The sequence below is a fragment of the Camelus bactrianus genome, chromosome 5, assembly GCF_048773025.1.
Source record: "Camelus bactrianus isolate YW-2024 breed Bactrian camel chromosome 5, ASM4877302v1, whole genome shotgun sequence".
In the NCBI taxonomy this organism is placed as follows: Eukaryota; Metazoa; Chordata; class Mammalia; order Artiodactyla; family Camelidae; genus Camelus; species Camelus bactrianus.
In genome coordinates this window covers 67,612,602-67,756,780 of record NC_133543.1, presented here as the reverse complement: position 1 = coordinate 67,756,780, position 144,179 = coordinate 67,612,602, and the positions used below count along the sequence as shown (strand labels likewise).

At 38.8% G+C, this 144,179-nt stretch overlaps 2 protein-coding genes, 1 long non-coding RNA gene and 1 other non-coding gene across 18 annotated transcripts; 3 read left to right on the top strand and 1 right to left on the bottom strand.

Annotated features, from left to right (window-relative positions):
• Nucleotides 1-19,273: 19,273 nt before the first annotated feature.
• Nucleotides 19,274-42,686, top strand: ATIC (5-aminoimidazole-4-carboxamide ribonucleotide formyltransferase/IMP cyclohydrolase). The gene is made up of 16 exons (XM_074364047.1): nt 19,274-19,430; nt 19,717-19,843; nt 22,596-22,672; nt 23,444-23,510; nt 25,570-25,658; nt 25,958-26,109; nt 26,439-26,595; nt 28,431-28,556; nt 29,404-29,511; nt 30,324-30,409; nt 31,461-31,550; nt 33,899-34,027; nt 39,178-39,270; nt 40,478-40,660; nt 41,993-42,148; nt 42,456-42,686. The coding sequence occupies exons 1-16, from the start codon at nt 19,412-19,414 to the stop codon at nt 42,573-42,575; spliced, it is 1,779 nt and encodes a 592-aa protein (XP_074220148.1). The 5' UTR covers nt 19,274-19,411; the 3' UTR covers nt 42,576-42,686.
• A 5,742-nt stretch (nt 42,687-48,428) lies between these two features.
• FN1 (fibronectin 1) lies at nt 48,429-113,071 on the bottom strand. 13 transcript variants are annotated; one of them, XM_074364039.1, is made up of 46 exons: nt 112,702-113,071; nt 111,620-111,748; nt 110,529-110,666; nt 109,042-109,173; nt 107,962-108,099; nt 105,523-105,681; nt 102,943-103,134; nt 101,950-102,129; nt 101,167-101,343; nt 99,955-100,107; nt 98,551-98,679; nt 97,388-97,531; nt 92,764-92,885; nt 90,290-90,470; nt 89,918-90,094; nt 88,977-89,105; nt 88,785-88,874; nt 87,799-87,993; nt 86,624-86,896; nt 85,048-85,314; nt 81,289-81,383; nt 79,694-79,862; nt 79,163-79,249; nt 76,858-77,049; nt 75,332-75,604; nt 74,027-74,209; nt 71,771-71,860; nt 70,212-70,481; nt 69,388-69,504; nt 68,471-68,635; nt 67,776-67,931; nt 66,983-67,096; nt 65,911-66,180; nt 64,564-64,751; nt 63,603-63,690; nt 62,552-62,728; nt 61,527-61,616; nt 61,109-61,288; nt 59,810-59,899; nt 58,365-58,831; nt 57,203-57,341; nt 54,781-54,945; nt 52,783-52,908; nt 52,163-52,269; nt 49,526-49,636; nt 48,429-49,193 (listed from the first exon to the last, which is right to left on the bottom strand). In XM_074364039.1, the coding sequence occupies exons 1-46, from the start codon at nt 112,847-112,849 to the stop codon at nt 49,122-49,124; spliced, it is 7,434 nt and encodes a 2,477-aa protein (XP_074220140.1). In that variant the 5' UTR covers nt 112,850-113,071; the 3' UTR covers nt 48,429-49,121. The 13 variants fall into 13 exon arrangements, with proteins under 13 accessions (XP_074220140.1, XP_045376334.2, XP_074220139.1 ...); XM_045520378.2 differs by having other exon boundaries at nt 58,365-58,756; nt 112,702-112,996; XM_074364038.1 differs by having other exon boundaries at nt 58,365-58,471; nt 112,702-112,996.
• Nucleotides 69,019-69,095, top strand: TRNAN-AUU (transfer RNA asparagine (anticodon AUU)). The gene is given in 2 exon segments: nt 69,019-69,056; nt 69,060-69,095. It is a non-coding gene; the product is annotated as a tRNA-Asn (tRNA).
• Nucleotides 113,072-113,542: 471 nt separating the features above from the next.
• Nucleotides 113,543-123,641, top strand: LOC123618325 (uncharacterized). 3 transcript variants are annotated; one of them, XR_006726745.2, is made up of 4 exons: nt 113,543-117,188; nt 120,486-120,624; nt 120,996-121,144; nt 121,592-123,623. It is a non-coding gene; the product is annotated as an uncharacterized LOC123618325 (long non-coding RNA). The 3 variants fall into 3 exon arrangements; XR_012507092.1 differs by having other exon boundaries at nt 113,543-116,842; nt 117,064-120,624; nt 120,996-123,641; XR_012507091.1 differs by having other exon boundaries at nt 120,996-123,630.
• Nucleotides 123,642-144,179: the final 20,538 nt, after the last annotated feature.

Sequence of the window (144,179 nt, the reverse complement as noted above, 5' to 3'; positions counted from 1 at the left end):
AAGCACAGTGCCTGGCTTTTCTCAGTAAATGTTAATTGTTTTGATACTGTGACGAACATCTTAGATCATACAGCTTTGTTTTAGTTTTTTATTTAGTTTAGACATACACCAAGAAGACTAGAAATAGAAAAGTATATTTTAAAGAGTACATTTCAGCTTTGAGTACAACCAAAACTATCGGGCAGTGACTAGACTGTCATAATATGCTAGATCACTATAAGCAAACTAGTGAGACAACACAGAAAAATTAATGGATTTAAGTGCTGAAAGAACAAAAACATTTCGGGAATGCCTGCTTCACTTGGTTGGAATTATTCATTCATTCCTCAGATAAGTGTTAAAAATGGAAAGATAACTGACACACTCAGTAAAAGATGTTAAAAATAGATGGTAGGCAGAGAGATATATAGATAGATAAATAGGAGGCACACCACATTTTGCACTTACCTTCCAAGAAATAAAACCTTTAATGGGCAGTAACTCTGACCTGCCCAAGCTCACCATCTGTCTTAACCTTCTCTTTTTCCCTGTTCATCCCTTACCCCACAAGTAACTTAGAGAAGTAGCTACCGATTGCTGATCTTCTATACAGATGCTGACTTCAAAAATACTTTTATATACAGAAAGGCTATTGACTCCCTAAGTCATCAAATATGAGAAAGAGGAAAAGAAATGAGAGAAGTGGTAAAAGAAACTATCAAAAATATCCGAACCCATTTATTCCCACAAATCTCTGAAACACTTGTAAGAAACAGAAGTTAGTTAATCCAAAAATCAATTTATTATATTTGTCGTAAGAATAAGTATGTGTTAAGTAAGTAATCTTTTTCTCTACTTATGTTTTAAAAAGATCTTAGGCAATTAAGTTTATCAGAACAACTGTTGCAGCCAAGCTCAAAAATGGCCCTCATGCAGTCACATCGAATAAGGCTAAAATGGGTAGCCGATAGGATACTATGGAAATGACTGAGTGTGACTTCCGAGGCCAGGTCATCAAATACATTGCAGCTTCCACCTTGTTCTCTCTTGGATCACTCACTCTGGTGGAATCCAACCACAACCATTAACTGAGGTTGGTCCATGGAGAGGGCCTATGGAGAGGTCCGTATGGTGAGAGCTGAGGCCTCCTGCCACCAGCCAGTATCAGGTTACCAGCCTTATGAGTGAGACACTTTGAAGCAAGCCCTCCAGCCCCTGTCAAGTTGACCTGGCTGATACCCTGACTGTAATCTCATGAGAGACCCTGAGCCAAAACCACCTAACTGAATTTGAGTGATCTCATTAATTTCTTGACCTAAGGGAAATTTATGATGTAATAAATGTTTATTGTCCTTTTAAGGCACTAAGTTTTGGAGTAACTTGTTATGTGTGCAGTGATAAATAGATAATACAACTGAAGCTGGTGCACTTACAGCACTATTCTTACTAGAGTACTCAGTTCATATTGACCAATTAAAATTTTATATCATAATTTGTAAAAAAAAAAATTAGAATAACAACTTAAAAAAATCAACTCTGAGATCAGGTAGCAAAAATTAAAATCTAGCACCTCACAAACACATTCCAAAGAGGTTATTCAAGTGGTCTGCAAATACATGAAAAGGTCCTCAAACTCACTAGTCATCAGGGAAATTTAAATTAAAAACACAATGAGATATAACTGTACACCCACTAGAAGGGCTAGATTTAAAAATAATGATTAATACCAAGTGTTGGTAAGGACAGGAAGCAGCTGGAATGTTCATGCACTGCTGAAGAACATACAATCACTTTGGTAAACTATTTGACAGCACAGTATGGACTAAAACTGAACTTAAGCATGCCCTATGACCTGACTGTTACATGCTTAGTAATAGCCCAGTGTTTACTGAGTTATATACCCATATGTTTACTAAAAAATGTACACATATATGCACCAAAAACATGTACAAAAATGTCAATAGCCAAACACTACGAACAATTCACATGTCCAACAGTAGTAGAATGGATAAACGGGGATGTATTCATACAAACTAAATACTATGCAGCAATAAGAAATAAACAGATTACAGATATACCTAACAATAAGGTTCATATATATATGAACCTCACATATATAATATTGAGTGAAAAGAGCCAATCTTTTAAAGCAAAAAGAAAAAAGAAGAGGACAGCTACGTGATTCCACTTACATAAATTTCAAAAGCAGGCAAAACTGACCTATGGTGATAAAACAGGGATAATGGGGAGGAGGAGGTAGAGGAGATGAAGAAAGTAGTGACTGGGAAGGGACCCAGGGTGGGGAGTTTTTGGGTGCTAATAATTATCTATTTCCTGATCTGTCTGGTAGTTACATAGGTGGGTTCAGTTGGTAGAAATTAAGTTGTATGCTCTTATCTATGATTTGTGTACTTTTCTGTATGCATGTTATTCTTAGACAAAAAAAGTTCACTAAAAAAAAATCCAACATGGTAACATATCAACTTTAATTTCCTGATTTCCATGGTTGAACTTTTATTATATGGGAAAGTGCTCTTCTTGTTAGTAACTACATATTGAAGTATTAAGAGTTAATAGGGTACGTGTCTGCACTTCTCAAGTGGATTAGGGAATAAAATATAAAATACATAAATTATGTATATATAGAGAAAGCCAATGATGAGGCAAACGTGGTAAAAAGTTGACTGGGAGTCCAAGTGAAGGGTATGAGAGAGTTCTTTGTGTTATTCCTGTAATTTTTCTATGAATTTGAAATTATTTCATAATGAAAGTTAAAAACCATATTTAAAATATACCCAACAGTTCCAAATACTAATTGCATTTCCATGGGGAAATGATGAATTTCTCTATGCCTCAGAAGGCTCTACTGTTACATGGGGCTGTTAATATCCACCTTTCAAAGCTATTACAATTATTTGAGAAAACAATGTAAATAACAAGTAACAGTTATATAACTTGCCCTAGTTAGTGTGAATCAGAATTTGAACCCAGAGACTCTGACTCCAGAACCTATATTTCCATCTAGCACACAGATCTGTCAAGCAAATAACACACTGAATGTCACACAGCATGTGGCATTAACGATAACTATGACGACAATGATGCTTCTGTTAGTTTACCAGGGCTGCCACGCAAAGTAGCACAAACTGAGAGGCTTAAAGCAATAGGAATTTACTCCCCCACCTTTCTGGAGGCCAGAAATCCAAAATCAAGGTATCGGCAGGGCCATGATCCCCCGAAGCCTCCAGAGGAGGCTCCTTCCTTGCCTCTCCCACCATACGGCAGCCCTAGGCATTTCTTAGCTTGTGGCAGCATAACTCTATTCTCTGTCTCCATCTTCACCTGGCCATCTTCCCTCTGTGTAGGTATCTGTGTCTCTTCTCCTCTTCTTATTGTAAGGACATCAGTCATATTGGGAAAGGGTCCTACCTCATCTAAATTTGATTACATCTGCAAAGATCCTCTTTCCAAATAAGGTCATATTCATAGGTGAGTAACTCAGATACTCAAAATGTCATGCTATGGATTATTATGTCTAGAGGATGATCAGATACAGCCCTGTGAATAGGGAAGTGGGTTTCCCAAAAGGGAATCAGAGGTTCACACGGTGTAGATATGAGTAAGAGCACAATTGCCAAGAAATGAGGAATTGAGGGCAAGAGTTCAGGGAAAGAACCTGAGCAGTGTCCACAAACGTAATGCTTCACAAAGGTTTGAGCTTTGGGGAGCTTTTCCCTTGGGGAATGGGAATAATGACATGTAGCACACAGTTTAAAATTTTTTTCTATGTTGTAATTCTCTTTCCTCCCAACACAATAGATGAGTCAGACACACCTGTACAGCCTAGTGTGGCAAGGTCTGAAATTAAGGAATGGAGCAATAAAGGCAAACGCAGGCAGCTGCTCATCTATCCTTCTGCATCCAATCATGGGAGGCCTATTTTCCAGAATATGTAAGCATTGTTAGCATCAAAAAGAGTAGTGATCAGTCTCAAAGCAGGACATGAGATGGGAAGAACAGAAAGCCAAGAAAGACAACAGTCAAGAGGATTGCTCAGGAGTTGATGTAAGATGAACAAAATTTCCAAAATATTATAGGGGAAAGTGACCTTGGGAGAGTCATGTATAGGGAAAGGTAGTGTGGTATCAGAGTCATTATAAAAGCTTGCCCCCCAAACCCCACCACTTCATCATTTATTCTTTGTATCATATGCTTACATTTTTATCACTTGTACTTTAAAAAGTTACCAGAAACTTGGAGAAAAGATGATTCTGTTATCTTTTAATATCACTACTCATTAGGGTCTAAGGTCTATGAAGTCAGATGTTTAATAGAAACTGATGAACTGCAAATGACTTTTGTCCTGAAGAGAAGCTACTCTGAGGTTCTGGATTATTGCCATATAGGATATTAGCCAGATTCACATAAAATTTAGCAATCTAATTTCAAGACTCTTCTTTATTTACTTTTTACTTATTATACATTTCTATCTCGTATTTTTGTTTGCACTGCTTTTGTTAACCTACTAATAAAAATTTGATCCATGCTATCTGCTTATATACAAATTATATTTATATTTTTAAATTAAACATTAAATCTAAATACATTTGTAGAAAATCATATCAACGGACATATGCTTTCAATTTCGAGCCTGGTTGGTTAGAGAAAAAATGGGTAGAAGAGGATGAACAAGAAAGAACATATCAGACATTTCAGGAAGTACACTGTAGTTAGTAAAAGCAAACAATATTATATCTGACTACAGTAAATAAAGCTTCACAAATGTATTTTGGCTGGTGGGAATATGTAGACAATGCTGATGATTTGCAAATGAAGTATGACAATTTTATGTTCATTAAAAAGGGGATTGTAAAGTCAAAAGAAGTACAAAATACTCCTTGAAGAACCTGCTCACTACTGTAAACTTCATGTCTGGAAGTATGATATACTATTGTTTATTATTTTTAAATTTTATAAACGAACTAAAATGTTGTGTTTGACACAAATATACTTTAAGACTTTATCTTTGGCATGCCATAAATAATCATGTTGTAACTTACTGTGGTGTGTGACCAATTAGCTCAGCTTATTAGTTACTATGCTAATAAGGCCAAGGCCTCAGATATGATCCCCAGATGATCAAGCAAGGCTTGCAAACTCATGCTGTATTATTAGTCACAAGAGGGATCTAATGACTAGTTAAGAACCTTGATGAAGCAGTACAAATCCATCATCCCCAAATAACTCCAATCGTACACCCCAATTTCACAGGTTGACAGCATTCTTTATCGTGTTAGGAGCTTAGAAACACATCAAACTGAGAGCTGACTATTGCCAACAACTTTTTTTTTTAACTAATGAAAGATAACAAGATCATAAAATTTCACAGAATGTTTTTGTTTTAATAATCCATTCACCAAGATATTAATAGCTAGGGCTTCTCTTGTATAGAAAGTTGATTTTGCTCTAACAATCAATTGTCATTGTAGAGCTTCATCTGAGGTTAACCTATCCTCAGCTTATATTTAACTCACTCTGACTTACTTGGCTTATCCAGGGAATACAGATTCCCTTTCATCAAACCATTTCTAAAAGTGATTTAAAAAAAAAAAACCTACAGCCTTTCCTCCTTTGCCATAGGCTTTTGGTAGCTTTAAAAAAAATGTACTCTCCTTTCAGTATCTAAGGACTCAGTATTACTTGGTCTTTTACATAAAGAAGAAATTGGTTTTTCTATTCCATCTGACAAAACCCGAGAGAGACACAGAGAGAGACAGAGAATCCATGCTTGCATGTCGTGAAACATTCTTACATCCTATCAGGTGTTTTTATTGATTGATTTCTTACAGCAAGTCTAACAGAACTTCATATCAAAAGCAGCTTGTTCCCTAAAGTCTATTTGATACTTGGCTTTTGGCAAAGTCTGTTCTCTCTAAAAGATCTTATTTTTTCAAGCAACATTTTACACACATTCAAATAAGAAAGGCTTCTCTCAGAGGCCTCTCAGAAGCTAATTTTATTCCATTATTTCATTATGGAAGATATACTATGTTAAGAAAATCACTTTCTCATTTATCTTTAAATTTATAGTATATTAGATGGTGGTAAGACTATATATAGAGGAAATTAGAAGGGTGAGGAAGTATGGAAGGATGTGAAAGGGTTTTGCAAATACCTGAGTAGTTAACTCCCTCGTCTCCCTCAAGTCTTTCCTTAAATATCTTCTTAGTGAGGCCTGCCTTGATCCCTGAAATGTGTCACTTTAGATCATCTACAATGTATTCTTTTTCTTTTTTATCTGTAAGATTTAAGGCTGAATTTACGTCTTTATTATGTGCATTGCTTATTACCTGCAACTTCTTACTCCATGAGGGCAGGGATTTTTGCCTATTTTATTAATTATTGTATCCCAAGTTTCTAGAATATTGCATGACACAGAATAGGTGCTCAATAAATGTATATGGGATGAATGAAAAGTGTAGTTAGGGATGGCCTCGACTACACTTTTCAAAAGTGTACAATGAGGAAAGACATGAAGTTGGTGAGGGAGTGACCCTAAAATGCAGATGTGTGCCTAGTATGTTGAAGAAACAGCAGAGATTCCGCTGTGGTTGCAGTGGAACAGACAAGGAGAATAGTCGAAGAGGAAGGGAAGTAAGGGGCCAGACTGCATAGGGTCTGTGGCTCATTATAAATACTCTGGCTTTTACTCAGAGTGAGAGGGGAAGACACTGGAAGTGTTAGAGCTGAGCTGCATGATGATTGTATGTACTTTTCAAAGGATTTCTCTATCTGGCTACATTATTGAGAATTGACTGCAGGAGGGGGAAGGGTAGAAAATGGGAAAACCAGTTAGGAGAATACTACAATAATCCAGGAAGAAGATGACAATTACTTGGCCAGATTGGTGGCTGTAAAAAGTGGTTAGATTCTGTACACATTTGAAGATAGAGTTGATGTGATTTACTGACATAATGGACGTGGGGTAAGAGAGAAAGAAAGAAATTCAGGGTGACTTCAAGGTGTCTGACCTCAGCAAGTGGTTGGATATAGATGCCACTGATGAGATGTAAAAATTATGTGAGGCATTTTGGTGGGGGAGCATTCTTGATGGGGGGAGGGTGGAAAAAGGTGTTGGGAATCAATGATTTTCTGCTAAATTTTTATTTTGATGATCAAAATAGTTCAAATTTCTTGTCCTAATTTATTTTCTCAAGTCCCCCAACAGTTTATGCTGTGGACTTACCTTGAGGCTTTGTTGAGTCTCTTAATGGCTGCCACTTCGGGGGGGCTCCCAATATTACTACCCTGGAATCTTTCTAGGAGCCCAGAAAATTTTCTGAGGTATATCTATATCTATATATTTCTTTTCCTTTTTAAAAATAAAGTTCATGTTTTGTCCCTTCACTCAGGAGAGTAAAGATCAAATTTGAGAGTGACTTACTCACAGCCGTCCGGTAAGAATGAGTGGGATGGTGAACTCAAAGGGTACAGCAGGCGCCTCGCCTGTGTCTTGTTGTCCTGTAAGCTATTAGCTGATAGCTTCGGATCCCATTCCTCATTGCACAAAACTGTTAAAAAAAAATGAATAAAGAAGATAACAGATGTGATACAACCACCTATATTTAATTAACACTTCAGGACGCGGACAGTCTTCAGAGAATTGCAAAATGGGGTGGAAGGCAGGAAGCTTTTCTAGGACAAAGACTAAACAACAAGAAAGAGGGGAATAAAAAATAGGTAGCTGATTGCCTGGGGCCACAGAGCCCACGCGGTTTGGGGTGAGAGGGAGCAAGGACGTGAGGACAGAGCCCAGCGGCGACTCGGGTGTGGGGACTGGCTGGCTGTCTAGACCGCGTTTCCGTCAAGCCGGGCATTGACAGGTGCTGAAAGTGACCTCCGTTGCTCACGTGGCACCCAGGGAAAGAGCGGCTCCATCTGGGACCTGGAAAGTCATTTCCGCTCTGTTATTGGGTAACAAATTACTCCCAAATTTAGCAGCTTCAAACAACAGACATGTATTACCCTGTGGGGTGTGTGGGTCCCCATCCGGCCGTGGCTGCCCTGGGTTGTTCGGGGTCAGGGTCTGGCGGGAAGTTGTCGTCAAACGTCAGCGGAGGCCGCGGTCGTCAGAAGGCTTGGCTGCAGCCAAAGGAGAAGCCCCCACCTCAGGTCCTCCTCGGGCCTCTCCTCAGGGCCGCTCACGGCGCGGCGCTGGCCTCTCCCCGGCTCGCGGCCCAAGGGAGGAGCAGCCACAGTCCCAGATGGAAGCTGCCCCATCACTTCTGCCGTGGTCTCTGAAACCGGACCAACCCTGCTCCAGGGAGAGACGATAAGACCCCACAAAGGTGAGGAGACCAGAAGGTGGGCACTGTGGGGAATCTTTGGGAGGCTGACGACCGCAAACCCCGTTTTATCAGGTTCCATGGTCTTCTGCACAGTAACTTCTTGTGTATCACAAAGCCAATGGAGAACGCAATACTTGTTAAACAGACTTTTTGGTCCTCCAGTCATCCCTCAGGTGCCCGCGAGAGGACTGGTTCCAGGGAGCGCCGCGCGCCAAAATCCGCGCATGCTCAAGTCCCATAGTCCGTCCTCCCTGTACACGGGTTTCGCATCCGCGGATTCAACCGTGGGTGGACACTTCGAATCTGCCGATGCGGATGTGAAACCCAGGAAACGCAGGGGCCATCTGTATTTATTGAAGAAAATGCTTATATAAAAGGACCCGCGAAATTTAAGCACATGTTGCTCAAAAGTCAACTGTATTTCCTTACATAAGGAAGCCGGGAGAAAGGATTTTCTGCCGAGCTACTAACACCCGTTTTGCGCTTAGTGTTGGCACTGTCTTGATCTTACCGTATGTCACTGGAAAGGTTTTTTTTTTGTTTGTTTGTTTTTTGTCTGAAAATTATCTTTACCTTAATGTTCCCAATACTAGTCTAGTACAAGACGCATAGTAAGTATTCTATACATGTTTGTTGAATGAATAAACCTTTGGAATGATCTAAACCAATTGCTTCATTTCAATATTAGGCCATGGTTTCTCAGCCCTTCAAAAATCCTGGTGCCAAAGCAATCATATTTCCTGCATGCTGAAAATTGTCTGGTCAACACTGGCAGATGGAAATACATGTAAGGCAAAAAAGAGGTGGGCCTTCCTAAGGATGCAAAATAAACGTGGGGGATATATCCATTTCCATAGTGTTATTGAGAAGTGTTACAAAGTCCATCTGGAGTGAAATATCTTCTCTTTTGACACCAACCACCATTACCACTCAGCCTGAAATTGGCCACTGCTTTTTTTTAAAGGGATAAATGCTTTTGAGAAAGGAAGGAAAACTTAGAATCCTTCCCTAAATTTTCTAATGAATCAGGAATCACCTGCTACACTTTATTTTGAAATTTCAGGTGAGAACTAGCCCTACAGCAATGATATACAGGATAAACACACTTTAATATGAAACAAGATGAGGGAGAATTAGCAAGAGAAGACCAAGAGTAAGAAGAATACAGACTCATTATAGAACTTTCTTTAAAAGATTACCAACACACGAACACATAAATAAGAATACACACACATATATAAGCTTGAATTATTTATATATCCTACTTCCTTAAGCTTATGACACATTATCTTTTTTTATTTTTTCAATTTTCTGATATTGAAATGCAAGTTAAAATGAATGTGGTGTTATACCTCTCCTCCTACCTAACAGCAAAAACCTGATATAAAATCAATGGTACACCTTAGAATTGAAAAATTCAGCGGTTGCTCCTTTTAGGCTGTAATTTGTGCTCCCAGGAGGATGTCTGTCATCATTAACTATCTATACTATTAGCCTGAGCACAGACTTTAGAGTGGGAAAACAGTTTCAACTCTATCACTTTCTAACACTGTGACCTTGAGCTTCTACTGGCCTTCACGCCTCTGCATCTGAAAAATGGGGGTAAGAATAGAAAGCCCCTCATTGTGTTATAATGAAAATGAAGTATAAGAGCACTTTTTTTTAAGCGGGAAGCATTGTGCAAACGTAGTTGACTATCTTTGACTTTGAGATTGCAAGTTGATGTTGATGACCCAAGGAACAACCTTTGCTGCTCCCTAGTGGTGGCATGTTCTCCTGGGAGCACTGTTCTAGAATTGTCATCTTCCATTCCTCTTTGTGAGGCTTTTCTTTTGATATGCTTAACATTTTGCGTAGAACTGCATGAACTCATTGCATTAAAAAAAATGTACAAAATAATCTAAGCAGGAAATGATTTAATTCTTTTTCTGTGACTGCACTTTCTTGGACTTCTCCACTGCCCTTATTAAGCTTAAATGTCCCAAATGCCCTCCTATTATCCATTCCCATCTCCTTGCCCTTAACATACTAGCAAATGTGAATTTTTAATGGGGAGGAGCAAGGCTGTAAATGAATTTGGGCCATGAGTACTCTGTCCACTCACGTTTGTGTTCTGTTAACTGGAGGTCCTGTGGCCCCTTTCTGGTTTGCATTATCCTTAAAAATGAAAACTAATAATTTTATTTAATCATAGCTTTTTCTAGATTCCTTTCACTTTGGGCCAAAACAAGTTAAAACTTTTTCCTGAGAACAAAAATCATACTTATTCTTTACTATGTTACTTTAAGGACTTTGACCTGTACTCTTTGCTATTATATCCATATTGAATCAGTGATCCTTCCAAAAAACAAATGAAGGAGACACATTCTTAAATGCTTATTGAAGGCTCACCATCAAAGAGCCCAAATACATTATGTTTGGCATTTCACAAAGCTTAAACTTAAAAATTACATTAACTTACAGTTGATATCCCTTAATATTTAATGACCAAAAAAGGTGATAATACATTATATTGGTGTTATACTGAAGTAATTTTTCTGCTTGGAACTTCTTTTGACATTCAGGTACAATAATAAAGAGATGCGCTGTGGGGTCTCTTGGGTCTAATATTTAATCTTAATTGCAACCTAGATTCTTTGGGGGAAAAGGAGACACATGACAGATGACAATTGTGTTTCATCTTATAATTGAGCATATGGAATCTTTTTTCTACTCCTGAAGGGTCACACGCTTTTTGCTCCAAGAAAGACATCCAAGTATTTTATTATAATCTTATTGTTCCAAGTGATCCAAAGTATTTTTCTTTTGTTATTGATTTTTATATGGAACTTTTCCAGATGTTAGATTGAATATTTTATTTTAGCCTTGTAGACTGACCTTTTCTCTTCAAACACTTAGGATATTGGTTTCAAGTTCTGAAAAAGTGATATAACATTAAAGTTTGATTTTTATACATAAATTCTGAGAAAGTATTCCTGATCACATGGTAATACACATAAAGTGTAGAGAACAGTGTGCACCATGTAGTAAGTGATATATAATTATTAGCTACATATTTATAATGGACGTTGCTATAGCGATAACATTTGTAATGGGCATATGTACATAGGTAGAAGTCAGTATAACATTTTGTTGAAAGAAGTTGTATAAAATTAATACAAATCCATACAAATTCTTTTCTTTAAAAATTAATACAGGTGAGAGTTTTATGAAAACCCTAAAATTTGGAAATTTACTTTTCCAGGTATTCAGCCAGAATATACATTTTAAAATCTATATAAATGAAACCAAACAAGACCCTGTGGGACCCTCCCAGGTACAAAAGCCTTTCTGTGTCCCCCATTTCTTGTTTGTAGGAAATAGTCTTCATCTAGCCTCCTAAGACCTTCCCTGAGTTAAGAAGGGCAGACTCAAATGGTTGCTTATCAAGGAAGGGACAGAGTGCAGATATGAAGGAGGAGCAATCAAGAAACTGCAGTACAGGGTCCTGCCTCCTCCTAAAGGAATATACATAGCAATATCTTTTGAGTTCTTCTGCAGGAACTAAGGCCCCCACCCAAGTAGAGGATAGTAACTTCAGGCTGAGCAGGAGAAACCCACCTTGTTACCTCACCACCGACCAATTAAAAGAAAGTCACACACCCTGCAGCCCTCACCCCCAATCTTCCTTATAAAAAATTCTCCCCCCAAACCATCAGAAAGTTCAGGAATTTTGAGCAGGAGCCACCCATTCTCCTTGCTTGGCCCTGCAATAAACCTTTCTCTGCTCCAAACTCCGTTTTGATTTGTTTGGCCTCTCTGTGCATTGGGCATATGAACATGCATTCAGTAACATATATTCAACTATTTTATTTCCTAATTTAAAAATTGACATTTTGACAAACAATTGTGAAAGGAAACAATACTTTCACATGGTGACCATTCTTCAGCATGAGAAGAAAGGCACTTCCTTAGAGACCTGTTGTAGGAGGGTCTATGTGAGGCTGCGTTCTATTTCTGTTTTTTTCAAATGATTATTAGGTTTTTAAAATAGAGGTTTAATTTAGCTTTTTCTGTGGTTTGAAACATACTTTATCAGAGAACTCAGAATCTAGGATTTTAGAGTCAGAGGAACTTAACACTTCTGATCTAGAAAATTGATATAATACAACATACGTTTTCCCTGTGCGTTATTTAGTATCTCAAAGACAGGAGGAAGATATGAAGAATACATCTGTAAGATCTGGATATGAATACACATCCAAATCCTGAATGTATGTAAACTTTATTCTTTATAATCAATCCTAAGTCTCTGGAACTTCTAAGAATTCTGGCAAAGAGAAAAGTGTAGTTATCTAAATTCTTTCTTCTCTCATTTGCCACAGCCTATCATTCACTGATGCTGGTAATTCTGCCTCCTAAACATTACTTGAGTCTATTCACTTTTCTCCATCACTACTGTCACCATCCTAATCTAAACTACAATCAATTTCTCTTTCAGTCATCTTCTACATCCCCTCCAGTTTCCTTCCAAACTATTCTCCACACAGCAAACAGAAGACTTTTTTTCAAAATGTAAATCTGTTGGATTGCTCCCTTCTTAAAACTCTTCAGTTACCTACTTAAAAATCTTTCGTTACTTATCATCACCATTAGAAATAAGACTAAAATTCACAGGACCCTATTTGAATAGATCCATTCTAGTACCCTAGCTATACTTCTGGGGTATTGGATATGCAAAGCTTCTTCTAGTTCTTCCATAGACTGTAATCTTTCCTTCCTCTTGGCCTTTGCACATGCTGGTTTCTCTTCCTGAAACTTTCTCTCCCCTACCTTCCTCTAGTAAACACATAATAATTTGAAAGATATGAATTCAAAACTTATTTTTTCAAGAATCCTTCTCCCCCACTACCCACCTCCCCCAGGTAGATTCCTCTGTCATAAACATTTATGCTCTCCTTGCGTTGTCAGGTCCCCCCTCCCCTTCTACTGCATCAATCTCATCAACATACAAATATTGTTATTTCTCTAACCCAATTATAACAAACCAAAACATTAATAACGTCTCTGGACCCATTTTTACCACCTACTACCATACTGTTTATCTACTGTCTTTTTAGAGCAGTGGTTCTCAACTGTGGGTGAATGTTATCTCCTTACCCCTTCCCGGGGTGAAGAAGGATTAATAAAATGGCCACACTAGGGTAACAGATTGCTTATTTTTATGCTTGCTCTTAAAACAGTCAACTGACCTGACTGACCCGTTGCTACTCAGAGTTCCAGGCCCATTGTTAAAACTAAAGCTGTTGATCTTACTGTTTCTCCTTTATTCCGGTAATCAAAGGCTATAATCATGCTTGGTCTCTGAGTAGATCTCCAGGGAGAAGGTCACAGGACTTTAAACTTACAAAATAGCCTGAATTACCAAGAAGACCACACCTTGGGTGCTTATGAGATAAAGAGATCTAACCTCTAGCCTCTATAGAATTGGTCACCTGGAGGCATCATGATGCCATTCTGTCTTCTGATGAGAAAATAATTCTGTTGCTTGTTATCAATGCTGTATTGTTTGAGCTATGGCTAGATAACCACCCCACCCCATCCCCAAGGTGGGTTCACAGTTTTGAAGGCACTAGCCTGCTGTGAGTCCCCTTTGCGCGGCAAAGCAATACAATTGCCTATTTTCTTCTAAGCTCCAAGAACTTGTCTCTGGGTTATTTGGCTCGTCGGGGACAGGGGCTGATCTTTTGGCATTAGGGGCACAGTTGGCAATGTCTATAGACATTTCTGGTTGTCAGAACTGGGTGAGGGGGTGTGGAGGTGCTACTGGTGTCTGGTAGGTAGAAGCCAGGAATGCTGCTAAACATCCTCTAACACACATGACAACCCTCATAAAGAATTATAAAGTCCAAAATGGCAATACTGCTGAGATTGAGAAAACCTTTTCTAGAGCAAAATTCTTTAAAAGAGTTCTCCCTATTCCACATCTCCACTTCTTTCCCTCATTCTCTGGTAAACCCACTCCAACCAGACTTCTGCCTCCACCACGCCATCACCAAATCTGTCCTTGTAAGGATAACCCAAGAGCTAATGGTTAACTTTCAGTCCCCATCACACGTGACTTAGTAGTGGTATTCATCACACACCTGACCATTTCCTCCTCCTGAAATAACAGTCCATTTGCTTTGCTCCCAGGACACCCCAGTCTCCTCCATCACCCCATTTTCCTTCTAGATAACTGACTGTTCCTTTTCATCTCCTTGATGTCAATTGTAGAATGTCCTAGTGCTGGGTCCTTGGGACTTATTTTCTTCTCTAGTCCCTCTGCTTCCCTGCTGAGCTCTTCTAGCCTCATGCCTCAAAAATAAACTATGCATTAATAACTCCCAAATGTATTTCTCTACCCTGAAGCTCCCAGCTGGACTTCTCCAACTCCATTCAACTTGGATGTCTAATAGGCATCATGTGTCCTAAATTTAATGCCTGCTCTTCCTCCCAGCCCTACTCCCCTTGCAGCCCTCCCAGTGTTAGTTGATGTCAACTTCAGTTTTCCACTTGTACAGGCCAATAAATCTTGCTTGCTTTCTTCCTCTGACACTTCACATCCAATTTGTCAACACATCTTGTTGGCTCTTCTTTCAAAATACATCTGAAATTCGATTACTTCTCACACTCTCCAGTGATGCCACCCTGCATTGTGCCACCCTCATCTTTCACCCAGAATCTAGGTCCTAGGTTATTGCAACAGTCTCTTTAGAGACCTCCCTGCTTCTACCTTAGCTCTTGTACAACTAGAATAGTCACATTGAAACATAAGGCAGACATCACTCCTGCTCAAAAACTCTTCAGGGGTTTCCCTTCTCAGTGTAAAAATCAAAGCCTTTACAATTTGCCCAGGAAGCCCTGTACAACCTGACTCCTGACATTGCTCCCACCTTCTTAGTATTGCTCCCTCTCTTGCAGCCATACTGCCCTCCCTGCCATTCCTTAAACCTGCCAAGCAGAGCCTCTGCACTTGCTATTCTCTCTGCCTGGAATAGTCTCCTCCAAATACCTTGTGGCCTCCTAGCCCTTCCATCTTCAATTGTTTCTCACCGTGAAATTCTCTGACAAGCCTACTTAAAATCTCAACTTCCTTCTGTCCTGCCCTTATCCCTGCTTTATTCCCCCCCCCCCCCCCAGCAAGGATGAAGCGTCTCCTTATCTAGCACACTGTATACTTTTATGCATTTTGTTTGTTGTTTATTGACTGTCTCCTCCTCTGAGTACAAAAACTCTGTGATGGGATTTTTTTTTTTTTTTTTTTTTTGCCTGTGTGGTCGACTTTTGCATCCTTATTGCCCTCAGGCTTGGTGCCTAGTAAGCCCCCAGGAAATATTTTTTTGAATGAATTTGTGAGTGAGTGAATGAATATCATCCTCAATAAATATTCATCAGACGAACATTTGCCATAGTATCATTTTTTATTACTCTATCAGCCACTGTATTAATTATACGAAGGCTAAATGGTTACAGTCCACAAGCACTCTAGAGCATTAAATGTTTGCTCAAGCAAATTTCCTTTCTTTGGCCTTCTGACTTAAATTATTTGCTGCATCTAATTAAGCCAGTTTATCTTCTTTCAGACTTTAACTACTTCACTGTCATTAATCCAAGTTTATTTATAGCCTTACATCTATTCTTGATTTGCATTTGTATTCTCTAAAACTTACCAAATATTTTCATTTTGATGTAGGTCAATTATTTACACTTCAAAACCAACACTTAAAAATTGTTACCAAATTGGTCAACTGGACCCATGCTGAGGTCCTAGCCCAGGGGTTTTTTTTCTAGCAGCCAGTAATGAAACCAATGCTGAGACTGGAACAGCATAAACTTTATTCAATGGCCAAAGAATGGAGAAGCAGAAATCTTGTTCACAAGTCAATTTCTCATCCCAATTCGGTGGAGAGAGCTGAGATAAGAGGATATTGGAGAGAGTGGGAGGAATATTCATGAGTTATCTGATAATGGGGTGTGGTTTGGACCTAGGACCTATGCAACAGTACTCTTCAGTTCTTGTACAAGCTTTTCCAGTTGTTGTCATGGCAACTGTCAACTATCATCATGCTGGTGGGTGTGTCATTTAGCATGCTAACATATTACAATGAGCTTATAACAAGGTTCAAGATCAATTGGAAGTCAAATCTGCTGTAGTTGGTTCTAACTTTTTGTTTTTTTGTTTTTTTTTTTTCCTTTTTCCAGTTTCCTCCTGAAACTTAGATAAGAGTAATTGGTTTCCATTAGAGGGAGAGGCAGGGGTATAATTCTGGGACAGCAGCCTAGGTAACAGAAACTCAAATTTATTTGCCCAAACTCTCATGTTGACTCAAATAAAAATAAACACATGCCAAAACTGTTCTCTCTCTCTCTCTTTTATTTTTCCTGTTGATTATTTGCTTCACCAGCAACTTAGATGGTCAAGCTAGAAACAATGGAACTTCCCTTATTTCTTTCCAGTTCATGTTTCCCTTATGCAATTCATCTCCATATGCTGTTGGTTTTACCTCTGATTTTCTCTCACATATAATCTCTTCATTTCCATGCTTTCGGGTCATTGGTTAGGAGTTTGTGTGGCTTTTTGAGTGGTTTTCCAAAAGGCTACAAAACTTTTTAATGTGGTTATCCTGCTTTCAGCTCTTCTAATTCATTCTTTGTATTGTTGCCAACTTTACATGTCAGAACACCCCTATAACTTTCAAGGAAAATGTTCAAATTTATTAATATAAGATAGTTTAACATCTAGATTAGAGAGAGATTTTGCTGATAATACTTTATGTTTTAATCCAATTATCCAAGCTCCTGGGAATCAGTTCATATGGCAGACATATATATCCATGTAGAGCAATCTGGCCCAAAATGAGAGCCTTACTAATCCTTACAGTCTAGTAGAAGATCACAGATTTGGGTGGAATGGAGGCTTTTTGGCAGAAATGATTAAGTTTACACAAAGGACAAACAGCATAGAACAGAAACAGATAATAGCACACTTGAGAAATTAAAACAACTTACAAATATATGAAATGTTTTTGGTATATAAAGAAGGTTTCAGGTTCTTTAAGCTTCTTTTGGGAGGGGTGGGAAGTTGAAAGAGAGAAAATGAAAATATAATCATTATAGTGCCTGTGTGTTCTTTTCTGTTTGTCTGGAGCAGTAATGCTAGTTACAGACATTCGCAAGATGAGCCTGCATCTTTGTGAAAATGTCTCCTGTTTTGTTTCTAAAACACTAGCTTGCTTATGACTAGCATCTTTAAAGAGGACATACTATGAAGCCCAGTGAGATACACACTTAGTCAACTACATCCAGGGAATAAAAACAAGAAGAAACTGCACTTCTTTATTACCCTTATTGGTCACCACCTTACAGCTTGTACTTTCAATGGATTAATTTGCTTTTTACAACCTGAAGCCTAGAGAACAAATAATATACCCATATTACAGACAAGGGAACTAAGGTCTTCAAAGATGGAGTGATGTGGCCAGAATCACAAAGCTAGTAAAAAATTCATGTACTCTTCTTGTCATTAACATATGAGGAGTTATCAAGTCTGAAGTTTAAAACTATGGAGAGATTAGTCAGAACTAACTTAGTAAGCATCTTTAATTGAAGAGTTGTGTCTTGGTTTGGAACCCACAGTTCATTCTTTTTTAGCATATATGGCAACGTTCCAAAGGACTTCCACAAAAATCAGTTTAATCCCATGTTTTCTCTTTGTAGTAATATTTTCTAGTTGTACTATGTTTCTATACTTTCATTTCATCATGAGCTCCTTGAGAACAATGATTAGTTGATAGTCACCTTTGTCTTTCTGACACTATTTCTGCCATTCAGGCAGACAGGGCTCAATAAATATTTATTAAATTGAATATTTGAAATTCACATGCAGGAAAAATGCTGAGTGCCTAAGTACTGTTTATTTTCCTCTTATCGCTAAATCTCAGCATTATTTTCTACTCACTCTGCTTTCTATTTCCTATAAAGACCTAAAGGTGTCTGGTCAGGGAAATTTCCTTTATTACTATCTATGAACTTTTGTCTTTTTTTATTTAAAGTTGGCAAGCACATTCTGAAGACACTGTGATAAGCTTAATATATTTCTCTTACAAATGTGAGAAATATTCAGAGCAAAAAGTTCACAGATTCAAAGGTTATAAAATAGAGCCCTTGATTCTAACAGATAGGTATTCATTTTGGGGATTAGAGACCAGAAGAAAAACAGAAATAAATAACATGTGGTAAGAAAAGACTTCTTTCTGCACTTGTGAGCCCAAGACTAAGAACAAAAGATAGGCAGTGCTATTATAATTCTAATAAGGAACATTTTTGAAAGATTTCTGAAGACAGCAGCATGTATATATTTTGTGGCAAAGGTGTTATTTTCAAAAATTTCGAAATGAATGTGTTCAGTTTTGCTTTCCATGTTTTTTTAACGAATTGAGAAAGGTATTTCAGGCTATTTTATAAGGTGGAACCCAAAACTCAAATGAATGTCAATTTGACTTCGTTTTGCCTCTAATATGAGAACTGTGGAGTCAGTCACTTAATCTTTAGGACCTCCTTTAATTTTTAAAAAATATATTAAAACAGGAGGAAGTAAGGCAGCTGATTTCTACTTTTCTACCTTTGCCGCTCTACGAGCTTTTCCTTGTGTTTCTCAGTTTTCTCTGCCAGGGCTTTTAACACTTTAATGTGCGTTGCAGCCTCTGGGGACAGGCTGCCATGGGCAACTGGTATTTGATCCTGAGGCCTGGGGCGGCCACATTTTGAGGGCAGGGACAAATCGCTCCCGGAGTATGAGACTGGAGGCGGTGACCCTCCCCAGTTCCGGGTGTGAGAAGCCAGCTGCAGCCCCAGCCCGCTTTCCCTTACAGCTCTGAGGCTCCAATTTAGCGTCTGAAATTGAACAGGGGTGGGGCGGGGGCGGGGCGGATCATGTGACGACTCAGGTGACCTCGGGCCCGCCCCGCGTCCTCCTCGCGCGGATTTGGGCCCCGCCGCCTGTCTCTGCACGTGGCGCCGCGGCTTTCGTGCCCCCGCGTCCCCGCACCCCGCCGCCTGCAGCCATGGCGCCCGGCCAGCTCGGTGAGTGCCTCGGCACCCGGTCCCCGCGGCGCCCTCAGCCCGGCCATAGCGGCAGCCGGGCGGGAACTGCGGGCCCGGTCTGGGTGGGGGGCTGCGCGGCGGTCTGCGAGGCCCCGGCCGGCTGTAGGGCGGCCTGCTGGCGGCTGACCCCGCCCCGGGTCACAGTCTGGGTAGTCTGGGCCGTGAGATTAGTGACTGCTCTCCCCTAACTGCCCACCGCCCCGCCCCCCGGGCCCTGAAGAACATAATGTGTATTGAGAATGATGAAAAATGTCTTCTGTTTCAGCCTTGTTTAGTGTCTCTGACAAAACCGGCCTTGTGGAATTTGCCAGGAACTTAGCTTCTGTTGGTTTGAATCTGATCGCTTCTGGAGGGACTGCAAAAGCTCTCAGAGATGCTGGTCTGGCAGTCAGGTAAGGCACAACTTACTTTTTAAGTTAAATCCAGTCAGAACGTAGGATGAGGACATTAACCATAAAGTAATGTATTCCAGGCACGGAGTAAAATACGTTATTTACTCCTCCCAATAATGCTGTGAGGTTGGTACGCTACTTAACCCCTTCACAGAAGAGGAAAGTGAGGCTCGGAGAAATTTAATAACTTCTGTTCAAGTTTACAAAGTAAGAAGTAGGACTAGGGGCTGGGACCTCCGGAGTTCTCATTTCAGAGCTCCCGCCCTCTGCTCCTTAGCCCTGCCCATAACATTAATTTAGGTGGGCTATTTGTTGTGCAAGAGGGAAGTTATTTGCATGATGCATGTGATCTGTTTTGACTGGCTCTTTAGTTAAACTGTTGACATCATTAAAATTCAACTCTTAAGATTCAACCTCTCTTCCCTTAGCCTCTCTGGTAACTATTTGAATGCAGCAAATCTGCATTCCCTCATCCACAAACTGTTCCCTGGCTAAGTGATTGGAGGAAGAAATGTGCAATGGTGAATCAGGCTGCCAGTCCTGCCCCCATGGAGCTAGCAATCTGATGGGAGAGGGAGTAACTACTGAAAGAGACTTCATAGGACAGCTGTGAACTGCACTGAGAGTTCAGAGGGAGGACATACCCACCCCTGAAATATATTTTAGAAAAGGAGTGAAAAATCTGTCTGCTTTTTTGCCATGTGGACAATTTTGCTACTTGCCTTCTGGATCCATGTAGAGAGAGATTCTTACCTTTTTCCTTTAGTAATCCTGCCCTGTGTGGGTGGTATACAGCTTCCCTAAATTTGACAAGTTCATATGGCAAGAATGCTTTACTTTTATTTATTAAATAAGTGCTTTATATTTTCCAAAGTCTTGCATCTTTTCTCTGATGTGGTTCTCATAGGAACTCTGTAAGAATCTTGGAAGGACAGGGTGACTTTCTGAAAAGCAGTGAGGTGAGAATCCAATAATCCAGAATCTAGACTGCTTTTTCCATTGGACCATGATGAGTCCTATTGTCATTGGACCCTTCTAATTAAGCTAAGTCCTCTCCTGTAGCCTTCCTCTCTCTCCCCAACCAAACTTTGTATTATGAAAATATTTCAGATATAATCGAAAGTAGAAAAGTATGAGCCCTTATATTGCAAATCCGTCCCCCCTTTTAAATACTTTTCTATTCTTCAGTCTTGTTTGATCTGTGCCTCTACCCACTCCTCCCTCACCCCATTGTGGCTCTTTTCTTTTTTTAATTGGAAATGTAAATATGTTTCTTTCCTATTAAAGTGAGACTGTTTGCATTTATGTATGTATGTATGTATGTATGTATGTATGTATGTATGTATGTATGTATTAACTCATGTCATTCTTAGAATAAGTTTTTGGTGTTAGGTAGTATTATCCCTGTTTAATAAATAGGAAACTGAGGCACAAGGAAGTTAAGTAACTTGCTCATGATCACACTTCTTCCATAGCTGGTAAAAGGCAGAGCCAAGATTTTACTCCAGGAAGTTAACTTTGAAGTGTGAGGTCAACTGAGAGAATTTAATTGGTGGGCATTCAGAGAATTAAGCATTAAGGCAGAGGACATTCAGAGAATCATTCCAACTGCATGTTACATACAGATTCTTAAACATAAAGGAGTAGCTAGCATGCTTCTTAATTCCCCCCAAATGGTTGTTAATTCTAAGAGATCTACCTTCTCTGTTTTTAGTGATTGTTCTCAGTTGGAGAAACTGGGTTTTATTTCTTGAATTCCAGGAAAGGGAATTTTGAATTAGAACCATGCCACCTGTTTCTTACTTTACATTGGAACTATGTATGCCCTTAGTCAAACACCAGTCGTTTGCAAATGGCCCTCCCTAATAGGAGAATCTACTCAGAAAATTCTGTATCCTCTGGAATTTAATGCTTTAATTTAATTTTATTAATTTTTTTTACTATAAAGGCAATATATGTTGATTGTAGAAAATATAAAGAAGGTGGTAAAAATGGCTTACAGTTCTGTTCAACACGTTGATGTGTTTCCTTCCAGTGTTTTTATAAGTATATTCTTTATTTCATAGCTTATACTAAAGACAGATAGTTTCACTTCTTACTTTTTTTTTCATTTAACATAGTAATGCAGGTTTTTAAAAATTTGCTTGTAAAGTCTCTCAGAGAGAGGGTTCAGGTCAGTTTGGTGCTATGGATCAATATTTAAATGCTGTCTTATTTGACCTTTTGTCATTTTGCGATTATTTTTTCCAGCTTACTTTTTAGTGTGTGTAAAAAATCTTTAACATTTACACCGATCCATCAATTTTGTTTAATGCTTTGAAAGCACTCCTCATGTATTTAATTTTGGTATTACTATGATTTTCTTTTAAAGTATTCAAACTTTTGATTCATTGGGAATTTATTTTTGCATAGTGTTAACCAGTTATACCAATATCAGCACCACTTTAACAGTCTTGTATTGCCCACTCATTTGCTTTGCTGTCTTTGTTTAATCATAAAACTAAATTCTTGCTTTTACTTTAGTCTGGTTCTGAGATAAGAATATTTTTTATACTTCGTTGTATGTTGCCAGATTACTTCTCAGTTGAATTTATTCCTTAATAATATTTCATTAATGTGGCTTATGACTCATTTTCTGAATTCTGAAAATCCAGGCTCTTAAAAAAATGTTGGAAGATGCTTTGGAATAGTGTAAAATGTACTATGACAGTTCAGCAGAAGCAGTAGCAATATTCTGTTTATCTGTTTTCAGAGATGTCTCTGAGCTAACAGGATTTCCTGAAATGTTAGGGGGGCGTGTGAAGACCTTACATCCTGCAGTCCATGCTGGTAAGTGGTTGATACCTTCCATTTAAAACAATCTGGGGTTTTCAGTTACTTTCTGTAATAAATGAGGAAAAAGGCAGGTCATAAGCTCAAAAAAAATTCTCCGTGAGGTTATATTGGTTTTGTCAGATTTGCTGCTAAAGTTCATAACACATTAGAGCCTGTTTAAAATCTGGTTTGCCTTATTACTTGATGAATTCCTCTGTTTGTTGCTAGTCCTGACCGGATAACTAGTTTAGAGTATGACATTTCCTGTTGGAGTTGATGAAAATATTTAGATTTTAGAGTGAAAAATTTTTTATGATGATTCAAACTGAGAATAAAGCATCACAGTGTAACTGATTTTCAAAGAAATTCTTTCAAAATGCTTTACTTCTTTTCATTCATCTGAGACAATGACTCGCGTAACAACCAAAATGAAGAGGAACAGATTTATTGCTAACTTCCTGGTTATGGTAAAATTCAGCAGAATGAAAGGCTGCAAGGCTAAGAACCATCACACTAGCCATTTACTTATGGGGGTACATGGGGTGATGGAACTGGCAGCAGTTACGTGAAAATTCCTTTTATGTTTTGTTACTCAAGAAAAGCAGACCAGGAACTGATGCAAACAGTTTTTAAATATACCCACTAATCTTAATTTTGTACTGTGTGTTTGGTATTCTTAATCAGGCAGTGCCAGAGGCTTTAACTTGATTGATGGGACCACATTGGAAAGAAGTGCCTTATTCTTACTTGTTTTTGGAACCTAATACTTTAACTTTGTTAAATTAGGAATCTTGGCTCGTAGTATCCCAGAAGATAGTGCTGACATGGCCAGACTTGATTTCAATCTTATAAGGTAAAAATTTGAAGTTGAACTTTTAATACATTAAGGATCAAAGACAAAGAGACCAAACCTACTGTCCCTTCTTAAAGGTCAAGGTTAGCATTAGGTTTAGTTTCCTCATGACTCACCGTAAACGTTTATTGGGGACCTTCTGTGTGATGTGGTACATAGGTAAACATTTGGATTTTGCCAAATTTATATCACCAAGATACATAATTATGCTTAAAAAGCCTTTGTTTTTTTAGGAAGTTATGATCTAAATTGTAGTACACACAAGTAACTTAGTTATTTGCAAAAAGATACTCACTGTTTTTTTTTTAATATGTACATATAACAGCTTTATTTGGATATAATCCACATGCCATATAATTCCCCAGTTGAAAATAGATAATTCAGTAGTATTTAGTATGTTTAGAGTTGTGTAGTTATCAATCACCATAGTCAATATTCAGACATATTCATCATCCCACCCCCCACCCCAGTTGTACCCACTAACTTTCATTCTTCATTTCCCCCAGCACCTGAGACATCCACCACTTTATTGTCTGTCTCCATGGATTTATACTGAACATTGTATAACAGTGGGATTATAATATCTGGTCCCTTGTGATCAGCTTCTTAGCACATTTTCAGGGTTCATCCATATTATAGCATAGATTAGTGTTTTATTTTTTTATTACTGAAAAGTAACCTATTATATGGCTATACCCCTATTTACTTATTAGTTCATCAGTTGATGGATATTTGGATCGTTTCCACTTTGGTATGTTATGAATAATGCAGCAATGGGCACGCACGTACAAGTTTTGTGTGGACATACATTTTCACTTCTCTTGGGTATATACCTGGGAATGGCATTCCTTGGTCATCTGGTAACCATTTAACCTTTTGAGGAGCTGCCAGACTGTTTTCCACAGTGCTTCATCAGTTTACATTTCCCGCAGCAGTGTACAAAGGTTCTGACTTCTCTGACATTTGTTACTGATTTTTTTTTGATTCTAGCCATCCTGGTGGATGTGCTGTGGTATCTCACTGTGATTATGATTTGCATTTCCTAATGATGTTGAGCATCTTTTCATATGCTTATTGGTCATTTGTATACCTTTGGAGAAATGTCTTTTTACGTCTGCACGTTTCAATTGAGTTATTTATCTATTATTTTTGAGTTATAAGAATTCATTTTATCCCATTCTGTGGGTTGTTTGCTTTCTTCATAAAAGGATACTCCTTTGACTGTCATAAAAGTTTAGATTTTGGTGATCTCCAACTTAATCTGTTTTTTCTTTTGTTGCTTGTGTTTTTGGTCTTCTATCTAAGAAGCCATTGCAAAATCCAAGATAATGAAGATTTATGCCTGTGTTTTCTTATTTAAGAGTTTCTTAGTTTTAGCTCTTAATGCTTAGGTCTTTGATTCCTTTTAAGTTACTTTTTACGTATGGGTGTGAGTTGGGGGTCCAACTTTACTCTTTCATATGGGCTATCCAGTTGTCCCAGCACGATTTGTTGAAAAGGCCATTCTTTCCCCCAAAGTATTCGCTTGGCCTTCCTGCTACCATTATTGCACATGGCCTCTGTGAAGAGAAAACAAATATTTCACCCTAGGAATGACCGATCATTTTTCATTATTATACACAGTCGATTGGAAATAGAATATAAAATCCAGCATCCTAGATAATAGTGATCACATTCCAAAATGAGGATGTTATCTGTAGTCTTGTATTTTGTGTTTCTGTTTAATTTTTTAAAAACCTTTGATGACTTGATAGTATAATGAGTAGCTGAGATCACCCAAATAGCAACATTGCAGTCTGGTTTAGAGGGAATCATGTGTCTCATTTGCTGGCTGCAACCACTCCTGTTTACCTGTGCTCTTGGAACAGTAGGAGATCCTGACATTTTCAACATGACTTTTCAAATGTCAGGCTCACAGTTATGTTTGAGGTCTTTAGGGGTTTTGGTCTTGTTAATAGCTGCTGACGTATTTTGGTCATGTTAATAGCTACTGACTGACACATATAAACCACATACGTTTTTGAGTTTTTAGTGACAGCTAAATTCCTCTTTGTTTTAGAGTTGTCGTTTGTAATCTGTATCCCTTTGCGAAGACAGTGGCTTCTCCGGATGTAACTGTTGAAGAGGCTGTGGAGCAAATTGACATTGGTGAGTTAGAAAAGTGGCATTTGAAGACTGCCGAAGGAGAGGGCTGTTCACATTGTAAATGAGGTTACATTTTGATGTTCACTATCGAGGGAGCAGAATATAGTTACTGCTCCCAGACTATGTTCTGGGATGACTGTCATTCATTCATCTATACTTTCTAAGTTTTTTCTTTGTAGAGTCTCATCTGGGTGACTTTTATTTTTAAAGGCAAGAATTATAATGGAAGTATGTGTACAATGACTTTATTTGAAAGAGGTTAAACTGATACAAAAATACAAATCATCTTTTGTTATTCAAAGGTGGAGTAACCCTGCTGAGAGCGGCAGCCAAAAACCACGCTCGAGTGACAGTAGTGTGTGAACCGGAGGACTACGTGGCCGTGTCCACAGAGATGCAGGGCTCCGACAGCAAGGACACATCTTTGGAGACAAGACGCCAGTTAGCCTTAAAGGTGAGGATGGACTTTTATCCAGTGCAGTGTTTACAAAACCGAATGGTGCTCAGGTCTCACCATGTTACACCACCAAGGCTCTGCTTGGACCTGCTGTCCTTTTGTTATAAATACAGAAATCAAGTGTTAGAGAGGTATTCTTTCCAAAAGATTGGAAGAGAAATGCAAAGGGAATAATTCATCATGCTATTTAGTAGTATTTGGTGTCTTTCCTGCACAGGCATGTGTGCAGGGTGAAGGGTATAATTTAATATATACTACTTAGAACTATTTATACTTAATTTTGGAAAATACTGCAGATATTTAACCAAACTTAACTCTTTTTGTAGGCTTTCACTCATACGGCACAATATGATGAAGCAATTTCAGAGTACTTCAGGAAAGAGTATAGTAAAGGAATATCTCAGATGCCCTTGAGATATGGAATGAACCCTCATCAAACCCCTGCCCAGTTATACACGCTGAAGCCCAGGCTTCCCATCACAGGTAAAGGCCGAGTCTTCCACAGCACGGATTGCTGTGTCTGGGTGTGTGTGTCTTTCTGTTGTTACCAGAGGTGGTTCACATTTAGAAGATAAAATAAATTACATAGTACCTCTTAGAGTTGCCTGAAGTTTGAGATGCCAGTGGGACTTGTGGACAAAAAATAACCGAGATAATCTGGGGTTCTGGAGAGAGGTCAAGTTGGAGATACAGATTGGGATGTCTTTGGCTTGTAGGTGGTTTTGAAGATGTAGGGCTGGATGGGATGGTCTAGATTTTGTAGAAGATGGTCAGGACCAAGCCTTGAGATGGCCATCGAGGAACCATCAGAGGAAAACCAGATTGGAAAACCTGTAGAGTATCAGCCGGTTGGAATGCTGCTGAGAGCAGTGGCTGTTTGCTTTGGGAATGTTGCAAGACGCGGTTCGCTTGGAATGATGGACCTGGAAGCCCAGTTGAAATGGGCCAATGTGAGGTTAGGAAATTAGAATTATAAAGTTAATTTTTTGAGCAGAGACATTAATCAGGACTTAAGAGTTTGTAGAGTTAAGAAAGGGTTTTCCAGCTTTTTGTTCAGTTTTGTTGTTAAGATGGAGTATTAGCGTGCCTCCTGCTCCTTGTTGTGGGTGTGGAGGCCTTTGAGGGGGAGGTGTTGGCGGGGTGGCAAGCGCAGCACGCAGCCCAGTGCTCTTCGTAGCGGGAGGATGCGGGCTGGGTGCTCCCCTCTGCTCTTTCCTTCTGTCACCAGCCCAGGCTGAGGAGGACAGGGAGCAGTGCGAGTTTGAGAAGCACTTGAAATACTCTTTACTCCTCACATTCAGTGGTGCAGCGTATTTTATTACTAGTACTGTCGCCTCATGTATTTTGAATGTTTTCTAATACTACCCAGCCCTCACACTCAGCCTAGAGTGTGTGCATGTGAGTGTGAGTGATCTTAACGACTGGTTTTCTTATGATTGGAAACAAGAGAAGAGCCCTATTTGTTTCAGATATTTAATCACTGATAACATTCCAAGTACCTAGAACAGTGCCTAACATCATAGTAGGCACTCAGTGTTTGGCAATGTTTTGCTTTTAAAAGCGTCTGCTATCCAGGATAACACAAAAGAAATGAAATTATGGAGTTGTTTTTAGTTAGTGGCCCACTATTTTGTCTGTGTTGAACTTTTAAGTGTTTATTCAGAAAAGATTTTAGCTTCTAAAAAACCCATTGTTAAGAAAAGAGTGAAAGACTGAAGTTGTGGTCTCCATTTTAACTGTGTTTCAACCTTATGCTGAGCCTGCCGAGTCTGCTATAAAAGAATAAAAACGCTATACATATTTTTTCCCCTCCATCTCTCCCATCCACAGCTCTTGATTTAATTTGTAATATTATTTCTTAAAATGGCAAGATTTCAGCTTAAATTTTATACTGTAGTTGCCACGATTGTTTGATCTTAGTTCTGTACTGAAGTAGATCCCTGATGATCACTAGTCTCGTCATGCTTTGTCCTAATCCTGAATTCTTACTGGATTTGGTCCTCTAGTGGTGTGTGTGCACATGTGTGTGTTCCTGCATTTAGGTGGTGCGCGTGTGTGTTTTGGCAAGATGGGCTCAGGCTCGGGTACTTTATTCACTGGTCTCATCCAGTTCTTACATATTTGTGTAAATTTGTTTGCCTCTTTATTGTACTTTACTTAAAACATATTTGTGCAGTCTTGATAGATAGATAGATAGATAGATAGATAGATAGATAGATAGATAGATAGATAGATACTTGTTTATTTTCTAGGGAATGTACATATGTCTGATCTTACTGACTCTGCTTGTTAATGTGTGTGTATATTTTTGCATGTAGTTCTAAATGGAGCCCCTGGTTTTATAAACTTGTGTGATGCTTTGAATGCCTGGCAGCTGGTAAAGGAACTCAAAGAAGCTTTAGGCATTCCAGCTGCCGCCTCTTTCAAACACGTCAGCCCAGCAGGTAAAACATTGCACTCTGGGATTCTCTGAAACTGTTCACAATGCACTTTTTAAAGTTTTTGGAAATTTGGCAAGACTCAGTAGCAAATTTAGACATTCTATGAAGTCTGAAACCACTTTTGTTGGTAACAATATCAGTGTAGTAATATAATAAAATCTGATAACAATAACATATGCACATGTATTATTTGCACATATATAACGTGTAACAGTATGAAATACAAAGGCGAAGTGATAGTTTTTTGTGTGTGGTGGAAACATGTTGTAGAAAGTACAAGTGATACTGCTTAATGCAGTATGACTGAGGTAAATATTTGTCCCTATGGTTGAAATGTAACTGAGTAGACATAAAGAAGTTGTTCTTGTGACACTTTGTCTCTTTTTATGGCCCTTGTATGAGAGACCTTTTTGCTTCTATGTTTAAGTCATCTTTACAGCTTACTTATTTATATCACCTACTCGTTGTTCAACAATTAGATGCTTTTTGGATGTTAAAACAATGGGAGTGGCAGGGAAATGAATGGTGTGTGGTATCAAGCCAGACAGAGAGTAATGAAGTAAGGTAGCTTCATACCTGCGCCTGGTGCGGACAGAGGGGACTCTGTTCAGAAGCCAGAGAAGAGACTCCTCCCTCGTCACCCTCCCCTGTAAATATATTTTTGGCACTTACTTAGCTGGTGAAACGGCATTTTGTTTAACTTGGCACAGGCACTAGAAGTTATGATACATAGGCGGCACGGGCACTAGAAGTTATGATACATAGGCTAGATGACCAGAAAAATGTTGTCTTGATTTAGGAATTGACAATAACTTGAGAAATTTGGTTTGTTTATGGTTTTCCATACCAGGCGCTGCTGTTGGAATTCCACTCAGTGAAGATGAAGCCAGAGTCTGCATGGTCTATGATCTGTACAAAACCCTCACACCCATATCCACTGCATATGCAAGAGCAAGAGGTCAGAAGAATAATACTGTGGTTTTTTTTTTTTTAAATGAGAGAAAAGGCAGTATTTTATTTTAAAGTAGTGATATCTTTTGTTTTATTCTAAGATTTCAAATTATTTTGCTTTTTACTAGTACTTTAGAATGACTATGAGACTTCGGAATAAATTTGTTTATAAAAAGAATATTTTAATGTAATAAGAAGTACAATTGGCATTTGGTGCATGAAGTTGCAGATGGGGCTATTAAATGCATTTGTGTTGCTTACTTTATGACTAAACTTGTATATGGTTATTTAACTGCATTGAATTTGGTTAAAGTTATATTTTATGTAATTCAGAAATACCTAATTTATGAGTTTAACAACCTGTGAATATTATTGTAATGTTAAAGGGAGATTGAGAAACTTGTTTACCTGCTACAACAGGGGTTAGCAAACTGGCTCGTGGGCTAAGTCCAGCCCACCTCCTGTCTCTGTAAATACAGTGATTGGAATAGGGTCACATCCCTTTGTTGAGGTATTGTCGGTGGCTGATTTCTAACCACAACCTCAGAGTGGGAATAGGGGCCATGTGGCTGCAAGGCTTAGAAAATATTTACTGTGGATTCCTTTACAGAAAAAGCTTGCCGAATACTGCTTTAGAAGGTGAAATTAAAGAATATTTCTTGCTGATTATTTCAGTTAAACAGCCAACTAATTTGTTGTTTAAATCTTATGTAAGCGGTGAAGTTAGATCTTGTATGATCACACTGGAGTCTTTTAAACATCTTTTTCGTTTGTAAGGGTAACCTGTGATAAATAACACATTTTAATGTTTCTTTTCAGGGGCCGATAGGATGTCTTCTTTTGGTGACTTTGTTGCGTTATCTGATGTTTGTGATGTCCCTACTGCCAAAATTATCTCCCGGGAGGTTCGTGGACATTCTGTCTTGCTCTGCACATAACTGAGTAGAGCTTTATTTGTTGATCGTGTTCATTGAAACTATAACCTGTAATACTGGTATTTGGTTATTACGATAAAATTTGATATATTTATTAATTCTTTTGAATTTTCTATTGATTATTAGCTTTTTTCCCCTTGGTGTTAGCAATCATTATCTTAACGCCAAAGTTACCGTTTCTGAAGAGCAGAGATGTCATCTTGGATAGTGATGTAGTTCTGAACCTGACTGTAAACCTTATTAGATCTCTGATGAAAGGGACTAGGCGATGGGGGAAATGATAAGCTACTCTGAAAAACTAACCCCTATCAATTGGGTACCAAACAAGCATGCCAGAAAGATGGAGGTGGGGAGATAAAAAGAAAAAAAAAGGGATAGTATCTCAGATAGCTTCGAGAGAAACAAATAGCATTTAGGGGTAACAGGCCCTGTGGCTTCACAATATTTGGTTTCTTTAAGGACTCTTACCGCCACCCCATACCACCCCCAGCTCAGCGGCGCTGCTGTGCTGTGTTGTAGTTCCAGCACAAGGCTTTGGAGGATGAGCTGTGACTTTTGTACCTTTAGCTGTAATATGTTAAATCTCCCATTTTCTCTGACCAGTTCTCCTGCCGTTGAGGGACCTGCCTTGCCTCGGGTCATTTAGCCAGGTTCTGACAGAGCCAGGACTGGAACGCGCTCTTTCTAGTTCAGAACCACACTCTGTGGTCAGAATACTAAAAAAATCATTATTCTTTCTAGGGTATATGTATTGCAGTGAATCACTCATATATTCTTAGTTGAAATTGAAACAAATAAACAAAAGGACAGTCAGTGAGCTAAGACCAGCTGTAGAAAGCTGTATTCTAGCTTAGACTTCCCTTTTCCAAGTGCAGTGTTTGTTATCTCGTGGATGTATTATCTAGGAGAGGCAGAAACCAGAATGCTTCTACATTATTTATGACAGGTGATTGCCTCTTGATTGTTTAAGACGTGTTCTCCAATTTTTTAAACAGAAATTAATATTTGATACATAATATAGGTGTCTGATGGTATTGTTGCCCCGGGATATGAAGACGAAGCTTTGAAAATACTTTGTAAAAAGAAAAATGGGAACTACTGTGTTCTTCAGGTCAGTGCATTTCATGTTTGAAACAGTAACTTGCTCTCTTAGTTTGTCTCCTTTTTTCCCCATATTGAATCTTTCCTTTTTGCAGACACTCTTCTAATTTATCCTTCTTTACTACAGTTTCTTTATCCTTAATCCTGCAGGATTTTTTTTTTTTAATTTAATAAACTGTATTTTGGTCAGGGGAAGAGGGAGGAGAAAAAAGCCACTGACTCCACTCCTCTTAACAATCTTACCCTAATTTCAATTAAAAAAAATACATTTACATGGTTTCCTATTCAAAAAGTATTAAAGGTTATTTGATGAAAAAAAAATCTCTCCATCCTTTCCTTCGGCCACTCTGTTACCTTTCTAAAAAGTAACTAACTAACTAAGTAACTAACTAACTAACTAAGTAACTAAATAAATAAAGTAATAAAGTAACATTTTCTATTTCTTGCTCATCTTTCCTGAAATACATAGTCTGTACATACTTAGCAAATATTTGCATATGCATTTCTTCTTTTTTTCCCTCCCCACTGACACAAATGCACACTGCTTCACCATCGTGGAACTTGTCCCATGTCTGTGCTTCTTATCTAGCCGGTCACCAATCTTGACACACCTTGCAGGGGATCAGCTGGGGGAAAGTCCTGAGAGTGAAATGAGGACTGAGTCACAGGCTGTGCATATTGGTAATTTTGACTGATAGATGCTGCCTCCTGCTAAGCTTGTATGACCGATTTTATGTCTTGATGGGAATGTGTAAGGGTGCCTGTTTCCTAACACCCTGTAAGCATTGAGTTTTTTAAACTTTTTCATTTTAGCAGTAAGACGGATCAAAACGGCATCTTACTATAGTTTTAATTTCTCACTGTGTGTGGGGTGAATATCTTTTTCACATTTAAAAGCATTTTTACTCCCCTTTTATGAACTGTGCAGCCATATTCTTTCCCTGTTTTTCTAAATAGATTATTGAGTTCTTTCTTTAACTGATTTTTACCAGCTCTTATATGTTAGGGAAATTCGCCCATAGTCTAGGATCATACATGGATAAAGCAAACAGTTATTTGAATTGAAAATGAAAACTCGTAATACTGTCTTTCAGAAGATATTGGTGTAAAAGAAATCTGTGGAATCCAAACTCCGTATAATGGAAGTTCTCATACTTCATTTTTAGATACCAGTAATTGTATGGTTCATGGTAGAGTGCATGTCAGTTTTTCAAGGAAAGAAGAAAAAAAATACCACATTAAATATAATACTTTTTCTTAAAGGTACTTGACAGAAAGTTTCACCAGTTAGCTGCCACTGTATTCTTCACTCTTAATCAAGTGTTTAGAGTAGTACGTACTTCTGGCTATTAGCAGTTACTTGTAGCATCATGGAGAATGTTTTCCAAACCCTGAGCTCATGATCATGACCTCTGCAGCACCTGGCAGTATCTTGTTTGAGGGTGTCAGAAGAATACAGGGCTTCCTCAACATTTTAATTATTTGAGAGTTGGGCTGAGTTCAGCACATTGACACATAATTACAACTTATCCCTCTTCCTGGCTAGTGACAAGTTTCTTTTTGACATCAGTTAATAGGGCACATCTCAACTTAAGAAAATTTACAATACAAAGGGAAAAGGACCATCTTAGAATTTAGGAAAATGCAGATTAAGTGAAATTAGTATGAGTGCTTGCTTATAAATTACAGACATCAGTGCTTTCTAAGTCAAAGATCATCCAGAGGATAAATGAAGAAATACTGTCAAGTTTCAAAAGATACCTAGGGAGAGAGTGGTCTTATGCAGACTATTCCCATGTCTTAGTATCTTTTCAGATCAGAATCTGGGAGAGGAATAGAGCAAAGAATGACATATTCCCTTTAAAATAACAAAGACATAGATTACAAATCCTGTTTTCCCTTTTTTAACTTCTTAATCCAAGTCTTAGCTAAGTATTTGTAATAGATTTTTAGGAAGGAAAGAAAATTAGAATTTAATTTTAGTGCCACTGCCTGTTTTTTCTTTTTCTTTTTTTTTTTTTAGCATATCTGTTTTATCTGCTGTTATTTAAAAAGAACTGTGTAGGTAGTGCTTTCAATTACTGAAACCAGAAATGCTCTATTGGAATCATTGGTTTTAATATGTTTAAGTTACAAAACTCTGTTGAGCTATAAAACCTGTAAAAATTGTTTGGAGTAAAATATTGGTGCCTGGCCATTCTGTTACAGCCATACTGAAATGATCTTACACATGCTTAAGTTAGAAAACATGCGTATAGCCTTGCTTGTAATGAAATATCTTGTGCACAAATTAAGTGAAAAATGTTGAGAGATGTAGACATACTTCTTAACTCTTTTTTACTCTTGTAATTTATTTAGATGGACCAATCTTACAAACCGGATGAAAACGAAGTTCGAACTCTCTTTGGTCTTCGTTTAAGCCAGAAGAGAAATAATGGTGTCATCGACAGGTCATTATTTAGCAACGTTGTTACCAAGAATAAGGATGTAAGTTTGAAAATAGCTGAACTGAATACTAGTAATTAAGTAGATATGTTTTTAATATTTATAAGCTTATGCATTTATTAAGGCCCATATTTAAAAGTGGTTGATGTGCAAACAGCTTGCTTATCTTTGAGTTGTCAAGTAAATTTGAGAGCTTAAAAAAATGAATAAAAGACCATATTAGAAGCTTCTGTGCATATATAATTATGTAGAGTTATTTATCTTCAACACTATATAAATGGGATCATGTGTTTTATAATTCTGTTCTTTAGCTTACCTTTTTTCCATGCACTGAGCTACAAATGTGTTTCTGTATCCATGAATGTAGACCCACATCTTCATCTGAAAGGCCACATGGCAATCCATGTACTACGATGGATATTTAGATTGGTTTTCCATTTTCAATGCTATGATTTTCATGTAGTTATGATTTTGATCTTGTGCTACTTGTCATTTTTTAGGACATATTCCTAAGATAATAAAGGTGATTTTTTTTATATAAATCATATCATTTAATATACACAATATCCTCTGGGTGGAGCATGACTACTGTCATCTCTATAGTAAAAATCACAAAATTGTGACATAGAGGACAGTTAAGGAATTTGCCGAAGGTTACACAATAAAGAAATGGATGAGCTGGTACTTATTTTTCCCTTAATTGGGAACCCAGTTTAAAGGATATTTTTGCTGGATGTAATGTTAGCTATACTTTTTTTTTCAGTTCTTCAGCTGTGTAACTGACAACATTGTTTTCTGGTCTTACCTGCTGGTATGCCTGGTGATTTTGATCGAATGCTGGGCGTTGGATACTGATGAAATAAAAATTGATATTTTAAGGCAAGACAAGAAAAATTTAAACATAAAACTTACCTTCTGCCCTTTGGCCTTCACCTTCTCATGTAGTATACATTGTGTATCTGCATTTTGCATTAACCAGACCTGCCCAAGGGCAGAAATACCTGCTTAATCATAAAGATCAATTTTTCTTCTTCTGGTGCCAGCCATGCAGCTCCTTACATGACAACAGTCCTTTCTCAGTCCTGTGAGGGATCACGATGACCCACCACGTGCCTTGTACGTTCAGGCATCTTTGACAGACTTTATGTACAACACTGATATATTATTTCCCTTAAAGGTAGCAATTGGTACAGAGCAGACCAGTCAGACAACGTGGGGAGATTCTGAGCCACACTTAATGCAAGTTTTTAGCCTAAATAATTAACTATTACTAACTATATTACTTCTGTTCTTCTTGTTTTATGAGATTATTGTTTCTTGCATTACCAAATGTGCGATTGAGCATTCAGTAAAAATAATAAGCGATTGACCAAGTATATCATTCTATAAGATCAATGATTATAATAGTATAACTGTATGTACGAGAAGAAGCAATGGGAGGGAGACATTCCTTGGACCATGACAGACTAGTAGGATGGCTGTCCGGAGGTTTTTGGTTACTGATAACAGGGTGTAGTCCAATAATAGCAAATTGAATGGACTGTGAACGAAATCCTTGCCTGAACTGAATGAGTATTCCTAGCACCATGGGACAAATTAGTCATGAACTGCCTCCTAAGCTTGCTTGAAATTAAGACTGAAAGGGAGGAGATTATAAATAAAGAATGTCACCCACCAGCCAGTTCTACAAGAATCAGGTCTTTAGCCACTGCTGCCACTGGAAGGAATTCAGGGTGAAAGTCAGAACGAGATACTTTGCTCTGGGAAAATTGACAGAACTGGCCCTGAGCTAGTTAGATATTTTCAGGAGATTTTGTAAACCCAGTTTCTTGCATCTTCCCATACTTAGAAAAATCACTAAAACCATTAACTGAGATACCTGTTGCTCTTGAATAGCAGTAACCTTTTACCAAGATGCGTGCTGATTGCATGTACCCCTTCACCAAAACCAAGTAATATCGCCTCCCACCTTATGTGTTTGGAACAGTCCTCGGAGCTCTCTGAGAGACTGCCTCCTGGGTTATAATCCTCAGGTTGCCTCAAATAGAATTTCCATTTCTTCTGTAGGTTGACTATTGTCTGCAATATGAAAGAAAATTAGAGAGATCTTGAGGGTCCGGATGGTGTCTTTTTCCCTCCATAGAGTTGACTTGTACTTTGGGCAGGCAGGTGTCTTCATCCTGGCAGGAACTGAGCTGATTTGATTGGGCTTCGGTCTTTGGGAGGACTGGTCTGTTTGTGATTCACCCTGTTCTGCTGAGAGCATCGAGTGTCTGCTAGTGTCTCTTCCCTGGTGTGTTCCTTCGTCCTTCCTGCAGGACATGCCAGAGCCAGTCTCTGCTTGTTTACCTCTCAGTTACTGCCTTGCAACTTGGAAAATGCCTTGAGAGGAAAAGCATAGTCATACTCATTCTTCTGCTTCCCTTGTCTCTGTGGGTCTTCTCCCAGGGTGCTTGATATTTTAGTAGCTCTGTGTTCAGCTTTTCTTTTTGTTCCTAGAAAAGGATTAATCTCTTAACAAGTTATTTGTTGTAACAGAAGTGGAAAATGAGGAGTTGCTTTTGTCCCCAGGTCTCAGTCCTGAGGCTTTAAGTAGATTCGCTGAAAAGAAGCTTTGAAGTCTTTATCAGGATAGTTTTGTTAATAAACACATAGTGATTAAAACATGATCTTTGTTGATTTATTGGATATTCTTTCATTTTTATCTTTGAAACTTAATGTTACCCCCAAGTAAAGGAACAAGTAGGAATCATATGTAGAAATAACAGTCTTTTGGGGTCCATTCCTTTGGTCGAGGCCATGAGGTGCTAGGGTAGCAGTGTTACTTTAAGCAGCTCACTCACAGTAAACAAGGCTTTTTCTTTTTTTTATATTTTATTAACCTGGTTGGTTAATGTATCTTTAAAAATACTGTAAGGGTATTGACCTAGATTCCAGGATACCCAAGCTGACGACTGTGCCCACCTACTGAGACCCTTACTTTTTGTAAGTTATCCTTGTAGTTTTATAGCTATTGGACTAATTAATAATTCAGTAGAATTTGATAGGTTTTTTGCCTCTGGCTGTGCTAGCTTGGATTTTTTTTTTTTTTTACAAGGATAGATGTTGGGATTTTAATTTTTTACCTGAGTTCTCTACTTGTTCATATGTATTTTTAATAGAAATTTGGAAATCTAAGGATGAGAATGATGGTTTTTATCTTCCTTTATATTCTCTCCCCTCCCTTCTTTTAAAGCATATTTTTGTTAACATTCTGACCTCAAAAATAATCAGATTGTACTGTTAGATATAGAATAGTTTCAGTCCTGAGAAAGTGGGAGAAATGTGTATTAAATATTAATAAGCATACTTGAATTTTTTCCTTTTCCATTTTTCTTGAATAATGTTTCAGTTTGTTTTAATTATTTGTGCCATGTTTATAAAACTGGATTCCCTCACTCCCACCGCTTGACATGTCTCATATTCCTTGATCCTAACTCAGTATACCAGGGTTATATTTGAAGATAGATGTCTAGGAAGTCTAGCTTTTGTTATTAATCTTTTTTAGAACCCAAGGAATAAAATGCATAGTTGGTGACTCAAAAGGGCAGCTGTAGATAGGAAAGTGTATACTACATCAGTAGTACCTTAGAATAATAAATTCTTAAAACATTCTTACAGTAGTTTTTAATTAAGCTTTTAATTTTGAGTTAAAAAAATAAAAACTGTAGATACATGTGCAGTTTTGAGAGTTCTCACATACCCTTTACCCCACTTCCCCTAATGGCAATGTCTTGCAAAAACGACATATAGTATCAAAGCCTTGATATCAGCATTGATAAAGTCAAGACACAGAGTATTTCCATCACCACAAGGAGGCTCTGTTGCCTTTTATAGCCATACTCACTTCCTTCCTGTCTCCACCCCCTTGGTAACCTTGGGCAGCTACTAATCTGTTCCCCTTTCTGTAACTTTCATTTATTGTACATTCATGAACAGATCTTTCTGAGAACGTAAGTTTTCATTTCTCTGCTCTAGACTCCTAGTGTATTTGCTGGGTGTTAGGTGGTATCATAGTTGGGTATTTAGTTTTTTAACAAATTGCCAAACTGTTTTCCAAAAGAAGCTGTGCCATTTTATATTTTATGCCAGCAGTGTATAAGTGGTCCAGTTTCTCTGCATCCTTACCAGCTTTTGGTGTTGTCACTTTCTTTTTAGATATGCATGTAGCAGTATCTCATGGTTTTAATTTGCATTTCCTCATGCCTAGTGATGGATATTTTTTCATGTGTTTATTTGCCATCTGAATATCCTTTTTTTTCTGGAAATGTCTATTGCCCATTTTCTAATTAGATTTTTGTTGTCACTGAGTTTTGAGAGGTCTTTACATATGTTAGACACTAGTGCTTTGTTGGATTTGTGGTTTTGCAAATATTTTCTCCGAGTCTGTGGCTTGTCTTTTTATCCTCTTAATACAAGATGTTTCGAAGAGCAGAAGTTTTAATTTTGATGAAGTCTGATTTGTCAATTTTTTCAGTGAACTGATTTATCAGTTAGCTGCTGTTTACATCTTTTGTTCACATAGATCGTTATCCTTTTCAATTTGTATTTGCTCTTTATATTAAAAAATAGTGACATTTTTAGCTATAACAGTTGTTTCATTCCATTTGAACTGGTAGTTAATAATGCATTTTTGAATAGTTTCTACTTAGAATATTTTAGGCAAAGCAGAAAATGATCCTAATTTGATTTTCCCTGAACAGCTTTGGCTGTGTGTACATCACAGTTGTTTGTAATGTCTGTAAAAATTATTGTTTTTTTCTGAACATAAATTTTATCACATCTCCTGTTATTTGTTGGCATTATGGTAGTGAAAATACTGTTTGTCAGTTGTGAAGCGGTTAAGGTATTTCATATCTAGTGTGATATGTAAACAGGCTTAAGCTAAAGTTGCTGCAGAATGGTTTCTGTCTGAGTCTATGGCGTACTAAACATTATGCAGAGTTCTTTGACAAATATGTTAAATATTGATTCTTTCAGTAAAACATAATAGTGTCTCCTACAAACGGTTAACTTCACTCCATCATTTGAGAGATATAACTGTATTATAGGTCTATTACAATAAATGACATGAAAGATGCTTAAAGTTAAGTAAGTTAAGCCAAAAAAAAATAAAAGAACCCGATGTGATTTACCATTCTGTATTTTTTCAGTTGCCGGAATCTGCGCTCAGAGACCTCATTGTAGCCACCATTGCTGTCAAGTATACTCAGTCTAACTCTGTGTGCTTTGCCAAGAACGGGCAGGTAACCAAGCCATCACGTTCACCTTAGGGAGGGAACTGTTGTTTTACAAAATGATAAGCAAAAATCCATCTGCCACAGGTACTGGACTGCTTGAAATGGAAAATTTGCCAGGTTTTTCTCTTCTGGGTTTGTCAGTGTTTACTCAGTGATAAGTATCTTTGGAACCAAGTATTAAAACTGGTCATATTGCATCTTGCCTAGAATGAATTGACATGTTTCTGATTAGCAGGACTCTAATAGCTTCTGGGAAACTAGTTTATTCAGTGCCCCACTCCCCCAACACACACACACTCTCTCTCTCTCCCTCCCCCCCATCGGTAGTATTTCTGGTACAGAGGGAGTAGAAGGGTACTGCCACCCGCTAACCCATACTTTTGCAGTTTGTAGGGTATTTTTATATTTCTAATGTTATTTTACCAAGAATCCGTAGACTAGGAGCTAACATGGTCTTTTAAAATCAAGTTCACTGAGGCATAGTGTGTATACAGTAAAATTCACCCCTTTTAAGTGTAGAGTTTGTGCAGTTTTCACAGATGGTATAGTTGTTTGACCACTATCACAATCAAGATACTACATCTCTTGCTGTCTGATGTTAAGCTGGGTATTTAAGTTCTTTCCTAGTGCACGGAAAGGACTGAACCGCCCATCACTGGGCCTCTCCTAGCTCCAGGGTCAAGCTGGTTTTGCCATAGCTTCAGCACCACTGCAAAGCCCTTTCTCTTCATAGCGTCTTGAGCTTCTCTCTACTGTTAAATTATTTGGCCGATAAGTGGGAGGGGCCCTTCCGGTGGATGTTAATCAGCATGTCACCTGGAAGACCCTTCCAAATACAGTTTTAGTGATTGCCAACTTTCGAATGATTGCTAATCTGTAATAACGAAAACCTGGGAGATTGTGGCTGTTGATCTAATAAATTGTTCCAGTGAGACCATGCTTCACTACTGATGTCCAGAAGTTCTAGAAACTTCTAGGGTATTAATTAATAGCCATACTTCAGATGTCACTGAAGAGGTAAAACATAAACAGTAAAAACATGTTACCTTTACCTTTTTAATGACTTAAAAATTATTTTATTTCACTTATTTCGGCCTGATCCCTCCCCCCTCCCCCCACAAAATCGATAGATTTAGGGGAATACACACAGAAGATCCATTGAGAAAAATATGTTTTGGGGAGAGGAATTCCTTTTAATGTCCATGTTCTTCAGGTTATTGGCATCGGAGCAGGACAGCAGTCTCGGATACACTGCACCCGCCTTGCAGGGGATAAGGCAAACTATTGGTGGCTTAGGCATCACCCACAAGTGCTGTCAATGAAGTTTAAAACTGGAGTGAAGAGAGCAGAAATCTCCAATGCCATTGATCAATACGTAACTGGGACCATCGGCGAGGTAAAAGGGCTGGGTATGGGTGGAGTGTATTAGTATGTTCACCCTTTGGCTTCATCACTGCAAAGAGAAAAGCTGTTTTGCTTAACATTCTAGACTGTCTAAAATTACCAATCTAAACTTCCAACTCATTTACCTTTCTTTGTAATTCTTTATTCTTTTCTGACACCACAAACCATCTAAATTATAAACATTCGTTTAGTTTTGCATATTTGCTCCTCCCCTGTTGATTGTAAGCTTTGATGGCAGGGGCTGGTTTTCACCCATCCTGGGTGTCCGTCACAGTGCAAGGTGTGATGCTTGCTGTGTGATAGGCGTGTATTCAGCATTGCATACAGATACCTGATAGCAGGTAACCGGTGTCTTTCTTCTCCTCCCACATTTTCTGCAAGTTCCATTTATTAACAATTCAATTTATTTTTTGTTACATTTCATGTTCTTTAATGTCTTCTGCTCTGAAGAAAGTATGTGGGCTCATTAAAATTGCAGGTGTTAGATAGCCTGTCAAAAGAATTGGATTTACCCCAGTTTCTGGAAATAGAAATGCTTAACAGGTACTGGATGCAAAACAAAAAGAAGAAGCCTGATAATCAAAAGCTTGGTGGTCTTCTGAGGGGGAAGTCAACTATACAGGGCTGTCCATTCAGGGACAGGAATCTGGGACATAATCAGCAGGGGTCATTGGAGAGTGTGCCTTGTAACCAGGAAGTGCTTAAAATGGCTGTTGTTTTTTTTTTTAACTTTAATACTTGGTTTTTCTGCTTGATATTACACAGCAGATTCTGCCATAAGTCCTGGAAGAGGACTTGTATGTGTGAATAAGAATAAAAGTACATTCTTTTTTTTTTTTAAGTACATTCCATAAGCTAAAAAAAGATCACCCCAAATATTTGTACTTTTTAAAAATGGGAATGCTATGAATCATGTCTTGATTTGTCTATAAAACTGACTATACTTGAGACTAATTATTGTAGAAGTGTAGTTCTAGAACAACCATCATTTGTTTCCTTGCTTGCTTTGATAATGGGGAGTATAAAGCAGTAGATTTAACTAAGGCAGAGATTAAAGAACAAAATATATCTGGAATAAACTGACTTAGAAGTAAATGGTACAGTCTTTATTTGATATACTTTGAATGGATTTTCTTCCTTAATGAAATGTTAGAAAGCATCAAAAAACAGGTTCTAGAAATACGAACTTGAATGTAGATGAGTCATTATTTGTAATTAAGGCGTCCTAGGGAAAATGCCTAAGTGTCTTCTGGCATTCGGATTTGCATCAGGTAGTACTAAGGAAAGTGTCCAAACCTGTCTCTCCCTTCTGCCCTCCTCCCAGGATGAAGATTTGGTGAAGTGGAAGGCACTGTTTGAGGAGGTCCCTGAGTTATTAACTGAAGCAGAGAAGAAGGACTGGGTTGACAAACTTAATGAAGTTTCCATCAGCTCTGATGCTTTCTTTCCTTTCAGGGACAATGTAGACAGAGCCAAGAGGGTAAGTGTGTGGTTGGTGTGTGTCAGTGTAGATCTGGTCATTACTAGAAACTATTTCAGAAATCCTGCTTCTGATTCAGTTCTCTGAGTTACAGTACGTCTCCAGGCTGTGGTGATGTGCTAGTGATAGATCAGCAATTATTCTGACTTCTTCGTTTGATATATGGATAACCCAAACCCCATTATTCTGCTCTTTTGATTGAGTGAGTCAGTCTGCAGTGTGAATTATTTATGGGAGGTAGGGGGTTGATTCTGGCATGTTTGGGCCAGAAATGTGTTTGGAGAGTCTGTCTCTGTCTTGCCCTCAGAGTGGCGTGGCCTACATCGCTGCTCCGTCCGGTTCCGCCGCCGACAAGGTCGTGATCGAGGCTTGCGATGAGCTGGGAATAATCCTCGCTCACACGAACCTTCGGCTCTTCCATCACTGACTCCGTCACACATTATTTTATACCCTGCCTACGTGTAGGTGAAAAATCATGTACGGAATTTTGAAAATACCTCTTTAAAAGAATAAAGCATTAAATTTTAATAATCTTGGATCCATAGTGTCTGGTAGTTGTATTTACTTTGTCTCAGCTCTAGGCTCTTTAGTTTGACAAACCTTACACAGAATTATTTGTGTGTAAGAAATACAGGTGCATCCCTGCCTCCTGGAGCTCAGCTCATCCCCAAACATTACCTGTGTGAGCATCTAAAAATCATCAAGTAAACCAGAGACAGTGAGCAGCCCCCGCAGCAGGTGGTACAAGCCTCGTAAAGTCCCTCTAGTTTCCTCATAGGTGATTCTGCTCATGCAGAGTGTTTTCTAATCCCAGTTCTAAAAGACTTGGTTGATTACCTTCTAAACAACAGCAAATTATAACCAGTGGACTGGAACCTTCAGGGGAATTATATCCTCTGTTGACCTGATAAAAGGATGCTGCTGGTACTGACTTCTCCCTCTGTGTTAAGTCAGATGTTTCCCACAATTTCAGCAAGCCCTTCATGTCCCCTCTGGGGCTACATAAAAAAAAAATATTTAAAAGGTCTAAGTGTTTCATCTGTGAATTTTTGTCAGTTAATCTAAAAGTAACTAAAAAATGATTTTTAAAGGAATATTTTTACTCTTTAAAATATATGACCACATCTATCTGTTGAAGAGGGCCAAGAAGTATGACACCCCAGTAGCAATAAGCATACCTAATGCTAAGATCTTGGTTTCTAATACCATTCTCTAATAAAAGGGTCCAGGACTCCCTGGAATAGTAGCTTACTCTGGACTGGGGCAGGAAACAAAAGATAAACTGCCTGGAGCATCTTATAGTGCCAGAAAGTAAGGAAGCACTTATAAAACACCAAAAACAAGGAAGTATGTCAAAGACGTAGGGCAGGAGCCAACTGAAAGAGCCTCCAGTGGCCAAAGCTGGAACAGTTTAAGCACTACAAAATAATGTGGTGTTGGATTATAACCCAGAATATAAAATAACCGAGTTTTTCCTGGTGTAAATGATTGAGTAAATAAATGGAGAATAAATCTCCCATGCAGAAGAATTCTAAGTAATTTATACAGATACTCCACCTTCAAAGAGGTGAGCATAACTCCCCACCTCTTAGATGTGGGCTCTGAATGGTGACTTTCCTTGGCTATACATAAAATTCTGAGTTCTAAGTTCTTCAGTATTTTGAAAACCTACTCCATTGTTTGATTGCATCCATTATTGTATTTAAAATCTGAGGTGAATGTGGTTTTTGTTTCTTGACAGGATACTTGCTCTAATTCTCTTTGATGTTTTCAAACTTCTATAATGTGTCTGTGGGTTTCTCCTTATTTCTCCTTGTTGGCACTCTGTGGGCCCTTCCAATCGGAGGTTTTGGGTTTTTTTTTTTTTTTTTTTTTTTTTTTAAGTTCTGGGAAATCTTGTAATTTCTTCTTCTAGTATTTCCTCTGCTCCATTTTTTCTTTCTGAAGAATTTTTTTTCACCCAAATGTTAGCATTTCTAATACAATTTCTACATCTCTTAGTTTTTCTTTCTTTCTTTCTTTTTTTTTTTTTTGCAGAAGGGGTGGATAATTAGGTTTATGTATTTATTGACTTATTTATTTTGTAGATACTGGGGATTGAACCCAGGACCTTGTGCATGCTAAGCAGGCACTCTGCCCCTGAGCTATACCCTCCCCTCCCCAGCTTTTCTTTTATATTATATACTTCTTTTTCTTCCCTTTGTCACTTCAGGAGATTTCTTCAGTCTGCTTTTCAAATGTACCAATTAACCCCTACATTATATCCCTTCTGTTGGTCCTATCTGTTGAGCCCTTTATGTTGGCAGTTACATTATTTCACATCTAATATTTCTCTTCTTTTTCCTCCTTTGGTGGTATCTTCTTCCCAGATCTGCTTTACTATTTCTGCTTCTGTTGGAATCTCATCTAGTAATGAGCTCATTTTTCCCCCCACCAGTATTGGCCACTGCGGCAGACAGTGCTTGAGGCAGCCCAGCCAGGGGACTCCTTTTCAGCCCCAAGAAGTTCAGGAAGGGGAAGTTTGAATGAACCCTGGTGAGGAGCACCCTTAATAGCAAGAAGCTGTCAATCGTTCACTCCTCGAAACAACTTAGTTTAGGGCTTTCAACAGTTCCTCTGTCACTTTACCCTTCCACTGCCCTGCCAAGCAGTGTCCTGCTTTAGGCCAATGCCCCACCCCTTACACACCCTTTCAAAATAGCCACCAGCTCACCCTTGGGGTTCCCCTATGTCTGTTTCTCTTTATTTGATCTGGGGTTAACCTCGGCCAAGGGAGCCAGTAGCCAAAGGAGTTCAGCACTTTGGGAGGGTCTGGAACTGGAACCCCATGAAGTGAAACCATACATTTAGGACCACTTTCACTTAGTGTGTTTTCAAGGTTCATGGTTTATCATGTATGAACACTCCATTTAATGATCAAATAATATTCCACTGTGTGGATATACCACATTTTGTTTATTCATTCATCGACTGATGGACATTTGGGTTGTTCCCACTTTTTGCCTAGTATGAATAATGGCGCTATGAACATTTGTGTACAGGTTTTTACGTGAACATACGTTTTCAGTTCTCTTCGGTACATAACCTAGGAGTAGGATTGCCAGGTCATATGGTAACCTGATGGTTAACTTTTTGAGGAATCGTCAAACTCTTTTCCACACTAGCTGCACTATTTTACTTCTCCATCAGAAGTGTATGTAAGGGTTCCAGTTTCTCTACCAAAGCGGCTTGTTCAGCACTTGGCTCAGTATCTTAACGACTAATGCTGAATTATACAGATCAGTGGGTTTCCTTGTTAGGTCCTGTCTAGCAGTCTCCTGGCAGAGGCAATGTTTCCTCCTGGAATGCAGTGGCTGTTTCCAAAGTACCGTGATGCAAAGAGCTCACTAAGAAAATCCTCCGCTTTCGATGTATGTTTCCTAAAGGCTGTCCTGGGCAGCCTGCAGGACAGGCGATTCCAACCCTCGAAGCCGACAATCACCCCAGCCTGGCCACCTCCAAACAAAGCTAATTTCAAATCTTTGGAGGCTCCATACAAGAGCCATTTTAGGATAAATTTGGCTTCTAAGATTGTTAAAACTTTTATGTCTCTAAAGAGTAAGTAAACAAGAATTCAAGGAAATGTAAAACATGCTTTAATATCTCATATCTAACTCTACTGAGGAAAGTTAAAAGAGGAATTTCCCGTTTGGGGCTTCCAGCTGAAGCACTGTTTCTCTTACTCTTTTATTACTTACAGCATTTTCTTCTCTTCTTTGTAATTTATATAGATTTTTGTTTGCAATTCAAATCTAAGCTCTTTTATTTTAATGAGGATATGGAATGGGATGAAGTGGCGATGATAATAACTTGTATTTCAAATATGACTGCTGTATATACTCCTGAAAAATAACTTTCTTAGTCTGAACAATTCAGGGCAGGGCAAGGTCATCTTTTTGCTGCGTCTGTTTTATCAACCTTTGTAGTAATCTTTAAATGTTCCCAAACATGAGAAGTCCCAAGAGTGGTGGTTTTTTTTAATGGTTGAAATATATCTTCTGAAAATGGGATTTTTTAATTGGAGCCTGCCACTTTCCCTATTGCAGTAATGGGAATTTACTGAATGGGAAGCAATTTCAGCACTTAAATGTGCTGATGTGATGTTTCTTAATCACTTTAATGAGTTTCATACAACTGGAAATGGAATAGAATTTTCAATGGAAATATAATTAAATAGAAAAGTCATTTCCTATACTTGTAATTTCCACCTGATCATTTCTTTATTCACCTCCACAGAATGTGTGCCTTCTAGGCTTATGGTGATATTATCATACTGACTGACTTGCATAATTCACTTAGGTCATTAGGGCTGGAAACAATATAAACACACAAAACAAATTTTATTACAAATCAACTGCAGCAAGACAAGGTATAGTTTCAAAACTACAATTTTTCCTTTTAAGCATGAAATGTTTACTAGTTTTAACTGATTTTTCTTGAATTGACTATTTCTTGTCTAGATTCAGATTGGTCTTTTAATTGCCTTTTCAGTCTGGCCTACTTAAGGCAATTCTCAGGGGCACCAGTAACATGAGTCAGTAAAAACTGTAAACGATCCTTGGAAATACTTATGTTTGAGGTGTTTGAGTGATTTTGCTGAGAAATACTAAAAAATAAAGTTTTACCATTTTGCATTGTGATGCCAAAACATAAAAGGCCATTTGTTCAGATTATCTAAATGTAGTTACTGACTCACTATTGAAATAGTTTCGTTTGTAGGTTTAATATGTTGTTTTGGAGAATCTAGCAGACATCCTGGAAAAAGTGGTGCTTTTTTAATCTTAAATGTGGAATTTGCGTTCTTTTCCACCTCAGTGTGTAAGTGGTTGACGGGCTCGCTATCCCTTTAATCAATATAGTCCAACTGAATTTGCTTACACTTGCTTTGGGGAAAATAGTTTTAGATTTGTCATTTGATCTGTGGTTTGGAGCAAAGTCAGTCTCAACCCAAAGCTGTTCTTACGTTTTTAAATGTTAAGACCTTTCAACAAGGTGTTGCTGGGGTGCCGACTTTCACCAGCGTGGTGCCTGGGCCTCCTTTTCATGTTGATTATGGGGACACCGGCCGGCTTTCTCCCTGGTGCGTGCCCACAGTGGGACCTCTGCTTACACCACGTGTGGATTTCTGTTGGGTCACATTCTCTGTCTGTGAGCAATGATGACCCACATGTGTGGGACTGTCATTTAGTAGCACCATGATCTGTCCTTCGTGATTTTTCCTATTTTTCGCATGTACAGAGCAGCTGTTGTGGTGACTAATGGCTTAAAATTTGAGTGAGGTTAACGGAAGTCCATGGGTCTGTGCTCTGCTAAGGAAAACTCATCTGAGAGATAGTCCTGTAAAATTAGAATGTAAAACTTCTCCCTAATGAAATGCTAAATGTTCAAGGAATTTTAGAAACTGTAAATCAATTTCAACATTAGTTGTTTTTTTTAAACAAATGAACCCTGAGAAAATCTCTTTCTATATTTAGTCTTAATATTTATTGCCAGGTATATACTGAAAAATTTTGTTACATTGCACATGGTGGGTAAAAAAATGTTTTCCATATTTCATATATTATGAATTACTGCTCTTTTACTAATCAATAATGAACTATTTCCAGTGCCACTCTTCTGGATTCCAGATTTAGTCTCAAAGTTCTGTTGTTTCCCCAAAGTAAAACTCAAAGGAAATGGCGTTTGCACACCAGGACTATGCAAACTTTGTTCATCTGGGGCACTCTTAAGTGTCAGCTGGCAGGAATTAAGACAAGTTGGATTGAGTTTATCATACCACAGCGTTTCCCTAAGACAGAACTCTACGCCACATGATTTAAGTAGATTTAACACCTCAATCATCTTTTAATTTTCCTTGCAGGTAATCTCTTTGAATAGATGTTTATTTAATGAAGGAAGGGAGGAAAGGGTTGTAATGGTTAGAAAAGAACGACAAAAAGGTTGTTCTAATTATACTTCTGAAGAGCTAGCTAGCAAGTTAAATAAATATTTGAATCCACCTAAATCTGGTAAAGCAGGAGATAGAAAACTATCTCCATTACTGAAGAGATGAAATAACAAGACTGAATCTGGGTTTTTGGATGGACAGACTTAGAAAATCTTGTACTTAAATCACCAGAATTTCAAGAGCCGTGCACATCATGAGTTTTCAAATGTTTGCTGAATCACAAAGAAAAAGAACATTCCTGAGGATTCTTATTTCCCCCCAATTTCTTTATGTAAAAAAGCCACGACATTCAAGTTGTGGAATGTAAATCTTTTATTAAACAGTTGTCTTTCCACAGTAGTAAAGCTTTGGCACGTACAGTATAAAAAATAATCACCAACCATAATTATACCAAATTCCTCTTATCAACTGCATACTAAGTGTCTTCAATACAATTTTTTTTCCATATAAAAATACTGGGAAAAATTGATAAATAACAGGTAAGAGAAAAATATTTCTAGGCAGTTTCTAGAATCATTTGGAAAAAGTGAGTACTGTGGATATTTTAAATATCACAGCAACAAGGACATGCCTTTCCTACAATATTGTGGGCCAGAGAGTTAAGTAGAAGCAGAAGTGTTTGGGTAACTTTCCTACTTAAAATTTTGGTCATATCATTTCAGTACATTCTGCATCTTGGTTGGTGTATGTGCTTTTCCTATTGATCCTGATCCAAATCACAAGTTAGAATCATTTCATTTACAATACTGAGCGGTAGTGAACGCACACTTTGGAGAACAGGCCACGTACTGCCCCCATTTATGAGAAAAGTCTCAAAACACTCCCAGGGTGATGCTTGGAGAAGCTGTGAGTTGAGCTGAAGCTGGAAAAGTTACTCCCGAGCAAAGAGCTGAAGAAAGAAACAAACTAAGACGGGGTCTGCTAACATCACTCCAGTTTGGATGGACCTTGGCAGAGAGCCACGCTTGCTTCTCTGGGTTGGACCTACTACTCTCGGGAATCTTCTCTGTCAGCCTGGACATCTAAAGGCATGAAGCACTCAATCGGGCAGTTGACATTCTGTTAAAATAGAAGAAGAGAAATTAACAGCAAATAGTGTAAAATGTATGGAAAAAAGGGGGAGGGTGGCTTCCATGACATTTACTTCTGGATAGGAGAGTATATCCACCTTTGAGAACCTAGCAAGATACTGGGCAATAGGAGATGTTCAAGAGTTTAATATGTTAGAAGCTAGGTTATGTTACAGGGTAAACTGTTCTACTCTTACGTCATTTAAGAGTTTAAAAAAATGTGGTCCATTCAGAAGAAAGGTACCTACAGAAAAAGACTCCCTACTCCGTGCCTCATTGCGTTCGGTAGGGGGGAGACAGGCAGGGTGCAGGTGCACTTACAGTGTTAGTTCTCTGATGGTATCTCTGGGAATACTGGTTGTAGGAGTGGCCAGTGGAGCCTTCGTGACCAGGTTCAGCCCCTGGTCTGCGGCAGTTGTCACAGCGCCAGCCCTGGAGAGCAGAGGCATGAAGTGGGAGGGTTAATGGTAACACGAGAACATCACAATTTAGTGTTTGTGTCAAAGAAGAATTTCAGCTGCAGAATATGAGCTGTTAATCACAAAGGAAGCTTTGATGATGATCTCATGCATTTATAACTCATAGAATGTATTTTGGCTGATTACCCATATCTTAAAGCTGCCTCTGTCTATTTATGCTTTTCCTGTCTCCTGAAATGTCTTTGCTTTCTATTCACACTGCACCTGTCTGCCAGGCTCATCCTAGTCCCAGCTTCCTTGATCAGCTTTCCATGCTAGATGATGGAAGAGGTTTCTCTAGACTGCTAGTGCTTTTCAAAGGGACGTGAGATCACATGGACAAACACCCTCATTTTACAGGCAAGGAAAAGGAGACCCAGAGGAGTGACTGGCTCAAGGGAGCAAGAAGTCACACAGTGACCTGTGGGTAGTGCGGGGCTGCTACCCAGCTGGGCGACTCCTGGGCACGTTCTCTCTGCTGCACCACCTCTTCACCTCCTTCCTAAGTGTCTATAGCCAGTCACACGGTGGCCTGTCATCTGGCTAGAGAGGGGATGAGAGGGAATGGGACCGAGTTGGGCTGGTGGGCTGCTCCTCCCTGCGACTTTTGCTAGAAACATGAGGAAATGTGTCCTCTTTGCCCCTAAGCTGGTAGGAGGTAAACCTGGAGCTGATGGAGGTCACCCTTCTCACCATCGGCACCACCTTCTGAAGAATGAAGCCAATGCGAAGGGACGGGGCACAGAGACGATGAGAGGCTCTGGATGCCATTGCTGGAGCAGCTCTGGAGCTGGTGGGTCCTGGGACTGCCTTTTGCCAAAGTAAACCTGAGTTGGGCTTTTCTCTTAAAACCAAAAATCCCTAAATAATAACAATCACTTTCTTACACTGTCAGTTAAATACTTCAGATGTATTTCTCCATTTAAAAGCATGTTTCCCATAATGCCTAAGGCAATACAGGTAAATAGCTACTTACAGAATCAACGAATCTTGCTTTCATATAAAAACATAAGTTTTCACTCCTGTCTTAAGTGTTTATGTAGCCCTTTGCTTTAGAACAAAATAGGTGTCACATGTGAGACCTTTCACATGCGTAAATCATGAGGCGGAGAGGCTGAAGTGAGCCCAAAACCGACTACACAACAAATTCACTTTCCATCATGCATTTCTACACCAAGCACATGACCAGAGATGACTAAGTTCTATGATCACAGTCTTTATACGTGTTAATGAGAGAAAGGGACAGTCCACAGTTTGCGTGGGGAGTGCCTCCCTCCCCACCCGCCCATGAGTGGTGGAATGAGGTCAGAGCAGTTTCCAGCGGCTGCGCCGGGTCCTCAGGTGGCGGCAGAGCCAGACCCCTGAAGATTCTTCCCTGCTGCCAGTTTAATCTTCCTAAAAACTATTTCCCATCATGTTCCCTTTCTTCTTGGGCACCTGCAACTGGCTAATGCCAAAGGCATCAACCAGTGAGACTTACCCAGAAGTAGGGAGCACACTCTTCAGGGACCAGAATTTGAAAAGCTGTTAGGGAAGGTATGTTTTCATTGAAAACAAAAAATAGTATGTTCTGTTGCTTTTATTTGTTGTAAGTTGTTTCATTTCGAAATTTCAAATGTGAGAGGAAAGCACAGCATTGTTGTTATATTGAAGTAGGACATGGATTAGAAATGGTTGAGGAGTACTGGCTTAAATAATGGACTTCCAAGGCTCCCAGGAGCGCCCCCCTCTTCTTCCCATCTAACGTCTTTCCACTGGACAGCAGGTGGAGGGTTGTTTCACCAGAGCGCACACGTGCCAGCTCCTTCCCATCTCAGGGGGTGTGCTCCCTCTGGTCTCTCTGCTTCCCCCTCTCCCTTGACGAAATTTTAACCATCTGAAACCCGAGCCAAGTTATGCTTCTCTTTTTATGAGCCCTTTTTGCTGATAATCAGCCTACCTGGGTACTGTATTTATTGAACCCATTGAGAACCTTACTTAATTAGCTTGACTTTCAATGTATGCTAATTTAATGTCTCCAACTATATCATTAAGAGTAAGGACTATTTCTCATCCCTCTGTCCCATATTCCTGAGCACAGAGCTAGACTTATTGCAAAAACCTATTTTGAGATTGAGAGAGGGTACAAAGAAGTGGTATTTTACTTAGATCTAGGTATTCAGATTATTTAAAGACAGTGTCACAGGGCCACCTGTCCATCAGAACTGAGCAAGATGCCCAGTGCTACCCAGCATTTAACACTTTAGTTGCTGAAGAAGAGAGGCAGTCTGAGAACAGTAGGTGTGGGGGAGGGGGCTGAGGCTGCCGGGGATGGGGAGAACCGGGAAGGGGAGCCCTAAGCTGGCAGCGCTGGGCTATGGGAAATGAAGCACTTCAGCATTTCATAAGGGGTGCTCCCACACTGTATGTACAGCTCACACACAGGAAACTTAACCCTGATCATCCGTGCAGGAGCCTCCCCCTTATCTGATCTTGGGGAGCCTGGCACATCTGGTCTTACCCGCTGGCCTCCAAAGCACGTGCAGGAGCAAATGGCACCAAGGTATTCTTTCTGCCACTGTTCTCCCACGTGGTACGTCTTCCCATCATCGTAACACGTCGCCTCATCTACAGGGACACACAAGTCAGCAGACTTAGGTACAGTACAAACTTGACCCCTCAATGAAAGTGGGTTCTGTTTCTCCTAAAATTGTATCATCATAGCCCAAATCCCACATGTTAATGGGAATTAACCATAAGAGACGCACTGCTGACTAGATCTCAGGGCAGCGTTTCCAAAGATTAGATCACATAGATTGGAAGAGGTTTGATGCAAAGATAGAGATCATATTTTAAAAGTTTAATCTACAGGCTCCGTAAAGCTTTGTTGTGACATTTCACTGCAGATTATGGTCAAAATACTCAGGTCGGAAAAATGCTCAAGTGCCCTGTAATAACGTTAAATCATGGCTCATTTTTGAAGCTGGTCTCTGCTCTCCCAAATCAAAAGATGAACAAACCCACGGTTCACTCCTCAAGAAGACCTGATGCCTCTAATCACCGCTGGGAATGGGAGTTACCGCTCCGTCATGAAAGTGGGAGTGCTTAATGCGGCGCTGAAAATGATCGGGGGCAACGTACGCGGGTCACACTTGAATTCTCCTTTTCCATTCCCGAGGCACGTGCAGCTCATCATCTGGCCGTTCTCTCCCTGACGATCCCATTTCTCGCCAATCTTGTAGTTCACGCCATTGTCATGGCACCATTCTGTGGGGTGGCGAAAATCAGAGGCAAGGAGTTATTGGTGTGTTCTGACTCACAAGACAGTGAGCAGACTGGGACATGGCACAGGATTTCCAAAGGCAGGTATCTGGAAGGAGTGGCGAGGGAAGTTGAAGGTCATAATCCCTTAGACAAACCAATTTTTTGGTCAGATTTAAGAATACTGTCTTTACCACTTAACATTTTCCAGGATATTTTAAGATCCAGTTTATTCCATTATAATCACTTCACAAGAATAGACAATGACCTTCATTTGAATTCTCACTATGAAGGTTTAAAATTAGGGAAGCTAAAGGAGAATTTGAGCAGATTTTTAGGAATAGATCACAAGTGAAAAGTCACTTTTGGATTTGCACAGGTCCTGGATACAAAGTAGTTCAATTAACTGAAAAAACACAAAAGATAGGCTGGTTTCTACATGCTACAACCTGTCTCGTTTAAATGGGAAAAGTAAAAGCAGAAAGTTGTGTATCAAAACAAAACCAAAACAAACAAAATGATAAATGAGTGGTTATTGTCCCTACAAATAAGACCGGTTCTAAGGAATATCTAAAAGTCACAGTTATATGTCTTTACTATACACAAAAGATGACTTTTTAATCTTTATACTAAAACAAAAGAAACTGCAGAAGTTTGTGTAACATATGATTTCTTCCATTTTATCAAGTCAGCCATTCCTTAAACTTTAAAAAAGTTATTCAACAGTTATGACATCTAAGCAAAGAATATGTAAGTGGAGCCAAAGAATCACATAATCAACTTAGAGCTCTCCTCCCTCTGTAATGAATATACAGACTTAAAATGGTTCAGTTTTAGATATTAAAAACCAACTAACTGACCAAGTGTTAAAACTTTCAACTCCTAAACAGCATATGACACTTCTAATGCTGTCTTTCCATTTTCAGATGAAATATAAAAGCAAAAATTAGTTGTTTTTATATTTCAGTCTGAATTAAACCATTTCATGTATACAAGTTAAGTAAAAACACTTTGAAAATCTTTTTAAAAAATCTACAATGTCATTATTTCCCCAAATATAATTTATGGATATATCTGTAGGAGGCTTGTTATGGAGCATAGTTATATAAAATAAACATCTATAAAAATGAACCAATTTTCAATAATAATCACATCCCCTAAAAACAAAGCATAAGTGAAATATTTATAAGTTCTAATATTAAATCTCAAAGCATGTTAACTAATTCCTAGGATTATTTTAACTAAAAATAATTAAAAATATTAAAATCTCTTTATAACTTAAAAATCAAATATTTTTCAATTGTAGTTAATTCTTAATTATCTACAAGTGGGTTATCTGTACTCTCTCCATTACTTGGCAAGATTTAAATATATGTATGCATGTCTATGTAGGATATGAGTGTGTATGAGGGATTTGAGTGTGTGTGAGTGAATGTATATACTGTGATATGTCTTCATTTGGTTTGTATTGAAAGAAAGTGTTGTGAGTATAAATGTTCATCTCTGAGCTCATTCAACAATAAAGATTAAAAGAGCTTTGGGTTTCTTTGTGTCTCTGATACCTTTCATTAGACCTGTCTCCAAAGAGTATGACCTTACTAATTTGTTTTAACAGTTGAAAAAAAAAAACCACATTACCATCACAAATTGCTGTTTAATTCACAGTCACACTGAAATACAACCTTTGAGAGGAAGCAACGGTCAACAAGTAAAATTTCCCATCACTTTTTCTTTCATGATGCAAAATGTTACTTTGAGTCAAGCAGTCTCCTCTCGTCTGCTTCATGTTTGGAAGAGCCTGTGTCTGCCAAACATGCTTCCTTGGCACATTGTGCAAATGCATGGAAATGCAAGAGATGGACAAAGCAAGCTACTCACTAGATGAATCGCATCTGAAATGACCACTGCCAAAGCCTAAGCACTGGCATGAGAGTTTAAAGCCAGATTCAGACAATCGCTCCCACTCCTCTCCGATGGCATAATGGGAAACGGTGTAGGGGTCGAAACACGAGTCATCTGTAGGTTGGCTTAGGCCTTGGTCAACTACGTGGAGAAAAGGAGGGAAAAAAAGACATTTTATTGTTATTTTTGAACCATAATAAGAAAACGGAATTATTGTATATTGTAATGACTTAATTTAAAACAAAAATCCCAGTAGTATTAAAAAGCATTCATCTCGTCTATCAATGCATCAGCTGCTCTAATAAACAATGCTTAGATACTGTCAGTGAACACTTGCCATGAGCATTTTAAATGGAGCCCGTCTTTCATTTTTTGTCCTCAGTTCTAAAAAAAGTTATCATTTCTGGTAAATCTAGTCTATAGAACGTGGAACAGATTGTGAGGCGGTTGAAGCTAGTTAAGAACTTCAGCGCGATGCAAAGGCTGGAAATTCCTCTGCACCAGTACCTGAGTGACTCTAAGCGAGTTATTTAACATTTCTCTGCCTGATTTCCCTCATCTGTAATGTGGCGATAGTAATAAAAATATCTTCACCTGCTCAGGATCTCTTGAAGACTACATGAGATCATGAATTCAAAGCACTGGTCTATTGCCAACACTTAGAAAGTACGCACCAGATAAAGAATGATTATCAGAGGACATCTTTTGCTTTTAATACATAAGTCGTAGCATTTTTATATACCATTAGAATATGATTGCACTAATGGGATATTCACTTTTATTGCATTTTTTTGCATGGTAGGGCAAAAAGCCTAGATTTTGTACGTTACTGTCACAATGGTCAGACTGCTTTACTTTATCAGTAAAACCAACTGTTCCAAATAAGAGAAAACAATGGGATATCAATCACTTAAGAATAAGTAATAGAGCTTCTTCACGTTGCCTAAGATCTGGGCCTTATGTTTTGGTAAAGCTTATCTTAAAAGAATCTATGCAAACAAAGCATGCTCCAAATTATTCTCTAAAAGTTAAGTAGACTAACTTCTGTGACTTTGAATCCCACCCTGCATATTTCTTTTCACAGTGCGAAAATCAAAAGCTCAAAAGCAATAGATATTTGAAGTGTCTAATATTTTAAAAGGCATCACTCTGGAAGAAAATAGAGTTTTGGAGAAACAAAGGTGTCTGAAGTGTTTCAAAGCCGGGAGAACCTGGCTAGAATGCAGAATATTGCTGCTGGGAATAAGGCCTCAGAAAGAAAAATGGAAGGAACTTAAACTGCTGCTGGGGGTTTCACTTGCCCTCCTAAAAATAGCCAGGGGTTGAAATTCCACCTGGCTAAACTTTTGGAGATGGAATCTTCTTTCAAAATGATGTGGAAAAAATGCAAAGACCTTTGTGCTTCTGAAAATTCCTTTCACGTGGCATTCTACTAGCAAAACCACACAAAGAAAAAGGTGTGCATTAGCATAGGTATATAATACGTAAGCACAAAATGATCCCCCCTGCAAAAAACCAAAACAACAACAACAACAAAAACAAAACAAAACAAAAACAGCTTAATTCACAGGCATTTATACATGTAAAAGGGCACAGTCATCTACCGAATGAGGAAGGAGGCTGAGGTTAAGTAACTGGCCCTAGGAATAAAAGCCTGTCACTTGACAGAGACAGAATTTAGCACTCCCTGCTGATGTGGAATAGAGAACCCTCTGGCGGGAAGATTCGAGATTCATGGTTTTAATTATTCCCTATCGTGTGTTCCTTGGTAAATCTTCAGTTGCCGCAGTTTGAAAAGCCAGGTGATACACTACTGGTTTAAAAGGACTTCCCAGGTGCTACAAAGAAGAATCAATGACCATTTAACTTCTGTTGCTGTTCTGGACGTCTATAATCATGAAATAATGTTGGGATAAGGGAGCTCTTTGGACAGACATGGGCTCTGCTGGTAGCATTTTACATCAGGAACAAAACCCAGCAGGCACTAATGTCTGCACGTAAGGAATATCCTTTACAGGTAATCACTTTCAGGACTTAAAAATTAGGAGGACAGCAACATGGTAAGATGAAGTGGGTCTGGGAAAAGAGATCAAGAGACTCGTGTCCTTCATCAAGTCAGATATCCACTAGCAGGGACTTAGCGTGTTGAATTAAATAATATTTGAAGTCTCTTCCAGGTCTATTATCATATCACTGTTTGAGACTCTATTTCTGTATGTGTTTTACAAAAATACCAGGATTCTTTGAGGGGAAACTAACTGAATTTAAAGTTGCTCATTTACTTCATGGAATTACTTCCCAAAGTCAAAAGACAACAGCAAGAAAGGAAAAGTCAACTGAAGAAGCCTCTCTGGTGTAGTCCAGGGCCCATGCCTGAGTAACGCAGACCTTCACATACCAGAATTGCCCACGGTCACCACCTCCTCCCGAATCTTGTGCCGCTTCTGGTCTTTCAGTGCCTCCACTATGATGTTGTAGGTGGCCCCTCTGGTAAGGCCCGTCAGGGTGGCACTAGCAGAAGTTCCAGGAACTCGGAACTACAATTATTGGCACATCCAAAGTGGAGGAGAAAGCATTATAGTGAGAAAGCGACATGACTTACCCTATTCTCTTATCAATAACTCTTACTGTGTAAGCAATGCAAAGGGAGACAAAGATAGAGGGTGTAAAGGTCCCAACCGACCAGCCAAGGAGAGAAATAGAAGTTGGGTGATGGGCCATCATTTCTACTGGCCAGATTTTCCTGCCAAAAATCTACCCTATGTGCTCCACAGACACCAGGAACTCTCACTAATTCTAGAGACAGCCTCCTCTTCATCCTGCTGTACTGTCAGGTCTGGGCAAGCCCCCTGAAACCCCTGGCCATGCCTCCTTCACATAAAACGTGGACGCTGCGCTATGTGGGAGATATATTCATCCCACACAAGGGTCAAGTGGCACCTGACTCCAACACAGGGTCCTTAAAATACGTGGCAAATCCTCAAATTCATGTTTCTAAGCTCATAAATCTTCCACAGTGGAGTCAGTTTTAAAAAATCCTGCCACTTTCTAAAAATAAGAAAACAGTAAAAAATGGAAATCAACAAGACAAATTAAAGAACAGGAAGCTTTAGAGAATCAACCACTGGTAATAGCTGATAGACACAGCTTCGGCCAAGTTCTTTCTCCTCAGACACATTGTAGGAAATGGGATTCTTCAAGGACAAACCATCACAATGGCATTTTAGCCCTTCTCGAACAAATGGAAATTCAGGCAGAATCTCTCTCTCTCTCTCTTTTCTAAGGTCATTTCTTTGTCTATGTTACTAAGGAGCCTCAAATGATTGAGAATAATAGAAATGATTCTATTCTCTCTACTAAACAAAAGCTAATGACACTCTTTGGTACATCCCCTAGAGTAGAGCCACATTGAGATTAAAAAAAAAAAATCAGGATTTAAGCATGCCACTTTTCTGAGAGGTCCTAGAAGTATGGCCACTTGACATCAGAGCTCTATCCCTTCAGTAACCTGGCTTACTATTTTCCCAGGCTGTCCAGAAGTAAAGAGAAAAATTAATTACCTGTAAGGGTTCTTCATCAACGCCAATGGGATGACATGAAATGATATACTCAGAGCTTTCCTGGAATGGGGTCCATGAGATGGTTGTCTGCGAGAGAGCTTCTTGTCCTGTAGAAGCATTTGGATTGAGTCCCAGAACGTGAGGGTAGAGGTGATGGTCTACGTCTCCCCTGGGGACATGACCAATTTGGATCTCCTCATTTACATTCGGCGGATACGGTCTTGGCCTATGCCTTACGGGGGTGGCCGTTGTGGGCGGTGTGGTTCGCCTAAAACCATGCTCCTCAAAGATCATTTGTTGCCCAAGACTAGGCTGCTGACCGGAAGTGCCAGGAAGCTGAATACCGTTGCCAGTGTCATACCCAGGGTTGGTGATGAAAGGGGTCTTTTGAACTGTAGAGGGAACATCCAAGATCTCTGGTCCGTGAAGATTAGGGTGTGGAAGGGTTACCAGTTGGGGAAGCTCATCTAGCCAAGAGAGGTTAGAGCCAAAAAAGCAGAGCGCATTAAGCTCCCAGAAGTAGCAGCAGCAAGTCATTATCAATTCAGGCAACAACAACTACTTGACAATCCGATCAAAGCCCCTGGAAAATTAGCAGTACTTAGATCCCAAAACACTTTTTTCCAGAAAGAAATCTTTATGGTTTTTCTCAAAGGTTTCTTTACAGTTGAGAATGAAAAAAGTGTTCGTATGAATTTATCATACACACAAAGCTTTGAAATGCCGAGCCCCATAGACGCTGCCTTTGCTCAAATTAAGCCTAATGGAACTGAAAGGTGAAGCCTTTTTTCTCCTTTTCACTTGAGAATCCTGTTATAAGGACTGGAATCCAGAATAATTATATCAGCATCTGAAGTACGAGAATTCCAGAGGTTTGGCACAGTAATTTTCAGTTTGAAATGCTAAAATAAAAGTAGATTAAAATACATACATAAAGTTTATTATAAAAAATTCTCCTACCTGCACAAATAAAGCATTTTCTTCAAATTAAAGTGAAATTGGATTAAAAAAAAAGTAAGACATTATTTAGTTTCAGAAACCAAGTAATAAATAAAGGCAAATGGGAAAGATTTTTCTCTCCCCTTGCTTTTTTCTTTTTTTTTTTAAACATATTTAACTTCACCAGAATGTATAAAAGAATAGCAATGATCACAACTCAGTTTTACACTCTAATACCTGGTTTGAATTTTTTTAAAAGTGAATAAAAAGCTTTTGTATTGACTGGCTAAGAAAAACAAAACAAAACAAAAAAAACAAACTGAACTCTGCAGATTATGTCAGGTTGTTCCTGCTGTCACGAAGCACAATGTACATGCTATGCTGTCAGAGGGAAAAAAGGTCTATGAGAAATGCAGCGGAACCTGGAGAACCTTTTCACTGCAAAATGAATCATTTGTAATGAGTTTTGTAGTGACGGTCTCCGTTACCCGGAAGGTGCTCTTTACCTGTCTTTTTCCTCCCGATCAGAGGCTCACTCTTCTGATTGTTCTTCAGGGCAATGACTTGGATAGTGTACTCAGTTCCTGGTTCCAGACCTGATGGAAGGACAGATGATCACATTACGTTGTGGGCTCGGTGGTCAAATGGAAGTTGATCCCACCAGGATATTCTCCTGGGGAGCAAGCATCCTCTCTCCAGCTGGTCCTTGGACTCTTGAAAGGTATGATATTGACTTCCATGAATACCCAAATACTCTGCATGCAATGGCCACTTAGCAAATTATCTTCCTAACAAATCTGACACCTGAATAAGCACTTTTACTCTAACTTTCCCTGGATATTCTTCTAACTTCTTATCCATCCTTTTGAATTCAGGAAAATCTATCAGCATTGTACACGGCCCTCAGAATACACATTTGGAGAGATCAATGCATATACCGTAGACACAAATCTACTTAAGCTTAGCAGTCCAGTGGCCCTCAGTGGCTGGTTCAGTGAAAGGTCAGACAATACAGAAGTGCTCTGCAGGAGAGAGTGCCCACTGTGTGTGCGGTCCCTGCAGGCAGAATCCACTTCACTGCCTCCCATGTCTGACTCTATTTCCCTGTCCGCAAACTTTCTAAAAAAGCAGCGTCTCCTCCTGGGACCTGTGTGTTCTATAAGATTTTTCTTTTGGTGTGTGTGTGTTGGGGATAATTGGGTTTTATTTAATTAATTAATTTATTTAATGAAGGTACCGGGGGTTGAACCCAGGACCTTGTACATGCTAAGCAAGCGCTCTACCACTGAGCTATGTCCTCCCCCCAAGATTTTTAAGTCCAGATGATACCCTATTCACAGTATACAATTTTAATCCCTTGGACAAAAATGATCCCAGAGGCCTCTGATCTTTTATTCCCCACTCCAAGCAGCACTCTCTCCAACATGGGTAGTTGGGAATCACTTTGCCTCCAGACCTACTCTGTGAAATGGGCAAATCCTGCCGGCTTCTCATTCCTTTAGGTTGCAGAGTAAGATGACAGTATCAAAGTCTGCCAGTTAGCTTTGAAAAACATCTTTTTCTAGGACCACACGGAGCGGTGTCTGGCAAACGTAGAGCAAATAAAAAGACTCTAGTGATAATGACAGTATTGAAATTATTGAATTTTCATGAATTCATGACTTCTGAGATGTATTGAGCTCCTACTGAGAGGACGGGGCTTCTCGTTCTCATGGTTCAGTGTCAAACACGCAGTTGGGGACTGCCGAGCACTTTGTGTGCCCTGGGGAGTCAGGAGGAAAGTGGCAGCGTGGAAGCAGCAATACCAGTAATAGTAGCTTCTGTGACACCAGGGCGCGGCCGAGGGACCACTTCTCTGGGTGGGGACCCAGGCTTCTCAAACTTGATGATGTAACCAGTAATCCTGGCTCGGGGTGGCTGCCATGATACCAGCAAGGAGTTGGGTGTGGTGGCCAGGAAACGCAGGTTGGATGGTGCATCGATGGCTAAAAGAAAACAAAATTCAGTCTCCAAGAAAATGAATGACCAGGAAAACTATTCCCACACTCTTTCCCCAGCCCTTAAAGACAGATTGGAGTAAATCTGAGAGTTCTGTAAACTGTGAAAATGGTTCACTATGATCTGTAATATAGAAGTATCAGCCTCGTTTTTGTTTCTGAAATTCACATGACTGATTACCTACACCTAAGCCAGTGGCATTTCTTCAGGAGAAAGTGTAGTTACCAGTGGAGGCGTCAATGACCACAGGGGAGCTCCGTGCGTTGTCGTTCAGGGTGTACAAGTGGATCTTGTAGTCAGTGCCGGGTTGCAAACCTGGGATTTGTGAAGAGAAGATTTTTATCTGACCTTCATTTACTAGGCAAATCTTCAAACTCATCTGCAATTGTCATGCTTTCTCCTACTTATATATTTATGTTTATGTAGCCCTTGGAAGCAGTTCACGTTGGAAGAATAAAGTATGGTATGGTTGTTCACTGTTAATGAGAAACCTGTCTCCAAGGAAAATCACTCCTGCATCCAAAGACACTGGCTAAAACAAATTTTAAAATACAAAAACGGTGTGTTGGAAGTGGCCATCTTGGTGATGGGTGAGCACTTGTTGAGTGTGTTTCATCCAATGGTCACTGGAATCAGAATTTTAAATCTCCGAAAGACCTAAACTGACCCAGATACGGAACATTCTCTGACAATAACAATGATCTCTATGAGGTAGTGTTATTTGCTTTTTTATTAATTTAATTTTACTTTATAATCTATGTTAATGTTAAGAAATCTATACTATCATTGAGTTTCTTTTGGTTTTTAAGCATTAATGTACAATTTTTTTTTAATAAGAAAGAGTCCATGGATGCAATATCAAATCTGTTTGTTTTTTTTAAGGGGGGAGGTAATTAGGTTTATTTATTTATTTAATTTATTTATCTTTAATGGAGGTCCTGGGGATTGAACCCAGGATCTCATGCATGCTAAGAATACATTCAACCATTGAGCTATACCTTCCCCCGGCAAAGATCAAATCTGATGAATGGGACTTATGCCATTTCTCTGGCAAACATTAGATGAAATCAGATATTCACAAGACAAAAGTTTTTGATCATGGTATGAAGATAAGTTTTAAAAAATAGAGCTGGGTTATCATAAAGCACTGAAGATACATTTAATCAGTGTAAGTGGTAGAAAAACAAATAAGCTGATGTGTGTTTTGAATAGCAGTTAACACATGGGGTCAGTACAGAGAGTTCCCCGACCTGTGATGGTGTAGCTTCTGACGTCTGGCTTGATGGTTCTCTGAACTGGAGTCTGGCCATCTGCTGGGATGGCATCAACCTGGAAGCCAGTGATCGTTTCAGTCTTGGTTCTCCAGCTAATGGTGATGGTGGTCTCAGTAGCATCCGTCACACGGGCCCTTCTTGGAGGGCTGACATCTGCATGGGATGATAGCCAGGGGTTAGTGCCTGGCTGGCTTATGTAGGCAAGGTTTTGATATTTTAAAATGTTTCTTTATTATATACAAAATACATCAGTTTCTACACATGACTAACAATGTGTAGATTTTCTCCTATGGCATCTAAAGAGAAAAGCTGACAGTAATTAGGAAATACGAAAATATTCACCTCTTGTATCTTTTTTTTTTACAGAACTGAAAAGGTTTCTAGATATGGCCATTGGTTCCTAAGGCTGTATTCAGATATCTACAAATATCTCAATAAATGTTAAAATTATTAAGTTATTGTAATGTAAAAAATGTGTAGTAGGAATAACAATGATATGGCAGCCAGCAATAATATATACATATTTGCTAGTATTTTCTCATTTTTATAGGGCTTCACATTGTTTAACAGGTGTAACACCATCCCTATTTTGTAGATGAGGAAACTTTGACACTTTTTGTGATTTCTGAAAGAGAATAACTGTGGATTATTGCTATGGCAGAAAACTAGAATCTGGGCCCAATTTTGTCCAAATCTTACTATACTGTTAAAATACAGCAGAAGCCAGCATGTCCTCTCCAAACTTATCTCTATGAAAACAAATTCTAATAAGTAGAACATGAACTAGGTAGTCCTAATTCATTGCACCAACATTACAACATTATGAAGTAATTCCATTTACTGGCCAGCAGAACATCTTCTGGAGAGGCATAAAAGGTGACTGTAGTAACTCAAAAAGATGGGCGAACAAATCAATTTCCAAACTAGAAATCACTCCACTGTTAACTTAGTGATCTAGAAAGGCATTTGCCATTTAATTTTTGTTGATATGGGATGTTTGTCAATACCACAAAGTTTGGTTACTCACTCTCCAGAGTTGTGACGACTCCCTGAGCTGGTCTGCTCGTCAGAGTATCCTTAAGAGCATAGACACTCACTTCATATTTGGTGGCCACCTAGAGAAAAGGACGTGGTAAGCTTTAGCATTGTGATCTTCTGAAGCCCAGGGATTTTCACTCCAGCATTAGAAAAATGCAATGGTTAGAAAAGAAAAAATAAACTAGCAAAATCCGTAGCACTGTAAGTTTCTGGATTGATTTCATTTCTACACTGCAGATGATCAACAACATGTTTGAATCACATAAATTTAAAAATATGTTTAGGAGTTAACCCCAAGGAAGCCATAACTCACATACTTACACTAAGCTAATACAAAAGGAAGAAAATGGGTATTAGTCTGTTTTTCTCCTTTATAATCTGACAGGTACAAATCATGAGTTTTTCTGATCACAGAGAGGCGAAGAGAATGCTCTAGCCTATCTCTGAACCCTCTTTCTGAAGTTTCTCCTGGAATTGGCCTTATGTTAAGAAGTACACCAATCTCCTAGGTTCCTGGCTAGTTTTCTGCATGCACATATAGAAGGAGTAAAAATGATTTAAGGAAGGTAGGATCAAGGTGGTTTGGTGAAAACTGGAAGATATTCCTTGTAAAGGTAATATATTCATAGGCTGAATGATTTATGCATTCAGTCTATGGATATACCTATTGCTCCCCACCCCACCACATACACGCAGCCTTTTGAAATAGAATAGATTTAAAGATCTATGCAATATCCAAAGCTACGTGTAAAATGCGGTCCCAGATAGTCATCTGGAAAAGCTCAGGTCAACACAAGTAATTTTACTTGATACAAAATTATAATAAAATGAATTTGATGGCAGAGGCAAAGAACACAGTTAGATTTATTTTATGTTATATTTCTACCACCTTAAACTGTGTAAGAGATGACGTACATTTTTTATTTCAATGAAAAAAGGCCACTTCTCACCATGAGTCCTGATACAACCACAGATGAGCTATCGGGAGCAAGGTTGATTTCTTTCATGGGTCCAGTCTTCTCCTTGGGGGTCACCCGCACTCGATATCCAGTGAGCTGAACATTGGGTGCCGTCCACTGGGCAGTCAGGCTTGTTGGTGTAACCTGAGTGAACTTCAGGTTGGTTGGTGCAGGAATGGCTGTCGGGATGGTCATTGGTTAGAGGTTATCTTATAGTAAAGGGGGAAAAGGGAAAAATAAAGTGAATTCCAAGAAGTAGATAGTGCTTGTTTGCTTAGGTGAGTACTCTGATCAAACAAAGATTCTGTGCAAAAAAGTACAAAGGGGGATGCAAAATGAAGAAAATGTTTGCTGAAAAAAAAATGTTTTTAATCCACCAATATTCAGAATCACTTGGAAACATGGGTTAATGCCAAAACCCTAAGAGATTTTAGGTTTTAGAAGTTGTTTTTTGCTTTCCCTTAAAAAAAAAAAAAGTCAAAAATTGGCTTATCGGCCATGGAAAGATGAGAAAACGTCCTTTTCTTATATAAATTATCTTTGTATGAAAAACCATTTCACAGAGTATTCTATCCCTCCAAAGATAGAATTACGTTTTTATTCTCTTATTTGGACCCCACGACAGAGACTGCTGCTAAACTTGAAGTATTCTCTGTGGTGCAGCGTAAGAAGAAAATTGGCTCACAACAAAGCAGAAAAGAGAAGCAAAGAGCAATAAGACAGATTGTCACCTCCAGGGTTTATGCTGTCCTGAGGACACGTCTTTAGCATTCCACTCTGCTTCAGAAATAAAGCACAAGAGGATAAAGTATTGTGGAAAGCATTTGCCCTATCAGCTGTTTCCTATGTGTCTGATTCTCAATCCGTTAAGCAAATTATACCCCCAGCACACAATCTCTAACCAGAGAAGGAAAGTCTTACCCACGTGTTCTCAGAATCATGCTGCTATGAAATGGCCCACTTTGGGTTCCTTTTTTAGCGAAAACTCTAGGATGCCAAACTTCTTTCCTTTATACACGGTGAGTGTAACCACAGGAAATCATGGCTTAGGAAATAATCCACAATTTCAGTATTATCTTCCAATATCTTGCTTTATAGCCTGGTTTCTAAGCCAGGCTACTCCAAAATTTCCTTTTATTAGACTTCATCTAAATGCCACCTACACTTTAATGCTTATTACTATTCCTCTGTAAAGAGGGTCTTTCCTAATAGAGAGGCTGCTTTTTTTTTTTGGTCCCCCCTTATACGGGAATCAATAGCCCGATAAAGTATGATTCATTCAGCAGGGCATAAAGCCGCTGCGCCCATGAGCACCCAGTGGTGCAATTAACGATATACCTGTGGACTGGGTTCCAATCAGGGGCTGGCTCTCCATATCATCGTGCAAGGCAACCACACTGACTGTGTACTCAGAACCCGGCCTGAGGCCTTGCAGCTCTGCAGTCTCTTCTTCACCATCAGGTGCAGGGAATAGCTCATGGATTCCATCCTCAGGGCTTGAGTAGGTCACCCTGTACCTGGAAACTTGCCCCTGTGGGCTTTCCCAAGCAATTTTGATGGAATCGACATCCACATCAGTGAATGCCAGTCCTTTAGGGCGATCAATGTCTGTTAGGCAAATTAACGGTAAGAGGTTATGTGAAAAGCAAGTTGTGAAATAAGCATTTTTATAACATGCAAAGCAGTTCTCTAGACACCATTTTGTCTTTGATGAATTAAATTCCAATTAACTCACCATTAAATGAAAAATTACTGGACACCTGCTTACTTTTTTTTTTCTTTTTGGTTTAGAAAATATTTAATGTCATATCACTTATTAAAACATAGGTGTGCGTGAGATGCAGACACCCTGCAAAACGTCCCCACAATGAGGATTTATTTATATTTTAAGATATTCTACCAAGATTTGTTTTTGCAATGTGATGTTAGTCTCATAGACCTGGATTTTCTATACCTTGGAAGTGGTAAAGTTGATTTTCAACATCAGATTCAGATTGTTAGAATCTTCCTCTAACTGCACCCTCCCCCTTCCACCCTTGTGTTAAATATTTACATTAAACGCTGGTCCAGCCACAGTCTGGTCCAGCCACAAAGTCTCCAAACATAACAGCTTCACGAAGCATACTTTAATCAACTTTACCATCCAGTTTTAGAAAAGAAGGTGCTAGCAAAACATTTTGTAGATTTGCTACAGGCAAATAAGATTTTGCTGAGGCCATTTGAGCAAAAGAAATTCAAAGCACAGCAACTAACTTTGGTAGTTCCACAACTTCTTTCCCTATGTGTTCATCGCTTGGCACTGAGAAGGAAAGATGTTTTAAAGGACTCAGCTCGAGATACAAACTAGGTATCCAGACGCCTAAGAACAAAATTTGACTTTGAAAGTGGAAAACAGGCACTGGTTACGTACTGGTCACCGCTGTCTGAACCAGAGGCTGGCTCTCTCCGTTTCGATTCTGAGCGTAGACACTAACCACGTACTCCACTGTGGGCTGCAAGCCTTCGATCGTCATTTCTGTTTGATCTGCAAAGGGAGTGAAAAACAAATGCAGCATCTATGTCATTCACTAGGAGATCAACCCAGTGGCTTTTAGAGTTGGGTAGTAAATGTGTGGTGGCCTAGAATTTTCATTTGCAGAATTGTCATGAAAATATGGAGGAGTCCCACATGGATTTTCTCTTGGACAAATGTGTTCATTGCTAATACAAATGACCATATTGGAGGGAAGTCCTGCTAATGAAAAAGCTCTAAAATTAACTGTGATGCCACTAACAACGAATGATGCTGTATTTGTAAAATGAAAATTAACTGGACTTTAAGATACTGCCTTAGGGTCCTAATTTCACAATTATTTTATACGAAAGCAAAAACAAGGCGCTAAAAGGATCTTAAAAAGTCAGGCCCATCTCTCTCTTCTCGGTGTGCATGATAAACAAAACCACAAAGATGGATCTAAAAATTTAAGATGTTCACACCATCAAACAAAACTATGCATGTAAAAACAGAAATGAACTCATTAGAAAAATTCTGCTGCGGAGGGAGTTGGTAATAACCGTAAGCCCAAAATTCACAAATGAGGAAACTCTGACACATGATATGAAACTATAGTACTCAGAGCCATTTATTTTTAAAAAGCGTATATTTATTTATTATGGTCTTACTCTGTGTATCCTGATGTATGTGAGATGCTGGCTATTCTTACCTGGACCTGCAGTTTTAGTTTTCGATGGTCCTGGGCCATTTTTAGGAGTAGTGGTCACTCGGTAACCAGTAACAGGGGAACTCGAAGGCAGCCACCTGACACTAATGCTGTTGTCCTGAACATCAGTCACTTGCATCTGGGATGGTTTGTCAATTTCTACAAATAAAAAACAAGAGAAACTAATGAAACCCCACTCTATGGGGACAAGACTGGACAAGTCTTTGTCTCTAGTTCTGGTTCAGTGGAATAATCTCTTACTCCTGTCAATGACTCCCAGGGGTTTCTCTTGCAGAAACACAGAGACAGCTTTTGGCAGGTAGTATGTGCATCTTGATACCATTACCTATTTCCAAGGCAGCTGCTTCCTTTACAAAGAAACTACATTTCAAGTAGATGTTTGTCTTCTTACCTTAACAGCTCATTCTTTCATTCATTCATTCACAAAGATTTACTGAACATCTTTTATACTTGTTCTTATATATGCCATAGAACACATCCGTTAACAGAACAGACAAAAATCCCTGCCCTTGGTGTGCTTCCTTGTGTTTCTGGCTCAAAACTCTGTTAGCTGTAGCTGCTGCCTTGTCTTATTAAAAAAGAAAATCAGTTCCACAAGGAGGAAAACACTTTGGGAGATCATTGTGAAAACTCTGTGAGTACATAAGCCTGAGTTGTCCCAGAGGAAGGGTCAGTACCTGTTCGGTAATCAATGGAAACGGGCTTGCTGCTTGCAGGGCTGTCCCCACGGCCAGTGACAGCATAAACAGTGATGGTGTAGTCGACTCCGGGTTTAAGGCCACTGATGGTAGCTGTAGACTTGCTTCCTGGCACAGTGAACTCCTGGACAGGACTATTTCCTCCTGTTTGAAAAGGGGTTAATTCAAAGTGTGAGGGGCTGAGAGGCACCTGGGGACTGCTGAGTAACTGAATTAATGTATTGAGAGCAGCAAGTCACACCTTTGCTTATGCCCTTTAAAAGAGGTGCTATTAATACAGCCTGAACAGAAAGTTATATTTATTTATGCCTGTCGTAAGCCTTGATGAGTGTGTAGAAATTGGGAGAAAATTGCAGCTAATGCTATTTTAACATTTCGGCTTTAACGTTGGCAGGTTAACATTAGAAGGGGAGAGGAGGTAAGACCTCAACCCAGGATTGCATATATTGTGTTCCTTTTTCAAATCTAGTGGAATGTATTTATAGTAAACAAAAGTTTGAAAACACAGGAAAGTAAAAGGAAGAATGGGCGGGTAATAGCTCAGTGGTAGAGCACATGCTTATTAGCATGCATGAGGTCCTGGGTTCAAACCCCAGTACCCCCATTAAAAAAAAAAAAAAGAGGAAGATAAATACAAATTACTTATCATTTTACCATTGATAATATGTTTGTGACTTTACAAGCTCTGCTTTTCCCCTCTAGTATTATACAAATAACTTTTTATCTGAATTTTTGCCACCAGTGAGATCATACATATTTCCCAAGTAGTCTTAGGAAAGACAAGGCTCCACTAAATGGACTTGTCGGTTTCTTTAATGATGTATCTATTGCTGGGCTTTCAGGGTACCCACAACTGAGTACCTGATCAGAGTGGAAGCAGCATTTCGCCAACGCACCTGTTTCTCCATAGGTGATCCTGTAGTACCTCACTGTGACAGCAGGAGCATCCCAGCTGATCAACAGGCTAGTGGGAGTTGCAGCAATGACTTCCAGGTCCCTCGGAACATCAGAAACTAGAAAAACATGGGAAAGTTTTTACATGCGTAACTTTCAAAGATGACCAGATTCACCTTTTGTTCATTTTTCAGATCATTGCCTTTATGATTCTTCCATGTTATCATGTAAATACTATACAAAATTGGCCAAATTAAAATTTATGAATAATGCAAGGTAAGGGGACAATTAAAATCGTGGTAAGATGATTATTTCAAGTTTATTGAAGAGTTTTTTCCCGTCAACTTCTTATTTTGAAAATTTTTAAAACAACATAAAATTCATAAAATAATGTAGTAAACACCCATTTCTTTCCCTTAGGTACTTGCTAGTTGGTGACATCTGCCACATTTCCCTGTCCCTATTTTTGTTAATTCATTTAAGACTAGAGTACAGATATCAGGATGACACTTCTCCCCTAATTACTTGAGCATCTATCTCTTAAGAACAATGGCACTATTATATTAAAATAATTTTGTTTTTAAGGGAAATTTGAAACAGTGTTTTCTACATTTTGAATAAAACTTTAGTTTTTAGAAATGCATAAATACTTAAATTAGGTGAGAAATTTCTTGGGATAAAGAAATCATCTTCTTTAATATATTCTCATAACCATGACCTAATTCTTTTAAGATGATGACTCTGACAACCCAAAGCTATGTCACAGAAGCTATTGCCTGCATAGGAAAGTCCTCTGAGTTTCTTTGCAGATCAGAAAACAAGTTACCTGTTGATTGTTGGCCTACCAAGGGAGGACTTTCCTCTCTGCCGTTAACAGCGATGATGCTGACCACGTATTCTGTGCCCGGGTTGAGGTTGGTGAGGGTGATGGAATTCCGAGAGGGGGGAACTCGATCTTCTCGAGGTCTTCCAGGCATGTGCTCGGGATGATGGCGAATCTTGAAGCCAGTAATGGGGGCTCGAGGAATCATCCAATGGACAGTGAAAGAGTTGGCAGTGATATCAGAAAAGTCCATGCCAGTTGGGGAATCGAGACCTGTTTTTCCCACCCAGGGGAGAAAGAGAGAAAGGGGGAAAAAAAAGACAGCACCAATTTAGGAAGTGAGGAAGACTGGGAGGGAAAGTAACATAAAACCAATGTCTCCATCTTTTCCCACTAACACAATGAATTGCCATGAACCCCAGGTTATGACGCACTGATTCGAAGCCACACATGAATTTCGAAATCATAAACTGAGTCCGTTCAAAATGGCCAACTCAAGTATTTTTTTCTTTTTTCTTTTGCTAAGTAATCCAAGTGATTTATGCATCACATTTGAAGACAGATGTTTGAGATACTTTGGGAATTGATATTTTCAAATGCGTCAGTGTTCAAGTACTCGTTTCTACCCTGTAAGTGTATCTCTCAAAGTAAGGCAAGATCTGCCTTCTCTCAAGTTAAGTCTTTGGTTCTCAACAGAAGCTTTCTACCCTCAAGAAGGAGTTGCTGTGTCAACAGGGGGTAAGGATGCCAAACAAAAAACTTTCTAAAACTAAAATAAGACATCACCCTGGACAAATTACAGTGTGGGTAATTCCTCATGAATTGAGAATTCAGTGCACTGAAGAAAAATTAGCAAGAATTTAAAGTTTATCTCAAATTCAAATCACTTAACCTCTCTGGGACTTCCAGCAAATTTTTATTTTAGTTATAACATTCACATATTCTATTCAATAATATATTTAAATCAAACTGAGTTACCACAACTTCTTTTTGGAAGCAAGTGGACTATAAGAAATAAATAAATGGCTATATTAAATTATACTTTCTTGAAAGGGAAAAATTAATAGAAACACTCATGTTTAAGAAGGGATATAATATTATGAGAGTCTATTCTACCTCCTTTTAATGACTCTTTCACCAAGTGGAAAATAGAGAGAAACTCGTTGGCTAAGTAAAGGAGGGAAAATATGCAGATGACAGGGACAGTGTTGGGTTGGCCACAGGACAGAGCTGCCTAATGAGAAGGATTGTTCCCATCTCTAATTAATAGAGATTATGAGATATTATTCTTGGGAGTTTTTTTTTAAGATAGACAACAAAGTTTCTGGACTATTTTTAGTCCTCCTGGAAGCAGAGAGTATAATCTTAGTGACTGGAAGCCAGCATCATAGTTGAATAAGGTGTCTTAATTTTTAAGACCAGTGATCAAAAGTAGCAACAAGGCAACAAGCATCACCACTCCCACAAAGACGGGGATGTGTTTTTAGAAGTAGCACTGCATTTTGCTCTTTAAAATTGGTAGGTGGAAGCTACCTGATAAGCATATGGCCTACATGACTTACCCGTTTTCTGTCTCCCTCTAAGAGGAATGCTCTCGTGTTGCTCGTAAACACTGGAGACACTGACTAAATATTCTGTGCCGGGCAGGAGATCTGAAGAGGCAAGTGAGAATTATTTTCAAAATGTGCTTGAAAGAATGAAAAGCCAAAATACCCTTGGGACTATTTCAACTGATAAAATATCCAAGAGTCCAGTCCTATAGCCTATTGACACCCAAGCGAACATTGCTACCTGGAGAGGGGTTGTAAGTAGGTGATGAGGAAGGGTCGCCTTGCCCTGTAGCATCTCTAAGCCCTGCTCTCAATTCCACCTCTGAGAGCGTGACTCAGCCGCATCTGACATAAAACGGAGTGGCTGCAGCACAGTAATATCTCTATCATCCACTTAACTGTTGAGGGCATGTGGTAATGACTGTGGCATTGTGGCTTATCATTTACTCCTCACAATAACCCTAGGAGGTAGTTTGCTACTTGTTAAAGCAGCTTTATTGCCATATAACAAACAGCCAATATTTAAAGTGTATAGTTTAATAGGTTTTAACAAACGTATACACTTGTAAAACCATCGCTGCATTCAAGATCATGAACATACTCATTACCTCCAAAAGTCTGGTTTAAAATTATCCCCACTTTGGAAGTGGGAACACTGAGGCCCAGAAAAGTTATCTTCTTTGGTAGACTTGCCCAAGATCACACAGCAGTTGACCTGAGCCAAGACCAGTGGGTCTTAACAACTAGTTTAGTTTGTAGTTTATAATTCTGCTGTAGCTGTTTCAGTTTGTAGTTTGTAGTTCTGTTTTTCTTTACTGGAAAAGAGTCATAGTCATCGGGAGTGATTCGTTCTGCCCCATTAAAGTAAGAACAGAATACTCAAAAGAATGGAATACACATTCCTGGGTATCCTCTTCTCTCACTCTGAGGTACCAAAAAAGGTACAGGATAAGGTTTCTAACCTTCAAACTCCTACTCATGAGACCCCGTTTCCCTCTACGCCATCTCCCCTTCTTTAGGGGCTCCTGCAAGTTTTGGAAAAGCACCAGACTAGGAGGTGGGACTCCACTCTCCTTCCTGCTTGGCCGGGGGCAATCTATTTAGTCATTGGTGACCTCAGCTGCTTTATCTGTAACATAGGGTAAAAATGGCTTCTCTCAGGGAAGTAAAACCTTGAGATCCAGAGTAGGATCTGGAATAAGATCTTATGAACAACATGAGACAGGTCTGTGACTAAGGTGGGGCAGATAGTGATCCTAAAGCAGGACCTTCTGTGTTGGGTAACGCTGTGACGACTGATTCCAGAATGCTCCAGAACAGAAACAACAACCCGACTGATATGCAGACCTAAGGATTTCTCGCCCTCAGCCACAAAATGAGGATCCAAGACTACGGTCATGCTGAATTGCCTTTGTTTGTATTTCATCCTCTAAAACGTGTTTGAAAGATGGAGGCTGTTTTCAGACCGTCATTTGATAGTGTACCTAAATGTGAGCTGTTTTCCCCTAACTGAGAAACTCTTGCTATTCTTACATGGGCATTTAACTATTATGGTGAAAATAATGAGAAGCAAAATTTATGTGAAACACAGCACCATGCTGCAGCCTCTTTCTTTAATAAAAGATATCAGTTTCAAAAGGGTAGGAACTAGAAAGAAACAATTTCCATAAATTGTTGTCATTGTTTATTTTAATGTCAGTTGTTTTCTGAATCCTCAGCCATCCGAGAAATCCTGCTCACAGATTCTTTTTGAAGTACAAATTAAATTTCTGGCTCTTTCTTCAAAATAGAATCCTGATCTACCCTGAGTAACCAGTCACTATTTCTAAGTTTTCAAATGCCAAGTAGATGACCTGCTGACACTTCAAGAAAAAAAAAAAAAAGGAGAAGAAAAAAAGATGTGGGGACACTATTTTCAATCCCCATTTTTTTCTCTCACTAAATGTTTAGATTTAGTCACATAATTTCTCTTGACATACATTTAATTGCACATACTTATTTGGAAGCAGAACCTGTCTAAAGTCTTTGAACTTCACTGTTGGTGTTTTTCCACTTTGATTTTTTAAAAGCTGTAGATATCAAAGATATATTAAAATAACAACAAACATGATACCTTTCACAATTTACAGAACTGAACGTTAGATTCGGAGTTCAGCCTGCGGTTCTGTTGTGACTGTCTTAATCTTTGTTGCTCCTACCTGAGAACATGGAATTCTTTGCTTGTGTGCTAGCTTAGCATTTACTGGGCACATGCACTCAAGCACTTACTTGTTAAGACCACCGCGTTGTCTGAAGGGGAGATGGACAGCTCTGCCACATCCTCCTCATTTTTCACAGGCGAGTAGCGCACCAGGAGGTTGGTCAGTTCGATGGATGGAGGTGGGGCCCAGGTGACACGCATGGTGTCGGGACCAACATTGGTAAACCGCAGGTCAGTGGGAGGAGGAACAGCTGGTTTCAAATAAGAAAGAAGACTAAGTTAATATAATTTAAGAATTAAAGCAAATAAGAAGAGCTAGAAAAGTAAAACCAGGATTTCATGCATAAAGAAAACGAGTCATAATCATGCAAATAGTCTAAGCTAAATCTAATCTAAATCATAGTGAACTACGGTTAAAAATGAAACACTACACCCGGTACTGCTCTTAGGCCCCTTTAACCTTTCTGCCGTCAATATATTTTAAAGAATAATTTTAAGCCGCTTTCAAAGACATTGATTTTAAGTATATTATTAATACCACTGGTGATTATTTGATCCCAGGCTGAAGAGGCTTAAGTTGCCACACAGCAGAGAGAAACAGAGCGATACTTTCCAAAGAAACACATGCACACAGACAAAAAGACAAGAGGGTCCTAAATTTCCCCCTGACAGGAGTGACTACAGCTACTGGCATGGCTACAATTCCATTCAGTGAATTCTACTTACAAATGAAAAGGCTTCATGCAAATTGGTTCTCAGCATGTTTCTTACCATGCAGGGCAGAGAACCTTTATAATGTTGCATGCTGGTCCCCAGACTGTGGTTAAAGAGGAGTTCTTTGACCTCACCACGTCAATGAAACTTAGAATGTTCCAAAGTTTCTTTTTCTCCTCCCACAAAACAACCTCCTTCCACTCTATCCTAAATTGCAATCGTTTTTTAAACAGTTAAGAAGGAGGATGGCAGAGTTTGTCAGAGTAGAAGGGAGGGTATAATGGTACATTTTGGAAGTACATTTCTTATTAACTGGTGCTCCTGATACAATTTGGTATTAATGTTAGTTTAAAAAAAAAATGCTAGGTCTGCAAATTCAAGCAACTTTTGCCGTTTTGTATTTGATAGACCAGATATCTACATTTCTCTAGCTTTATACCTATTTGTGGCTTGATGAAAGTGTACTTAAGACGACTGCATTTGTCTTTATCCAATCAGATTAGCATAGGTGTTCCATCCTTACCCCTTGATCCACCCTCTCTTAATCTTTGGCAAATTGCTGGCTTTTCCCTTGAAACATCCACGTTTAACCAGAGTGACTGGTGGCAGCATGCAACACCATCATCCATGTCTCAAACACAGAAGTTTTCAAAATTCACCCGTTTGTTGTGTCAGTGTAGTAGGGGCACTCTCTCCGCCATTAATGAGAGTGATAACGCTGATGTCATAGTCAATGCCCGGCTCCAGCCCTGTAACTGTGTAGTATCCTACTGAGGAGTCCACAAAATCTTCAAAAATAGGGATACCTTCTCCTGCCGCAACTACTGTGATGCGGTACCCAATAATGGTGGAAGAGTTTAGCGGGGTCCACCTCAGGCCGATGCTTGAATCGGTTATATCAACAAGGCTTAGGTCAGTGAGTTGGGGCACCTCTATTGAGTTACAAAGCAAAGGAGGGCAAAAGGAAAACAGAGGCAAAAAAGAGGAAAAAATAAAGCAGTGTACATCACGTTACTAGTGGTAAAATTGGTGGTGTTAAAGCAATGATGGTAATATGCAATCTGTTCCAAATTATCTGAAAAGACTTTTTAAGCATCATGAATAATTTGCTTCCCTGGGAGGATAAAACAGGTTATAATACTCCTTTAGAGATTTTTTTTTTTTTGGTTTGTTTTTTGAAAATCCCCCAGACAGTAAAGTTTGAACCTCTTAGGTTCTAAAAAATATAGTCCTATTCTGGATGTCAAAACCATTCTTAGAACCTAGACATAATATCTATAGTATCAGTAGTGTTTAAAAAATCTAAAAATTTTTAGTAGAAAAAGAAAGCTTGCATGAAGAGGGTTAAAAAAATTGATTGATGAGTTTTTCTTTTTTTCCCATACAAAAACTCATTATAACATCATGACCATAATGAGAATGCATTATGAATGTATGGTATAAAATGTGCCATTCAAAAGCATATTCAGGTGAAAGACAGGCCTGAGTCCAAGGCCACTGCCAATATTTTGTTCAATTTGTAATCAGTAATTTAATTAGCATTAGTAAAAGCATTCTACCAAATAGTGCAAAGAAGAACACAATGTCCAATGCTTTCATTCAGTCATAATTCAATTTTGGACAAACAACAAACCTATCCCTAGATAGGTCTTTTTAATGTTGTCATTCAGTCCATAAGAAAGAACACCCCAAAGGTGTGACCTTTCTTTGTTTTTCCTTCAACAGCAAAAAGGAATGATCCAAAATGGCAAGATGAAGAACTGAACGTGTCAGCCAAGTGCTATTTCAGTGCCCAGGTATGGAGACTGTAAGATCAGGCACCAATGTACTGATGGGATGCATTTACCATATTACTTTTTGCCTGTCAGTACTGAGTACAGACACATGACATCGTTTTAGTAATATTTCCATGTGAGCGGACAGAGTTAATGCCATGGTTGCCACTCCATTACATACCCATCGCAACAAAGAACATCCCAGTGAAGCACAGACAGTCAAGCAGTGTTAACAGCAAGCATTTGTCCAAATAGTTGCTTTGACCTTCATGGTTTTGGAGCATGTGGATGGGAAGTCAGAATTAAATCCCAAACATTTTTGACACACTCAACCATCCAGGGATTAAGATGTTAATCCCCACTCTTACTGCAACTGCCACTCTGAGGATAACAGCTTATTTTTCCATTACCTGGGATGATGGTATCAGAGATAGGGACACTTTCCTTGTCATCTTTGACTGTGTAAACACTGACATTGTACTCCAGGCCAGGACTCAGGTTTTCAAAAGTACATGAACTCTGATCTGCGTGGACCACTTCTTCCAAAGAATATCCCTGCTGGCCGTTTGTAGGTGTGGTGGTAATTCTATAACCAGTGATGTCTGGAGAAAACAGAAAGGAGGAAGTTACTGCACAGAACTTTTGCAACCCAGAGCCTATTAAACTAATCTGCAAGGATGAATCCTTGAAGGGGAATGGGGAAAGGACCAGCATTTACATACTGAAGACTCTACCTATTGTCATTCAGTGCTTATAGCAACCCTTGGAGGCAGGTATTAACATTCTCAGTTTAAAGAGTATCTTGGAAAAGAAAAATGATTACCAAAGGTTTTTTCTGTCTCCAAATTGCATGCTCCTTCTACCACTCTACCCTGCTTTTCCTTAATGGAGCATTTGCAGGGCAGCTGAAGAATATTCTATTTTACCTGCTTGGTAAGGAAAGGCTTTCACCCTTAAGGCACATTCCCCAGAATGGGCTCTCCTAATTTACAAGGTCTGAACCTATGGGATTCACAGGAAGGGAGAAAGGAAAGGAGAAACAATGAAAAACAAAAGTGTCTCTACTTATTCTAGAGAATGAATATTAACTGTTAAAGTCTTCAGGAGTCACAGAAATCAGGCAGTAAGGGGGTTGAGGGGGAGTAGAGAGACATATAAATTACAAAAGCAAAAACAAAAACCAATGATAACCTGAGAGTCACAGGGGCAGACTAAAAGTAAAATGAAAAAGTATATTTAAGTTAAACTTACTAAAGAGCAAGAAAATGATGGTATACTTTGTCATTAGGAACAGGGTGAACACTAGAGTGGTCTATACAAGGAAATCCAACTGGATGGGAAATAAATGTCTGGGTCATTACACTTGCTAGTGACCATCCCGATGGACAGGCTAGGCCGTCCATTAAGACTAAATATTAACCATCCAGCTTCTGACAAGCATGAAACTTGCCAACTTGCAAGTTTCAAATGTAGAGTAATTTAGCTGGAAATAGTGTCATTTTGGCTTAAATGATGTTTCCAAAGATAATGAAAATGTCACCAAAATCACTTTACTTCAGAGCAGGATTAAAAAGGATACTTTCAGCTCACTTTATTGGATGTGACTACACATATTGATCAGATTTAGAGATAATTGTCTTAGCTGTGTGCCCAAGCAAAGGTAAGAATTGTTTTTTTTTTTAAAGTCAGAATAAAAACAGAAACAGTGAACAAATAAACTAAATATAGTCCTCTAATTAATAAGTATATCAGTCACAGATATAATCAATATCAGTTTGAATTTCTGTTTTTGTTTCATTTAGAATTTTCTCAATAATGAGTATCCTGATATCTCACTAGTGATTCCCCCCTTGTAACCATATTAACTGTTTTAGTTACCATTTCTCATTTAAAGAGACTTTCACAAAGATCAGGAATATCTAAAATTTCTCTTGACATTGCCCTGGTACACCATGATTCCTGAATATTGCTATAGGTATCTTAAAACATTTTAGGATTTTATAGATATTTTTTAATATGTGTAAACAAAAAGTTTAGATAAAAATTTTATTCAAAGCATTAAAAATAGTCACGGAATGCTGTTTAGCCAAATTTCTCAGCACTGAGTATCAGTAAAACAAACTAGCCGTTAAGATCCAATACATGATGGGTGTGAGAATGAGTCTGAACACACAAGTACAATCCCAGTTCTGTCACACTTAAAATTGGTGACTGTGGGTAGGTCAGTTTTTTCTGCCTCAGTTTTCTAATTCTGTAAAATGGGAGTCATTTCTACCTTTATTCACCCTTAGATTTTTGTAGTGCAACTTATGACAAAATATTTGTGAAATATCTAAGTGTACTGAACAATAAAGTTAGAATCTATGATAACTCACAAAAGGAAAATTAGATAGTATAACTTTGTTTGGCATTTGCATGGCAATTTTGAATGCCACTGAGCAAAAGACACTTCCCAGAATGCTCTTCCTCAGCCCTCATGGTTCCCTGTAGCTCAATAACACTCTGCCTTGTTGTCTTTCTTGTGACTTAAACAAACGTGCAGTAAAACACCCTACATGTAACTCTTAGATGTACACTCATGTACTCCTGTATTTTTTATGGAGAGCAAGGTACTTATACTTTTGATCCTATCATTCTCTGATAGGAATACAGTTTCTAAACTTTGTCTTGGAAAGGCAGTGCGTATACTTGCCCTCTGACACACTTCAGGCTTACCTGGGGTGGTACTCCTCTCCCAGGAGACAGTGAGCACTCCAGTGTCGGGGTTTGCCTCCAGGTGCAGGTTCGTTGGTGGAGACAGTGCTAGGGCGAAAAAAGAATTTAACACAAAGTATTTGAGCTATGAAATGTTTCCCTCCCACCCTTCCTTCTTTCCTTCCTTCCTTTGTTCCTTCCAGAATTAGTAAAAAATAAAGAAGTTGTACTATGAAACCATTCTGGACAGCAATTCTTTGAGAGGATTTTTTTTCCCCAATTTATTGTTTTGCAACCCTGTTGAAATTTGTTTCTGTCTTGCCAGCTCATAAATATTTTTGACATGGAAAGAACACTTGCAATGCCATGGAATAGATGACGTGAGTTGAACTTGCTACTCCAAATTTGGAAATAGCTAATAATATAAGTAGGGATGGAATCTTTCCCCTGTGTCATTATAAGTCAAAAGTGATATCACTATCAGTTATTTTTTAAAAGTGGAACAGTTTTAAAAACTAAAGGAAAAGAAAAGAGGCAAAGAAGTCCTCTTACGCGTCACTACTTTCTTCACGATTGGGGTGTCCCTCTCTTGCCCATCTCTCAGGACTGAGATGGTGTACACGTATTCCACGCCTGGTGTCAGGCCAGACACAACGATGCTTCCTGAGTCTGAAGTCACTTCTCGTGGTGCTTCCCCTCCCTGGCTTGGTCGTACACCCAGCTAGAAGAAGGAAAGCAAAATAAACACCAAGAGCTGGGCCACTGCTGAGAGGTTGTGGTTACGCCTTGCATAATGTGAACTCCTTAGGACCTGTACTCCGCTTTCAGCTGGGGATGAGTTAGGGCCTTACTTTAGCTCTATTAAATAATTTAGCTGGAAATTCCCTGGAATGAGCTTGGGGGTGGGGTGGGGGGAAGAGTAGTGTAAGTTAGGGGAAGTATCTTCCAAAACAAAGTTAAGGTAGCTTGTAACGGAAAGTTCCAGAGAAATGTCATTGCATACTGTTTTGCTTGATAAATAACCTCCTGATACAAACGAAGTACATAGGAACCTTGGGCCACATGGCAGTTCATTTATTATTTTCTTTTTCCTGGAAGAAATCCTCTAGTTCTCTCTTTAATGAGTTACTGACACTCAACTTAAAGGTACCAGCCCCTGTAACATTGTGCTTCAAAAACACTCCTTCTGAAGAAGTATGTTCATTGCTTCAACTGCAGGATATGTTACAAAAGAAGAATTAAAAGCAATGTGCCCAGAATTTTCAATCCTTAGTATTTTATTTCAAAAACCTAGGTAATACTGTGCATCAAACATCGTTCAACTCTAGAGACATTCTTAGTATGTTACAAGGCTTCTGAAAGAATGACACTATTAAGGGAAATTTAAAAGGTATACTGCCAATCTTCAGAAAGGGTTTCTCTATATTTAAGTAGCATAATCATCAATATGCCATTTGCATATTTTTCAAAAAAAGTGGTTTTTGATGCATTTTTTTTAACAAGGAACCATGAGGATTTAGTCTTGATTTTCAATTATAATAAATATTTCTCTCCCCACATTCTAAATGCCAGAGAAAGGAATTCATTTTTTAAACACATTCATTTGTTTATTCATCACTTCCCTGGTACCATTACTTTAAAGAATGAATCCAGATTATCTAGAGGGAAGACCTTAATCTTAACTTCCATTAAGCGATTCACCCAAGGGGCTTTGAACAAGTTGAGATGAAACTGACTGGATGAAATGTGATTTTTAAGTGACTCTGAGTTTAATTGGTCTCCTTAAATTGGTTTTTGTGAACTTGTTGATATCCGTTTAGAACAACACAACAAATAGAGTTTCCCTATATATTTTTAAATGTAGTTCCCTGGGGGAAAGAATAGAGAAAATAAGATAACAATAACTAACAGTTCGGGACTAACGTTTTCTTCTTTGCAAAGCACCGGCACTGCCCCAGTCCATCCTTCCAGCAACTCAGGGAGGCAGACGTGTTGTGATGCCTTGACAATGTGATCAGGGAGGTACGCACAGAAGCAGGATACAACCCAAATCTCCTGACTCCTGAACATCCTATTTCAACCACATCTAGAAGCATGAGGGCACCTCAGGGCTGTGTCACAAGAGATTAGGAACATCTGCAATTTACCTTAAAACCGATCCTTGGAGCAGGCGTCCATGTAATCACAATCGTGGTCTCTGTCACCTCTGTGTTGTAAGGTGGAATGGAGCCCAGGGGCTGCACTGTGAAATGGAATCAAGGCACGTGTTCAAACCTCAGAATCACAGATGATGGTACAGAAAGTAGATAACAAATACTTTTATCAAGAACAGCACTTTAGTCGCTAATGGATCCAGAAGGTAACATATATGAAAATCTGGAGTAGGGCAGTGCTTCTCAATCTTTCCCATGCCATACAGATCATCTGAGATCTGGCTAAAATGCAGATTCTGAGATTTTTTTGGCGGGGTAGGAGGGGTAATTAAGTTTATTTATTTATTTATAGAGAAGGTACTGGGGATTGAACCCAGGACCTTGTGCATGCTAAGCATGTGCTCTACCACTCGAGCTATACCCTCCCCTCTTAAAATGCAGATTTCGATTCTGCAGGTCCACATGGGGTTAGGTAGTCTGCATTTCTGTAACACCAACGTTGTTGGTGTGTGAATGAAATTTGAGTGACAAGGGGGCTGGATGATCTCAGAGGATCCTTTCAACTCCTTGGATTCTAGAATTTGTGTCTTTCATCATGTTTGGGACTTGAGTTTGATGACAATAGCTTTCCCTATATTGTCAGTACAGAATCCCATGTAAATGTAAAACTGGTCACCACAAACTGATTATCACTCTACTTCTTAATCATTATTTTGAGAACAATGTTAAATTATAGATGATTATCTTACAAATAGCTTTCTGCTGATTCCTTCCATAATGATGACCAATTATTTTTGGTTGCAAAAAAGGTGCCGTAGGAAAGGTAAACAAAATCTGTCATCATGGAAGCACTTAGACATTCTAAAGATTCTTTCCTTAAACGTGTGATTTGAATAATCACACTGCAGAAATTTAGTATTCTGCCACTGGAATTAGGAATGATAATAAAAGTTTATCTTGAGTCTCCTAGCATCCTGACATCACTGTTATTTCTTAGTGAAAACAGTACTTTAAAAATACAATAAAAAGGGAAGAAAAAGAGCATGTGAACACAAAGTTGAAAGAGAGATTGTCAACAGTCTTACAAATCTTAACAGACATTCAGAATCTATAAACTGTAATTGGTTGAACAACTAAATCTTGTAGTAAGGATTACAAGCATTTTGATAACTGGCTGCTATGGGAAAGGTGAGGGCTTAGAAGCCAAGACATTTGTGTTGGTTAGTCAAATGTAAGGCTTTCAAGTGTGTGGATGGACTTGGTCATAGTTTGTGCCTTCAATCCCTTCCTTTTTATGTCCCAACCAAATTCTGTGTCCACTGGTTAAAAACCTAGTAGATGCATTTATGCTAAATTATGCATGGCTGGTGAGACAAAGACTCATCCTCCAGAGCTCCAGTCAATTGTTTCAGCCCCACCATTACAATTCTTTTGTTGTTTTTCAGGCTGGATTTTCACATGCAATTTCTAAAAATTATTTAAAAAATACTGTTGTTTGAAAAAATTAACTCTGTGTGGGGGCCACTTTGTGATGACTGCTCTAATGGCTGGACTGACATTCTACTGGTTGAGAGAGGCGGTTCCTAAGTATATGATGATTTTGATGGTGTTTTCAGGGTAATTGGGATAGGTGACCGGTGATGCTGTCCAAGAGTCTCCGAAATCATACACCACTTGGCTGCTACTGACTTTGCTAAAATGCCATGGACAGCCCTGGGTGACCATGTTAAGGGCCACAAGAAACAATTCAGAGAGCAGTCAGCTTCTTTCACTGAACATCTGCATTTGTTTTTGTTTTTGTTTTTGTTTTGTTTTTTTTCCACAAATTACATTCTCCTCAACTGTGCTGGGCTTTAAGATTGGGTCTTCTCTATGGCTTGAGCCAGCCAGCTAGAATCTTCCAAAGTTTAAGACGATGCTCTCTGCCTGGGAAGGCCATTACAGAAAAATCTCCAAACCACAAACCCACAGACTGATGTCAAACAGAGGGAGTGACTGTAAGTATGAGCTATGGATTCTGGCAGGTCTTGTTGGGTGAAGGACAGTCTGGATATTCAAAAAAAAACAAAAAACAAAAACAGAATAAAACTGCCCTATTTATAAAGGAGTAAGCTGAATTTTCCCCAGAAACAGCTCTCCCAAACCCGCTGCCATATACCTGTAAGAATTTAGCATAAGTTTTAAAACCCAGAAAAGTTATTCCCAGAATTCAGCTTGGTAACAGGAAAAAGCTACAGAAACTTAAAGCAACTTCAAAGATATGCAAGCCCTGCTGATGTTTATGGCCTCAGAGAATACTTGAAGCTCAAATGAAGCTGTAGAACTCCCTGCTTAAGACGGTTTATTTAAATCTAAGCTTGGTTGAGCTGCTCTGCAATCATCTATTCAACAAATATTTTTTGAAAGTATACTCTGTGCAAGGCTCCTTGTTCCCCTTTATCTAATAAAATCAGTTCTATCAGTTAATTCACATATAATTGTATTTTTATAAATGTATGGTGCAGACAATAAAATAACATGCCCAATATATCAGTCTCCAAAAGTACTTGAAATAAGTCCATATTGACTCACCCCAATCCACTTAATTATTGTTAGTATGATTAAAAATGCTTTTTTCTTTTATAAGCACTCCAACAAAAGAAACTATATGAAATATGTCTCATGTTAAAAAGTAAAAATGATGCTATATAGAATTACATGTGTTCAGTAAAAGATTAAATCTACTGAAATCTCCATTCTAATGCAGTGAAAGTTATCTGTAAGAAATAGATATTTACAAGAAGTCAAAGACATTGATTTCATGTTAATAGCTTTTAGAGTATCTCAGTAACATATAATATAAAAGAGCAAAATTTAAAGGTTAACTTACAGATAAAAAGCAGATTTTACTTGCTTATGATTAGCAATTACTTAGGGAGAAAAACTAGCCAGACTTTATACACCAAATTTAAATGGAAATAAAATTTTGGTGACTTATGAATCCCATAGCAATTTACAAACTAAATTTACAGTCACTTTTTGAATGCTTTTTAACACTGATTTTTAAAATTAGCCAGAGTAAGATTTGTTCAAAGCTTTTAGGAAATTGCAAGCTAGTTCACAGTTGCAATATATGCTGACAAAGTGTCATGTAAGGTCCTTCTCTAATTCAAAATGTCAAGTTAAAAATAACAATTAATGCTTATCTAGAAATTATGGGTCTCATAATTCTTTGTAATGTAAATGAGGATACATTTAACAGAATTCAATTTATGAATACAGTCTTCTATTGTGATGTAGATATATAAGAGATTTAAGGCCACCTCCTGTACAATGTTGAGCAAAAGACAGAAATGACAAAAAATTACTGTCAGTATTTTTCCTTCTGTAGAATTTCAAGAGTACTTTAAGATTAAAAAAAAAAAAAAAACCCAGCTAGTCTGTTCTGCAGAAGTACTTTAATCCGCTGTAGTCAACACTTGTAAAGAAATCATTTCCTCAGCTTCTTGTCCTGTTGGTTTCTGTTCAGCTGGTAGATGTTTTTGTTCCACGTTTTTATTGCTCTCATTTGATACCCAAAGGATTAGGATGTAGACGTAGGGGCTGATTTTTTTCTTGCCTTAACTAGTATTTGGTAAATTCACTGAATACAGTAGCCTTCAATTTGCAAATAACTGGGTGTTTTAAACCATGTTACTCAAAGTGCTGGTCCAGGAGGTAAGAGGTAAAAACTTGTGGCCATCACTAAGAAAAGACAGTTAAATTTTGACTCACGAGTGGTGAAGACCCCAGTGGCCCTGGGGCTCTGCTGGTTGCCTTTCACAGCCACGAGCGTTGCCGCATACTCAGAGCCAGGCTGCAGGTTCCTGAGGGGGTACTGTGAGGCCGAGGGCCCCACGTTGTACTGCTTGGGCTGGCCTCCCCGGGTCAGGCCCACGGTCAGTCGGTACCCAGCTATCCGGGCACGAGGTGGAGTCCAGGTCACTATGACGGTGGAGTCAGTCTCATTGACAAACCGGAGGTTCGTGGGAGCATCCAATTCTAGAAAATTCAAGAAATAGTTGAGCCTTAGTAATTATACTGAAACTCTAAAGCTTGACTGAATTTTCTAAGTGCTTTCTTCTCAAGATTGAAACTAAGGAGCGATCAAAACCTTGGAAATATTGAGCCATGAAGAGACTGACTGCTAGAGAGAAATTTGCAAATGTCTGTGTCAGTCATGAGAAATTGCTCACCATTTTTCTTTGACTTTGATCCTGTGGAAAGTCTAATTTTCCCAGCATGACTTTCCCATCACCCTCAGAAATTACACTAACATTACAGAGATGGCATTTGAAACAAAGCCAAAAACAAACACTTATGAAGCCACAGTCTTCTCTGCTCTGAGCCAAACAGGTTACGAGAGATAGGCCCACTAAGACGAGGGCAAGAAGACAGCTCCACATGGAACAAGAGCAATATTCTGTGCATTTATTCAATGAATAGTCTTTTACTGGAAACATAAATGTTCTTTTCACATAATTCAGATGAGACAATAATTATAACCTATACTCAGAACCTCAGATTGATGGCAAGACCCTGGTGAGTCTACACTATCAGAAACAACCCCTTAAATTGTGGGTTTTCTTCCTGAGTGTGGTAACAGGCAGTTTCCCTACAATCATTTAAAACACTTGTCAGAGGGAGGAAAGGTTTAAGAGGTAGTCAAATATAGCAATTGGAAACATGGGCTTTGGTGTCAAAAAGACACAGGTCTATGAGGATCCAGCTCCATCACTTCCTAGATCTCTGATCCTACAAGTTGCAGAACGTTTGATGAACTTCAGTTTCTTCATGTAGAGCACAGGGATAATAATGAGGTCTTCCCCGTTAGCTCAGAATGCGGATTAAACATGCAGATAATGCTTGCAAACAACTGAGCAGAAGACCTGGTACTTTAATAAGCACTACATGTTTTAGCAATTATTATTTGTAAATAATTCTACTAGAAAAGGATTAAGTGATGACATTTAAAATTTGATCTAGGTATATTTAGTTACATAAAAATGTGCTCAAATTTTCAATCCATGTCTCCCTTTGCAAGGAAAATTAGGTTCTCTTAAGATTTCTCTCGCTGCCACTGCTCTGGCTATTTGGGAAGCAGGTTACCATTTAGCCTCCATGGAGCTTGTCTAAGTTCTGTTTTCAAGCTTAACGTACTTGGTGTCTACTCTACACTCCCCCTACCCCCTGAGTATTTTCCTGTTTCTGACTGTGAAGCTGGGAGTGAATGGCCTGCTGCCCATTCATCACAGGACAGAAGTGAGGGTGGGGAGTGTGGGGTGGAGGTGAAGTCTGCAGCAGGACGTACTGGTCGTCTGCTGTGCCGTCAGAGGCTTGCTCTCCCTCCCGTGGTGCAAGGCAAAGACTTTGAAGAGGTAGGTGACCCCGGGGGACAGCCCGGTGACTTCCACAAAGGTGTTCCTGCTGATGGGCAGCCTCTGGCCATGCTCCCCAGGCAGGTTGACAGGGATCACGTCCACGCGGTAACCGGTCACCGGGCTCTCGGGGGGTGTCCACATGATGGTGATCTTCACGTCCGTCACCTCCACAAACTGCAGGTCCCTGGGAGGCGGGACTTTATCTAACAGACAAGAGCCAACCAGTCATTCACAATTCCTGCCAAGGACTATTATTATTCTTTTAAATCACTTTATTTGTTTGTTTGTTTTCAGGGGGAGGTAATTAGGTTAATTAATTAATTGTAATGGTGTACTGGGGATTGAATCCAGGACCTCATGCATGCTAAGCACACACTCCACCACTGAGCTATACCCTCCCCTTTGTGAAGGATTATTTTTAAAAAGTCAATTTCCTGGATGTGTATAAAGCAATTCATTGAGCCTCTCATTCCAGAACAATGCTGTTTTATCTCTTAATCAAAGAATATGCTTTTTTGAGGGTTATATTTTTACAATTCAATCATACGGCTTACATACGACATTTGAAGCTTTTATGTAAAATATGTAGGCAAGCAGATGAGTTTCCAACATATGAAGTGTCCTTTTGAGGGGTTTAAAATTAACATACCAACCTCCCCCCAAAAGAGCTCTTTCTATGACAACAGGGAAAAATGTGGTGGTTTTTATTTTACTAAATCATTTTATCATACTTGAGAGCAAGAGATAAACTGACCCTTAGGTTTCTGGGGAAAAATATGAAGACTTTATGGTGTCAATTTTTAATCAGGAAGGCCAATAGCCAGCTTTGATAAGTTACTTTACAGTGAGGATATTTCAGCTACATTGCATATGTTTAGGGATAGACTAATCTATGACTACTTTCATATAAGAACTGTTGACAGAGATAAAACCACCCTCCCACAGAGACAATTATTCTTTCTTCTTACACGTCTGCTCCTCCCCAGCAGGTTCATGGAATGAACACAAGCCAGTCAGTTTTGTTCCTCCAGCAAAAAGGAGGTTAAAGATGTTACCTTGTAAAGCCTTAAGAGATAAGACACCACAGGAAGCGTCTTCAAGTTACCTGAACGCGGGACGCCAGTGGTTTCCTGTTGGATGAAAACAGGAGTACTTTCTTGATTTTCTTCCACAGCGTAGATAGTGATGTTATACTGAACACCAGGTTGCAAGTCACTGAGAGTGACGGAGTTGGCAGTTTCAGGAAGGTTGAGTTCGGTACTACTGCCTTCTATGGATGGGGAATAGACGATCCTGTATCCTGTGGATTCAGGGAAAAAAGTAAGATACGCTGATGAAACAGAGGTTTCAAAAGGCATAAATCCCCCTTTTCTAATAGCCCTTAGCATCTTGCTGGACTAGTTAAGAACGAGTGTTTCTTTTTGACTCTTTCAATATTGCTACTTCTTATAAGGACTGTTCATATAAAATAAGAACAGTCATGCAAAACTTTTTAATAATAAATATCATCCTTGAAAACCCAAGATCCTTAATAAATGTCTATTAGAGAAGCCAGGAGGTGAGAAGATTGGTATTAAGCCAATTTCTTGTCTTTGAGCTCTGGACGATGGAAGCAATTAATGAACCACTCTGAGCACAGAGCTGTCTAGCACGTCTGTGTCTTTTAGGAACTTCAGGGACAGCTGAATCACCTAATGAGCTAAGAAGGCAACTTGGCTGCCTCTTCAAGAATAAATCTTAGAGTGAGGTTTTCAGAAAAATCCTTCCTCTTGTACCACAGCAATGCCTGGTGGTGTAATAAGTCGGAGAGCTGGCTTTAGAGGTTTGTGTGTGCGACTGTGTGTGTTTGTTTCGTGTGTATGAAAGAGGTCGAAAAACAGATTCAAGGGGAAATGATCCCTGAGAAAGTCGGGCTGTAAAGACTTAGCATTCCACACACACACACACACACACATACACACATCTCTACCCTGATGTAGTAATTATAAAGGAAATTTAAGTGATTTTCCTGCCCACAGATCAGAATCTGCTCCCTGAACTTTTACTACATCAAGATGAACACAAGAGCCAAGAGGAGGCAGCTAAGCTGACCTGTGATGGGTGCCTGGGGTCTTCGCCAGCTAATGACAATCGAGGTGTCATTAACTTGGTCCACGGTAGGGTCAGGAGGAGCATCAGGTGCTAACAAAAGAAAGAAAAAAAGACGTGAGAAAAACAGGAAATACTGCCACAAGTCTGTTTTACAGGAAAAAGATTCTTTCAGCCCACACAGCACACGTGTACCTGTTGTCTGTGAAGTAGACAGGATCAAACTCTGCTCTCCTTCCTCGGATATCTGGTAGACATTCACAATGTACTTGCGGCCGGGAAGCAAGTCAGGAATGTTCACAGAAGTGGCTGTGCTGGGAAGATCTTTAAAATAATAGGGAAAGGTTACTATCAGAGCGTACCAATCCCTCGAATGACTCCACAGCCTCTGAGAATATTTTAAAAACTAGATATTCATGGTGGGGGAGCAGGGAGAGACCAGAAGGAGCTGTACTAGTTGAGCATCAATAATTATCAATGCACTATGAGATAATTTTTCCTTTTTCCCCCTTTTCCCAAATTTTTTCTCTAAAGATGTATAATTTTAATTCACCCCCAGATTTGTAAATACAGCCCTCTGTAGTTAGAAGTCAGTTGTTATGGGTGGGGGAGGGTGGGGAGGCGGGTAGGAAGGCTGTTCTTTTTCTTAATCTGGGTCCTGATCATGTGGGCGTGTTCACTTTATAAAAATTCATTGAGCTCTACGTTTATGATCTGTGCACTTTTCAGTATGTATATTACTCCACAATAAAGTTTTTAAAAGGCCCCTAAACATGAGAATTTGAAAAGCATGAATGAGAGTAGTGTGCCTCCCCCAAAGCTAACATTTTTCCACCACAGCCCTCCTGCTGGCGATTGCTTCCAGGAAGAAAACACTTTTGTTGTATGGACCTGCGCCTGGGCAAACGCATAATGCAGCTCCCACCAGGGACCAGGAAAGCAAGCGTGGCTGAGGAAAAACCCAGCTCAGTGCTAAAAAGGGTAAGTTGTTTTCTGTCCTCACATTGGAGGATCGTTTGTCCAGTCTGAGCTGTCAACTAGTTCCAAACCTCCCCGGCCGCCTGCCTGGATGTCCCCCAGGGCCAGCCCCACGCAGGGGTCCCCAGCAGCTTGTCCTGACAGCACGTGGAGCTCACCCAGGTACTGTGGCTCGTCTCCCTCCTCACTCAGCTCATACTCCACCAGGAATCCGGACACGGTGTCAGAAGCCGAGACCCAGGAGACCACAAAGCTGCTGGCTGTGATTTCAGTCACCGATTCAGAAGTGGCCACCACAGGAGACAAGGGTGTTGTCTCTCCCGTCACCGTGTTGCCTAGAGAGTCACAGATAGGGGACAGACAGCCTTCAGGCATCGAGAAAATGTACTACTGCTATCTCTAGAACATCATTTTAAAAAAATCATGGGTGCTATCCATGGAGGACTATGAGTTGAGAAGGAAAACACTTCCTTGGGGAGCCCAGCTCTGAGGCAAGCAGTCCTGGACGCGGGGATGGCTGGGGGACGTACTGGTCACCGCTGAGCTGGTGCTGGTGGTGGTGAAGTCGAAGCGTGTCAGCTCTCTGTGGCCGTAGTGCTGGACACTGATGAGCTGGCCCTCGTAGATCACACCTGGCCGCAGGCCTTTGATGGTGTATGAGTTTAAGTGGCCCGGAATCGTGGCTTCCTTCCAACGGCCTGGAGAGTTTTTCTAAAAATATAAGTAAAAAGAAAAAAAAAATCACACGCGTATTCACAAAGATGAACATTCAGAGATGAGGTGGAGTATTTGAAGAATGAGGGGCCTATGCAGCTCCATTTTGGAGAAAAATCATGGAAAATGGTAATCAGAATAGGAACCTGTAGCAAAATTTGTTAACATTACTAATGATGATTATTAAACCTAATATTTACTGATAGCTTACAACGTACCATGCTCTGTGCTGTTTTACTGGCATTTTCCCATTTAATCTTCCATCTCCCCATCCTCCAAGTTAAGGATCTTATCACCCTGATTTTATAGATGCAGAAACAGAATTATGTGACAAGCCCAAGGTTACACTGTCGGAGGCCCTGGGCACCTTCGTTTTTGCTAGTTTAATTAATACCAGCAACACAATATGATGAAGCCAAGTTTTGTGTTTCCCTATTTTTTAAACTCTGTAATGAACAGAGATATAGTCCTCTCTGAAATGGGAAAAGACCATATGTTGTATCACTTGGTGGGATACAATTCAAGTTTCTTGCTGACAGTCAAAGGCATAATATTCCCTTGTGACTCAGTTCTTGGGGCCATGACATACAAGGTTTAACTGCTCTGGTTTTGTGACTCATTCTTGGACATGAACTATCCCATCAAAAGTGGTTAGCCAACTTTGGGCAAGACTGCAGAAGAATATGATTTCAGTTTATTTAATCTTTGTTTCCCAGTTTATATTTTCACATCCTGTCCAACTTCATTAATATACCATGAATCACAAAACTCACTGCAATAAAATGTGTGGAAAAGAAGCATCCTTACTTCAAACAAGATGAGATCCTTTTAAGTATAAATATTCTAAACTAATAAAAGTCAAAATACATTTTTAATGCCCAGTAATTTTTTTTTTAATTATCCAATCAACCAGTTCCTCAATAATTCAAATACTCAAGTGCCCATTTATATTTTGGGAATAAATGGAAGAGATTCCAGTACTCTTTAAATTTAAATACACTGTGGAAAAAAATAAAATCAGTCATTGTAATTAGCTCAGATTAGTTAAAAAAAAAAACCCCAAAAACAAAAAAAATGTCATTCAATGTGAATTTCCTTGGTTACCTATCAGAAGAAAATACTCAAAAATAAATTCTCAGGTGACATACATTAAGGAAAAACCTGGAATTGTTAAAAATCTCAACGAAGTTAATCACTCCACTCTTTGAAGACTTCCTAATTTAATAAATATTTTATACCTATCTGTAATTGCTCCTTATTACAGTGGGCTCACATTATACTTCAGAGTTAAGTTTAAAGTAAATAAAGTTGGTGACAAGATAAAAGATGAGAGACAAGGTGTTGGAGGGGCAAATATTTTGATTCCACTGATCAACATCATTACACACAAAGTTCTGCAAATGGCTACTCCGTATACTGAGGACATTAATGAAGGGGGTGAAAGAAGAAAAAGAATGATTTCAACAGCTTGAATTTTTCAAGGAGAATTTAATACAACTGCCTAAGTTGGTCAAATGTTTTGTTTTGCTTTACTTTAAATTGCTGGAAACCAATAGCTGAAATTAAAAATGGGCATTTTTCTCCTGTGTTTAAAATAGTGTTTCTCAAATTATGAGTCATGCATTTTGGAGAAATAGCAGGGCAGGTATGGGAGGGAAAGAGAAACTAAAGCTTAAGTGACCAATATCCTTCTTAGCATGGTTTCTTCAATTTCTAGATGATTATTAGAAAAATCACAAGGTCATTCATTAAATACACCACCAATCCCTCATCTATACCTCCCTCTCATCATTTCCTTCCTTTCTATCTAAATAACTTCAAGGGACTGAAGATAGTTAAGTCTACAGCCATACCCCTGAATGCTCCCAATCTCATCTGAAAATAAGGTTTTAAGAAATGATCACTGAAAAAATGAATCAAAAAAGATATTAATTTAGCTACTTTGTCTCTCAAAACATAGAAATTATGCCAATAATTTTTTTTTCCCTTTGATGGAGTTGCAAGACATGCGAAACTTTAGATTCTCTTCCCATACTGAGAAAAAGTAATTTTAAGCATTATCATTTCTAAGTCCTTGCAAAGCTCTTTCTAACACAAAGAGTTAAATTCTTCCAAAAACCAAAAAATCGATATGTCAGTTAGATTGACTGCATAATTTTTGGTCACTAAACAAATACAAAGCCATGTGAATAGTTAATCAGATCTGTTGGCTCAAAAGCTGAAAACAACTTCTCAGAATCTATTAATTTCAGAAGCCTCCATGTCCAAGGTTTCTGAGCAGGATACTCACAGGTTTCCATCTGAGAATGTACTTGGAAATGTGAGATGGTTCTGGGGCATTCCATTGGATGGGGTGAGAATTGGGATGACTGGGGGTCTCAGTGATGATTACTTGGACAGGACCAGTTGTGCCTGAAAATGAAAAATGTGAGATCTGGTTATCTTGAGTATTACCTCACTTCAACTTAAAGTTTAGTTCACAGGGATGGCATTATTAAAGACAGTTTTGCTTATCAGTAAATGGGAGCACAATAAAAATTATCTGGGAATAAGGTTTTACATATTGACATTGGAAATCAATGCAACAAATCCTTTTTTAGCTGAGAAACATGAGAAACATATAGAACTTGTTTATAAGCAAATAAAATAATTTTTAAATGCCACCTAGTTTGAGTTCTTCTCCATTTTCAAAGTAAGAATTGTGAGAAAATTGCGGAACCAACCTAACACAAATAATGTAATATAGAAATCAAACTTCATTTACTTATTATATTAAACTTCTTTGAAGGAAATTCTAGTTTGTGGGAACTTTCATCAAGAACAAATCTACTATCTAAGAAAGAAACAACATTCCAAAGGCCATATGACATGATGTAAAACAAACACATTTCTAAATGGGGTAGAGTCTTAGACAAACAGACAAAGGTAATAATTAAAGACTCAGTTTTATTTCTCTTCCTATCAGTCTAGGCATTCTATCAGTTTGGAAAAAAAGTTTTAGTTTTATTTTTATTCAAGAAGTTTACAATCATTCCATTGATTGGTCAAATTATTAACAGATCACACTTATATTTTTTCAAAAGTAGTGACCAATGAAATGACATTTTGAAGTGTATACTAAATTCAATATTTCCACATCTTATTGTGTATAACTATAACCAACAAAATTTAAAGTATGGTTTTGGTTCTTTTTTTTTAAAAGAAAGGCAAAGAAAGAAGTGGACTCAATTTCATTATTATTGATAATAATGAAATAGATGGAAAATTTATGCTTGCAGAACAGAAAACTATCTTTTTCCTAAACACTGCCATTTTTTTATGATGTCAATGTTCAACTTATTAGAAATAAAGTAACGTTCCTTGTAATAACCTTTCCAAGGATTTCTAACTGCCACTCTGTCAAACAGAGCAAATTTGTGCACATTTAATAAAGCACTTCACCAGATTACTAACAGATTTTTCTGTAATGTCTTATAAAAAAAATGATTTTCAAACTTAATTATTATTTTTGCTCTTAAATTATCTTTGAAACAAAGTTTTCTAGCGGAACAAGTATACAACTTGCATATCTGTATAAACTCAAAAGTTCTAGAATAATATATTCACTTCCACACTAAGAACAATCCCAAGTTGGCTGAAGACTAACAAATATTCTTTGAATCTTAATTTCATCTAATGTACAAATTTGTAAGCTATATGAAAACTAAGATGTGTACACAATATTCTCAATTTTTAATTCTAAAGTGGTGTCTACTTCATAAAACATGGCAGGGTGTTTGTTTTAATCAATTGGCAGAAGTCAATTCCATGTCCCTCTTTGAATCACCCCTTACAAATGTAAATACATTTTTTAAAAACAAACATTGAAGCAAAATTTTAGAGATGTGATTATTTAAAGTACTTCCATATATATCAGTAAACATAGGAATAGCATGTCCTTAAATTATTTACAATAATTGGCATAAGGTTGTGTAAATATTGATCCTTTAAGGAAATCCTACCATAATTTTCTCCTGTAAAGAAACACCTGATATGTATTTTGTTTAGGTAGGCAACCATGATTTGAGGGGGAAAATTTATGATGCCTCAGAACATACAACACCCAGAGCCATCCCTAATGTGCACCATAGGCATCGGTGATAATGTGTCAATGTAGGTTCATTGACTGTAACACATGTACCACTCTGGGAGGGATGCTGACATCAGGGGAGGTTGTGCTTGTGTGGGGGTAGGAGAAACATGGGAAACTTTTGTTTTAATTTTGCTGTGAATTGAAAACTGCTTTTAAAAAATAATCCTTAATTTAAAAACTTTTATGATGTTTAAATGTCTATTAAGTTTTAGAAAAGTAACACCAATGACCTTTCCAGCCCACCGTTAAGCTCAATCATGCTGCTGTGTCCACAGGACAAGGATAGTTAAGGAGAGAGGAGGAACAAGAAAAAGGCAACTCAATATTTTTTTCAGTGATGGAGCAAAACTACGAAAGTTTTTTTCTTTCTAAAATTTCAAGTGCTGGTTTGAAATCCTGTGTTTTCAATCTTGGGTTTGTGCCATAGCTCACCTGTAAGGGAACTGCCCTAACAGCAATGGGGTGTCATGCATTTAGCACATTTTTGTCCAGAAAATAAAGAGACTGTGTCCATTACCTGTAAAGTCAATTAAATTCCAGCCCTCACTCTACTCTGCTTTTTCTACTTATTGATTTGAAGACAGGAAATATGAAAATTCGGACCCCATTTACATTATTTAGGTTTAAAATCTTGATAATCCTTTTGATATTGGTGAGTTGGTAAAACTTTAAAAATTAACCTAACTGAGCAATGACTCCCCACTGTGAAAACTTTACTCCCTCTCCTATTCAATATGATCAGACCAACAATCAAATAGTTAAGAAAAGACATGATACCATGTGTATACTTTTAAAATCAGTCTGAAAGAAGGCCCAAATGAATAATTTCCAGTAACGGTGACCCTGGAGAAGTTAAACATTGATGAGTTTGCGACTCAGTCCTTTTTTCTCTATGATAGTTTGCTGAGATCTGTGCTTTCCCAGTTGTTTATTGACAAACCCAATGCCTCTTATCTTCTGTTAGTTTGAACAACTCCACCAAGTCCACTGTTGGAGGAACAAACAGGACAAGGCTATCGCTAATGTGTTGTTCCCCTGTTCCTCTCACACTCTCAAAGCCCCACAGCCAAGGCAAGAACCACTGAACAAACCAAACATACAGATGAGCACCAGACCGTGCACTGAGGTCAATCTCCTCTCCCCTCAATCTCCTCTGTGCTCAATGGGCCCCACTGTTACCCTTTTTAAAGAGTGGGAACAAGGTCAACACACATGAAACTCCAACACAGAAGGATTCCCTCCCATCTAGATTGCATCTCACCTAAATGCTCCCAGCAAGCAGCTACAAGAACAGGCTTACATTAAGAGAGAGTAAAAGAGGTTCTCTCTCAATCATTGAGATGTAAATCACTTTTCAGCAGGTTGCTACACCACACCAATCACAACCACAAACACAGACACCAAAGGGCATTTCTTTAGGAGTTTCTATCCTTTGGTTGCATCATTAAAGAAAAAAAAAAGACTCAATTATACACTTTCTCAATTTACAATAATTCTACAATCAGATTTTTTTAAACTATTAAATTAAAAAGAAAAAGGTTTTAAGTGATTCCTATGCCCAAATCCACCAGGCAATACAATTGAAAAGCCAGGTCAGTCTGCGCTGTGAGTCTGTTAAAGCCACGTCATCTTCTGCAGCCACGACAGCGACTGAGGGTTGGGGAGAGGAGGGTTTCGTCAAAGTTCAGAAAGGGTATATCTGGGTGGTTGGTATTTAGGATCACAGATTGTTAGATTGTTAGTGTTGGAAGGAACTTGAAAGGTAATCAGCTACAGTCTCCCCATTTTTCAGGTGAGGAAATAATGAATGAAGCTTGACTTGTAGCTCTTTAGCAGCGTGTATAGAGCTGGGATCTACTGCCTTTGGCCAACTTGTTCCATATCTCACTCCCTGTGATAGTGAATCTCTTATCACCTTATGGGGGGATCTAACCTCATCTTGATTTCTGTCTTAGGCAGAATCTGGTGCCCTGAAGATCTCTCTTTTTGTTTCTAAATGTAGGCTATGCCTTAAGTCTTAAGTTAACAGAGTTCCAGGAGGCTTTGATCTCAGTAACTACTCAAATAATGAATGCCTAAAAATTAGAGTTTCTTAATTCAACTCATCTTATTGTAATTAATCACTCAGCAAAAATTAAATTAAAAATTGTTTTTCTAAAATGAATTAATAATACCTGCAGATACTCATTTTGTCCTGTGACCTGAAAAAATCCATCAACGAACATTTTCGAGTATTTGAACTGCATGGGCAGAGAACTAACCAAGTTACTCAATTCTTGACCCAGGATACTTTGTTCCAGACTCCAGTTGATCAAACAAATGAACATTTTGACAAAGAGGGCCTGGATGAAATGCTGAATGAACATATACCCTATGCTGTATTTCATGCAATTTCTCTATGCAACTTCTCTGGCAAGAATCATAACATAAAACCCCGACCTCTACTCCCAGCATAGCTCAGCTCATGGTTTCTATTTCTGTGTACAGATGAGAGAGCAAATTAGCCAGTGCTTTCACCTCCTGGAATGTTCTACTATGTTAAGAAACAAATTTACATACAGTGACATTTTCACAGCCTTCCACTCCTTTTACTTGATTTGGGGGGAAAGGAAAATCATTTTAGTAAAAATTCAATTGATTACTGAATGAGAAAGGATGAGAAAAGGATGGGAAAGGAAGGGAGGAGACACCAAGTTAAGCATCAAAGGATGAATAAACAGTGATGCTGCCCTGTTTTTATAACCCAGTTGACAGTTCTGTTTGTGGGAATAGAGCTGCTTACCTGGATAGGTCTGTAAGGGCTGGCAGTGCCACTCCCCAATGCCACGGCCATAGCAGTAGCACTGGTACCTGACACCATGCACATACTTCTCCCATGAGTCTCCAATTTGATAAAAGGTGTGGGATTCTGAATCCTGGCACTGGTCTAAAACACATACAAGTAAAAGATTAGCAGCCTTGAAGACTTAAACCTACAAATTTAATTTCAGTGTGCTAGAGCACATGTTCTTAGTTTTAACTAAAACTTGCACTGTCTTTACAATTATATACAGTTAAAAATATTTTGTTCATATCTTTTACCTTATTGTCTAGTTAGTGGTTTTAAAAGTACCCATTGGGAAGAGTATTTAGCTTTCTAAAAGGATAATATTTCTGAATAAAAATGTTAAGATTTAGATATTATTATACATACTGACATCCAAATTTTAGAGAAAAATAAGTTAGGTATTATATCTTACCCACTTAAGTGCAATTGATTTATCACTTGAATAGCAAGGATAAAATATCACTTTGTACACTTCTTCAAAGTGTGGAGGACTTAATTTTACACACAAATGAATTAGCCAGATTTCAACCAATGAACACTTGCTGAGAAGTGTCTAAGAAAACCTCTCAGGGTTCTCTCTCAGCTGTGGCAATCTGAGGTCAAACAAACTCATCTGATCAGTTTGTTTTCTTAGCGAGCAACATGTCTCTTTGAGTAAAGGAATATTAATGGATTACCTTAAAGCTGGTCACACAGCTCTTTTAAGGCTCAACCTTCACTGTTTGCTTAGATCTACTGAAAAGGGCAGCCAAGAAAAATAAAGCATTTGGAGGGAGGTATTTACTGGCATAATCATTTGCCCATGTTATTGCACAGTCAGCAAAGGAAAGTTCTCTTTCATAACAAGAACTATCTTTATGATTCAGATGCAAAGAACGAATCCCATTCAGTTAAAATAAACCTCCATTTGTTCCCAAATTAAGCAAAAATAGACAACTACCAATATCAAGATTGTATATTGGCCCATGATTAGAGAAAAGACTTTGCCAAGCTCTCTGCAAGCCATGATCAAAGTCTGGAGTCAGCTTCAATCAAGTGATATCAAATAGTTTTCCTTACCTGACACTTGCTAACTATTCTCAGTGTCCAAATCCAGCTAGAGACACACAGCTACTTACCAACGGGATCACACTTCCAGCGGCCCCGGCCCTGACCAAAGCAGGTACAATTCAGCATGTGTCCCTCTTCATGACGTTTGTGGAATGTGTCATTCACATTGTATGTGATGTCGTCGACGATGCATTGATCTGTTTAGGTAACAGTGGGATGAGTGGAGAATTTTAAAGTTTCACTGATGAAATAAAAGAAGCTATGCTTTTCAAAGCAGATAGTTCCTTCCACTTAATTATCAACACCTCCCACTAAAATAATTTTTCTACTGGTATAGAATGAGCTTTTTTTTCAAAGCTTACTCAGCACTACAATTTTTGCAAAAGAAAAAAATCTGTCTCTTATAAACTTATAAAGATTGTAGATTGGAGTATATACAATTAAAGAATGTGGTTTTATATATATATATATATCTTCCTATGGAAAGCCAAATTTTAACCAAGTATCTGTCTAACTTTTGGAAAAGTTCTTGCTGTGTTGATAATGACGTTGAGGCCTCTGTTTGTTACAATAAATAGGAGGGAGATAAAACATACTTATAAGACACCCAGCAATGAAGTGACTGACAGTCTCACCTCTAGAATGGCAGGGGTGGGGAGATATTTGGATTTGGGAAATAAAATACCACCTATGGCATTTGGAAAATTAAAAAAAAATTAGGCCAACTCTGTTGCTAAATCTCCGAGATCCTGAGAAAATTACTTTCCCTCTTTGGGTCTCAGTTCTTTCATTTGTAAAATGAGGAATTGTTCTGGATGACTTTCTAGTGCCCTTTTCATCTGTGCAACATCGTATGTGATTATTATTACACCTGGACGGTGTCACCCATTGGACACCGTAAAAGGAGAACAAGTTCAGGCCATTGTCAACAGAGGCCATATGGACTATTTCTTAGTTCAGTGTTCTACCTAAATCTTACATTTCAAATCAAAGAAGAAAAACTAAAATAGTTTTAATAGATCAACACCCATTTATACTCCTGGGTCCAAAGAGGAAAAACTGAAGTGAACAAAAGAAATTGGTCTCTATGTCTTTGTCTCCTTAACTTTTGATCTGTGAGGATCTGATATGAGAATAGCAGAACCTCTTTTCTTTATAGAAATGATCCAGCCTTTCCTAGACAAGAATCAGCATAACTACAAGCTAAAAGGATCAATCAATTGTGCTCTAGCCTTTGAAGTCATCTTTTTGGCTCAGCCTAAGGAATGTTTCAGAATCTGAGAATTGCTCTGCCAGGTTTTCTTAACTGGCAGCCTAACATGCAAAATTTACCTAGCACCGTAGACTACATGGAGTAGCCATTGAGTATTTCTTCTCCTGCTTTCGTTAAAGCAAACGTATCATGTAAAAATCTACCTTCTCTGTATTCTTTGTCCTCTCACATATTTTCATTAATAAGCAAACAAACATACCTCGGAGCTGGGAGTAGGCAACACATGTCCATTCTCCACGACCATTCCCAACACACGTGCACCTCATCATGTGACCCATATCATGCTGTTTGTCCCACTGGTCTCCAATGCGATACATGACCCCTTCGTTGGTGGTACAGATTTCCTCGTGGGCTGTTTGGAAACAGATAAGAAGTGCATCACTGGATAAATGACCACAAGGACTAAAATGAATGCAATATTATCAGTCTAGTTTCATTATCTTCAGAAGTCTCACTTGGAAAGACGTTTTGTGTGCCTCAAAGAAATCTCAGTGCTGTGCTGAGGGTGCGTGGAGTTCTGAGTACCAGAGAGAGAAAACACAGTCTAAAGATGAGGTAATTACAGAGTGGTTAGGGGATGTAAACCACAGTAATGCCTATGCATTCAAAGGGTGTACAATGTTCTCAAAGCCTGGATATGACTGCTGCCCCAGAACTCTTTCTAGTTCTGATTTATACTAGATCAAAGGGAAACCGTGTGTATGGGTATAGAATTGGAAGCTAATGTGTGTTTTCCTTCTAAATCTAACAAATGAGAGGAATAGAAATAAGTGTAAGTAGTTTTCTTCTGATATTTCTCTGCCTACTATTCACATTGGACAGTGCACAGCACACCGGTTTTTGGTCCCACTACTGGAAAATCAAATGCAATCTATGGGGCTCTTGAAACTTGAAAACAAACAAAAGGCCTTGGTTCCTCTTTCTCCACTCACACAAGCTAGAGCCCTCCCTTTTAAACAAAATTCTCTACTGGTCAGAAAACACAGAGTTTGGGTCATTTTGGTATTCAATACATGATAGAGCTTATTCCAGTCAAACCAAGATTGTATGCAAAGACTCTAAATCTGTGACTTTATCAGCCACTTGAATGTTTTTAGCTACTCAGTTGGGTGCTTTTTACAAAAGACTAACTCGTGAAAAATTTACATTTCCAGATTTTTAAAGAAGTATTTATATCGTATTTATATATTCGGGTGGCGTTAAACTATATCAGTAGGACTTTAAAACCATGTAAATAATTATATAATTCTTATATATTTGATTTTATGTGTGTGTGTATGTATATATATATATATATCACAAAGTTTTCCGCTATCTCAAAATTAAGTCTTAATGGGTGACATAGGAGTAAACTGGACATCATCCTTCTGAATTCCTCCATAAATGACTGTCTACAAGGGCTTCATCTTACCAGCCATGGGGCAGAATCCAAACTTCTGGTCAGCATCATAGTTCTGGGTGGTTCCACACCACTTCATGTTGTCTCTCCTGCCCTCAGAAGTACAGTCAGTGTAGTTGTGGTTGTTGTACAGGAAGGGAAAGTGGCACAAGGCGCCGTTGGAATTTCCACCTCGAGTCTGAACCAAAACTGTCCAGAACAATACACAAATAGGAAGAAAAAGATTACAACTGAGATTTCCAATGGACAGCAGGGAATTACTACAGCAAGGTTCTGAGAGAGCTGAGTTTCTGTGACTAATTCAGAGAGTCTCTCTCAAATAAAAACGTCTGAGAATATAGTTCTAAGCTTCCTTAGTGTATTCACCTTCACCTTCAAAGCAGATTTAAATCCAATTTTTACACTCCAAAAAGATCACATGGTCGCTTTGAATAAAACAATTTTAGCCAAAAGAGAAGCAAAAGCACTCAGGTATCTGTCCTGTGTATCCTTCAGCCCTGTGGGACTGCCCACTGATTTTAACATGAGAGTATCTTTAATCGCATGATAATCCCAAGGCGTCAAAAATAAATGCACCAGAGGGCTTTCCCCTTGGTATCATTTCCCCAGACTACTGGGAAACTTGGAAGGATCTTTAGCTGCTGAGTTAGTTTCATGTCTCTTGGGTCCAGATTGCACAAAAGTGATACCTCCCAAGTGCAGCCTCAAAATGAATGGCTAGATGGCTGGCAGATAAAAATAGGGCATGGGAAATGGGTTTTTCTCACTGTTGTGTTTTACCCTTGGGATACTCACCAGTATGGTCTGTACAGAAAGAATATTTCTGGTCTTGCTCATAATTGGAAGTCGTGCTGCACCAGAGATGTCCATCCTGCCGCCCTTCTGTGGTGCAGGAGTAGAAAGTCCTGCCATTGTAGGTGAACGGCAGGACGCAGGGCTCGCCGTTGGAATTGCCACCGTAAGTCTGGGTTACAGCTGTGGGCATAACCAGCAGGGTCTCAGCAAACAGAGCTGCATTTATTTCCCCCCAGTACTTCCTTATTTATAGCTTACCCGAGACTGAGCGTGTGCCCTCAAAAGGAAAAAAAACAATAACAACAACTATACGACCAGCTGTGAGTATTAACCAGATCGTCATGTTGCCAAAAATGCCTTACTCTGGAAGCCATGCCTTTCGTGGATAGAGCAACACCTGAGTTCTTCTGGGGACATCCTTTGTTACCATCTCTGCTACCACGCCTCAGTTTCCCCATATGCAAAGCTATATTACTATGGGTTAGTTAAGGACGCTGCTCAAGAGATACTGGAGGGATATATATGATTCTGTTGGTGCCCTGACAATTAACACATGAGACTATTCTAGGGGAAAAGTCAAGTGTACCAATTATTATTACTACAGTTACTTTCACTTTTATAGCCCAGAAGAGATGCATTAGGTTACGGAAAGAAGTTTACATCACAAAGTTCCAGACCTTTTGAGATTTGCAGTATAAAATATGGATGATTAGCTATTCAGAAGGCAACCTCTTGGAACAACATTTGAGACAAATAAAGGTAATACAGAGCAGTGTAACACTCACCACTGGAAGGAAAATACATAGATTAAAAAGATTGGAAGAAAATAGACCAAATGCCAGCCTTGGTTGCTATCACTTTGTGGTAAAATTCTAAGCTTTTCTTGTTTGTTTTATTGTTTTACTTTTTTTTTTTGGCAAATGAATTGCTGCCTTTCAAAAAACAAAATAATAAAAAGCTATCGGTACCCTTTTTTGAAAAGATGCCACAGACCTGTCTCTTGGCAGCTGACTCCGTTGCCCAGGCAAGTGCAAAGCATCTGCTTATTCCCTTGTGTCTTCAGCCACTGCATCCCCACCAAGTAAACCACACCGCTGTCTGTGACACAGTGACCATATGGAGCCGGCTGCGGGTGAGGCTGGGGCTGGTAAATGGCCGTTCGGACATCTGTGAAGGAGCCAGACCCTGAGGACGTGAGAAAGGGAAGTCACAGAGCTGGTTAAGAGAAAACTACTTTCTGGAGTCGGGATCCTTAAGGTCCCATACAGATCCCTCTGCAATCCATGTTGTGAGTGACCTGGAATTGGGAAGAAATGCCCACTCTCCCTTTCTGCATTAGCTTTTTTTTTTTTTTAATTGAAGTACAGTCAGTTTACAATGCTGTGTTAATTTCTGGTGTAGAGCATAATGTTTCAGTTATACCTATATATATATTCATTTTCATATTTTTTATTATAGGTTATTACAAGATATTGACTATAGTTCCCTGAGCTATAGAGTAGAAGCCTGTTGTTTATCAATTTTATATATAGTAGTTAGTAACTGCATGCAGCCCAGAAAATAATCCACATGCATCTACCAAATGATCTCCATCTTCCAGTTTATCTGGATCTACCAAGATTATATTTCTAAATCACTGACATTATTCTGCCACTCAACAGAACAGATAACTTCAATAACTCCTTACTCACTCCAGTGAGCCTGAAATCCATGCCTTCATGGTCCTCCACACCTAACTTCCTTCCAGCTCACTTCTGACCACTTCCTTCCTTGTTCTATGCCTGGTCTCAGTGAGCTGCTCATCATTCCAACATGCACCCTATGCTGTTCCTCATGCTGTTCCATTCACCTGGAATGGTCTATCTCACCCTTCCTCTCTTAGCAGCTCCCATTAGCCCGATATATCTGGGCCTCTCTCTTCCTGAGATTGTTTTGAGAGGTCCCTGCCACTCTGCTACAGACCTCTTGCCATCTGTGTGACTCTGAGCATCCCAGAGGGTGCCCTGGGCAGCCAGGTTGGATTCTCTAGATGCTGCCCCTCCTTCCATATTTTCTTTCTCCCCAGGATTATTTGGAAATTCTGTGATGGTTTTTTTTCTAAAGTCAGTCAATCCTCTTGAAACAGCTCTCCTTTCAGAGTAAAACGACAGAATATGTTGATCTTTTCTTTAAACTTCTAGAAATCTGTTCTCCTGAGGGCCGGGCCCAAGGAGGAGTGGAGTTGGAACTGATGCTAGAGTAACCGATCAGCTGAATTCAGCATTTCCCTAAGTGCTGCTGAACCCAAGAGAACCCAAATACTTCACAGACAATGGTCCCAAGGTCACACATACTGGGGGGACACGGCGTCTGTATTCATACACCTCACCCGGGAGAGCCACAATGCAAAGGAACATTAAGATCCTGTATAAGAAAGTTCCATTTGGTTTAACCCAGTGCTTCTCAAACTTTTTTGAAAAATTAAGTTATTTCAGTATAATATTAGTAATACTAATAAAAATAGATAACAACTACTGAATGCTTACGCCCATTTAACCCCAACTACACTTCAGCAAATTGAGATTTGTAATTGTTTCTTTTTTGGTTAGCAGCAATTTTACTGAAAATAATCAAATACCTTAAAGATATTATCAAATCTCATCTTGTTCACCTGCTCACTGAAAAATGAAAACTCAGCAAAGGAGAAAAATTCAAAGTAATTAATATTTTTAACTAAATGACTGATTGATAAAAGACTCAGGAACAATGCTGGCTCATTGTGCAGTGAAAACTTCATCAAAACATAGCAAGAATAACAACAGAAGTACACACCCTGGACTGCCATATTTCTTTCCTTAGATTCTTACAAGACAAGCAACAATGCAAGGATTTTGTTCTTATTCTAGAAACAATTAAAGCTTTAAAAAAAAAAAAAAGCTTAGTATATCATTCATTCCCATCTCTAGGTCCCCTCTGAATTTCTGCAACTGTGAATGCCAATACATGAAGAAAACGATTGTGCATTACTTTATGGAATGCAAAAAACTTTGCTGGAGCATGGAAAGCACACATAAAGGATTACTTCCTCTACAAACAGAGCTGAATGTCAGGACAAGGAGCTAGATTCCATTTCAAAAAAAAAAGTACTTTTTTCCCTTTTCCTAGCATAACAATCAAGTAATCACGTAAACTAATCAAAAGTCTCTCATTTCCATTAAAATGCACTATAGATATTCAATATGCACGTGTATGCATATGTGTGCATCTATATGTGTATATATAGATCTCTCTGTATTTATCTATCTATATCTTTATACATAAATAGTGTAGATTTTATGTTATTAGCATCCTCTTAAACATTAGTTTAAGCTCTTGGGGCTAAAACTGTTTTTTCCCAAGATCCATTTTCATTTTATTTTTATTTACATTTAAAAAGACAATAAACAAAGTTTTAACAACTAAGAGTCTGAACAAAGCTTATTAGCTGAAACACTGCCAAACATCCTTAAGTGGCGTGTCAAGGGAAAGATGGATTTGCGGAAATACTCCCTGAACCGCGCCCTGGGTCCTGTCCGTGCTCGCTCTGTGCCTCACCAGCGGATGTGGTCTGCAGAGATGTGTGCCTCTCACACTTCCACTCCCCGCGGCCGTTGCCTGTGCAGATGCACTGGAGCAGGTTCCCCCGATTGTCCTTCTTGCTCCAGGTATCTCCAATTCTATAGGATGCCCTAGTGTCCTGATCGTTGCACCTGTCTGTGTCAGAAAGGAAGCATTTCAGTATGTAAATCAGGCCAAACATGGCAAGTGCTCCCTACAAACCTAAAATAAGAATATGGTTATTTCAGGCTTGGTAAGCTGTTTTTGAGTGATTCGTCCATATTCAGCCCTGGTGCCACAGGTTTTAAACTTCTGAAATAGGGGATTGTGTCTGAAACAGTGTGAACTGAGCTGTAGGACTTAGTCTCTTTCCACTTCTCTGTTTGCCAAAGTTTTTCCTCATCATCTTTCATCCATTACATTTTTTCCACATTGTTTTCACATTATTCCTTTGACCAAATTCGTCTTCTGGCTCGCTAATCTGCCCTCTCTCTCCTTCTCAGGCTCTCTGGGCTTTCTCTTAGTGATTATTGTAGACAACCTTCCCGTCTGCAGGGGACTTTTGTTAGAAAACTAGAAACAGTAGGCAGGCAAGTAGGTCTCAAAGGGTCTCCCTCAACTGCCCCAGAGAAGCAATTCAGAGATAGCAGCATCTCTTTCTTCATTTGTCATGTGAAAAAAATTCAGGGGAGAACCAACTTCTTTGACTGAAATATTCTCTTCACCCCTCTAAATCTCCACTCCCCCCACTTACTTAACATCACTAACAAAATGGCCTCTTTGGAATTGCTCTGTGTTAACCCTCTGATGGAAATGTGCGATTATTCATGTAAAATGATCATTGGTAGCTTATCATTATAATTAATATTTCATATAATAAACACAGTATAAATGATAATTGGTAAATTACCATTAATCTGTGGTCAATTATCTGGCAAGTGGATTGTTTCCATTATAATCCAGCTTTGCCCACATGCTACAGTGTGAGGAGAAAGGATTTGATGTATTTGTGAATCAGAAAAGCACTGCACTGGGTTAGAGAAAATAATAATTATTTAAGTTCAGACAAATACACACCCACACTGATCTCCCACCACAGCAGAAGGCTGAATGAAGATACCATTGCTGCTGATAGCTCTTCCCCAAACCCCCAACAAAAAGTCTTGTCCTTCCCTGAACCTCCATAGCACTATTTCAGTGTTTGTCTTGACGCCCTTAATACTGTGCTTTGTAGAAGATGAATATGTATAAGCCTTTCTCATCACCCTGACCTACTTACTAAGTGCTCTCTGAAGGCTGGGCTATTGTCCAACTCATTTTTTGCATCCCTATATCGTCTTATACAAAGTAGGGACTTACAAAATTTCGTGGAATAAATTACTTTTCTTTGAGAAACTTTTTTCAACTTGCTATTAGGAGAGTTTTAAATAATAGATAAAGAGTCTGAGTCAAACATCTAGTTTGTCTTAAGCTAAAGCATTGCCACCAAGGTCTTGGAAGTCTGAAGACCATAACAATTTTAAATGCCAAAGATCTAATGAACTGGCAGGGTTCTGGGAAAGATTTGGTCAGAAATGTTACCACTTTCCAGGACATACTTATTTTTTTGTTAGCAAAGAATTCAAATTTGGGTGATGAGCATTTTAAGATGATTAAATATCTTCAGCTGGATAAATGTAATGTGTTCAAAATACTGCGATGTGATTTTAAATTTATTTGTAACACCGTTAATGACTGTTCTGCTTCCACAAACTCCATAGTCGCTGTTAGTTTGAAATTTCAGAAAAGGAACCTTTAATTCCTAAGGCAAGAAGTCAGGCCCCAGGGCAATCTTAGAAGGAGCAGCAGAGATGCCAGCGGGCAGCTTCTTTACAGCATTAATAAGCCTAAAGAGACACTGTCCTTAGCCCGAAACAGACACATAATTTTAACCTATGGGCTAAGTGCTTTTCATTTTCATCAATTTTGCTAATGAATGTGTCTTATTTAAATTTCAAACATAGCAGAAACCCAAAAACTTTAGAGCTTTGGTCCTTCCTATGTCAACACTACCTACATGCCCAAAGATGCATTTACGTGTTATTTTAACAATTTCTTCACTCTTAACACTTAAGAAAATATTTCAGTGATAACTTGGATGAAACATTTGCAACTAATCTTCAGGTCCACAACACATTTGGCATTTAAATGTGTATTAAAGTTCTTTCTCAGTAGCTGATAACCTAAGACCTTAGGGAACTAGGTTTTTTGTTGTTGTTGTGTTTGTTTTTGTTTTTTAATTTAGTCTTTTTTGAAGAAGCAGGATAAGTTGGAATTTTTCTTGACACCCAAACGTTACCACATTGGTGGGATGGATGTGTTCTAAGTGACGATTGTCTCTAGGAATCCAGAAAACAAGACCTGGCCTCATCTTTAACATAAAGATCTAAAACATACTTCTAGAGGTACAGGTGATGCGTCCACTGCCTTCTCCCAGACAAGTGCAATCCACCATCATCCAGCCTTGATAGGGCTTTTCCCAAGTCTCCCCGACAACGTAGGAAGTCCCAGCAGCGTGATCAAAACATTTCTCAGCTGTAGGGAAATTTGAAAGAGAAGCAGAAAAAAGGGGGGGAGGGGTTATTTTGAATTGTGCCATTTCCCTGTAATTTCGAGTGTATTGTATAAGCAAAAATCCAACCACATTTTGTTAAGTGGTACTCTGTTCAAAATGAAAGGCACGCCCTGTAACTAAGCACATAGTAAGTAACCAAAACGAAAGAAAGTCATAGCCAAGTTGGCAGGCAGAAATTCTGTTCTCCTAACAAGCACATGGACTATGTATTTTCAGCTAGTACCTTTCTTCATGCCAGCACTTTGAGTGAAAAGGATCTATGTATGTATCCAGTCTGTAGGAGACTAAATATGCAAAATTCCGATCTTAATTCTGAATGACCAATAATGAATGCCTAAATACAATGACAAGAAAGCTATTCAAAATCTGGATTTCTGCGAAAACAGAGACAACACGAAGAAAAATGAAAGCCTCTGAATTAGAGAACAACAATCAGAGTAAAATTTATAGCCAGAAACTTTTAGATTTGTATCTATGGAGTTCAACCGAGGATTGAGACAGAAAGAAACCCAACAATTTTTATTTCGACAAAAAGATGACAGAGCACACACCATATCATGTTTCAGGCCAGTGTGTTCCAATGAGGAAATATGGCAAAAATGTCATTTTCTTTCTTTTAAATAACTTACATCTTGACCATGGGGAAATCTGAGATCAGATCTTAAGAGAGAAAAGGAATTTCTTCCTAAATCTTTCAAACTTATCTTGTGTTTTGAAACAAAAGTAAGACTTCTACACATGGTTGGTATTTTTGATCTGATTCCTTTAAGACAACAATGGATTATATAACATTACATCATTGAAATTAAAATTTCAGTTTGTTGTCTTTTTTTATTGGAATTCAGATCTCTTGTCTGCATTGATTTGGGCTCAACCCGACATTTTGACTGTGCATCACACACCTATGGGCTTGCAGGTCCATTCTCCTTTCCCGTTCCCAAGACACACACACTCCAACATGTAACCACCAGTCTCGTGCGGTCTCCTCCATGTGTCACCGATCTTGTAGGACTGACCCCCTTCGTGGCAGCGGTCTGTTCAAGATCAAAAGTTAATGTTAGAGAGAGTGGGACCGAGAATATTTCTTAAAAAAGAAAACGTCTCATGTTCCAACCAGGATAGGCACTTGAGCTGGCCAAAGTAAGGACACAGGGAGCAGCTTTCCCATCACAGACAGAGGAAAAATTAACTGGTCTGGTCACTTTGGGTCATTCAATTAAATGTCTTGTTTAAGCACAATGGGAAAGCACAGAGAAAATTGAATGGCAAGGAAAGGAGTCATAAATCCTGGTTCCCCAGAGAGATCACAGGAAATTGGGTTCTAAAGCAGAAAAGAAAGGCTGGCAGGCAAGACCTCCATGCATACATAGCAGGTTGGGCCTGAGACTAAGTCAATTAAAGAGACATCGGGCCTAGTTTTCCAGCTTTCAGGAATGTGGAGACTGTATTTTACTCTAGGATAGAAATGTCATTTTGATGGGAGCAAAGAGATGTATACATCTAAGTGTGGAAATCTGGGCACTTCTCTAGGCTGTTAAACACAGTGGCCCAGGCAAGGGCTAAACTGTCCACTGGATGGTAAATGCTGTGGACCACTGACTCTTAAGATTTGCCAATAAAGTTGAATAAACTCTAACATTAAATAAGGGCAAAGCTGATTGGGCTTATTCCCAAGAGACTGATTTGTCTTTTGGACAGACCTTAAAATGACTTAAATGATATATGAAAAAAACTAAATGCTATGTTAATATAATCTATTGGTAACCCAATGACTCAGATTGGAAAGTTTGCCTTAGCTGAACTAGAGTTGCTGAGTCAATCCAGATCCCAAAGTACCTTGGAAACACTCTTAGGCTAATCATCCCATATTATCCCTGGCAAGAGAGAGATCTGCTTCCTGGGTATAAACAACTGGTCACAAAGAAACCAGACTGTTGCTGTGAGATCCAAGACATCTGTGCATTGCAAACAAGCAGAGCAGACCACACAGTGGCTAACTCGCTCTCCGTGGCCACCTTCCCAATCACTGCAGATCACCCCAGGATCAGTCTGGATTGAAGATGCCCAGATCATGCAAAATGGGCAACTCCTCCAAGCATGCCTTGCTTGGAATGGAACCCAAGAGATCCACTTGGTAACGCTATGTACACACACACACACACACACACACACAAATCCACACAGACTCAACACTGACACCACCTGTGCTCAGAACCACCTTCCAGAAGCACAGGAACCAGTTGGGTGTCCACATAAGAGTACCTGGTCACCTGGGACAAATCCCCAAGTTAGGAATATCCAGTCATAGATAACAGAAAGTGACAGTGATGGGAATGGAAAACTTCATATGGGGAGATTTTCCAGTCATTTGACGGAACGCTGTCCTTACTCGCAATGGTGCAGCTTATTCTCCCTCGCCCAGCCCCGATGCAGGTACAGTCCCAGATCATGGAGTCTTTAGGGCGCTCATAGGTGTCGCCAACCCGGTAGGTGTTCCCAGTGTACTTGTCAAAGCAAGTCTCTTCAGCTGAGGGGAGAAGGAAAGTCTGCGTGAGCCCCACATATGTAAAAGCTTTTCGATTCCACTGACCCCATCCAAAGGAAAACTCACTTTTCCATCCTACAAGCAGCAAAGGACAAACGGAAAGTTTTAAAAAAATTGAAGTGGGAGATGTAGATTTTACCCTAGGCTGTTATAAAGCCTCAGTTTTCAACATTTGACAAGTTCTCTGATTTTCTGGAAATATAATTTCCATTGGAAAGGATTCTCAGACCCTTAGGGAAAAGTCATATATAAAGTAAGACCTTAGGACTGGCTGGATTGTGAAGGAAGGGCTTCCTCTTCTCTCTGGTTCAGAAAGTCAAACCAAGGTCCACATAAAAAGCAAACAGTTTGAAGAGCCCCACCTCCCATCAGGCTCTGTCACTTGTTAGTCCTACTATTTCCATTTTAGCCTCAACAGTGCTTCTCAGTAGGAGTTGCCATAATTTACAAGAAACATATCAAGAATCATAAAGGAATGAGAACTTTGAAGTGGTTAGTGGTTTTATGTTGAACCGCAGCCAACAAATCACTTCACATTATAGCGCCCAAAGTGTTTTTTGCCCCATAATTTTATAGTTTAAGATTTGAAATTACTTTCTAATAAATTAAAATTTTATAAGCAATTCTTTTTTCCAGAGGAAGAAAGAACACACAACATCTTTCATTTTTTTCATCAAAAGCTTTGGGAAAGTAATATAAAAAGAAGACTCTAGGAACTACTTTGGGATATATTTGTTCTTTTGTTTTATAGGTTAAAAGAACATATGGAAAGCAAATCTAAGCAGTTATTAAACATTTTAAAAGAGGAAAAGATAGATAATTCAACTGGGAAAATGTGTATGTAATTTCACTACTAATGCTAGGTTTAGTTAACAGGCACTACTTCTCCATCTATTAGAAGATACCAGGTAGCAGACAGGCTCCCCCCAACTTACGTTCAGGCTTGCTCTCGCAGTTGAAGCCCCGGCTCCCTCCATAACAGGTACAAACCAAGGCACTGCCCAGGTAGGTGCGCTCCCATTGTTGGTTTATCTGATAGTGTTTCCCATTGTCGTAACAACCAGCTGTAAGTAATTGAAGGGGAAAGTTATTAAATTTGTATCCTTCCTTTTTCCAGATTATGGAATTTTCCTGTACAGTGAAATTGATGAACCTAAGTAACAAATGTAGCAAAAAGTTAATCATCAGAGCACCAGGAGAGTTAAAAGCAACTAGCTATCTAAAGAGTTAACCACAACTTGCACACGTAGATATTTAAGTATTCCTTTCCCCCCCCTTTTTACTTCGTTAAATGTTATACAATGATGTCATTTCCATCTGGCCGGGGGTCTTGCATCAAAGAAGTGGAAATATTTTGAAAAGCAGATAACTGGGAATTACATTTTAAAACATGCAAGGAATTTCAGTGCCCTTTTGGGGTAATAAGTCAAGAAGGGCACATTAAGCAGTTTCCTTTAGCCAAGGAAAAGGCAGGGTGTGTCTTTGGAAAACCTGGATGAGGAATTCTGATCTCTGTTCTTGGAGAAGCATCCTGAGGGCCCCCAGAGAAATCTGAACCAATTACATCTCATTCAAAGCAGGAACAGCATAGTTACTTAGCTACCCTCTCTGCACCCCCATTTTGAAAATACTTAACCAATTATTTAATAACAAAGAAAACAAGAGTAAGGACCACACTAATCCCAAATGGAAAATTTAAAGGCGTACATCATTATCTCTTTAAAGGCAAGTTTTGATGAATTCATAGGAGGACAACCTGAAGACCTGAACGAAGAGTTGGTAAGAGTACTGCGGGGGTTCGCAGAGCCCCTGTCCTCCAAGGCATTATCTCATCCTAGGCCCTCAGAACCAGCCTGCTCAAACCAAGAGTCTTTTGTGTCCACAGCCGATTTTTTCTCATTAAGGCGTGCACACACTCCACGCGCGCGCGCGCGCACACAAAACTTCAGCCACAACTTTAGTTGGCTTTACGGTCCCATCCCGCAACAGCCTGTTCCAGCCCGCGGTCTGTACTCACGCTTGCTTTGGCCGACAGTCAACGGGGACTGGGGCTGAATGATCTGCTGAGCCTGCCTCCTGCTCTTCGAGGCTCCGGCGGAGGGCACCGTGTTCCCCAAGGACAGAATGGCCAGAAGCAGCAGCCCGGGCCCCGGACCCCCGAGCATCTTGAGACGTTGCGGGGAGAGACGCTCTCACCAGGAGGCAACTTGCCACCAAGTTTGGTTCCCTTCGTAACCTGCGGGGGGAGTCCCTTCCAGTGCCTCCAGCGGGTTGACACCGCCAAGATAGTAAGGACTGGAGGATGGGGAAGGGAAAAGGTAGAGGGACAGAGGGGAAGGAGAGGACCAAAGACGTTGTGGCTGCAGGTCCCCTCTCCCCCGCTCGCGCCTAGGACTCCCTCTTGCAAAGCGCAGTCGGCGCGGGCGGCCGAGCTCCGAGAGCCGGGGTTTATATGGGACGGTCCCCTCCCGCCCCCCGCAAGGCCCCGGGTGCCGGGGAGGAGGGACCGTCCGGACTCCCCCCACCCTCCTCTCGCCGCCGCCGCCGCCGACCGCGCGCGGATTGGCCGGGGCTCCGGGTGACGTCAGGGGGACTGTGGGTTCGCCGCGAACAAAAGAGATGCTGATCGCCCGCCAGGATTGGGGCAAGAGAACTTTTTTTCGGTTTCCTTTGCGGTCGTCAAACTTTTTTGGGGGCAGAGGGGGAGGGATGGGAAGCGGCTGGAAAGGGATAGACTGGGAGGAAAGGGAGGGGCTGGAGTCGTGTGAAGCGAAGGGGTCCCTAGTCCCTCCTTCCCCCACCTCCCCCCCACCGCTTCCCCTTTCTAGTTTACTGTAGTAGGGGGAGGTTGAGGACATTGCATCACCTCTGGAAAAAAAAAAAATCTCTGCTCACTAGAGTGTATTTCAAGGGGAGGAAAAGCCGTAAAGTAGCCACCACCTTGCTGCTGTAGGAATGTAGACCTTGCCGTCCCAGGGCGGGGCTGGCGCGCCTCCTGTTCCCTTTCTTAGCTCTACTGTGTACTGACTGGGGACTCACTTTCTTTGCCTTTACAGCTTCCTGTTCAAAACTTCTCCCCTTCTAAACTCTGTACCTGCCCGGTTCTGAGACGTGCTAGCCGCGGGGCGAAAGGGAAAAGAAATCCTTTAATGAGCTTCTACTAAGTACCAGGAGCTCTGCGGGGCGCTTGGCGGATCTGGGGGAAATTCAGAGAAGGTTTTTTTGAAAAGACAGAGCAGCAGTTTACTTTTTTTTTTTTCAAGTATGCAAGAAAGTCTTCTTTTCCTGCGGATAGGATGCCTGTTACCACTGAAAACTGGAAAGTTGGGCCGATCATGGAAAGAGAAAGATCGTGGTGTCCTTGACCATGTTCACCGCGCCCCTTACACAGAGACCTCTGAGTCACTTAAAGCTGAGACAAGACCATTCCCAGTCTCGCCTTCCTGCAGTCCCTTCCTCGCTTTTTATTTGGAATTTTTGTTTGGTAGACATCGGTTTCATCACAGAATTCCCCTCCCCCAACGCCGCTGCCAATTTTTTTTTTTTCAAGTGTTACTTACTCCAAGAATGTAGAAAGTTCCCATTTGAAACTTCCTGGTCTTTCCCTGTAAAGGCAGAGAGTAGAAAGGGAATCTGAGAAGTCGCTAGCATTTAGCAACTCATCACATCAGCCCTTTTTTCAGACAAACACAGGTCACACTTGCTTTTTAAAGATCTTCCAAAGGAGTCCTCAGCTTTCTTCAGTTACTCCTGAGGGGCCCAAACTCAAAGCTTCGCCTCTTAGTTAGGTTAGTAAGTGCAGACCTCCCGTTTGCTTTGAGAACCTATGAAAGTTGCCAGCCAGATATGTTTCTTTCTGCAAGTACTTGTTTTCTTCAAAAGTTCCACCTTCAATAACTGCCATGGGGTAATTCGAACCCTGGTCTATAAAATGTCCAGCACATCAAAGACACAAAACTAACATTTGTTTTTATTAACACAGGGAATTAAAGGGGGGAAAACACAGCAAATATCAGTTTCTTACAAAGAGTGTAAAATAACTTCTTGAGGAATCTTTGTGACCAACTTTTCAAGTTGAAAGAGTGCCACGGACTTCCCCAAATTTAGAGTCCTGTCTGGGTCAGAGTTTTTTTGAATTTCTCATCATCAACTTGACAAAGCAGTTTTCTCTTTCAAATATAAAAGGGCCCCTTGTAAAATTCTTAGTAAATTTCTGGGAAGCTGGGTGTTCCTTCCAGAGGGAAGGATACCTGGAAATCAGGATGTAAGCAAGATAAACCTGAAGCTAATACTTTCTTAAAATACATAGATTCTAGGGGAAGGAAATAAGTGGTTAGAAAAGTATTTTGTCAACCAAAACCATGATAGTTGGATATATTTACTGTACTCAAAATACATTAGAATAATATACACATGACAGCTTGGAGGGAAAAAGCCCAAGCAGCTTACATTTCAGAAGAAACATGTTTTAATCCATTGAAATATAATTTGTTTAAGGATATGACATATTTCTAGTGTCTCATAAGCAAAAATGTAATAATATTTTGATTGAATTTTAGAGAAATGCTTACGAATTTACACTTTTAATTTTTCTTTTTAAACCTTGGTAGTGGAGACCTTTTCTTAGTTAAAATAACAAGGCTTGCTACAGTATTCTTTCATTATCAAAATCCCTTGTAATTGTGTAAGTCTGTTATCTCTAACTGGAGAGATAATTAAATCTCTCCACACTGACCCTATTCAAACTAGGCATGCCGCGGGTCCAAGATTCCCTTGCACTCCCTTAAGAATTCTGAAGATGATTTTGACAGGGTGGGTTCTTCAGCAAACAGTAGTTTTTTATTTATAGGCTAGATTCTTGGATTTCTTTTCCTCATCTTGATTTGCAGGGGGTATTGTGACAAAAGGGACAGAAAATAGATTGCTAGGTGCCTGGGGCTGGAGCTGGAACAAGAATTAACTGTAAATGGGCACAAGGAATCTGTCTGGGGTCTTAGAAATAAATGTTAAAATGGGATTGTGGTGGTGGCTGCACAGCTTGGTAAAGTTACTAAAAATCATCGAGTTGTACACTTAAAATGAGTGAATTTTATGGTATGGAATAAGGTTTTTTTTTTTTAATTGATTAAAGTGCAGTATTTCTTTATTCTTTTTTAACTTGTACCATCTTCTGATTTTGTTTCAGGCAAATGCACCCAAGTGGCTGCAGCACACACAAAGTGACCTCCTGTCTTCATTTTTCTAAGAGGGAGCTTGCCTTTAATATAGTAGTGGATTTTTTTTTCTTCTACATCAGTCACCCCTTAGGAAACCTGGTATTTGTGTGATGGCACGGATGTGGGAGAGAAGGAACAAATCTTCATTTAGGATTGTGCCTTGTTTCTTCTTGGACTTGCCATGGAGATAGGATTTTCTCAGAACTTAGGTCAATTTAAATTTTCAGTAACAAAAAGGAGCACATACATTTGTGTGTGGGGGGTTGTTATTTGAACGTCCTCTTGTTGGAGAAGGTTAATAAGGAGCATGAACAATTATGGAAATCCAAAGTGACTTGACTTCATCTGAGTTGAAGATTATGGTTAAGCAGAAAATGAATTTATCAGATCCAGTCATTTAGAGAGGACTGAAATTAAAACAACTTAAGGGATAAGTACTAAAAGGCAGTTTTTTTCCTAAGTGGAAAATGGCTTTTCTCTAAGAGTAATACACACATGACAGACAATACCCGTTGTAGGCAAATCCCTTGCCAGCTGGAAAAAAATCTTATCCCTGATAAGAAGTAACTTCTTGACCCCAAAGGTTACATTTAAATGAAGATGGGCTGTTTTACCAGAAAACCTTTGGCTTTTATCTGTTCTTAATCATTTTCGGTCCAGTTAGAGGTGAGGCCATTGATTAAGTGACCTGTGGAACTTTCTACCATAAGAGCCTGCAGTGTCTTTTACTATTTCGTGGTCTTCTATGGGTAGGTTGAATGGAGAGAAATTATGGTAGTTTGGTTTCTTGTCTTGATTTTTTTTTTTTTTTTTTTTTTTTTTTTTTTTTGGTGTGAAATCCTTCCCATCTTCCCTTGAAAACAGCCAGGCTTGAAGAGCTGCTACTCATTAAACACAGGTGCGAGAAGGAAAAATAAACTGCCCCATGGGCAGCCCTCACAGGTAAAATGTCTGGGCAGTTAGTCTAGAACTGACAGGGCCCGGCAACCAGGGGAAAAAAAATACTTGATAAAGACTTTAATTTATGCCTTGAAAACTAGCCAGTTTTCAGTTAATCAGCACTTTGTTTCTATTTGAAGTTCCTTTCTTATTTAATCAGCACTTTTAAAAGCCTTAATCTGTGCCCTTTGTTTTTTAACTGGAGTGTTCTTTTTTCTCATTAGAGTGATGGGACTCCCAAAAGGCTTTGCAAAGGAGTCTTATTCATCCATAAAGTGGAACGAACTACTGTGTAGCTGGAACGCTCTCCCAGAACCGTGTTGTAAAACAGTTTGGTTTTCCAAGATAGGTAGCAGTTTCTTGGAAAATTTTTATTTTTTGTGTGCCGTTGCTCCTTTTTCCAATTTTGCTTTATTTTATGTAGGTGGCTTTAAAAAGGCTGAAAACCTCTTTTGAAACTTGAAAGATTCTTAGTATTTAAATTTTTTTCTATCTTGTTTCCATTCACATATGTTCAGCATCTTACATGCAGTTAACTGTGAAGGTTGCATCAGTTGCTTAAAAACAACTGTAAACATTATCTCTTAAATAAACTTTTGTGCCGACAGAAGACTACTATGATGTAGGTGATCAAGAGACACTCCATCGATGAGTTAACAAAAAACTAAGGACATATTCAACTGAGCTATAACAAAATTATAACATGAAAGTATAATTATAACTATCCCTAAATTTATGCTGAAACATTTTCTTGATAAATTTGATATATTCTCTCATTAGTTATGAAAATTTTACTTTGTGATGGAAAGGACATTTAAAATCATTACTATGTTCAACATGAAAAACTAAGGCACGCTTAAGCACGTGAACAAGGTCATAAAGATTTCAGTACGTCTGAAATACATCTGACCAGCTAGATTTTATTAAGCACTTTCTCTGAGCCAGATCCAGTACTATGTACTTTATAGGCATTTTTTTCATTCAACCAACAAACACCCTCTAGGGTCAGTATGATCACGCTCTCACCCTTACAGATGGGGATACAAGGCTTAGAAAAATTACTAGAATGAAGTTTGCTGAATCAGCATCCTTGTAGAAATGGTATCACTTAATGATCTCCTTCTGGAATGCAGATATGGGCAAAGCAATTGGCTGAAGGATTTTGTGGATGATTTTTTTTCAACCCGAGACTAATTTATTCAGATGTCACACAGAACTCTGTGAAGTGATATGCTACCAGCTTTCATCCATTGTATCTTTTGCGAACCAATTTCCTTCAAACAGCCTGACCTGTTTTGCCATTCTGATTGCTACCTCTGACCCTCCACTAGACTGCAGGCTTGGTGGGGCAGAGTCTCTGTCTCGTTTACCCTGTATGCCCAGCACTGGGTATAGTGCACTGCTGCATGAATGCTTGGCACATATGAATGAGAGGAAAAAAAGGGCAGATGACCAACACTGTCGAATCCACAGTTAGTGATGATTTGTCCAGCCAGTCACATTAAGTGCTCCACTTATGTTATTTTAGTTTCTCCTCAAAGCAACTGCCAGAAACAGATATTCATAACCCCATTTTATCCTCTGAAGCTCAGACAGTTTAAAGATGGTCCTTAAGCTTCTGCAAGGAAAGAGAGACAAAGTTGAAACTGAAAGTCTTCTGGCCAAAAAATTTATGTTCTTCACTAAGACATACAAGGCCTCCCCCAAAGATTTTTTGCCCCATTTAAGTTATAAGAAATTTGGAAAAAACTCTGGTGGTTCCTTTCTTTGTTCTCAAGATCTTGGGGCTCTGTCCTCTGCTGCCTCACCCTGCATCCCAGGCTGACCCCTTGGACGGGAGGCAGAGCCCTCTGCTTGCTGTGGGCAGGAGGACAAAAGTCACAGTGTTTCTTCGGAAGGCTGGTTTCAGAGCCACCTCTGGTGACAGCTGCCTCTCTCTAGAATGAGCATTCTCTGTGGGAGCAATATTGCCCCCAAGAGGGAGAAAATGGGTTCTCGGTGGGTGGTGGGGAGTGGAGAGTAAAAAGAAACACAACAACAACCACTCAGCCCTACCTGATAAAAGCTATTCCTTAGTGGTTAATTGATCTCATCAGGTAGAATTGAAGTTAGATGTAATTTTTCTTGGCAGTGGGAATAATAACTAAAAAGAAATGGGGAGGAACCCTATTCTGGGTTACACAGCTCTTGCCAGACTGTTCCCTGAGGCTCCAGCTCTCCCTGGCTCCCTCCCGTAATTGCCTTAGAAGCAATAAATCTGCCTACCTTGCTGGTCCCTGGGAGCCTCAGCATCCTGCTTTACCCCTTGGCTGGGCCAACACCCCTTTAACAGTGCCTTCACCAGACTTTTTCAGTGGAAATCATTTGAATTTCATTTCCTGCTGAAACTCTGATAGTCCAGATCCTAACAGTCTCGAACCATGACACAAACAGTTTGCATAAGTTGTGGTTTAGGTCGAAACTGTAGCAAAATAGATTTGTGTTGCATGAATTATGTTTCAGACTTGGCAACTAATATGACTCCATAATTTCTTCTTGGAGTATTTCCCTTGTCTTGAAGGGCTCTTGTATGCATGTGCTCTCTCTCTCTGCTAAACTTGTGCCCCTTGAATTCTGTATCTTTTCTACAGTAAATTGCTCTGATGGTAGGAGCAATGACCTAGTGATCATAAAATGATGAAAAAAAGAAACCAGGATTTTATTGATAAGTATATAGTATTTGTCCATACTTCTTAACTCCCTTGGAAATGATTTGGCTTGTCTACCAGAGTAATTTGATTCATGCAAAGAAGTTGGGATCAGGAGCTCTACCATGTCAGGAACAGAAATTAATCTTTAAAAGTCCCTCAGAATCTGTGAATGTCATATATGTAAAAGCTAAAGAATTTACACATTTTTACATGTATAAAAATGCGAGTTTTGTTTTTTAATTCGTTTTAGATACTGAAATATTAGATGAGAGCTTATAAAGTAAAGGAAAACTTACTCAAGATTATTTTGAAGCAAAATAATGCAAAAATTTATAGACCCAAGTCACAAACCCATTTCTGTTTAGAAGAGCAACACAAAGTAAAAACCATCTGGAATTATCATTAGAATGTTAAGTTCTGATATTTTTTAACCTCTCTGAAGTGTGTAGCTTGTCTTTTTTCCCCCAATGGTGTCTTTTGAAGTGCAAAATTTTCTATTTAGATGAAGTATAGTTCATCCATTTTTTTCCTACTTCATTTGTTTTGAGTCTCTCAAAGATCACTATCCCTTATTGCCTGATGTCCAGTGTCTTGAAAAACCATGGTTTTATATATTTTTTTCTGGAGGTTTCTCCCTCCCTCTCTTTCTCTCTCTTTCTCTTTGCCTCTGGCTGTTTCAAGTGAGATAGTGTTGGTTCCCTCTTACTCAATCTTAGCTGGAAGTAGGAATTCCTTTCCATTTTCAGAGATTTTAAATATCTACATTCTTATATCCGTTTTAGACAATCCGTTTTGTGTCTCTGTTATTTTGTTCCCAATAAAAGTGTTACTTTTGACAGCTTTTTATTACATAAAATTTTGACTACTGTTTTAGTATTTCCTTTTAACTGATAAGACATTATGTTCTTTTCGACCAGTCTGTGCTTTGAGAACAAATTTTATTTCTCCTGGAACAGGATGTCAAAGAATGAAGTTGGAGGAAAGTTTAAGCTGGAATCCATGTGGAGAAAAGACAGCACGGGAAACAAACGCTAAAATGCTATAACCACAGCTTCTCTGGGTGTTGAATTAAACGGTTATCAAGCTAATTGGCAGGTAATTACGGGATCTATTATCATTTTATGTAATTAGGATGTAAACAAGGTGATACACGTGTTCTGTGTGAGGCAGTTGCTGCCGCCGCCGGTTGTCTCTGTGTGCAGTGAGAAAACCAACAGGAAGATGACGGTTATTAGCGACAATAGTAATAATTATAGGCCTCTGATTGTTTTGGCCCAATGGGAAATTTTTCTTCTCTACTTTTTGATTACATTTATACTCTTTTCCACAGAGACTGGCATATTATTATAGCCTATTGAAAGAAATGTAGATTGAGTCTTTTCTCCCCAATAGCACTATATACTCTTGGATGGTTGGCACTGAATTTATCCCTAGTGGGAAGATGTTTTTATTTCTATTCTTTGAAGTTCTTTAAGGAATATGATGGAGACTGCTGGTTGCCCACCCAGATCCGGTCTGTTCTTCCCCAGATGGTCCCACTGTGCACAACTAGACCACACTTTCCAGTCCCTCCTTGCAGCTGCATCATAGTGGAAATAGTTCTCACTAGTGCAAGGTGAGAAGTGTTATGTCCCTACTCTGGGTCTGGGACTTCATTCATTCAGCATGCCTGCTCCAGATTCTTTTATTCCTTCCTACCAGCTGAAATGCAGACATGGAAAACAACCCAGCTTTTACCAAGAAAATGATGAAAACAACTTAGAAAAAGCCTAGGTCCTGAATCATAATGAAGGGCAGACCTTCTCCACTCACCTGGGCCTTTGACACTGGGACTGTTTGTTGCATGAGAAAGAAATACACTCCTTTATTCTTTAAGCCTCTGAGCTATTGGTCATCTTTGTGACAGCAGCCTAGCTTCCACGTTAACCCACATATGGGCCTGTCACTGCCTTCCTTAGATGCCCAGTTGTTGAGCTACCCTTCTCCTGGTGACTGCATGGGTTTCGTTTACCAGCTTTGACCTGCTGTTTGCAATTCTGCTTCATTTTTTCTTCTTTCCCAGGCTCTCCGTATACACTTGCAGCAAAATTTTAGCTTCTTTGCTAAACTCTCCTGATATTTATCATTTATTTAGAAATAACAAATTCAAGTTATCCATCAGTTATTTTGAACTTCTACTAAGAGCTCTGTTATGGGTGGGATTGGGTCTCCTGAAATTCAGATGTCAAAGACCTAACCCCCAGGACCTCAGAATGTGACCTTATTTGAAGACAGAACTTGACAGAGGCAACCAAGTTCAGACAAAACCATTAGGGTGGGCCCTAATCCACTATGACTGGTGTCTTTGTGAAAAGGGGAAGTTTATGACAGACATGCACAGAGAGGATGCCATGTGGAAATACATAAAGGCAGAGATCAGGGTGTTGTTTCTATAATCAAGGAATTCCAACGATGGCCGTCAACCTACCAGAAGCCAGAGGAGAGGCATGGAACAGATTCTTCCCTCACAGCCGTCGGAAAGAACCAACCCTGCTGACACTTTGATCTCCGATTTCTACCCTCCAGAACTGGAGATGCTACTGATCTGTTGGTTAAGCCACCTGGTTAGTTGTGCTTCGTTACTGCAGCCCTAGAGCGACTACCCAAACCCCACAAGCCGTCTTTGGCAAACAGGAATTATTTCAGCAACCTGAGAAGGAGAGAAAAAGGCTTGTTCCTAGACCCCAGATAGTAGAACCTGTGCTGACCAGAAAGACATCTGGGCAACGAGGAGATTGTACACTGTAGGTCAGAAATCAGGAGGCGGGTTGGTGATTATTTCCAGAATGTACTAATGATCTAGTATACATCTATAAAAATGTCCAAAATTATACCTCATCTAGATTACATTATATAAAGTTACATGGACATCAAAAACAAAATGTGCCTGCCTTTCAATGTAGCAATTCTAAATTCCTCTATTTTTTAACATACCTCTAAAGAAGAAATTGGCAAACCTAGGGGCCAAATCTAGCCTACCTGTTGTTTGGGGGCAGCCTGTGAGCTAAGAACGGTTTTTAGATTTTCTCAAATGGTTGAAAAAAGTCAAAAGTATAATATTTTAAGATGAGAGAAAATTATATGAAATTTAACTTTCAGTGTTGATAAATGAAGTTATATGTCAATACCAACATGCTTATTTTTTTGACATATAGTCTACAGCTGCTTCCACACTCCAATGGCAGATATGTGTGACAGACCATATGGATCCCCAAACTGAAAATATTTACTGTTTGTCCCTTGAGGGAAAATTTTGCTGATCCCCTGGTGTAGAACATTTGAGTGCAGTATCCCTTCCAAATTATTATCATATTTCCCCAGTCTTTTATAGTTGTCTTGCCCAAATCTAATTCAAAAGCACTATTTTATGTGTCTCAACTTTATCACATCTCTCCAAAGTAATTCAAATTAGTTTTCATAGAAAGTGCTTTCTTTTCATACTTCTATTTCAAAGGTTACAAAGGCATTTTACTAAATCATGTAATTATATAAACAGATACAACTAGAATAAGCAGTTTGGTGCCAACAACTGACCCCTGGTAAATGTATAACTCAAAATGTGACAATGAATATATGTATGTTCATGTATCACTGAAAAATTGTGCTCTACATTGGAATTTGACACAGCATTGTAAAATGACTATAACTCAATAAAAAAATTTTTTAAAAACCATATAACTCAAATAATAGGAGCAGAAGAGCACTGGCATGTTGGGAGGGACAGTGGTCTTTGAGCATCACTGCTGTTTTATGGAGAGTTCGGGTTGATGTGGTGAGTGGGTTGAGTGGAAGTTGTTTAAGTTTGATTTTTCTCTCCCCAACTAAAGAATAACCACCCCCCACCCCCAAGGGCAGAGATCATCTTTACCTTTCTTTTGTATCCTTCTTCCAAGTGTGGAAGCACATAACAGATGCTCAATTAGTACCTGTTGGGGGATGAGATGATGAAGCTTCCACGAGCCACAGGTGACAAATCCAGGGGAAGTCTTAGAAGATGACCAGAAATGGCATGTGAAATAATTTGATGTAACTTTTCAAGCAGATTTGTCTATAGTGAAGCCACTGTTGGTTCTACATTTGCAGATTCTCTTTGCAAAGAAATGTATGCATCTGTTTAACACTTATCTTCACTATTAACTGTGTTAGTATTACTATTCTTTACTTTGACATTTAAGTTTTAACATTTCCTTTTGGAGGAATTAAAAAAAAAAAAAAAGCAGGACCTCAAAGGAGCTTTAACTCATTTTTGCAATGTGAGTTCATGTAGTGTTTTAAAGAAACTTCAAAAATGGCTTTGAATGAATTTCAGTAATGAAATGCCTTCTGAGACAATGGTTAAGAGCATGCCGCTTGGAAATTAAAATTCTACTTGTGGGAATTGTCTCTTTGGAAATATATATTGATGTAGAATGTAGTTTGATAGAATGAGTATGTTGGCAGAATTTTCTCAGTGACCAGACAAAGACCTATAATTAAATAATAACTAGAAAGATAAGAACAAAATAGCTGCAATCTTGAGTACAGTTTGACATTTACGGCAATAGATAGAAATTATAGGGAGTAGATTTTATTTCAGCATGAAGATGAACTTCCTAATAGTAAGAGCTGTCCCAGACCAACATGGGCTGCTGTAATCAAGCAAAACTGATACAATCACTTGGTTATGGGAAGTGTAGGAGATTCATTTATGCTTGTTTTGTACTGGGTTGTATTGAATTCAACTTCCAAGTTCTCTTTCAATGCTGAAATTCTATAAGAGGTACTGAAACATACAGTGATATAAACCCTTTCAAAGTTTTTTTTTTCTTTTATATAGTTAATAAAATATATTACTAAAACTATCCAGCATGCCTCTGCTTGTAATAATAGAAAAGAATCAGAAACATTTACAGTAAGGAAGAAGGGAACCATTTGAAATAATTTTTTTTTTTTATAAATTAATGTGTTGAGAACCATATCTACATTCTAAAGAGATTTTTAAAAGATCTTTGTGTGGATGAAGGTTCTTATTCTGTTAGTGTTCCTTTGCTAGTTCTCAAAATATTACTCCTTAAGCAATGACGTAAATGATCCTGGTAAAATTTCTTGGTTGATTCTAAAACTTATAAGAGGAAACTCAGGAATAAAAGCTGCCCAGACAGTATTAATTTGGAAGCATGGTCCTAAGGACCTGAGGATTTAGAAGCATGGATTCTAGTGAATTGGCCATGATTTATAAATTAACCACAGCTTTTTTTTTTTTAAACTGGTTGGATGGAACAATATTGAGTTACAGTCTTTGAGGCAACAACGGTTGGGACACACGATTAATTTCTTTATTCCATCTTAGAGTGAGACTTCCCTGGAAACATATTTCCTGATTTGATAATGAATGCCACACCCTCAGTGACAACTAGGAGGAGCTGTTGAGTCTTCACTCTGTCTCAACACCCTCTCCACGGAATCACAACATTGCATCTACTTAATTCACATTTGTGTCTTTTGGGCCACATATATAAATGGTAATGAAAAATACATGTTTTATAAAGAAAACATGATTGCTGGATTCTTCATGCCAATGAAGATTCCCTGTCCACTTTTGTCATCAAATGTTTTCTTGAGCCATTTCGATAGCTTATTGAATTCTCAACTCAATCATCAGCTCTTGGAGTCCTGTTTCTGGGCATGGAAACTTCTGCACTCCTCAATTGCTCTTTTACTTTGAAGAAAAAAAGGTTAAAAGTTTCAACCTATGGTCTAAACTGTTAAACATCTTTACTCCCCACTGGTCATGCCAAAACAAAATCCCCCATATCACTCTGAATAACTAAATAACATATTCTTTGCATTTCAAAGGGCCGTCACTGTAAATCTGAACATTACATTGTTCATTTATTAAGAGAGTATTATGTAAAAAAAAAAAATCTGGGAAATAAAGATAGGCTTTCTGACCTCAAACACTTTAAGATCACATTTGAGAACAGACACGAGGCATAATATGACTCATAGTTGGTAACAGAAACAATTAGGACCAACGTGATTAGAGGTAGGAGACATTTTCTCTGTTGCAGGACTCATGATCAACATATATACATATTCTGATGTGTGTATTTTGGAGAGTAAAGAACAAGGGAGTGAGTATAGTCTGTGAACATTTATTTTTGTTGTCTTCCTAAGACGTCAAGGCTGTAAGAACCTACCAACCAAATAACACTAGATGGAACACAGCCAAATAACATTAGGCTGAACCAAATGAACTCATTATTTGTATAGATCAAAAACATTGAATATTGTCGATTTCATGTGGAGCAACCAATAAAAACAATTTGCATTAGTTTTCAATCACTGTGTCACAAATTACCACAAATTTAGGAACTTAAAATAACATTTATTATCTCACAGTTCCGTAGATAAGAAGTCTGGGAAGGCTGGACTGAATTCTCTGATTACTGGCTCAAAATCAGGATAGGGTGGGAATCTTCTCTGGAAGTTCTGGAGAAGAAACTGCTTCCAAGCTCAGCTAGATTGTTGGCAGAGTTCAGTTCCTTGTGGTTGTGGCCAGATGTTCTCAGGAACTAGAAGCTGCTTCCCAGTCCTTGGATATGGCCCCTCCATCTTCAAGCCAGCAATGGTGTGTTGAATCCTTGTGCTTCAAATCTCTCTGACTTCTTTTTCCACCATCCCAAGAAAGCTCTCTTTTAGGGATTCATGTGATTGATTAGTCCTGCCCAGATAATCTTTTTGATTAACTCCAAGTCGATGGATCAATAACCTTAATTACATCTGCAAAATCTCTCTTGTCATTTGAACATAACTGATCAGGTCTTGATAGCTCATCATATGAGAATGGGATACTTGGGGGGCTGTTTTAGAATTTTGTCTACTACATATGTTAAACATGACCCCAAATGTCTTGGTTGTAAAATCCTCAATTGTCTAATTGTGTTATCTGTGACCTGGGATATTTCTCCAGATACAAGATGTCCATGAAAGGATGGTGTGTATTTGCAAAAGTGACAAACCTGAAAGGATTTTTTTTTGCATTAAATGTAGTTAGTGTTCTCCTAATACATTTCAGTTTTAACCTTAGTTCCATTCTAAATTATAAAATAACACTCACTCACTATTTCATGAGTTAGTATTAAAAATTGTTGGGAAATGTTGTGATGAAAATAAAATTAATCTCATTTTACAAGATATATGTGTATCAAATCATTACATTGTACACCTTAAACTTGCACAATGCTATACGTCCATTTATACCTCAATAAGGCTGAAAATAAATAAAACAAGTCTAATGAGAATCTGAGAATAAGTTCCAGAGAACCCATCCTATATTTTTATCTGGTACTACTTTAAAAAAAATAACCAAGAATTAAAAGCTTTGGTATATTTGTAAAACTAAAGAAATTACAAAAGACCTCTGCTTTTCAAATCTGACAGATTCATGTATTGCCCCTGCTAATAGAGACTGTGATATTTAGCAAGTTTCTACTTTCTGGTCTACTTGATAGATTAAAAACACTTTAAGTGTCATGCCTGCCCCACTAGTTGTGGGGGCTGGCCTGTGGGGAGAAGAAAATACAGACATTTCTGTGAGCACCTATTACTGCAGCGTAATAATCGTGAAAACAATGACAACCATTTGTTGAGTGCCTACTATGTGTCAGGCACTACTGATGATGAGTGCTACAGACTAAAAATTCTGTGACAGGTTGTACAGGTAAATGGCTAAAGGTGTGGGCTTGAGAACCAAACAGTCTGGGTTCAGAGCCATGATTGATCACTAATTAAATGACATTGGACACAGTTTTTAGCCTTTCTGTTCTGCAAAACAAGCATCATCTTCAATAACCTACCTTGTTGAGCAAATGAAATCAGATCATCTGTGAAAGACATTTAGCACAGCGCCTTGCACGAAGTGACTGCTCAGTGAGTAATACTCATTACTATTACTATTATCATTGGATAAAGGAGGATAGAAGGAAAAAGGGAGTGGAAAGAGACTGATTTAGGCAGAGTGATTCAAGGTTTATAAAAGAGATGAGGCTTGACTTGGATTGAGTTAAACTGAATTTTTATAATTGGTAGAGGGGGAAATCCATTCATTCTCAATTATTTCAAATTTCCTAAAAAAAGTTTTTATTTCGTAGGAGTGAGAAACTGATTATATTTGGACTGTGAACAGGACTAGAGACAATCCACACATTCTACCAGGTCTGTGTAATTTCATTTTCTTCAAAGATAAGTAAGCAAGTGTCTAGTCCATTCAGGTATAACAAAATACCACAGCCTGGATGACTTATAAACTAAAGAATTTACTTCTCACAGTTCTGGAGGCTGGAAGCCTAAGATCAGGCTGTCAGCGTGGCTGGATTCTGGTGAAAGGCCCCTTCTGGAATGCAGACTGCTGTCTTCTTCTGGTGTCCTTACATGGTGGAAGGGGCGAAGGATAAGGCTATTGGGTCTCTTTCATAAAGGCATTAATGACCTAATCATCCCCCAAAGGCCCCACCTCCTAATACCATCCCACTGGATGTTAGGATTTCAACATATGAATTTTCGCAGGACACAAACATTCAGACCATAGCAACAAGCAAACAAACCAACAAGGCACACCAGGCCAATAGGCTAGCATCCTACTCTGGAGAAGCAGGCTTGTTCCTGATATACGAGGCTCACCCCAGGAACTTGGTAAACTGAGTCTGAATATTCAGCTTGACTAGGGAGGAAACCTGTGTGTGCTTTTTCACCATCACTTGACTGGCCCAAATGCCTTAGTCATTCCCTTCCAACATAAACCAAGCCAAGATGAGCAATAAGTGATTAAGGCGCAACCTCCAGTCACAAGAATGGAAAAACATCATAGTTTCTGAGATCACAAAGAGCCTGGATTTATAGCCACCCACTCAGTCCATTCTGCTAACAACTTTCCATTTATATATTTCCTAGCCAAGAACTGACTAATCCAAGACTGACCGTAGATGGCCAATCCACAGATCAATTAGCCAGCAGCCAATTAACCAATCAATGATCACATCTTTTTCTAATAGATGACGCTGTAATGAGAGAAAGCACCTCGATTTTCCTCTGAAGAACCATTCCTCCTTCACTTTCAGTCCATGATCTTCAGGCCTGGCTGACCTCTAGGGCAGGATTTTGACTTGGGTCTGGGTAATCAGAGCATGGGAATGCTCTGGCCTCTGCTATTGGTTCATAGACTCACAATCCAAACTAGGCCAATGAAAATCCTCCCTAAGAATTTTTATAGAATTAACTAATAATTGTGCTTCCTTTTGGGATTGCTAAAGTGGTAAAATATAGGTGTGAAGCCAACTGGTGGGTGACTTCCTCTAAAGGAGAAGAGGCTGTCTGGGAATGGAAACAATCCAAAGAAAATGAACTCGGAAATGAATAGACTCAGGCTTGAAGATGTCATTTGAGCACCTATATCCAGCCATGCAGTAAACATCATACCCCTTGGACTTCTAAGTTAATAAGCCCATAAATTATTTATATTTTGTTTAAGCACATTTAAATTTTCATGTCTCACTATCAACCAAAAGAGTTCTAACACAGATTTAAAATCATCACATTAACCATCCAGCTTGATTAATTAGTTTTAGTACCAATTATAGAATCGTGGTAGAGAGAATCTCTACCTCCCGGTCCAATCAACTGTGTTTAGCATCAGACAGGCTCAAGTGGACAAACATGCCTGCTGTTGGGGCTTACACTGGTGGATGGGTAAGGAGATGTAGTTCTCACAAAGAGGTACATGCCAAAAAGTCATTTGGTTTAGTCTCTAAGGACATTTTGGAAAAGAGTAATTATAAATGGGTATTTGCTCTAATTATTACAAACTACAACAATTAAAATGTGTGTAACTTTTATAATCAGAATAAGAACACTTATTAAAGAATGAAAAAAAAATTGCTCTCATTAAATTCAATGATTGCTAGGAGTTTTTATTTTTCAAATAATTTTAGTTAAAATTTAATAACAGAAACCCATGCAGCAAAAATGTTTCCCCTAAGTCATTCGAAATAAGAGGAATAGTGTGCCTATGGTATGTGGGAAGCCAAACAGCTTTTTTCTTCCTTTTCATGCCTCGCAGTCTCACACTCTTTAGCCAAATTCCTCCAACCAGTTCTATGATCTATTCTCAGACTTGAACTGCCCCTCTCCCTAAGGCATACTCGCTCCATGCCATCATTTAATGTATTGCTAAGCAGACCTTGGAGATGATTTAGAACTGCTTTCTTTGGAATCATGTTTCCAAGAAATCAGTAATAGTGAACTACAACCAAGGGGGAAACTTAATTATTTTATCAAAATTCCCCAAAGAACTTAATATCGCAGTACTTATCAGTCGTAGCTCAGACTGTGTGTGGCTGAGTCCTCTGTTTATAGACTTTGTTGCTAAGTAGATCTTTTTCCTTAGAAGAAAGTGGTTAATCTAGCTTGATAATCACATGGTAGAAGAGACCTTGGAAGTTATCTAGCCCAACCCTATCATTTTACAGAAGAAGGAACTCAGACTCAGAAAACAAAGTCCAACAAGTCAAACTAAGAAGGAAGAACATTCCAGGAAGGGAAAACAACTTGAACAAAGGCAGTGATTTGAGACAAGATATGCTCAGGGAAAACATTCTGACAATGATTTAATGTGGTTGTGGATGCTTGAGAAAATGACTGTAAATCTGAAAGGTAAATTATTAGGTACAAATCACAGGTGGATTTGAAAGTCAACGTTGAGTCTTTAAAAAGAATTTTTATAGAAAGTAGAGAAAATCTGATAATGAACCCCTTGAGTCCACCTTCCACAATGACCAACTCATGGTCAATCCTACTCCATTTATACTCCCACTTCTTCCCTCCCTTCCATGCCTCCAGATCATTTTAAAGCAAATCTAGGTTATAATGTTAATTGATTTATTCGGATTTCAGTATGCTTCTCTATAAAAAGTTTTTAACTACTTGAATATTTTTAACCTGGGGAGCAACATGTTCAGAACTGTGCTTTTTAGGAAGGCTATTCTGGCAGTTACCTGAGGGATGGGACAGGAAGGGACAGGGCAATGTAAACACTTAATATTCCCTGTTGTTGCTGCCACATATGCTACATGACAATTACTTCCTATTTCCAAATTTAAAATATGCTATGTGGTTTCCTGTGCAGATGTTTAGGGTAGAAATGATTTATGCATTCTTGGCCAATGCAGCTACTTCTCTTTTGGAGATTTTGTCATCTTGACATTTCGGTTTCATGCTCTGTAGTTCTTTTATTCATTGAGGCATTTGGCCACAACATGAGTGTGAATTTTTCTATTTCTGCTTGTATATTAAATATTTATCTTTTAATTTATTATATTGCTTATAAGGATGTTCTGAGTGCTAGCTTGATGCTTATAGGGGAAAATGGTTTTCTTAGCTCTCTTTTGAGTTCCATTTCTCCATAAGGAGCAAAATATATCACATAAATTATTCAGGTGACATGAAAATAAAATAAATACATTTCAAGTGGCCACTTAAGAGCTCATTTCTGTGTGTACTGAGTCTTCTTTCATGTAGACACTGCAAAACCATGGGATTGAAATATTTTCTGAATGAAAAAACTTTCAGGATGATGCAGCACACAGAACATTGGGACCAGAAACTAAAATAAACCCTGTCTGGCTTTAGGATTCATGTGGGATATTTAGAGTGGGAAATATTCATTTCAGAGTACATTTTTCTTTAACCTTGTCATCTCAAAGTAGAACAACAACATTAGAGAAGAGGTAAGAGTGTACGTCTGGTCAGTTGAATATGCTGTCTTCCACGCTGCTGAATGATACATAGAGTATAGTAGAAGTGTTCAGATCCTGAATCCACACAATACATCTTCTGCTTTTAATTTATGCTTTGAAGATTTACACAAATGGAAAGACCGAATAATTCACTTTCCAGTTAAAGTGCTCACATTTTCCATCTGGCCTATTCTTCTGAATAACACGTCTTCATGACATAATAGTAAATTTTTCATGCCGATGCTTGTCTGCCATCAATTTATAATCAGAAATGTCACATGATGTATTGAAAAGAAATCAGAATTGCACATGGCTGCTATATTCGCTTCCTTCTATTTCTTACCAGAAATGTTTCCCTTCTGCTAGTTATTTCTGTAAATTGTGAGGAATTGTTACAGAAAAACTCAAGTGGAGAGCCAGCAACTTCAGAAAATTATAAAAATTGTTTGTTTAACCATCACAATAGTATAGCATCTTTTAAACTTTACCTTATCTTTTCAGATGTACTTTTTTCTTCTTTCTCCCTTTCTTTCTTCCTTCCTATCTTCCTTTTTTTTCAAAGGAATTTTTCCCATCACATTTTTTTTTTAATTTCAGCTTTAACATGGTATAATTGACAAAATTGTAATATATTTAAAGTGAAAATTGTAGTAATTTGATATCTGTGTACACTGTGAAAGGATTCCCCTCATCTAGCTAATTAATATATTTTGGGATGCATTTTCAAATCAAAGCACAAAGTTGATAGATGACAGCTAATCAAGAATTTTCATAACAAACCTCTCCTAATGCTTCTACTATCTGACAGACCAGCAGGAAGTGATATGAGCACATGGCGATTATTACAATGGGTCAGGCCAATGCATCGTGCTACCAAAATGTCTGCCTTTGGCTGTGGCAGTCATGCATGTTTTCTGAAACAAAGAATTCTACTTGCCCTCCAGGATTTTAGTCTTAAAAAGTCAGAGATGGGCTCAAAGCTTTCTCAAACATCTTCTAATTAACACAGAAGAAAGACAGGAAACCTGAGTTCTCACTACTGATCTCCCACTGGTGGGTTGGGCTATCTTTGGCATGCTGTTGATTGTCTTGCTTTCAGTGTTTCACTTTTTCAAAATTTCTAAATGAAAAAGTTTTTAAATTATAAAAACAGTTTTAAAAGAGCACACACATATAAGATAGTAATTGTTATTCTTTTTATTTACCTAAATCTGGAAATGAAGTTTGCTAATAACCATTCAGCCACAAAAATGTATTGAATGTCCATTCAGTAATTGTTCTTGCTGCTGGGGGATTTCTGTGCCCCTGGGCATAGAGTGGGAGAATCAGACATTGATGAAAGTCATCTTAAGTGCCAGAAATATTTCAAAAGGCAGAGTAGAGGGCTTTGTGGAACTGAATGATAGGGTGTGCTAATCAAACTTGAGTAGTCAGGGAAGGCTTCACAGAAAAATTAATGTAAAAGTTGAGTCTCAAAGGATGAGCTGAGTGAAGAGCTAGTAAATAGTATTCCAGGCAGCAGAATCATCATGGATAAAAGCCCTGAAGTGGAGGAGAGGCTAATGTATTTGTGAAATTGAAAGGGGATCAGCATGACTGGAGTAGACAGTGCTTCCTAGTATTTTTCACATCTTTGCATACAGGAGTCACTGGACCAGCCTATGCCCCTGGCAGTCCCAAAGGGCTCGGTATCTCAGCATATCTGCAATCAACTTGCAGAATTGCTTTGAGTTTTGGCTAACCAGTTGGGAATCTCTAGTTTGGGATTCATGAGAGAACTTGGCATGAAAGGATGCTGGCGAAGTAGACCATGGCCAGATTGGAGCGGATTGGGTGGTGAGTGAGAGGTGAGAAAGGGGAAGTTAGAAAAGGCAATACTTATAAGACTGCCCAAGATCACAGAGGCCTTGTTAAGGGTACTTGATTATACTAAGGACAAAGGAGAGCCATAGGAGGAGAGAAGTTTGTCTAGAAAGGAGAGGAAGTGATCCTAAGATGCCTTTAAGAAATCTCCTTGTAGGTGTTACAGGTCTGGCACTCAGAGAAGTTCTGACCTCAAAGCTAGTTCTCCAGTTTCATGCTGATTCTGGGAAACCCTGAATATCCTCCCAAAACATTCTCTTTTGTCTACAATAGCCAAGTTGATTTCTGTTGCTTATAATGAAAAAAAAGCAAAAACAAAATACACTCTAATAAAATAGTGTGGAAGTAACAGTAAAGATGGCATTGATTCACACAAGATAGACTTCAGTATAATTTACTGAATAAAGAAACAATAAAATGTTCAGTGCTTACCAAATCTGCGTCCCTATTGGGCGTGTTGAGTTGCCTGGCCTGCAAGGCCTTTGAGACCAGTTGAAAGATTACACATGTATTTTCTGCAGCGGGAAAAGAATAGTAAAACATTTTCTTTAAAGTATATCCTATTAATTGTGATTAAGAATAAAAGTTGTAAAAATTACAGATTGTGTAGAAAAAAATTTTCAGCATTAACACTATGCATGAACTTCATTAAAGAGATATCTATTATAACATATCAAATCATACATATTAGATATAAAGTTAAAAAGCTATCAGACTTTTTTACAGTCATTAAAAGACTTTTCTTTTGAGTATGCTGGAGGGCTAACTTTTAAAGTTATTTAATATTTAAAGTTTTGTATCAGTTAACATTTGGTAGGTATGTATAGAGCACAAATGAGCAATATTTTTCTCCCAAGAGCAACTTATGTCATCTAATTTGGCTTTTTTCCCTATTTTACCTGAGTTTTGTCCAGTTGGTTTTTTTTTAAATAAGAAATAAGAGATGAATTTCTTCTCAACTTGTATTACTTCAGTAGGTTATTTTTCCATTTTGTCCACCTCAAGATTGAGATGCCATCATATCCATGAAAAACCTATTACTACATACACATATTTATGAAAAGGTTTTGCCAAAATTAATGAAGTGAAGCCATTCAATTTTGACAGTGACTTTCAGAGGTAGATCAACAACGTGTAATAATAGCCTAAGGAATTCATTGGACTTAAAAGAAAGAAAGAAAACCTACAAAAGCACATTAAAAAAATACGAACTTTAGGAGTTATCTAACTTACCCATGGCGTCCTTTCATAAATTCAGTTGTAAGTGTAACCTATTCCTCACCCCCATTTTTTGGTAAATTCTGCCTGTTCCTATGCATGATTCTGTGTGGATTCAGTCTAGACATACCAACCATTAAGCAACCAATTTCACAGTTAAGTGAGTTGTCTGTGTTTAGATTTCCTGTTGGTCTCCTAAACCCTATTGTGTTCTTCCCTTGTGATCACCAAATTATATACCACAGCGACTATCCCATTTCAGAGATATGAGCCAGTGGCTCTGACCTTAATGGAGAACATTTCTAGTAGAATTCCCACCCTCTGCTGTTCCACAGGATTTTTTATTTTTTATTTTATTTTTTTGCCCTAGAGCAATTGTCTCAGTTTAAAATTGAGTCTTGATAAGGAGCTTTGAGGAAATTCTTTTATGATGACAGGCACAGTCATACTCCTAAAATGTTAATAAGACAAACAAGAAATCAGTTTTAAACTCTCAATGTTACTGATTTCTAATTAATGTTCCTTTTCTTCTGACAACTTCTTTAGGGAAGCATATTGAATTTATCTATCATATTTTTTTAGTTCTCTGAACAAGAGGTGTTCGGAGTGTTTAGAAGTGAAATTTCTTTCTAAAGTTTCATATCTGAGCTACTAAAGCTATTGTCATGAGACATTTTCAAATCAGATGTATATTCATGTGTGAAGAAAATTAAATTTCTACAAAAGCTAAAAACAAAAACAAAAACAAAAAATTACAAAATATAACATAATGCAGCTACCCACAAAGCAGCCCTTATGTTATTTGGGAAAGTAATATTCTATTCCTCAGCCACACAGTCTGCCTGTTCCCTCCAGGTATCTGACAAGAATATCTCTGAAAGGAGTAGGGCTGAGAGTAGCTACTAACTTTGTCAGACCAGGATCTTAGGGTCATGCTAGTGATTTGCAAATTTTAAATTTACATTTTATCCAGTTCAGAAACAGATTTAAAAAGCAGATGTTTTCGTGTCTGAGATTCAAGAAAAAGAGCCCATCCTTACACAATATTGTCAGATCTCTTTCAATGCAAGGGTCCAAAATCTACCTGCAATTGGCCTGAGCAAAAGAAGGAATGTGTTGGCTCTTATAACTGAAAAGTTCACGAGCATCAGACACAGCTGGATACAGATGCTAATTATGTGTCATCAGGATGTGGTCTCTTTCCAATACTCCTGGCTCTGCCTTCTCCTCGTTGGCTTGTTTTCAGGAGGGATGCCCCCTGGTCCCCAAATGCAGTGATGAGTACCAGGTTTCTAATCTAACAATTTAGAAACTCCAGTGGAAAGAACACCTCTCCCCACTGATACTATCTTTTGGGTGCTTAGCAAATATCTTTCTTTCATTTTCCAAACCAATTGAGAAATAAGGCAAATAATAAGGGACACAAATATCACCTTTATTTCTGGTAAAGACTTTCAGTTGGCATTAGATGTCGGTTGGCATTGGAGTCAGATGGATTTCCTAATATGAACCGTAGCATTGGGCAGACTTTTCTACTCAGTCCTGGGTCCAGGCAGTGCTGCACTAGGCCGGGCCTCCCAAAGGGGCCTCCGTGAGTAGGCTGGCTCAGTGAATGTACCCAGTTTATTCTTTTCACATTTACCAATTAGGTAAGTCATTCTTCCCCTAAGGACTAAGGGGAGGAGGAAGAAAGGCTAGGAATGTTATAGCTAGTGGAACAATTTCCATATGGAAGGAAATGTCACGGATGTGGAGAAAGTTCCTACCTCCGGTTTCCTGGTTCTTAGTTCTCTTAACCCCCTGAATTAACCAGTAAGCCCATGGGAAGCCAGGAGTGCAGCTTCTCCCACCAGGGACAGTTCTGCTGTAGTACCAATCACCTAGTACCCCTAGTACCAATCACCCCTCCATTGAAAATCTCTTCGGGACCGCCAATGGGCAGGGTAGTTTGGGGACCCAGAATGCCCTGAAGTGGGTCAGAGCAACGTATTAATTCAATTAACTCCAAAGCCAGTTTGTATCCAGTGTTGAACGTTCACTTCCTATTCTACTCCCCAGCCCATGTGGATATGTAGAATCATCCAAAATAGTCTTTCAGAGACCAAATGATATCATAAATATACTTCACTAATGGAGCACATAGAAATTCCGCTAGTACAATTCCAACCACTTGGAGATTTCCCAAACGTAAATATAACATTCTTTCAATGATCATAGTCCTAGGAAGAAGTTGTAAAATCCATAAACAAAGCCCTCTTTTAAATAAAAAAATCCTCAGATATTAAAATCTAGACAAATTCATTTCTACAAATAAGTGTCATTATCCTTGTGAACTAAAAGCCCAAAGTTCAAAGTTCTTGCATAAAATGAAGCTCAAAAGCCATTCTCACCAATTTATCATTCAGCATATTAGTTTGAGTGTGTAGGACTCCGAGTACCTTGGGAGAGGTAAGGTTCTTTGAGCAGGTGCAACCTAGGCTATTTTTTTCGAGAAACAGTGTGGTTTTTCGAAGATCTCAGAAGTTATATTAGTTCAATGTCAAATATCTCACTTTTTAATGAACCCAAAGAGTCAACGGGATGCACAAGGTTTCCAAAGCACTGGTCTTACATCTACCACTTTTAGAAACAAGATGGTACCCAAACCCCTAAAGCAGTCATCCACAGGAAGATTGTGTCCCCAGAGCTGAGTATTTAATGTTGCCAAAGGGCATGACAGACTTGGAGGGGTCTCCAGAAAGAGGAATAGATGAAAATCTTGGTTTTAGCCTTGCCAAATATTGATCAGCCAATGCTAGTTACCTGGAATGCATGGCTTGTTAAAAATCTTATAATGGGGGAGGTTATCCTGGATTACCTGGGTGGACCTAGTGTCATCCCAAGGGTTCTTGTAAGAGGAAGCAAAAGGGTAAATGACAGAGGCAGAGATGGGAGTGACATGATCACAGGAGGGAGACTACCAGCCAGGAAATGTGGGCAGCCTACAGATGCTAGAAAAAGCAGAGAGATTCTCCCCTAGAGTCTTCAGAAGAACACCATCCTGCCAACACCTTGATATTAACCCTGTGGAAGCCGTTGTGGACTTCTGACCTCCAGAATTGTAAGACAACAATTGGGTGTATTTTAAGCCACCTAGTTAACAGCAATGTGTCACAGCAGCTCTGAGAAACTAATACAACCGCTCCCCACCCCCACCTCTACACGCTCCATTCCCCTCACCTGTTTCGTTTTCTTCATGTCCTTGTCACCATGTGCCATGCTGAATATTTTACTTATTTTGTTTTCTTTCTACTCTACCTACTTCAATGTTACTCCATGGGTGTGGGGAATTTTTGGCTTGTTATTGATCTCTGATGTCTAGAATAGGACCTGTAATAGACTAGACCCTCAACAATTATTTGCCGAGTGGAAGGATTTTTTTGTCATCAAAAAGAATTCTACATTATATCATTCTTAGTTATTTTTTTCAAAACAACAGTCTTTTTAAAAACCTTTGGGTAAGAAGGACATTTTCTTCCTTGTAATAAAGACATTTTTCTCCTACATTTTTAGCTCTTTCAAAGGTAAGACAATTGGTGGTACTCTCTTATTGATTTTTTTCAGAGTTACTTTAGGTGAATATTAGCAGTTTCATTTATAAAGTCTGCTCCAACATTTTAAATGCTTTGAAATAGAACAAAAAGTTTTCACATATTAGATTTTTAAAGAGACTCATGTTCCAAAAGCATTAGTAAATGCAGAAATTATGTTCTTACCTAATAAAGAAAGCAATCTTTAAATTCCTGGCGAAATATCAATTTCCTGAACTCATATAGCTTCAAATCTGAGGACTTCATGTCTTTTAGTGAAAATTCCAAAGTATGTTTCTCATAAATTTAGGGAAAGTAAATCATCTTAGAATAATTCCCTTCCTCCCTCCTTCCCTATGAATACATAGTCTTTTCTACATTTCAAATAGAGGAAATGACAACATGTGCTATGTTCTGGTTTATATGAAATCTACTGTGATGTATTGTATCATTTTGGCCCTGAGTCCCACGTTGGGTTTAATGGCATTCTACTTCCTGTCTATGCAATTGAAGAATGTTACTTTTCCCTCTCACCTTTGGAAAGGATGTAAGTAGCACCGCCTGCTGTCATTCTACTCCAAAGATTCTCGGTGTTGTCATCAAGTCTGCATGTTACCAGCGCTAAAGAAGTGGTTGTCTGCACAGGCTTTCCTTCCATTTATTTAAGAATTTTTATTATGCATTTATTTTATGTGACATATTGGAGGTAAAAGACCACCATCTTTGATCACCTTGAACTTTCCAGTCTAGTGAACAACCTCCATCCCGCTTTCAGGGAACAAAATGTCAGAACTTGGTGGATAATGAGTTCCAACAGATAAGGAGGAAAAAGTAGGAGAAAACTAAATGAAATATTCTCTTAATGGGGAATCTTTATTTTATAAACAATAACTTTTTAGTTTGTAAAGCATACTATCGAAGTGTTTCTTCCCAGAAACATTACAATGCTTCTGTTTCAAGATGGCACTTTGAGCACATATGTTTGGATCCTCCCTTCCCCCAAATTCCCATGAAAATGCAGAGGAAATTCTGGATCATTGTGGAGACCAAGAAAGGGTACCACCCCCATGTTCACTTTGAATGGAATTCGTGAGAGATGTTACGTGGATAGACTGGGTTGAGTGATGGATCAAACAACCAATGATTGGTTTACTGCATAAGAAGAAGCCAGCCACACAAGCAGGTGGAAAAACCTCACAAGCACTTCATAGTTCAGAGGATAGGAGCTGGAGGAAAGGGAAGGCTTTGAGAGGTCTGTGAAGTACAAATATCTGACAGTGGCCAGAGCCCACACAGAGCATGATTCCTGCTGTGGCTTTTAAATATTTTGAGCTCACACTTGATGTAGATGGCTGTTTCTAGGCAAAAAGCCAGGGCTCCCTTAGCTGGCTCCTAATGAGGGCAGCTGTGCCAGTTAGAGAAGGGAAAGACTACTTCAGCTAGCACAACAGAGGAGAAAATGAATTCTCCCTAACTGACAGGAACTCTTGGGTACAAGGACTTTGGCTTGGAGTTCCCTTCCTGGTCCACAAGCTAATGGACCACCATCTGAGAAAGCCATGTAAAATTTTCTGGGTTTTTTCCCCCTTCTTTCCTTCCTTCCTTCCTTCCTTCCTTCCTTCCTTCCTTCCTTCCTTCCTTCCTTCCTTCCTTCCTTCCTTCCTTCCTTCTTTCCTTCCTTCCTCTCTTTCTTTCTTCCTTCCTTGCTTCTATCCTTCCTTCCTCTCTCCCTCTCTTTCTTCTTCCCTCCCGCCCTCTCTTTCTTTCTCTGATCAATGATTTCAACAAGTAAACCTGCAATTTCTGATGAAAGCATTTCACCCATAGCAATGGATACACCTGTGCCTGCTTTTGGAAGGCTGGGTACACAGAGATAAATCACAGGTTAGATAGGTGAGAGTGCTCAGCTATTCAAAGGAAGGAATGATTCTGAGAAAAGATGTTCTTGGGAGACAATGATTATGAAAGATAAAATCAAAAGGTCAAGTCTAAAAGCTCATCCTCCGCAAGTGATTAAATAAATTACTGTGACCCGTTACCATAAAAAATGGTAGCCATTTAAAAAGATATTATTCAAAACTTTTATTGGCATGGAAAGATTTTTACAATATACTGCTAAGTTCAAAAAAGGAGAGAGAGAGAGAGACAAACTAGGTAACAAAATAGTAAAGTAAATGCACTGTGCTTATGTGTGTGGTTGGGGAGGTGGTGTAGATGGTGTGGACAAAGAGTGAGTGTTGTCAATGACAAGATAAATATTAGAAAATTATACACCAAAATAATTAATAGGCAAAAAGTTAATATACACTCTGAAATGTGACATTAAAATGATTTTATAAACTTCTTTTTGATGACTGTATTTTTAATTTTTTGACATTAACATAAGTGGACATGTTTTCTTTGTGTAATTATAAAAAGTAAATACTGTTTCTCAGAAAGCTTACTTCCAAAGAAAGTGTTGGATTGAGATGATTTGATGGATGAGTTCTGAACACTTAACAAAGAGATGGATAATTTTCATTTTATTTAAAATGTTCCATCAGGCAGCCACGGGACAAGAATGAAAAAGTGTACTGATCCATTTTATGCAGCCATCATATCTCTGTTTATCAAAGTCTAACAAAGAGTTAAAAAAATCAATCACAAGCCAATTTCACTTGTGAATATGATGCAAAGCTTTACAAATGATAGCAATGTGTTTTTAGTATTAGGCTAAAAGAGTAACATACAATAGCCAAGTAGGGTCTATTCTAAAAATGCAAACATGTTTCATTACTACCAAGGTTAATAAAATTTTTGATCAGCAAATCAAAGAAGATAAACTATTTGAAGTGTCAAGAGATTTTGAACATGCATCTGATGACATAATGCCCAATTCATTAAAAACAAACAAACAAACAAAACCTGAGCTTTTAACTTGAGGGTAGAGACTAGGACAGTTCCTGAACATGAAAGAGAATGTTTATCTGAAGCAAATGCCCAACATGACAAAAAACGATGGGAGAGCAAAGGCATTCCCTATTAAGAGAAAATTCTCATTATTTGTAGAGGTAATCTATAAAATCTTAAAGATATCAACTGAAAAATGGTTATACTATTCAGGTTGGGACACTTGGTGAGTGACAAAGAACAGGTAAAGTACAACTAAAGGATTGAAGAGAACAGTAGGTTGGACCTGAGTAACTGGACCCCACTTAGACATTTTAAATCCATGAATCTTTTTAGTAGTTTGAATTGTTATTCCTCTTAGACAGGTAACTTTCCTCCTACTCTGTTTATTTGGTTTAGTTGCCCTGAAGTAACCGGCCTTCTCAAGTCTGCAAGGGCAGGAGGTAGAGGTGAAGGGAAGCATCGATGCGCTTAAAAAATATAGTGTGGAAATGAAGCTAAGACCTCAGAGATGAGTACCTTTGTGATACACGAAACAATAGGAAATGGCTTTCATTCCAGTCTTGTACTCTTCTGGGCTGGTGCATTGTTAGGTTTCTTTTCCTCCTGACACCAACTAATTCTGACACCAACTGAGTGTACCACAGTTTAGTTCAATTCAATTCAATTCAATTCATTTCAATAATCAGGTTTAACTACCAGGAGTTAACATCAGACCCCACAGATTTAAGTGCTCTGTTCCACAGAACACCCTCACTTTATGCGTCAGTCACAGTATTGGTCCCCAGGTTACCCACACTCTGTCTGACTTGGCTACAAAATTGGGGATTCCCACAACTGTTTTTCAGAAATCTTACTTCCAAAAAATATATTGCACTGAGACAATTTTATGGACACACTCTTTTAACACTTAACAAAGAAATGGATAATTTCAATTTTTAAAAAATCTTCTATAATGCAGGAAAAGAGAAAGAGTCTTTTGATAATTTGCTAGGATAGCTCATGAAACTCAGGGAACTATTTAACTTGCATTTATCAGTATGAAAAGGGATATAAATGACCAGCTAGATGAAGAGGTGCACAGGGTAGGATCTGAACACTTAGATCTTTAATACAGGAACTTCTGTTCCCACAGAGTAGGGTACTTCACCCTTCTGGTATGTGGATGTGTTTGACAACTTGGAAGCTTCCCCAAACCAATTGTTTAGGGGGTTTTATGGAGGTTTCATTACATAGGTATAATTGATTAAATCATTGGCCGTTAGTCATTTAGTTCAACCTACAACCAACACCTCTCCTCTTCCTGAAGGGGTGGGGCTGAAAGTTCCAACCCTCTAATCATGCCTTGACCTTTCTGGTGACCAAAAGGTGTCTTCGGTCCCCAGCCATTGATCTTCTCATTAGCATATAAAAGATACTTTTATCACTGGAGATTGCAAGTGTTTTAGGAGCTGTGTGCCAGGACCTGGGGACGAAGAGCAAATATTTATTTTTTTATTATATTCAAAGAGGAGGGCTCTGTCATAGCTAATCCCTAACAAGGAATGTGTTGCCAGTAGTGGAATGGGACAGTGGTGGGCTGCCACAGTTACCAAGGAGAAGAGACTTCAGTTCAAGGGTGATGCCTTCAAATGCTGTGCAGACTCTTAAAGGCTGGTCCTCTAAAACAACTACATAAAGAAACAACAACAACAATTTAAATTTTATCTTGCTACTTTCTCCTGACTCTGAAAGATTTGTGCAGGAATTTATACAATCTCTGGCAAAATCCCCTATAAAATGGACAATGCAAGAAACAAAAGAAAACTTTAGAAAATATGCCATTAATTTTATTACTAAAAATTGTGAGGTCATTTGATATATTTTAAGGTGAGATCAGAAAACCTTTCTTAGAGGTGAAACATGATGGTGATGGTGAAGGAAGCAGGAAATAGCAGGTTTAAATGGCAAGAATAAAAACCAGTAAGTTAGAAGACAACTTAGAAATTCTCCCAGCACTGAGAGGAGATTAAAAAAATAAATGAGAAGAGGCAAGAGACAACAGACCTGGAAGAGAGATCTGAGTAGTTCTGTATACGCATGAGGGCTTTCAGGGATTGATGACAAAAACTCACAGGTCTGAGTCTGTAAAGATTTGGTCTTTGTAATGAAAGGGCTAACAGAATATCAGGCATGTTAATTAGTAAATCCCACACAGGGTCATAAGCATAAGGTTTCTGAATTTTAAAGACAAATTCTTTCAGCAGATAAAGATATCATGACATCAAGCTGCAGAGGCAGAGGCTGTGTCTCCATGGGAAGGACACCAGCCCCCAAGGTGAGTGAATGGTGGGGAAGCAGAGTTTGAAATGTACAAGCTGAAGAGAGGCTGTGAATATCTTAACTACCCCGCTCTGGATAATGGTTTTCCCAGATATGACAAGGACCTCCCCAAATATGTCACATTACATATTTTTATCACATATTTATGTGACATTGATATTTTTATCAATAACAAGTTGTGAAATCAAAAGTAATTTTTGAACCTGTTAGTAATAAGAAACAAAGTTTGATAAACTCTGCTGTAGGAATTCCCTTATGCTTCTCTGTATGAAAAAATGATATTACAAAGTTGTCATGAAGAGGTGAATGAAGAAGATGCAATAAAAAATGTCTAAAAATGTATACTATAGCAGACAAATTGACTACTATAAATACTACGTTATTTTCTGGATTTTTTGACATTTGTAGTATTTGTTAGTACTGTAAGATTTTGCAATTTATTTCTCATCCTGAATAAAAATTTATTTTCATACCTACTTTTTAGCAAGTTACCATTTATGTACAGTAAAATGAGTAAGCATAATTGTGTATTCTTATTATTGAATAGAATTCCTAAAATTGTATAATTTTCAGGCCCCCAAAACCTGGGTTCCTCCTCTGTATAGAACCCAAGCAACCTTCCTGTATTTCTTCATCCAATCAAGAAATGAAGCAACATAAAAAAATAAAACATCACTTTAAAAAGAGGGGAAATTAAGAATTAAAAAGATGCTGGGTGATAGCAAACAAGACCAGAAAACAGGTTTGCTATCTAAATACTTAATATACTTATAAAGCCTAGTGTAATTGTAGAAAGTGATTCTTAAAAGAGAAAAATAATATAAAAGTCAGTTATCATTGATCATAAACATTGAATCATTTCCATAAAATGTGGTATGGAATGGAAGGAGTCATGAAAAGAAGGTTGTTTTTCTCACCTTCCATAAGCTTTGTATTTAGAGCCTTTTTATGATGGTATGTGGTTTTGTCTGGTATAAAA

What these genes read in the sequence shown, in the direction of transcription:
- ATIC (XM_074364047.1), top strand. An exon ending in TGCATATGCAAGAGCAAGAG is followed by an intron (nt 29,512 to 30,323) that starts GTCAGAAGAATA and finishes GTTTCTTTTCAG; the next exon opens with GGGCCGATAGGATGTCTTCT. An exon ending in GGAACTACTGTGTTCTTCAG is followed by an intron (nt 31,551 to 33,898) that starts GTCAGTGCATTT and finishes TAATTTATTTAG; the next exon opens with ATGGACCAATCTTACAAACC.
- FN1 (XM_074364039.1), bottom strand. Translation starts at nt 112,849, where the DNA reads ATGCTCGGGGGTCCGGGGCCCGGGCTGCTGCTTCTGGCCATTCTGTCC. An exon ending in CAACGCGGTGGTCTTAACAA is followed by an intron (nt 71,861 to 74,026) that starts GTAAGTGCTTGA and finishes TTGCCTCTTCAG; the next exon opens with ATCTCCTGCCCGGCACAGAA. An exon ending in AGAATTCAAGTGTGACCCGC is followed by an intron (nt 52,270 to 52,782) that starts GTACGTTGCCCC and finishes GTGTCCCTGTAG; the next exon opens with ATGAGGCGACGTGTTACGAT.